This window comes from Haematobia irritans, chromosome 3 (assembly GCF_050003625.1).
Source record: "Haematobia irritans isolate KBUSLIRL chromosome 3, ASM5000362v1, whole genome shotgun sequence".
Classification (NCBI taxonomy): Eukaryota; Metazoa; Arthropoda; class Insecta; order Diptera; family Muscidae; genus Haematobia; species Haematobia irritans.
This window is the reverse complement of record NC_134399.1, coordinates 206,528,480-206,672,658: the sequence shown is the minus strand read 5'-3', so window position 1 is coordinate 206,672,658 and position 144,179 is coordinate 206,528,480. Positions and strand designations below refer to the sequence as shown.

Sequence of the window (144,179 nt, the reverse complement as noted above, 5' to 3'; positions counted from 1 at the left end):
AAAAAAAACTTTTGAAATATGTCGAACAAAAGGTTATTCTGATAATTTTATTTCACTAAATGTGAAAATTGCAACTAACTGGAGCACAGGTACCAGTTCTGTGATAGGTCTGTCAGTGGCAATTTGCACCAATTTCCCGTAGGGTACTTTTAGTTGCTTTATTATAAATTGATTGTCAAGTTATTTTGATGTCTATTTTTTTATTCAATTTTATGAAATAAAACATTAGTTGAACCTATAAGTTCAGTCTATAAAGTTTTAGCTAGGGGGGCTATAGCCCCCCCTAGGAAAATTGTCTAGCTACGCTAATGGATATAGCTCCAACATATATATTTCGCCCGATATGGACTTATATGGCCCCAGAAGCCAGAGTTTTACCCTAATTTGCTTAAAATTTTGCACAAGAAGAACAATTAGTACTATAATGAAGTGTGCCAATTTTATTGAAATCGGTTCAGATTTAGATGTAGCTCCCATATATATCGTTCGCCCGATTTACACTCATATGACGACAGTGGCCAATCTTTTACTCCGATTTAATTGAAATTTTGCACAGGGAGTAGAATTAGCATTGTAGGTTAAAAAGGTTAAAGTGGCAGCCCGATTAAATTTCAGGCTCACTTAGACTATTCAGTCCATTGTGATATTGTGAGCATTGTAGCTATGCGTGCCAAATTTGGTTGAAATCGGTTCAGATTTAGATATATCTCCCATATATAGCTTTCGCCCGATTAACACTCATATGACCACAGAGTCCAATTTTTTGCTCCGATTTAGTTGAAATTTTGCACAGGGAGTAGAATTAGCTTTGTAGCTATGCTTGCCAAATTTGGTTGAAATAGGTTCAGATTTAGATATAGCTCCCATATATATGTTTTTCTGATTTCGACAAAAATGGTCAAAATACCAACATTGTCCTTGTAAAATCGCCACTGCTTAGTCGAAAAGTTTTAAAAATGACTCTAATTTTCCTAAACTTGTAATACATATCTATTGACCGATAAATCATAAATAAACTTTTGCGAAGTTTCCTTAAAATTGCTTCAGATTCCCATATTTTTTATTAACATTGTGTTCCACCCTAGTGCATTAGCCGACTTAAATTTTGAGTCTATAGATTTTGTAGAAGTCTATCAAATTCTGTCCAGATCGAGTGATATTTGAATGTATATATTTGGGACAAACCTTTATATATAGCACCCAACACATTTGACGGATATGATATGGTATCGAAAATTTAGATCTACAAAGTGGTGCAGGGTATAATATAGTCGGTCCCGCCCGACTTAATACTTTCCTTACTTGTTATAAATATGTTAAAGCATTAATTGAACCTATAACTTCAGTTTATTGATTTTTTACTAGGGGGCTATATCCCCCCCCCCCTCCCTATGAAAATTGTCTAGCTACGCTAATGCATATAGCCCGATCTCTCGATTAGACTTCTTGAGCGTCTACATATCCGAAGTTTTATCCGATGCCTGAGTTCAATTTTACGAAAATCCTAAGAGATGAAATAGAAAATATTCAAAATTTTTAATATAATATTAAATCAGCAATTTTAATTTATTTTTAGTACACAAGTTTTTTGTTGGCTAAGCGAAATTTTGTCAAAAATTTATTTCTGTAGAAAATTTTGTCACAATTTTATTTCTGTAGAAAATTTTGTCACAATTTTATTTCTATAGAAAAATTTGTCAAAATTTTATTTTTATAAAAAAAAATTATTTCTGTAAAATTTTGACAAAATATTATTTCTCTAGAAAATTTTGCAAAATGTTATTTCTCTAGAAAAATTTTGTGAAACTTTTAGCCCAGCCGTAAGCATTATTGTCAAAGTTTATCTCGTCTCATTCTGGCTGTTGCAAAAATATGTACGAACTTATAATACCTTGTTAAACAAAGTGGTGTGAGGCTATAAAACTGATCTTACGTATTTTGATTTTAGTAAGGCCTTGGTAGAGGGTACACAAAATTCGGTCTGATTAATTTTCAAAATTTTTTTTGCAATTTTCTGCAAAGCAAGTAAGGTTTGTTTATATGAATTCGTATATACGATGACATATAAGAATGCTCGATGGGGAAGCACAAACAAATTTTCTTTGATGATTTGTTTCTTGAATTGAATGAAAAGAAATGAATATTCATGATTTAGGCACTTGTGTTTTTTTTTTAACAATTACGGAAATCGTCAACATTTTTAAAATTATATTTGTTTTTACAAAGTGAAAACAAAAAGTTTTATATATGTTAATGCAAATAAAATATTTGAGAATACCATTGACCTTGATCTATGTAATTATTTCGAAAGTATACTTATACCGAGGTGGAGTTAGTCGTGTAACTATAAGTTTTGTTTGGCAATGTGTTACTTTTTGTTGGATAAAATGTTTAAATATTATCAGTTGCTCAAAAACCTTTGAATGAAATACTTCTAGTTTTGGTGGTACATTAATTCGGAATTTAAAGTTAAAAAAAAAAACGAATATTGAAAATTGTGACCATGATTCCGGAATATTTTGAGAATCGTGAAATATTCATAACTGGTGGATCAGGTATTAATAGTCAAATGTAAAATATCGAGCATTGAGTTCCGCCTCAACGAACCTGAATAATAGAAAATTTCTAGTAACGCTCACAACTGTATAAAATATAATTTCTACACATCACGCTCAAAATCCATATTTTTTGAGATATGAAATTTCTTTTTCTAGGGCAAATGATAGTTGAAATCTAATTAAAGTGGATTTTGGAGGTTAATGTGATAAGATAAAGAATAAATAAAGAAACAACAACACTTCACAGCATAATAAAATTTCTTTGAAACCAGACCCTATGTACAGGGTGGCTGATATGTAATGAAACAAAGTAAATCGATATATTTCTTTTAATTTTATTGTTTAAAAGCTACAAAATGTTGCAAATAATATCAAGTTTTAGAATCTCTTTAGATTTGTACGAATTGGCTACAATGGGCATTCCAACATGACTCAACACCAACGCACTCACCAAAAAACAATTATGAACGGCATGCAGGTTTCAAAACGATCCGTTTACGAATGTGAATCAGCACACATGTGTCAAACGAAATTTTCTATAGGACATTTTGTCAACATTTTATTTCTCTAGAAAATTTGTCAACATATTATAATCATTTTATTTCTAATTACACACATTTTTATTACTATAGTAAATTTTGTCAACATTTTATTTCTTTAGAAAATGTTGACAAAATTTTGGTTCTATAGAAAATTTTGTAGGAAATTTAATTCTAGAGAAAATGTTATCCTTACCGAAAATGTTGTCAATATTTTTATACCCTTCACCACTACTGTAGTACAGGGTATAATAAGTTTGTGCATTTGTATGTAACGCCAAGAAATAGTGGTCATAGATCCATCTTTTAGTATACCGATCGGCTTAGAATTAAATTCTGAGTCGATTTAACGATGTCCGTCTGTCTGTCTGTATATGTAATTTTGTGCACAAAGTACAGCTCGCAATTTAAGTCCGATCGTCCTCAAATTTGGCATAGGGCGGTTTCTTGGGACAGATACAATCGCTATTGGTTTTGGAAAAAATCGGTTCAGATTTAGATATAGCTGCCGTATATATTTATCCCCGATTTGGTCATAGTTAGCGTGTTATAGCTCACATATATATCTTTCGCCCGATTTGGTTTCAAAAGCGAGGGTTTTGCCCTGACTTACTTCAAATTTTGCACATGCGGTACTTTTAACGATGCTATTGTATGTGACAAATATGGTCAAAACCGATTCAGATTTAGATATAGCTCCCATATATATCTTTCGTCCGATTTGAACTTATATGGCCTCAAAATCCAGGGTTTTGCCGTGATTTGCTTCAAATTTCGCACAAGGAGTACGTTTAGTAGTATCGGTAATTGTGCCAAATTTGGTTGAAATCGGTTCAGATTTAGATATGGCTCCCATATATATCTTCCGTCCGATTTGCATTCATATGACCAGGGGGGCCAAAGTTATAGTCCCATTTACGTGAAATTTCGCATAGATAGCAGAATTATTATTCTAACTATACATGTCAAATTTAGTCAAAATCGGTTCAGATTATATATAGCTCCCATATATAGGTAAACCAGAGTTGGGGATATATGGTAGACTGTTACACATTTCAGACCCATTTTAGCCGATTTAAATTTTAGCCGATTTAAATTTTAATTCTAGAGATTTTGTAGAAGTAAAACAAGTAAGGAAAGTCTAAAGTCAGGCGGGACCGACTATATTATACCCTGCACCACTTTGCAGATCTAAATTTTCGATATCATATCAAATCCGTCAAATGTGTTGGGGGCTATATATAAAGGTTTGTCCCAAATACATCACTCGATCTGGACAGAATTTGATAGACTTCTACAAAATCTATATACTCAAAATTTAAATCGGCTAATGCACTAGGGTGGAACACAAAGTTAGTAAACAAATATGGGAAACGTTTAAATCTGAAGCAATTTTAAGGAAACTTCGAAAAAGTTTATTTATGATTTATCGCTCGATATATATGTATTAGAAGTTTAGGAAAATTAGAGTCATTTTTACAACTTTTCGACTAAGCAGTGGCGATTTTACAAGGAAAATTTTGGTATTTTGACCATTTTTGTCGAAATCAGACATAAACATATATATGGGAGCTATATCTAAATCTGAACCGATTTCAACCAAATTTGGCACGCATAGCAACAATGCTACTTCTACTCCCTGTGCAAAATTTCAAATAAATTGGAGTTAAAAATTGGCCACTGTGGTCATATGAGTGTAAATCGGGCGAAAGCTATATATGGTAGATATTTCTAAATCTGAACTGATTTCAACCAAATTTGGCACGCATAGCTACAATGCTTATTCTACTCTCTGTGCAAAATTTCAACTAAATCGGAGTAAAAAATTGGCCTCTGTGGTCATATGAGTGTAAATCGGGCGAAAGCTATATATGGGAGCTATATCTAAATCTGAACCGATTTCAACCAAATTTGGCACGCATAGCAACAATGCTACTTCTACTCCCTGTGCAAAATTTCAAATAAATCGGAGTTAAAAATTGGCCACTGTGGTCATATGAGTGTAAATCGGGCGAAAGCTATATATGGTAGATATTTCTAAATCTGAACCGATTTCAACCAAATTTGGCACGCATAGCTACAATGCTTATTCTACTCCCTGTGCAAAATTTCAATTAAATCGGAGTAAAAGATTGGCCACTGTGGTCATATGAGTGTAAATCGGGCGAACGATATATATGGGAGCTATCTCTAAATCTGAACCGATTTCAACGAAATTTGGCACGCATAGCTACAATGCTAATTCTACTCCCTGTGCAAAATTTCAATTAAATCGGAGTAAAAGATTGGCCACTGTGGTCATATGAGTGTAACTCGGGCGAACGATATATATGGGAGCTATATCTAAATCTGAACCGATTTCAATAAAATTTGGCACACTTGACTACACTACTCATTGTACTCCTAGTGCAAAATTTCAACCAAATTCGGCCAAAAATCTGGCCATATAAGTCCATATCGGGCGAAAGATATATGGGAGCTATATCTAAATCTGAACCGATTTCAATCAAATTTTGCACACTTGACTATACGACAAGGTGTTATGTTTGTACAAGATTTCAAGCAAATCGGTATAAAACTCTGGCTGCTGGGTCCATATTAGTGCATATCGGGCGAAAGATATATATGGGAGCTATATCTAAATCTGAACCGATTTCTTCCAAAATCAATAGGTTTCTATTGTGACCCAAATTAGGAACATGTGCCAAATTTGAAGGCGATTGGACTTAAATTGCGACCTAGACTTTGATCACAAAAATGTGTTCACAGACAGACGGACGGACGGACGGACAGACGGACATGGTTATATCGACTCAGGGACCCACCCTGAGCATTATTGCCAAAGACATCATGTGCCTATCTCGTCTCCTTCTGGGTGTTGCAAACATATGCACAGTGTGGCGCAGGGTTTAAAAATTGTTTCCTTTATATAGCTTCCAACAAATGTGAAGTAGTTGAGATGGTAATACAAATTTTGGCCTACATAGTGGTGAAGGGTATAATATAGTCGGCCCCGCCCGACCTTAGACTTTACTTACTTGTTTTTGTTTGAGTTTTAGAGGAATCATTAACATCTCTTGTAAGTGTGCAAGAACATGATGAAATAACGCCTTGATTTGAAATCTAAAATCTGTAGATTTTCATCCCAATTATTTATATGATTACGAGAAGTAAAATCTGGAAATTTTGCATTCAGTTTCAATAAGTGAAATAGGTTTATATAGAGGCCTTACCAAACGATAAAACTAAATCATATACACTTTGTTATGGGTCTAAAATTCCAGTATATTTTCAATTTGTGGCAAATCGGATAAAAACTATAATTTCTAGAAACCCTAGGATTTAATACGGGTGTTGGGTGTAATGGGGGTTATACCAAAACATGGAAGGATACACACAGTATTCAGCACATCTAATTGTAGTTCTAGAATCTAGACCCCAAATCGGAGGGCCGGTTTATAAGGGGCCTATATCAAAAAATGTACCGATACTCAATATATTCGGCACACCTCTTTGTGGTCCTAGAATACCTCTAGATTTTCAATTTCAGGCAAATTGGATAAAAACTACGGATTCTAGAATCCCAAGAAGTAAAATCGGGAGATCGGTCTATATGGGGGCTATATCAAAACAAGGACCGATAGTCTCAATTTTCGGCTTGTCTCTTTATTTTCCTAGAATAAACTACGGATTTTGGAAGCCCAAGAAATAAAATCGGGAGATCGGTCTATATGGGGGCTATATCAAAACATGGACCGATAGGCACCATTTTCGACCCACCAATTTGTGGTGTTCAAATGCCTCAAGATTTGCAATTTCAGGCAAATCTGATAGAAAAAACACTTTCTAGACGCCCAAGAAGCAAATTCGGGAAATCGGTCCATATGGGGGCTTTACCAAAACATGGACCGATAGGCAGCATTTGCGGTACACTTTTTGATGGTCCTAAAATACCTCTAGATTTCCAATTTCAGGCAAATTGGATAAAAAACTACGGTTTCTATAAGCCCAAGACCCCAAATCGGGAGGTCGGTTTATATGGGGACTATATCAAAACTTGGACAGATATAGCCCATCTTCGAACTAGATGTGTGCACGTGACACGAAAATTTTCGTGATTCGTGCGTGAGTCGTGATGACAACACTCATGACAACACGGTGAGTGTGCGTGAGCGTGATTAACAAACCAAAATGTCGTGCGTGAGCGTGAGTCACGAAAATAATATCTTCGTGGGTGTGCGTGAGTAACGAATTACACTCACGAAAATATTCCTGCTCACCAACATAAAACGCTTCAGAGTTAAATTCAATTACAATTTTAGTGACACCTGGGATGTTAAGAGTTTAATAACACTCTCGATTTTAATAATGCTCATGTTTTCAGACCCTTCGGTAAGGTAAATTAATCATAAAATTATTCGTGAGTCACTATATTTTTCGTGAGTCACGGTATTTTTCGTGAGTCACGACGTTTTCGTGCGTGAGTCCTACCAAAAATATCCTGCGTGAGTGTGCGTGAGCATGAGTAAACTATTACTCACGTGAACACCTCTACTTCGAACTTGACCTGCCTGCAAACAAAAGACGAAAACTGTGCCAAATTTCAGGACGATAGCGCCATTATTGAAGGCTGTAGCGTGATTACAACAGACAGACAGACAGACGGACATGCTTATATCGTCTTAGAATTTCTCCCTGATCAAGAATATATATACTTTATATAGTCGGAAATCGATATTTCGATGTGCTACAAACGGAATGACAAACTTATTATACCCCCGTCACCATTCTATGTTGGTGGGTATAAAAACGGTCTTTATATAATTAAATTTTTTGTTGTTTTTTTTTTTTCATTTCAGGAATTGTTGGAAAAGCTCTCATTGATAAGCTTCTACGATCATGTAATGTTCGAAAGATCTATATACTTTTGCGTCCCAAAAAGAGTTTAACCATTACTCAGAGATTACAAAAAGTTAAAGACGAGAAAGTAAGTTTCCAAAATCCAAATAAAGGTTATACTACATTAAGAGATTTGCTCTCTCAATAAATTAGAGCATGGATCTCGCCAAATATCACAAAGTAGATGACATTGAAATTTGGCTGCTCTCTCCAATAGAAAACAACTGAAAGAGGCACAAGAATAAAAGTTAAATTAAAAAAGCAAATATTATGAAGTTTTTTCCGACGCAAATTAAAAATAAAAAATAAAAAATATATTTTAGACATAATGTCCCAAAATAAACAATGACAGAGCAGCATATTCTTTGCCAATTATTTCTAAGACTACTTAAAAAAATCCCTAAATTATTGCAGATTTTTCGTCGCTTGCTGAGGGAAAAACCAAATGAGTTTGACGACAAGGTGATACCCATTCCTGGTGATGTTGAACTACCTTTGTTGGGTATTTCTCGGGATTCTGCTAAGCTTATGGAAAATGTTTCGATTGTAATTCATAGTGCAGCAACTGTTCGTTTCGATGAAAGACTAAGAGATGCCATCAGACTCAACGTGGGTGGTACTGTGGAAATAATGAAATTTTGCGAGACTTTGAAAAATCTTAAGGTTTTTATGCACGTCTCGACATTCTACAGTAACCCATATTTAGATTATGTGGAGCCAAAAATGTACGATTCCCCAATGGATTGGAAATTTTGTTTGGGCCTCTGTGAACGTAGTGATATTTCAGATGAAATGCTCGATATTCTAACAAAAAAGTAAGATTTTTATATACTAAATGAGATTGGTACTATGTTGGGATTTTCCATTAGAAAGCTAGATAAAAAGTGCAACACAACATCAAATCATATTAGATCTTGGGTGTATTTGGGCAAAAATTGCATAAAGTTTTGCCTTTCTAAATTTATTGATAAAAACGTTTTTTTTTTTTTTTAATTTTTTTATCAAGTCGATTGACTCAACAAGTTTATTTTTCTACTTCGAAAATGAACATAGTACCCACCTTTACAAATATGTGAAAAATAAATTTTTATTTTTAAAATTTTTCTTAGATTAATCGTTGGATTTCCAAATACTTATTGTTTTACCAAAAATTTAGCAGAATCTGCAGTTAATGATTACCGTAATAAGCTGCCAGTGGCTATATTTCGCCCATCTATTGGTAAGAGTTCGAAATAATATATTCGACTAACCGATAAAAATCGATTTCAGTCAAACAATTTGAAATTGAATTTAAAAAGGGAATGTGATGTAACATATGTAGGTAGATTTGTTGTGCTGAAAATACTCCAAAAATTCGAAACTAATGATACCAAAATTCGCAAAGTCGGAAGTCGACTTTTTCAAAAGTCATAAGTCGACTTTTTAAAAAGTCGAAAGATTCTCCGTCCAGGAAAAAAAGTAAAATTTAAAGAGGAAAACAAGTAAGGAAAGTCTAAAGTCAGGCGGGACCGACTATATTATACCTTGCACCACTTTGCAGATCTAAATTTTCGATATCATATCAAATCCGCCAAATGTGTTGGGGGCTATATATAAAGGTTTGTCCCAAATACATACATTTAAATATCACTCGATCTGGACAGAATTTGATAGACTTCTACAAAATCTATATACTCAAAATTTAAGTTGGCTAGGGTGGAACACAAAGTTAGTAAACAAATATGGGAAACATTTGAATCTGAAGCAATTTTAAGGAAACTTCGCAAAAGTTTATTTATGATTTATCGCTCGATATATATGCATTAGAAGCTTAGGAAAATTAGAGTCATTTTTACAACTTTTCGACTAAGCAGTGGCGATTTTACATGGAAAATGCTGGTATTTTGACCATTTTTGTCGAAATCAGAAAAACATATATATGGGAGCTATATCTAATTCTGAACCGATCTCAACCAAGTTTAGCACGCATAGCTACAATGCTAATTCTACTCCCTGTGCAAAATTTCAACTAAATCGGAGCAAAAAATTGGCCTCTGTGGTCATATGAGTGTAAATCGGGCGAAAGCTATATATGGGAGATATTTCTAAATCTGAACCGATTTCAACCAAATTTGGCACGCATAGCTACAATGCTAATTCTACTCCCTGTGCAAAATTTAAACTAAATCGAAGTAAAAGATTGGCCACTGTGGTCATATGAGTGTAAATCGGGCGAACGACATATATGGGAGCTATATCTAAATCTGAACCGATTTCAATAAAATTTGGCACACTTGACTACACTACTAATTGTACTACTAGTGCAAAATCTCAACCAAATTCGGCCAAAAATCTGGCTTCTGGGGCCATATAAGTCCATATCGGGCGAATGATATATGGGAGCTATATCTAAATCTGAACCGATTTCAATCAAATTTTGCACACTTGACTATACGACAAGGTGTTATGTTTGTACAAGATTTCAAGCAAATCGGTATAAAACTCTGGCTGCTGGGTCCATATTAGTGCATATCGGGCGAAAGATATATATGGGAGCTATATCTAAATCTGAACCGATTTCTTCCAAAATCAATAGGGTTCTATTCTGACCCAAATTAGGAACATGTGCCAAATTTGAAGGCGATTGGACTTAAATTGCGACCTAGACTTTGATCACAAAAATGTGTTCATAGACAGACGGACAGACGGACGGACGGACAGACGGACATGGTTATATCGACTCAGGGACCCACCCTGAGCATTATTGCCAAAGACATCATGTGTCTATCTCGTCTCCTTCTGGGTGTTACAAACATATGCACTAACTTATAATACCCTGTTCCACAGTGTGGCGCAGGGTATAAAAAGAAGTATATACGGCCGTAAGTTCGGCCAGGCCGAATCTTATGACCCTCCACCATGGATTGCGTAGAGACTTCTACGAAAGGCTGTCATCCACAATCGAATTACTTGGGTTGTGGTATCTTAAAACTTCTTAACATCGTTTTCTAAATTGTGAGTTAGTCCATACGTGGTATATATTAGACAAAAAAGTTATGTATAGATAAGTCTACAAATAATTACGAATCGATATGGACTTTTGCACGGTACGTAGTGAGCCAGAGTTGAAATATAGGGGTCGCTTATATATTGGCTATATATAATTATGAACTTGATATGAACCAATTTTGTGTGATTGGGGATCGATTTATCTGAGGGCTATATATAACTATAGACCGATATGGACCTAGTTAGGTATGGTTGTTAACGGCCATATGCTAGCACAATGTACTTACAGGTTAGCTGATAAGTCCCCGGTCTAACAAAGAAAAACACATTTTTTGTCAAAATTCGTTTTTATTATTCAACATAGTTCCCTTCAAGAGCTATACAATGATTATAACGACCTTCCAATTTTTTGATACCATTTTGGTAGTACTCCTTCGGTTTTGCCTCAAAGGATGGCCTCTTCATTGCAGCCATCCTTTTTAGGTCTGAGAACAAGAAAAAGTCGCTGGGGGCCAGATCTGGAGAATACGGTGAGTGGGGAAGCAATTCGAAGCCCAATTCATGAATTTTTGCCATCGTTCTCAATGACTTGTGGCACGGTGCGTTGTTTTGGTGGAACAACACTTTTTTCTTCTTCATATGGGACCGTTTTGCCGCGATTTCGACCTTCAAACGCTCCAATAACGCCATATAATAGTCACTGTTGATGGTCTTTCCCTTCTCAAGATAATCGATAAAAATTATTCCATGCGCATCTCAAAAAACAGAGGCCATTACTTTGCCAGCGGACTTTTGAGTCTTTCCACGCTTCGGAGACGGTTCACCGGTCGCTGTCCACTCAGCCGACTGTTGATTGGACTCAGGAGTGTAGTGATGGAGCCATGTTTCATCCATTGTCACATATCGACGGAAAAACTCGGGTGTATTACGAGTTAACAGCTGCAAACACCGCTCAGAATCATTAACAGGTTGTTGTTTTTGGTCAAATGTGAGCTCATTTTGCACAGAGCTTCCGCATATAAAAATATTGATGAATGATATGACCAACACGTTCCTTTGATATCTTTAAGGCCTCTGCTATCTCGATCAACTTCATTTTACGGTCATTCAAAATCATTTTGTGGATTTTTTTGATGTTTTCGTCGGTAACCACCTCTTTTGGGCGTCCACTGTGTTCACCGTCCTCCGTGCTCATTTCACCACGCTTGAATTTTGCATATAATCAATTATTGTTGATTTCCCTGGGGCAGAGTCCGGAAACTCACTATCAAGCCAAGTTTTTGCTTCCGAAAACAGTATTTTATCAAAACACGAAATTCCTTTTTTTCCATTTTTTTTCACAATAACATAAGTTGCTTCACAAAAGACGCTCTATCTCACAAACTAATTGACTTACAGACGTCAAATTTTGACACGAATCATTTTAAGGTTGGTACTATATACTATATATAATACTAGCGACGCCATCTATGTGTCAGACCGGCGACTTATCTGCCAACCTGTTAAATTTAAACTGACTCGGATGAAATTTACTGCTCCAATAGTAGGAGCCAAATTTGGGGGGTCGTTTATATGAGGGCTACACGTAAAAGTGGACCGATATGACCCATTTGCGATACCATCCAATCTACATCAATAACAACTACTTGTGCCAAGTTTCAATTCGATGGCTTGTTTCGTTCGGAAGTTAGCGTGATTTCAACAGACGCACGGACGGACATGCTCAGATCGACTGAGAATTTCACCACGACTCAGAATGTATGTACTTTATGGGGTCATTCAGCAATATTTCGATGTATACCCCCGTCCTATGGTGGAGGGTATAAACATTTATAATATCGAATGATTTCTTCTACATTGTTTGTATTACAGAAAAAGATGCTAAGTACTAGAAAACCTAGTGGAAGTGAGAAAGATGTGAGGGAAAATGCAATTAGCCAGAAAAGATTTTTTTTTTGGAGTTAGTCTTTATGAAATTATTTTTACATCCTGGAAAAAATAAACGTTTATCACATAAAGAATATACTTTTCTTCCAAATAAACTTCCTTACAGCGAAAAGCAAACGAACTAAAAGAAACGAACTTTGTTTGTCTAAACTTTCGTTTGGGAGGAAATAATTTTTTTTTTTTGCTTGTATAGATTGCTGTGTATAGGGGCTCAAGACCACAAATCCGGGGATCAGTTTATACGGGAGCTACATCAAAGCCTGGACCAAGTATACACCATTTTCGACACATCTCTTTGTAGACCTAAAATACCCCCAGATTTCATATTTCAAGCATATCGGATAAAAATTGCGGTGTTGAGAATCCCAAGAATTTAAATCTGAAGATCGGTCTATACACGGCTTATACCAAACCTTAACCCAATACACATCATATTCGCCACAACTCTTTTTGATCCTAAAATACATTTACATATTGATTGGATAATTATTAATGTCCTTAGACGCTCATGAATTCAAATCGGAAGATCGGTCTATATGGAGGCTTTACCAAAACGTGGACCGATACACGCTATACTCGACACATCTCTTTGTGGACTTAAGATATGTCTAGATTTTCAAGTTCAGTCAAATCGGATAAAAATTGTTTTTCTAGGCGCGCAAGAATTCAAATCGAGAGATCGATCTATATGGGGACTTTACGAAAACCTTGACCGATATACACCATAAGCGATAATTACGTCTTCAAAAAAGTTTTAAGTTGACTTTTCCAAATTTTTAAAAAGTCGAAAAATCGATATTGGAAAGCATCGATTAATCGACTTTTTATAGTGAAAAAATCGATTCATTGAATTTTAACGCAAAACTAAAATCGATGTTTTTATATTGAAATTTCTCCAACAATTCGATGGAAAAGACTCTTTAATAATCAAAAATGCGAAAGCCGTATTTGCAAAAGAAAGAAATAAATTCATCAAATCTATTGAAATTTCGTTCACGGTGCTTTTAATAAATATGCCCAAATTAATAATCACAAATTCGAAAGCCGAATTTGCCAAAGAAGGAAATAAATTCATCAAATCTATTGAAATTTCGTTCATGATGCTTTTAATAAATATGCTCAAAATGATCCATATTGGTGCATAACTAATCCCCACACGCAGAGAAGGAATATGATCACTTCAACCATGTTTCGAGAGCAAAATGTTATTTTTGGATGGTGACCACGTAACATGTTTATCGCAAAAATGTTGTGTTCTCGCCAAACATAAAATGGTTTGCGAAAACAGATACATAATTTTCGAGAAAATAACATGGTTGCGACAAAAATGTTACATGGTCACCATCCAAAAATAACATTTTGCTCTTGGAATATGTTTGAGGTGATCATATTCCTTCTCTGGGTGCATATAAACCGGCCCCCAGAGAGTAATCATGGAAAAACTTTACTATATATAAAACTATATATAGCCTCCTATAAACTGACCACGTGATTTCGATGCTGAATCCTCTTGGAGGAGCAAAGCTCTTCTAAAACAGTTGGTACGTGATGTTTTATAATAACCATTCAAAAATTGGTCAATATCGGTTCAAATTTATATATGGACCCCATATAAACTGAAACACAAAAAAAAAATTTAATCCGTTTGGATTACTTTGAATTTGCTGCCTTTTGCACGAATTATGGCCTTCAAATGGACGACAAAGCCATCACACTCTGCACGAAAGTGGCTCTGTAGTACTTCTGCCCATTTAGGTTATATTTTGACCCCACGGTTGATGAATACTAACGCTGTGAGACCATCGGCCGTTACGTCGGCCGACACCATTACCATCGGCGTTCTTTGAGATCAGATGGCCAATCGAAGGTGTAAATTTTGCAACTGAATTCTTTGGCATGTACCAAATTCGGTAACTGGCCAATTTCGTGCTAGCGAAGCAACTTCTTTTCTCTTTTAAGAGCTCACCGATGCACAAGAAATAGCTAGAGTCATTAGCGTAGCTAGACAATTTTCCTAGGGGGGGCTATAGCCCCCCTAGCTACAAATTTATAGACCGAACTTATAGGATCAATTAATGTTTTATTTCATAAAATTGAATAAAAATTAGACATCAAAATAACTCGACAATTAATTTATAATAAAGCAACTAAAAGTAGTTCCACACTTTTCCCAGCAAAAAAATTGTGAGTTGTTTTAAAGGCACAACTTTAAAAGTACTTCCAAAAATGTCCTCAATTATTTTAACTACACAGGAAGTTTTTTACTTCATTTTTTTCATATTTTAATGTTTAATTTTTTGTTTTCTTTTTTTTCAAATAGTTTAAAAAAAGAGTAAGAATAAATAAATTGGTACAAATTAATTAAATTTTGCCACAAAACTGCTAAATCCATTATAGAAAAATCGATAATTTTGGAAATTATTCGAGGAAAAACGTTTCAAGCAAGCGTCAGAATGCATTAAAAATCATAAAAACAATATAAAAATTATTTATTTGAGAAAATATCACAAAATTTTTTAATTCACATTCAAAACACTGAATTCGGATCTCACCTTAAGAAGTGATGCAAATTCATTGCAACGGCTGTTGAAACGGTGGACATTTGTCCTATGACAAGCTCATATTACATTCATTGCTTCTCCGCCAATTTTGCACCACTTCTAGACCCAAAAAGAACATTTTCACTACTTTTTTGGCAAAGCTTTTTCGCAGCAATATTAAGATATTAATTTATGAAAGAATAGTTTTAATATCAATTACTATTTTTTTTAATTAAATTGACTAAACTAAATCAATCATAAGTTCAACCACAGCTTCATTTCATAAATATCTGACTTCAAACATCGCCATCGGCAACTGCTACCACAACCCAAGTAATTCGATTGTTCATGAAAGTCTTTAGCGGAACTTTGTGCGATTGTATATACTTGTCTAATTTTTATAAAAATTAAAAAACTATTGACATTTATTGAAAAATGGAAAATCATAAATAGAGTTTCAAATTCTGGGGGGGGCTAAAATTTTTCTGGGGGGGTCTAAGCCCCCTCCCCAGAGGCCTTCCTACGCTTATGGCTAGAGTGCAGCCAGAGAAGGAATATGATCACCCCCTAAAGTAAAATTTTATTTTTGGATTGGCAACATGGAACATTTTTGCCGCAACAATTTTGTTTTCTCGGCAAATATAAAATGGTTGTCGAAATCCGATACATAATAGCCGAGAAAATAATATGGTGGCGACAAACATGTTACATGTTCACTGTTGAAAAATAAAATTTTGCTCGTGGCGGAGGTTACATATAGCAATTAGAGGATTTGAGGTGGTGTCGAAAATGTACACCCAAAAAAAATAATTCTTTCCCCCCAAATGAAATTTTAAACAAACAAATATCGTTTCGCATTTGCCTTTCGCTGTAAGGAAGTTTTTTCGAAGCCTGCATGTTCCCTCACATCTTTCTCACCTCCACGATGTTTTTAGTTCTTAGGAGCCACCGTGGTGCAATGGTTAGCATGTCTACCTTGCATACACAGGTCGTGGGTTCAATTCCTGGTCGAAAACCAAACACCAAAACTTTTTCAGCGGTGGATTATCCCACCTCAGTAATGCTGGTGACATTTCTAAGTGTTTCAATGCTCCTCTAAGTGGTTTCACTGCAATGTGGAATGCCGTTCGTACTCGGCTATAAACAGGAAGTCCCTTGTCATTGAGCTTAACATAGAATCGGGCAGCACTCAGTGATAAGAGAGAAGTATCACAATGGACTGAATAGTCTAAATGAGCCTGAAGTATCGAGCTGCCACTACACCTATCCTAACTTAGTTCTTAGCACCTTTTCCAGTAATACAAACAATGCTGAAGAAATTATCGCATAATTTTATACATTTTTAAATGTTACCTTTTGCCTGGGTGGGGAATCGAACTACGTACCATACAATTTGTAAGCCTACACTCTAACCACTGGGTTATGTAGCTGTTATTGTCATCAACAGACAGACTATCAACGCCCAAGCCGCCCTCGTTGCAGTCGGGTCTACGGCCCGGGGCGGACACAGGGTTTTCAACCCTGTCCAAGGACTGCAAACCCCCATTTGGAGTATGTTTATTTCCCGAAAAACTCGAAAATACCAACTCCAAAGGGCTACAACAACAACAACGCCATAGCAACGCAAACAATTATACAGTAGTTTTCGACTATAGTCCACACCAATAGTTGCACAACTTTTTTGAACTATAAGTGAAATTCGACAGTTAAGCAAATTCATTCATATGCCGCTTTGGTATATAACTGTTTTCATACATTTCCAGGAATAGGACGATAAACAGAAAATAAGAAAAAGGCAATTTATTTTGTGTACTCAGTTTGAGGTAAAACAAGTATATACGACCGTAAGTTCGGCCAGGCCGAATCTTATGTACCCTCCACCATGGATTGAGTAGAAACTCCTAGAAAGACTGTCATCCACAATCGAATTACTTGAGTTATGGTATCTTAAAATTTCTTAACATCGTTTTCTAAATTGTGAGTTAGTACATACGTGTAGAGAGCCAGAATTGAAATATGGGGGTCGCTTATATGGGGGCTATATACAATTATGAACTTGATATGGACCAATTTTGTGTGATTGGGGATCGATTTATCTGAGGGCTATATATAACTATAGACCGATATGGACCTAGTTAGGCATGGTTGTTAACGGCCATATACTAGCACAATGTACCAAATTTCAACTCGGATGAAATTTGCTTCTCCAAGAGGCTCCAAAACCAAATCTCGGGATCGGTTTATATGGGGGCTTTATATGATTATGGACTGATATGGACCATTTTTGACATGGTTGTTAAATATCATATACTACCACAACGTACCAAATTTCAACCAGATCGGATGAATTTTGCTTCTCTAAAAGGCACAGGAGGTCAAATCCGGGGATCGGTTTATATGGGGGCTATATATAATTATGGACTGATATGAACCAATTCCTGCATGGTTGGTGGATACCATATACTAACACCACGTACCAAATTTCAACCGTATCGGATGAATTTTGGGCTTCCAAGGGGCTCCGGAGGTCAAATGTGGGGATCGGTTTATATGGGAGCTATATATAATTATTGACCGATTTAGACCAAGTTTTGCATGGGTGTTTAAGGCCATATATTAACACCACGTACCAAATATCAACTAAATCAGATGAATTTTGGTCTTCCAAGAGGCTCCGGAGTTCAAATCTGCTGATCAGTTTATATGAGGGCTATATATAATTATGTATCGATGTGGACCAATTTTTGCATGGTTGTCAGAGACCATATACTAACACCATGTACCAAATTTCAGCGGGATAGGATGAAATTTCCTTCTCTTAGAGGCTCCGCAAGCGAAATCGGGGGATCGGCTTATATGGGGGCTATATATAATTACGGATCGATGTGGACCAGTTTTTGCATGGCCATTAGAGACCATATAATAACACCATATACCAAATTTCAGCCGGATCGGATGAAATTTGTTTCTCTTTGAGGTTCCGCAAGCCAAATCGGGGGATCGGTTTATATGGGGGCTATATATAATTATGGACCGATATGAACCAATTTTTCCATAGTTGTTAGAGACCATATACTAACACCATGTACCAAATTTCAGCGGGATCGGATGAAATTTCCTTCTCTTAGAGGCTCCGCAAGCCAAATCGGGGGATCGGTTTATATGGGAGCTATATGTCATTATGGAGCTATGTGGACCAATTTTTGCATGGTTGTTAGAGACCATATACTAACACCATGTACCAAATTTCAGCCGGATCGGATGAAATTTGCTTCTCTTAGAGCAATCGCAAGCCAAATTTGGGGGTCCGTTTATATGGGGGCTATACGTAAAAGTGGACCGATATGGCCCATTTTTAATATCGTCTGACCTACTTCAATAACAACTACTTGTGCCAAGTTTCAAGTCGATAGCTTGTTTCGTTCGGAAGTTAGCGTGATTTCAACAGACGGACGGACATGCTCAGATCGACTCAGAATTTCACCACGACCCAGAATATATATACTTTATGGGGTCTTAGAGCAATATTTCGATGTGTTACAAACGGAATGACAAAGTTAATATACCCCCATCCTATGGTGGAGGGTATAAAAATGGAATTTCCCTATTTTCTTAATATGTACCAATACTGCCAATCTGGCACATTTTTCATGATGTTGCCAACATTTTATATTGTTGTGGGCTATATCTTAAATATTTTATATCGATTTCTTTTGATGAGCACAATCGGAATATATGCAAAATCGGGCTATATGTGAAATGGATTATTCAACAAACTATATGTGTGAAATTTATGTCATAATGACAGTAGAAGAATAATGTTTGGACTATATGTGAAAATCTCCTGTATGTGCGATGGCTTATAAGCGAAAACTACTGTATTAATATAGCATAGTTTTGGGCGCCCACGAGTCAATGTAAAAAAACTTTATTTTACAGAAATACACATTTAGATGGTCACCGTGGAGCAATGGTTAGCATGCCCGCCTTGCATATAAAGGTTAGTGGGTTAAATCTCTGCTTCGACTGGCACCAAATACTTTTCAGTATACGTGTTTTTTTGGTGCAGATCTACATAGTGGTGCAGGGTATAATCGGCCCCTCCCTACTTTAAACTCTCCTTAGTTGTTTTTATTGAAGAACTTATTACATGAGCTCAGCATTTAAAAGCTTTTTCAACCAATCTGAGTAGTTTTCCTTAAAAATATTACAGCCTACCTTTAAACACAAAGAATAATAATGAACTTCTCAAAATTCTCAGTTGTCCATGCCATTGAAGATCCAGAACCTGGTTTCCCACCTGCCATGGTTGGGGCCATGGGTGTGTTTGTTGTTGCGAGTATAGGAGTATTGAAAGCAATTCCAATGGCAAAGACGCAATTGCTAGATCTTTCACCGCAAGATTTCACAATCAAATCTTTACTCTACTATATCGTGAGGACGGGGCACCTTTATGAGCAGCAGCAGTACGAAACAGATGATATACCCATCTATCAGTTATCCCTTTATGGTCATAATCCTATTGAATTTCCTGAATATATTAACATGGCTGATGATTTCTGGAAGACCATAGCAGCAGAGAAGAGTTTTTTGATTCCTGGCATTACAGTTACCGAAAATATGTTTCTTTACAATACGGTGGTAAGCATTTTGTTTTTTCGGTGAATTATAGGTGGAGTATAAACGAAATCTTCCTATATTTTAGGTTTTTTTCAAGCAATTATTGCCTGCCTTTTTAGTGGATGTAATACTCAAAGTGTGTGGTCGTAAACCGGCTATGATGAAAATCCAAAGGAAAATTTATTCTACAGTGAGCGTCATGCAACCCTTTCTTAGTCACACCTACAAAAGCAGTGGCATAAGTCATTACCATGATATGATCAAACAACTTTTTGGGTAGGTTTTGATAGTAATAAATTAAAAGATTTTTTGTTAAATTTGTTTTCCTTTTCTTTCTTGTAGAACTGAATTCAATTTGGATGCCCTCATAACATTGAAGTCACATTATATGCATATTGGATTTACACGCGATATGATATACAAATGTCGTGAAATTTTGTTAAATGAAGATCCCTCAACTATACCCCGATCACGACTAATAATGAAAGTGTAAGTTTGTCCAAGCCCTCAAGAAATCAAATCGGTCTATATGCACAGTTGGTAGAATTCTACCATAAATTGCGTATTATTGACTGGTTGGTAGATTGGTAGAATTCTTGATGTTTTCACAGAAAAAAATTTTACGAAAATATTTCCAAAGTCTTAAATGAGATTTAAAAAATATTCAATTACAAATTAACTTGATTTACCAAATTTTTATATCAATTAATTTAATAATAGTAACAATTAAATTGGATCAATAATAGTAACAATTAAATTGGATCAATTAATTTTTTAATGGATTGAAGAATTTCTTAATGATTGAAGAAATTTCAATTAAAAAATTAATTGGATCAATTAATTTCGTGACTGAATAAAAAAAATAAAATAGTGTGTACGTAGATTTTGCAAAATGTTGGTTTCCAATTAAGAGATACAACATTTTCTATAGAAAAAAAATTTTGTTTTTTGTTTTTTGATCTCAGCTTAAAGCCATGCATTGACTAAACTACAAGTGTAGCTTAACCAACAGAGGAAAAGTATGCTTGTCAAATTTATTTGGGCAAAGCCCTATAGACTGCAAGATGGTTGGATGTACAGCTGTTTCGGAATTACCACATTCCTCATCAGCATCCTCTACTTGCAGCAAAACTATCAACCAATTATCAGAATAAATTCGGGTAATTCACTCAACCCAACGTGAAGTACACTTGAACCTCCCGAAAAAGGGTTTGATAGTCGGCTACTGCCTAAACAAATTTGCCAGCATATCTCTTTTCCTTTGCCAAACTCAAATCATCGATTTGTATGTATTTGGCTGGGTTTGTTTTTGAGCGTGCTTCCTCTATCTTCATTCGTTTTGTTTGTTATTGTTGGCTTCTCTTCAATCGTTATTGTTGTTTTTTTGTTTTTTGATCTCAGCTTAAAGCCATGCATTGACTAAACTACAAGTGTAGCTTAACCAACAGAGGAAAAGTATGCTTGTCAAATTTATTTGGGCAAAGCCCTATAGACTGCAAGATGGTTGGATGTACAGCTGTTTCGGAATTACCACATTCCTCATCAGCATCCTCTACTTGCAGCAAAACTATCTACTTGCAGCAAAACTATTTTTACAAAATTTCCTATTGAAATAAAATTTTGACAAAAAAAGTTCTATAGAAAGAAAATTTTGGCAAAACTTTCTATGGAAATAAAATTTTGACAAAATCTTCTATAGACATAAAATTTAACAAAAATTTCTATAACAATAAAATTTTGAAAATTTTTTCTATAGAATAATATTTTGACAAATTTTTCTACAGAAATAAAATTTTGACAAAATTGTCTATAGAAATAAAATTTTGCCCAAATTTGTTATATAAATAAAATTTAATAGAAAATAATTAATCAAGCTTGAGATCGTTTTTGGTGTGTATTGTGTTCTTTATTTTTCAATATTTCGCAATTACATTGAATTGCTTCATCAGGAGTCGATCTACAATAAAAGTGGTTTGATAATTTTTAATCATGACATGTAAAATTCTTCCTCAAAATTGTTTTTCAATTTGCAAATAATTTTAGTGGTTTATGCTAATCACAACTATTGGTTTTAGTGGATTGGACTCCTGATGAAGCAATTCAATGTAATTGCGAAATATTGAAAAATAAAGAAGCCAATACACACCAAAAACGATCTAAAGCTTGATTAATTATTTTCTATTGGATAAAAGAAAGATCGAATAAAATCAAAATTTCTAAATAAAATTTGGAAAATTTTTTCTATCGAAATAAAATTTTATTGTTGTTCTAGGTTAGGTTAGGTGGCAGCCCGATGTATCAGGCTCACTTAGACTATTCAGTCCATTGTGATACCACATTGGTGAACTACTCTCTTATCACTGAGTGCTGCCCGATTCCATGTTAAGCTCAATGACAAGGGACCTCCTTTTTATAGCCGAGTCCGAACGGCGTTCCACATTGCAGTGAAACCACTTAGAGAAGTTTTGAGACCCTTACAAATGTCACCAGCATTACTGAGGTGGGATAATAATAATTGTTGTTCTAGATCTCAGCTTAAAACCATGCATTGGATAAACTACAAGTGTAGCTTAACCAACATAGGAGAAGAATGTTGGTCAAATTTATTTGGGCAAAGCCCTATAGACTGCAAGATGGTTGGATGGACGCACGTTTCGAAATTACCACATTCCTCATCAGCATCCCCTACTTGCAACAAAACTATCAACCAATTATCAGAATAAATTCAGGCAGTTTATTAAACCCAACAAACACCACATCTGAACCCTCCGAAAAAAGGTTTTACATTGATAGCCGGCTTATGCCGAAATAAATTCGAAACGTGCGTCCATCGAACCATCTTGCAGTCTATAGGGCTTTGCCCAAATAAATTTGACAAACATTCTTTTCCTCTGTTGGTTAAGCTACACTTGTAGTTTAGTCAATGCATGGTTTTAAGCTGCAATAAAAAACAACAACAATGCTTAAAGAACAAAACCAACAATAACAAAACAAAACGAATGGAAATAAAATTTTTGCAAAATTTGCTACAGAAATAAAATTTTGACAAAATTTTTTATAGAAATAAAATTTGGACAAAATTTTCTATAGAAATAAAATTTTGACAAAATTTTTTATAGAAATAAAATTTGACACAAATTTCTATACAAATAAAATTTTGACAAAATTTGCTATAAAATAATATTTTGACATATTTTTTTGTAGAAATAAAATTTTGACAAAATTGTCTATAGAAACAAAATTTTGACAAAATTTTCTATGGAAATAAAATTTTGATAAAATGTTCTATAGAAATAAAATTTTGGCAATATTTTCTATAAAAATTAAATTTTGACAAACTTTTCTATAGAAATAAAATTTTGACAAAAGTATCTGTAGAAAAAAAAATATTGTGCAAATTATCTATAGAAATAAAATTTTGACAAAATTTCCTACAGAAATAAAATTTTTACAAAATTTTCTATGGAAATAAAATTTTGAGCAAAATTTTCTATAGTAATAAAATTTTCACAAAATTTTCTATAGAAATAAAATTTTGACAAAATTTTCTATAGAAATAAAATTTTGACAAAATTTTCTATAGAAATAAAATTTAACAAAAATTTCTATAGAAATAAAATTTTGACAAAATTTTCTATAAAATAACATTTTGGCATTTTTTTAACATTTTTACAAAATTTTCTGTAGAAATAACATTTTGAACAAAATTTTCTATAGTAATAAAATTTTGACAAAATTTTGTATACAAATAAAATTTTGACAAAATTTTCCACAGAAATAAAATTTTGCCCAAATTTTTTATATAATACATTTAGACAAATTTTTCTTTAGAAATGAAATTTAGACAACATTTTCCAGAGAAATAAAATTTTGACAAAAATTTCTATAGAAATATATAAAACTTTGACAAAATTTTCTATAGAAATAAAAGTTTTGCAAAATTTGCTACAGTAATAAATTTTTAACAAAATTTTTATAGAAATAAAATTTTGACAAAATTTTTATAGAACTAAAATGTTGACAAAATTTTCTATAGAAATAAAGTTTGACAAAATTTTCTATAGAAATAAAGTTTTGATAAAATTATGTATAGAAATAACATTTTGACAAAATTTTCTATAAAAAAATGTATGTCAAAATTTTTATATAAATAAAATTAGGCAATATTTTTCTATAGAAATAACATTTTGACAAAATTTTCTATAGAAATAAAATTTTGACAAAATTTTCTATAGAAATAAAATTTTGGCAAAATTTTCTATAGAAATAAAATTTTGACAAAATTTTCTATAGAAATAAAATTTTGACAAAATTTTCTATAGAAATAAAATTTTGACAAAATTTTCTATAGAAATAAAATTTTGACAAAATTTTCTATAGAAATAAAATATTGACAAAATGTTCTATAGAAATTAAATATTGACAAAATTTTCCATAAAAATAAAATTTTGACAAAATTATCCATAGAAATAAAATTTTGACAAAATTTGCTATAGAAGTAACATTTTCACAAAATCTTCTATTGACATAAAAATTGACAAAAATTTCTATAGAAATAAAATTTTGACAAAATTTTCTATAGAATAATATTTTGACATATTTTTCATTTGAAATAAATTTTTGACAAAATTGTTTTTAGAAATAAAATTTTGACAAATTTTCTATAGAAATAAAATTTTGACAAAATTTTCTATAGAATAAAATATTGACAAAATTTTATACAGAAATAAAATTTTGACAACATTTTTTATAGAAATAAAATTTTGACAAAATTGTCAAATACTTGCACATTTCAGGAACATTGGGTATAAATTCCGGCTACCATGCCCTCAAAACCCCAAATCAGGAAATCGGTCTGTATGGGTCAATCTTTTGATGACCGATATAGTCCGTTTTCCAACTTGATCTACTTGTGTCCAAGAATGGGTGCAAAATTTCAGCACGATTGCTTCTCTATTGAATACTGCGAAGGCGATTTACAACAGACAGACAGATAGCCACGGGCAGATTAGAATTTAGAATTTCTTCTGATCAAGAAAATATAAAAATTATTGGCTTTGCGTTTTTATTAAAAAAAAACAAAAATAAGAATAATTGATGCAATCAATCAAAATCAAAATAAAAACACAAAATCAATTAAATGATTGCAAATACCTACGTCTTGAATTTAAAAATTTATTGATACAATCATTTAACACAAAGTTAATTAAGAAAATGAGTGAAGATTTTCAAAGTTTTTACTAAACAATTAATAATTCCAAATAACTAATTAATTTAAAAATTTAATTGATGTTAATTGATCAATTAATTTTTTAACTGATTTAATTAGAAAGTTAATTGGGAACTGAATTGAAGTTTAACTAAACAATTAATTGAATTATTTGAAAAAAAAACTGATACAGTTTTCCAATCGTCATCAATTAAATTTTTTATTGAATCAATTAATTTTGAAATCAAGTCAATTTTTAGTCAAATATTTTTTTATGCCAAATATATTTTTTATGCATATGAAGACATTTCAATTAAAAAATTAATTGGATAAATTAATTTCGTGATTAAATCATAACTTTTTTTGTTTTCGTACTCAGAAAGTTGTGACATGCGAGCGCTATTTGTGTTGTTTACAGCAACATAAAAGATTTGCCTTGCATATCGGGGGTCGTGGGTTCAAACCCAGTTTCGACCAAATACCAAATATTTTTTTTAGCGGTGGATTGTCCACCGTCAGTGAGTGTTTTAAAGCTTCTCTATGTGTATTTAGCGCAATGTGCTAAATATATTATCGGGCAGCGCTCAGTGAAGTGAGAGAAGTTCATCACTGTGGTATCACAATTGACTGAATATTCACAATCGGAATCATATATAATTAAATTTTTTCAAAGAATAATTTATAACATAGTATATTTTTGTCCGGTAATAGAACTTCTTTATATTAAATTTCTTCGTTTTATTCCAATAATACTAATTATATACATATATATTTCTTTTTAATTTTTTCTACATTTAGAAAAATATTTTTATATCGAGCCTTTCAAATATATCTTGCATACAAGGTTTACTGGCATTGGATTCATCCCATAGCTTCCGAATGGAATCTGGAATATGATTGGCATTACAACAATATCAATTTAAGTATGAGTTATTGAAATTTTGTTTTTCAATATTAAATAAATAAAAATTATGTGCTTGCTACAAAAAAAAAAAAAAAAACGTTGCTCCATAGTTTCTTCCCTTCCTCTTCATTATCCATCTTCCTCCGCCATGATCAATCCCATCTCATTTGCGTTTTCAATAGGGTTTCTACGTATATATCTTTCACCATCGACAAATATCGTCTGTCATTAAGCCAATTCTTACCATGTGCTTCCCAAATGTGTTGTGTCCTGTTATGATGCCTATTAACGGTCTCCTCCCTATGCGTCGCCATTAGAAATCCAGAGATTCTACTAACCTAGAGTTTGGTTTGCTCGCAACTGGTAGAAGAAGTTCATCGTCCTTTCCTTTCGTGTCACGTGCACACTTCTAGCCTGCAGACCGCATTTCCAAGCGAGTCCAGGCTCTTCAGCCTCATGCGTATCACTTCAGCTGTCTTCCTCACATGAAAAGCAATCGAGCAAATCCCCATCCTCCAGAGATGCAGTGGCCGTTATTCTCATTACACCAGTCATTTGGCATAAAGTCTGAAAGTATAAAACAAGTAAGTAAAGTCTAAAGTCGGGCGGGGCCGACTATATTATACCCTTCACCCCTATGTAGGCCAAAATTTGTGTTACCATCTCAACTACTTCACATTTGCTGGAAGCTATATAAAGGAGACAATTTTTTTACTTCTACAAAATCTCTAGAATTAAAATTTAAATCGTCTAACGCTATCCATTTAATTGGAGAAAACTTCCATTGAAAATGGGTTTAAAATGTGTAACAGTCTACCATATTTCCCCAACTCTGGTGTACGTATATATGGGAGCCATATATATTCTGAACCGATTTTTACTAAATTTCACATGTATAGTTAGAATAATAATTCTGCTATCTATGCGAAATTTCACGAAAATGGGAGTATACCTTTGGGCCCCCTGTTCATATGAGTGCAAGTCGGACATAAGATATATAACCAAATAATTGTGCCAAAATAACCAAATTTGGCACAATTACCGATACTACTAAACGTACTCCTTGTGCGAAATTTGAAGCAAATCACGGCAGAACCCTGGATTTTGAGGCCATATAAGTTCAAATCGGACGAAAGATATATATGGGAGCTATATCTAAATCTGAATCGATTTTGACCATATTTGGCACATACAATAGTATCGTTAAAAGTACCGCTTGTGCAAAATTTGAAGTAAGTCAGGGCAAAACTCTGGCTTTTGAGACCATATAAGTCCAAATCGGGCGAAAAATAAAGGGTGATTTGTTAAGAGCTTGATAACTTTTTAAAAAAAAAAAAAAAACGCATAAAATTTGCAAAATCTCATCGGTTCTTTATTTGAAACGTTAGATTGGTCCATGACATTTACTTTTTGAAGATAATTTCATTTAAATGTTGACCGCGGCTGCGTCTTAGGTGGTCCATTCGGAAAGTCCAATTTTGGGCAACTTTTTCGAGCATTTCGGCCGGAATAGCCCGAATTTCTTCGGAAATGTTGTCTTCCAAAGCTGGAATAGTTGCTGGCTTATTTCTGTAGACTTTAGACTTGACGTAGCCCCACAAAAAATAGTCTAAAGGCGTCAAATCGCATGATCTTGGTGGCCAACTTACCGGTCCATTTCTTGAGATGAATTGTTCTCCGAAGTTTTCCCTCAAAATGGCCATAGAATCGCGAGCTGTGTGGCATGTAGCGCCATCTTGTTGAAACCACATGTCAACCAAGTTCAGTTCTTCCATTTTTGGCAACAAAAAGTTTGTTAGCATCGAACGATAGCGATCGCCATTCACCGTAACGTTGCGTCCAACAGCATCTTTGAAAAAATACGGTCCAATGATTCCACCAGCGTACAAACCACACCAAACAGTGCATTTTTCGGGATGCATGGGCAGTTCTTGAACGGCTTCTGGTTGCTCTTCACTCCAAATGCGGCAATTTTGCTTATTTACGTAGCCATTCAACCAGAAATGAGCCTCATCGCTGAACAAAATTTGTCGATAAAAAAGCGGATTTTCTGCCACTGATTTTGGTAATAAAATTCAATGATTTGCAAGCGTTGCTCGTTAGTAAGTCTATTCATGATGAAATGTCAAAGCATACTGAGCATCTTTCTCTTTGACACCATGTCTGAAATCCCACGTGATCTGTCAAATACTAATGCATGAAAATCCTAACCTCAAAAGAATCACCCTTTATATATGTGAGCTATATCTAAATCTGAACCGATTTTAACAAAATTTTATACACTTAACAATACTACTTAACGTACCCCTTGTGCAAAATTTGAAGCAAATCACGGTAAAACTCTGGCATTTGTGGCCATATAAGTCCAAATCGGGCGAAAAATATATATGTGAGCTATATCTAAATCTGAACCGATTTTAATCAAATTTACCAAGCATTGGTAGAAGGTCAATTCTACCCTCTGTGCAAAATTTGACGAAGATCGGTAGTAAACTTTGGCCTCTGTGGCCATATGAGTCTAAATCGGACGAAAGATATATATGGGAGCTATATCTAAATCTGTACTGATTTGGCTGATATTTTGCAAGATTTTCGAGATTCATAAAATATTTGGATGTAGGGCATTTAAAGAAAATCGGTTGATAAACACGCTAACTATGACCAAATCGGGGATAAATATATATGGCAGCTATATCTAAATCGGATCCGATTTTTTCCAAAACCAATAGCGATTGTCTCTGTCCCAAGAAACGGCCATATGCCAAATTTGAGGACGATCGGACTTAAATTGCGAGCTGTACTTTGTGCACAAAATTACATATACAGACAGACGGACGGACGGACAGACAGACAGACAGACCTTTGTTGCTGCGGGTCGTGTGTTCAAACCAAAGCGGTAGATTATCCCACCTCAGTAAAGCTCGTGACATTTCTGAGTGTTTCAAAGCTTCTCTAAGTGGTTTCACTGCAATGTGGAACACCGTTCGGACTCGGCTATAAAAAAGAGGTCCCTTGTCATTGAGCTTAACTTGGAATCGGGCAGAACTCAGTGATAAGAGAGAACCTAACATTTCCACTACGTGGTCTTTGAAATCTCATAGCGCTCGGGAAAGTGTGCCCCCAATAGCAAGTCTATAGGTTCCTCCGGTGATTCGGTCCAGCTACCATCTGCCCTCTGCAAATTACCAGTAAACTTTGGCTGTTTGGACAAAAGTTGTCGTAGTCTTACCTTTAGAGAGTTATGCTAGAGAGTTCCCTCTTGTACTCTTTTAGGCAGGCCTTATATTCATTCTGGGGCGTCTTTCCTAGCTGGATTGTATAATTTCCTCGATTTTTTCCTCAAGTTCATATGATCATTATTCCACCATTCCTTGTGCTTACCGTTTAGATCAATTTTTGTTTCAGTGTAGATTTAAATCTATATAACTCTATAAAAAGTGAGAGTTAAAGAAACCGCAACTCGAAATCAATACCAAAATCAAAATCCTTAAATCCAATAAAACATTTTTTGCTGGTTTATTATACCCTGCGCCACACTGTGAAACATTTTTTTCCTTCGGAAAACAGTATTTTTTCAAAACACGAAATTCCTTTTTTCATTTTGTTTTTGTTTCACAATAACAAAAGTTGCTTCACAAAAGACGATCTATCTCACAAACTAATTGACTTACAGACGTGAAATGTTGACACGAACCATTTGAAGGTTGGTACTATATAAAAATAATATGCATTTAATACTAGCGACGCCATCTATGTGTCAGACCAGGGACTTATCAGCCAACCTGTTAGACTCAAAATTTAAGTCGGCTAATGCACTAGGGTGGAACACAATGTTAGTAAAAAACAAGTATATAAAGCCGCAAGTGCGGCCAGGCCGAATCTTATGTACCCACCACCATGGAATGCGTAAAAACTTCTACGAAAGACTGTCATCCATAATCGAATTACTTGGGTTGTGGTATCTTAAAACTTCTTAACATCGTTTTCTAAATTGTGATTTAGTCCATACATGGTATATATTAGACAAAAAAGTTATGTATAGTTAAGTCTACGAATAATTACGAAACGAATGGGGATCGATTTATCTGAGGGCCACATATACCTATAGACCGATATGGACCTAGTTAGGCATGGTTGTTAACATAACATACACTAGCACAATGTACCAAATTTCAACTCACTCGGATGAAATTTGCTCCTCCAAGGGGTTACAAAACCAAATCTCGGGATCGGTTTATATGGGGCTATGTACGATTATGGACTGATATGGACCACTTTGGGCATGGTTGTTAAAGATCATATACTACCACCACGTACCAAATTTCAAGCAGATCGGATTAATTTTGCTTCTCCAAAAGCCACCGGAGGTCAAATCTGGGGATCGGTTTATATGGGAGCTATATATAATTATGGACTGATAGGAACCAATTCCTGCATGGTTGTTGGATACCATATACTAACATCACGTACCAAATTTCAACCGAATGGCAAGAATTTTGCTCTTCCAAGGGGCTCTGGAGGTCAAATCTGGGGATCGGTTTATATGGGGCCTATATATAATTATGGACCTATATCGACCAATTTTTGCATGGGAGTTTGAGGCCATATATTAACACCACGTACCAAATTTCAACTGAATCAGATGAATTTTGGTCTTACAAGAGGTTCCGGAGGTCAAATCTGGTGATCGGTTTATATGGGGGCTATATATAATTATGAACCGATGTGGACCAATTTTTGCGTGGTTGTTATAGACCATATACTAACATCACGTACAAAATTTCAGCCGGATCGGATGAAATTTGCTTCTCTTAGCGGCCTCGCAAGCCAAATCGGGGGATCGGTTTATATGGGGGCTATATATAATTATGGACCGATGTGGACCAATTTTTGCATGGTTGTTAGAGACCATATACTAACACCATGTACCACATTTCAGCCAGATCGGATGAAATTTGCTTCTCTTAGAGGTCTCGCAAGCCAAATCGGGGTATCGGTTTATATGGGGGCTATATATAATTATGGACCGATGTGGACCAATTTTTGCATGGTTGTTAGAGACCATATACTAACACCATGTACCAAATTTCAGCCAGATCGGATGAAATTTGCTTCTCTTAGAGGTCTCGCAAGCCAAATCGGGGTATCGGTTTATATGGGGGCTATATATAATTATGGACCGATGGGGACCAATTTTTGCATGGTTGTTAGAGACCATATACTGACACCATGTACCAAATTTCAGCCGGATCGGATGAAATTTGCTTCCCTTAGGGGCCTCGCAAGCCAAATCGGGGGATCGGTTTATATGGGGGCTATATATAATTATGGACCGATGTCGACCAATTTTTGCATGGTTGTTAGAGACCATATACTAACACCATTTACCAAATTTCAGCCGGATCGGATGAAATTTGCTTCTCTTAGAGGCCTCGTAAGCCAAATTTTGGGGTCCGTTTATATGGGGGCTATACGTAAAAGTGGACCGATATGGCCCATTTGCAATATCATCCGACCTACATCAATAACAACTACTTGTGCCAAGTTTCAAGTCGATAGCTTGTTTCGTTCGGAAGTTAGCGTGATTTCAGCAGACGGACGGACGGACATGCTCAGATCGACTCAGAATTTCACCACGACCCAGAATATATATAAAGGGTGATTCTTTTGAGGTTAGGATTTTCATGCATTAGTATTTGACAGATCACGTGGGATTTCAGACATGGTGTCAAAGAGAAAGATGCTCAGTATGCTTTGACATTTCATCATGAATAGACTTACTAACGAGCCACAACGTCGAATTTTCAGTGAATGGGCCCTAGAAAAGTTGGCAGAAAATCCGCTTTTTTATCGACAAATTTTGTTCAGCGATGAGGCTCATTTCTGGTTGAATGGCTACGTAAATAAGCAAAATTGCCGCATTTGGAGTGAAGAGCAACCAGAAGCCGTTCAAGAACTGCCCATGCATCCCGAAAAATGCACTGTTTGGTGTGGTTTGTACGCTGGTGGAATCATTGGACCGTATTTTTTCAAAGATGCTGTTGGACGCAACGTTACGGTGAATGGCGATCGCTATCGTTCGATGCTAACAAACTTTTTGTTGCCAAAAATGGAAGAACTGAACTTGGTTGACATGTGGTTTCAACAAGATGGCGCTACATGCCACACAGCTCGCGATTCTATGGCCATTTTGAGGGAAAACTTCGGAGAACAATTCATCTCAAGAAATGGACCGGTAAGTTGGCCACCAAGATCATGCGATTTGACGCCTTTAGACTATTTTTTGTGGGGCTACGTCAAGTCTAAAGTCTACAGAAATAAGCCAGCAACTATTCCAGCTTTGGAAGACAACATTTCCGAAGAAATTCGGGCTATTCCGGCCGAAATGCTCGAAAAAGTTGCCCAAAATTGGACTTTCCGAATGGACCACCTAAGACGCAGCCGCGGTCAACATTTAAATGAAATTATCTTCAAAAAGTAAATGTCATGGACCAATCTAACGTTTCAAATAAAGAACCGATGAGATTTTGCAAATTTTATGCGTTTTTTTTTTTTTTTAAGTTATCAAGCTCTTAACAAATCACCCTTTACTTTGTGGGGTCTTAGAGCAATATTTCGATGTGTTACAAACGGAATGACAAAGTTAATATACCCCCCCATCCTATGGTGGTGGGTATAAAAACTATAAAAATTATTTATTTGACAAAATATCACAGAATTTTTTAATTTACATCGAAAATATTGAATTCGGATCACACCTAAAGAAGTGATGTTGAAATGGAGAACTTCCATTCTATGATAAATCCATGTTAAATTCATCGCTTCTGCGTCAATTTTGCATCACTTCCGCATCTAAAAAGAACATTTTCATTGCTTTTTGGCGACGCTTTTTTTCTTGCTGGGGTATAATATAGTCGGCCCCGCCCGACTTTAGACTTTCCTTACTTGTTTTTACTAACATTGTGGAAACCCCAGGGCATTAGCCGACTTAAAATTAAAATCTATAAAATTTGTAAAACTCTAACAAATTTTTCTCAGATCTGGTTAGATTTAAATATATGTATAAATCATAAAACTTTATATAAAGCACCCCACACATTGGACGGATTTGATGTGGTATCCAAAATGTAGATCTACAAAATGGTGCAGGGTATAATACTGTAGACTTTTCTTACATGTTTCTATCTACATAAAACATAACATTTCAATAGTTGTAATAAGACTTTTTTATTTGTGAAAAACAAAAAATAATATCTCAAAATATCTTTAACAAAATATAATATTATTAAAAACTAATTAAAGACATTTGTAAATCAATCTAAATACAAAAAAAAACATACACTTAAAGTTATTATTTATTTTCACTATAATTGTGTACAAATCTTTGACTTGAATCTAGATTAATAAAAAAAAAACTTTGTATATATATATATATATGTTATGTATATAAAAACAATTTTTGGAACTTAATTAAAAAGTCCTTGATTTCAAAATAAGAATGAATTTTTTGGGGAATTATAGTTTTTGTTTAAATGTTTGGTTTTTCATTTCGTGTGTTTTATAAATAAAATTAAAATTTGCTAAATATTTACAATGAAATAAAAACAAATAGATAAACAAATTTCATTAAAAATTTTCAAAAGCAATAAATGAAAAATTATTTAATATTTTTTTTTTGTAAATATTATTGGCTTTGTTTCTTAAAAAAAAACTTTATATATTATATAATCTTAAAGCTTTTATATTTATACATGTATTGTTTCCCTAATTATTGTTTCCTTGATTTCAAAATAAGAATGAATTTTTTGGGGAATTATAGTTTTTGTTTAAATGTTTGGTTTTTCATTTCGTGTGTTTTATAAATAAAATTAAAATTTGCTAAATATTTACAATGAAATAAAAACAAATAGATAAACAAATTTCATTAAAAATTTTCAAAAGCAATAAATGAAAAATTATTTAATATATTTTTTTTTTTGTAAATATTATTGGCTTTGTTTCTTAAAAAAAAAACTTTATATATTATATAATCTTAAAGCTTTTATATTTATACATGTATTGTTTCCCTAATTAATGCCTGTTATACATATGGTATATATAAATATATTAATTTCTTATTAAATTTCTTCAATCTTATTGAATATATATTTTTTTGTTATCTTTAAGGAAGTTCCATTTGTTGCTCCAAGTCTTTAGAGGAAAACAGAAAATATTATTAAGAATATATTTCACATTCATGTATATGTTTATATATATATATATATTTAACTATCTATATTTTAACTTAATTTTAAGTTACTATTAGAAGAGTACAAAAAACTCATTATCATTGATTTATGGTATAGAAATCTAACTTAAAGCAATTTCTTGAGCATTTAATTCCTGTTCTTTTCGCGCTTGTCTACGCTGTAGAGGGGGTACCACAAACATCATTAAACCACTAATGGCAATCATAACGCCCGCCAAGATAAATGCAGGGGCATAAGAAAGGGTTATATCATACATCCATCCTGTGAAAAAAAAATAATAAAAATTTAATTATTTTTTGACTCAATCTTCGGTACCAAAAAAAATCATTTCTAATACAACCACGCATATATTTGTCCACATATTTTTTAATTACAATTACTTCAATTATGATAACTATGGTATGAATCACAATAATATTTTTAGTTTGTAATATTTTTTTATTTATGTTTTTAAAATGTTAATTGGGACAATTAATATTTTAATAAAAAAATTCAATCATTTTCTTAACTAAATAATTTTTTAATTTGTTTAACAATTTAATTGTACCCAATTAACTTTTAATTTATTACATATTCAAGTTCAATTAAATTTTTAACTGAAAAAATTTGTGTGTACACAGAAAAAAAAATATTTTCTGAGTCAATCAGAGTCAATTAATTCAAAATTAAAAATTATTCTCGATTAAAAAATTAGTTGATTTTTCAGCATTTTCAATTTTTTATACCCACCACCATAGAATGGTGATGGGGGTATAATAAGTTTGTCATTCCGTTTGTAACACATCCAAATATCGATTTCTGACTATATAAAGTATGTCCATGTCCGTCTGTCTGTCTGTTGTAATCACGCTACAGTCTTCAATAATGAAGCAATCGTGCTGAAATTTTGCACAAACTCGTCTTTTGTCTGCAGGCAGGTAAAGTTCGAAGATGGACCATATCGGTCCAGGTTTTGATATAGTCCCCATATAACCCGACCTTGTGATTTGGGGTCTTGGGCTTGTAGAAACCGTAGTTTTTATCCAATTTGCCAGAAATTGAAAATCTAGAGGCATTTTAAGACCACAAAGAAGTGTGCCGAAAATGGTGAGTATTGGTCAATGTTTTGGTATAGCCCCCATATAGACCGATCTTCCGATAGTACTTCTTGGGCTTATAGAAACCGTAGTTTTTATTCAATTTGCCTGAAATTGGAAATATAGAGGTATTTTAGGACCATAAAGAGGTGTACCAAAAATGGTGAGTATAGGTCCATGTTTTGATATAGCCCCCATATAGACTGACATCCCAATTTGAGGTCTTGAGTTAATAGAAATTGCAGTTTTTATCCAATTTGCCTGAAATTGGAAATCTAAAGGTATTGTAGGACAATAAGGAGGTGTGCCGAAAATGTTGGATATCGGTCCCTGTTTTATATAGCCCCCATATAGACCGATCTCCCGATTGTACTTCTTGGACCTTCTAGAATCCGCAGTTTTAATTCGATTTGCTTGAAATTGGAAATCTTAAGGTATTGTAGGACCATAAAGAGGTGTGCCGAAAATGGTGAGTATCGGTTCCTGTTTTGGTATAGCCCTTATATAGAAAGATCTCCCGATTTTATTTCTTAGGCCTATAGAAACCGTAGTTTTTATCCAATTTGCCTGAAATTGGAAATTTAGAGGTATTCTAGAACCATAAAGACGTGGGCCGAAAATGGTGGGTATGGATCTATATTTTGATATACCCCCCATATAGACTGACATCCCGATTTGAGGTCTTGGGCTAATAGAAACCGCAGTTTTTATCCGATGTGCCCGAAATTAAAAATCTAGAGGTATTTTCGGACCATAAAGAGGTGTGCCAAAAATGGTGAGTATCGGTCCCTGTTCTGGTATAGCCCTCATATAGACCGATCTCCCGATTTTATTTCTTGGGCTTATAGAAACCGTAGTTTTTATCCAATTTGCCTGAAATTGGAAATTTTGAGGTATTTTGGAACCATAAAAACGTGGGCCGAAAATAGTGGGTATGGGTCCATGTTTTCATAAAGCCCCCATATAGACCGATCTGCAGATTTTACTTCTGGGGCTTCTATAATCCGCAGTTTTTACCGAATTTGCCTGAAATTGGAAATCTAGAGGTATTCTAGGAAAATAAAGAGATGTGCCGAAAATGGTCATTATCGGACCATGTTTTGATATAGCCCCCATATAGACCGATCTCCCGATTTTACTTCTTGGGCTTCTAGAATCCGTAATTTTTACCCAATTTGCCTCGAATCGGAAATCTAGAGGTATTCTAGGACCTTAAGGAGGTGTGCCGGAAGTGGTGAGTATCGGTCCATATTTTGATATAGCCCCATATAGACCGACCTGCTTATTTTACTTCTTGGGCTTCTAGAATCCGCAGTTTTTATCGAATTTGCCTGGAATTGGAAATCTTAAGGTATTGTAGGACCATAAAGAGGTGTGCCGAAAATGGTGAGAATCGGTCTCTGTTTTGATATGGCCCCCATATAGACCGATCTGCCGATTTTACTTCTTGGGCTTCTAGAATTCGTAGTTTTTACCCAATTTGCCTGTAATTGCCAAATTGGAGGTATATGGGGGCTATACCATGTTTTGATATAGCCCCCATATACACCAATCTCCCGATTGTACTTCTCATGTTTTGGCATAGCCCCCATAGAACTGATCTCCCGTTGGGGGAGATCAGTTCTATGTAATCGTAATCTTTATGAGAATTGCCTGAAATTTTAAATATACTAGTGTTTCAGACCAACAAAAACGTGTATAGGTTTTAGTTTTTATCGATTCATTTGGTAAAGCCTCCATATAGACCGATTTCACTACGTGAGGGTACAGAAAGTGTACTGATCATGAAAATGATTTTAAACTGAATGAAAAATTTCCCGATTTTCGATTTCAAATCAAGGCGTTATTTCATAATTTTCTTGCACTCTTACAAGAGATGTTTATGATTCCTATAAAACTCAAACAAAAATGGTTCTTATAAATCCAGAATCTGATCTAGTCTTCATAGGTAAAATATTAAAATTTATTTTCGGGAAGCGTACTGATCTGCTTGGGAGAATATCTATAATCAAACCCCCCTGAAATTTTAAAGGAAACTATTATATTCGATTCATGGTGGTGGTTGGTATTTAAGATTCGGCCTGGCCGAACTTACTGCTATATATATTTGTTTTTAATTGTTTTCACTACAATTTTAATTAATTTTTTCAGCAAGACTGTATTCATTTAATAATATAATTATTAATAAATTAACAATTGATTACCTCATTAAAATATTTTTATTTTTTTTTTGCAATTTTCTAAAGTATTTACTTTTATGAATTTTCCGATGATTATAGATTTCCTTTGCATGTTATCCGAAATTTAATAATCGTAATATGTATATAAATAATAATTATGTCCAATCCTATTTTCAATAATAATTTTTATTTGAAACAACATTTAAATTGTATAAATGTTAATTAATTTCTGTTTAATTAAATGTTATTTAAGATAATTTAATATTTTAATTAAAAACGTGAAAATGTTCCAAAAAAAATTTTTTAACTCAATTAATTTTTTTCTAATTTGCTTATAAATTTCATTGTATCAATTTAGTTTTTAATTGATTTCGATTTAGCGATTTTTGTTTTTGTGTACACAAAACAAATCTCAACTTACCTCCTATGGGCGGTCCTATCAGTGATGCCACACCCTGGAACAATAATAGTATACCAAAAGCATTTGTTAGCTTATCCAAACCCAACAGATCCACCAATATCACTGAGGTTAAACCAACATAAGCTCCAATTGTAAAACCAAATACCGAACAATAGAAAGCCAATGAATTGAAGCCCGTACACAAAGGACACAATGCCGTCGCTATGCCACATATGGTCAAACAGATATTATAGACCAACAAACGATTGACCCATGGCTTGTCAGAGATATAGCCCAATATAATTCTGCCGATCGTATTGGCCACACCAATTGTTGAGATAAGATATGAGGATTGTTCACCGGTCAATGATAAAGCCTTGGCCTGCGACACAATATACACATAGGGCATATTGAAACCGATACTGGTGCAAAAATTCGATATGGCAAAAATTACAAAGACTACATCACTAAGTAGACCGAAATTCATCATTTCACGTAACGTGTCCCGGGTCTCTTGGGAGCAGGATATGCCACAGCATTTTACAAGTTCCTGTAAAGAGAATGGTCAGTGAAAGGTTTTAGTTATACAATATTCTTTTACAGTTTAATTATACAATATAATAATTTTTTTTTGAATATTTAAAAATTTCTCATTTGTTGTATTCCAAAAATTATAAAAAACAAAAAATTTTCTCAATTTATTTTAAATACAATTAACTTTCTTGTTTCACTAGAATGGGTGGTATAAAATTCCGGGGGGTCTGTTTTAGAAAATAAAACTGCAGATAGACCAGTTTTAAAGCGGAAATATTCTCATGTGTTTCAAAAACACATAATTAAATTTCAAAATTGATTTGTTCGCAGGTTTGCCGCCCCATTTGACCGCTTCACAAAAAACAAAAAGTTTTTTATACCCACCACCATAGGATGGGGGGTATATTAACTTTGTCATTCCGTTTGTAACACATCGAAATATTGCTCTAAGACCCCATAAAGTATATATATTCTGGGTCGTGGTGAAATTCTGAGTCGATCTGAGCATGTCCGTCCGTCCGTCCGTCCGTCTGTTGAAATCACGCTAACTTCCGAACGAAACAAGCTATCGACTTGAAACTTGGCACAAGTAGTTGTTATTGATGTAGGTCGGATGGTATTGCAAATGGCCCATATCGGTCCACTTTTACGTATAGCCCCCATATAAACGGACCCCAAAATTTGGCTTGCGAGGCCTCTAAGAGAAGCAAATTTCATCCGATCCGGCTGAAATTTGGTACTTGGTGTTAGTATATGGTCTCTAACAACCATGCAAAAATTGGTCGACATCGGGTCATAATAATATATAGCTCCCATATAAACCGATCCCCCGATTTGGCTTGCGAGGCCTCTAAGAGAAGCAAATTTCATCCGATCCGGCTGAAATTTGGTACATGGTGTTAGTATACGGTTTCTAACAACCATGCAAAAATTGGTCCACATCGGTCCATAATTATATATAGCCCCCATATAAACCGATCCCCCGATTTGGCTTGCGAGGCCCCTAAGAGAAGCAAATTTCATCCGATCCGGCTGAAATTTGGTACATGGTGTCAATATATAGTCTCTAACCACCATGCAAAAATTGGTCCACATCGGTCCATAATTATATATAGCCCCCATATAAACCGATCCCCCGATTTGGCTTGCGAGGCCTCTAAGAGAAGCAAATTTCATCCGATCCGGCTGAAATTTGGTACATGGTGTTAGTATATGGTCTCTAACAACCATGCAAAAATTGGTCGACATCGGTCCATAATTATATATAGCCCCCATATAAACCGATCCCCCGATTTGGCTTGCGAGGCCGCTAAGAGAAGCAAATTTCATCCGATCCGGCTGAAATTTTGTACGTGATGTTAGTATATGGTCTATAACAACCATGCAAAAATTGGTCCACATCGGTTCATAATTATATATAGCCCCCATATAAACCGATCACCAGATTTGACCACCGGAACCTCTTGGAAGACCAAAATTCATCTGATTCAGTTGAAATTTGGTATGTGGTGTTAATATATGGCCTCAAACTCCCATGCAAAAATTGGTCGATATCTGTCCATAATTATATATAGGCCCCATATAAACCGATCCCCAGATTTGACCTCCAGAGCCCCTTGGAAAAGCAAAATTCTTGCCATTCGGTTGAAATTTGGTACGTGATGTTATTATATGGTATCCAACAACCATGCAGGAATTGGTTCCTATCAGTCCATAATTATATATAGCTCCCATATAAACCGATCCCCAGATTTGACCTCCGGTGCCTTTTGGAGAAGCAAAATTCATCCGATCTGCTTGAAATTTGGTACGTGGTGGTAGTATATGATATTTAACAACCATGCCAAAAGTGGTCCATATCAGTCCATAATCGTACATAGCCCCATATAAACCGATCCCGAGATTTGGTTTTGGAACCTCTTGGAGGAGCAAATTTCATCCGAGTGAGTTGAAATTTGGTACATTGTGCTAGTATATGGTCGTTAACAACCATGCCTAACTAGGTCCATATCGGTCTATAGTTATATATAGCCCTCAGATAAATCGATCCCCAATCACACAAAAATTAGTCCATACCAATAATTGTATATAGCCCCCATATAAGCGACCCCCATATTTCAATTCTGGCTCTCTACGTACCGTGCAAAAAGTCCATATCGATTCGTAATTATTTGTAGACTTAACTATACATAACTTTTTTGTCTAATATAAATATACCATGTATGGACTAAATCACAGTCTTTCGTAGAAGTTTCTACGCAATCCATGGTGGTGGGTACATAAGATTCGGCCTGGCCGAACTTGCGGCCGTATGTACTTGTTTTTTTTTGTGTTCAACCGAAATCGAAAAATTAAATTTTTAAAAAATTTATTCAAATTCATGCAAATTATTAGTTTTTAGTTAAAATTTCTCAAATATGAGAAAAGTTCCTAGACATTAATAATGTTATGTGTATGTCAGTTAAATGAACTAAAAAATATAAAAAATTTTATACACAAAGACATTTTTGCAATTGTTGACTCCAATTCTTTTCTTCAAACCATGAAATTTTCTATAGCAAGTGAAACAATTAATTATTATCTAATAAATTGTCTTTAATTTTTCGACACATAGTTATTTATTTTTGTATATCGACATTTGTAATAGAAATTAGTTTAACTTTTCTAAAGTTAACCTAAATATTCCTTTCTGGTGGGTTCACTTTTTTATACCCTCCACCATAGTCATTCCGTTTGTCATTCCGTTTATAACACATCGAAATATTGGTCTAAGACCCCATAAAGTATATATATTCTGTGCCGTGGAGAAATTCTGAGTCGATCTAGGTATGTCCGTCCGTCTGTGGAAATCACGCTAACTTCCGACAAAAACAAGCTATCGACTTGAAACTTGGCAAAGGTACACCCAGAGAAGGAATATGATCACCTCAAACATGTTTCAAGAGCAAAATGATATTTTTGGATGGTGACCAAGTAAAATGTTCACTGCATCCATGTTATTTTCTCAGAAATTATGTATCTGTTTTCGGAAAGCATGTTATGTTTGGCGAGAAAACAACATTTTTGCGACAAACATGTTGCATGGTCACCATCCAAAAATAACATTTTGCTCTTGAAACATGTTTGAGGTGATCATATTCCTTCTCTGTGTGTAGTTGTTATTGATGGAGATCAGATGATATTGCAAATGGGCCATAACGGACCACGTTTACGTTAGGGATATATAAATCGAAAATCGGTTATTCGAATTTGGGCATGAAAATCTAAAAAATCGAAATCGATTATTAACCTAAAAATAATCACAAAATCGATTTTAGATTTTCAACTAATTTTTAATTTTGACCATGAAAAATTGATTTAAGGTTTTGAACTAGAAGAATAAAACTTCTGATTTCAGTAATAAAGTAACAAAAATCGATTATTGACCTAAAAATAATCGCAATCTCGATTTTAGATTTTCAACTAATTTTTAATTTTGACCATCAAAAATTGATTTTACATTTTTAACTAGAAGAATAAAAATTCTGATTTTATTAAATAAAATATCAAATTGGTGGAAATGAATGCTTTGTGTTTTCAATTTCCTTGAATTATTTGGGAAAATAAAAATTAATGATTGGCACATGTTAAAAATTTTATATTGAACATTTTAAAAATATATTAAACAAATTTAAAAATTAACATGTTTGGCTGAAACACTAATTTTTGGATTTTGTCTTTGGCAAAAAGACAAATAGATTTGGTAAAATCGAATATTTTGTAGAAACATTATTTCTATGAAAATCGATTATGAAAAATCATTGGTAAAAATAATCGAAAATCGATTTTTGATTAAAAGTCAATAATGGAAATGTCGAAAAATCGATTATTGGTTTGTACTATAGATCCCTACTTTACGGTTAGCCCCCATATAAAGCAACCCCAGATTTGGCTTGAGGTGGTTCTAGGAGGGAGCCACCGTGGTGCAATGGTTAGCATGCCCGCCTTGCATACACAAGGTCGTGGGTTCGATTCCTGCTTCGACCGAACACCAAAAAGTTTTTCGGCGATGGATTATCCCACCTCAGTAATGCAGGTGATATTTCTGAGGGTTTCAAAGCTTCTCTAAGTGGTTTCACTGCAATGTGGAACGCCGTTCGGACTCGTCATTGAGCTTAACATGGAATAGGGCAGCACTCAGTGATAAGAGAGAAGTTCACCAATGTGGCATCACAATAGACTGAATAGTCTAAGTGAGTCTGATACATCGGGCTGCCACCTAACCTAACCTAGGAGGAGCAAATTCCATCAGATCTGGTTGATATTCGGTACGTGGTGTTAGTATAACACCTATAACACACATGCAAAAATTAGTCCACATCGCTTCATAACAGTTTGGCTGATAAGTTCGCGGTCTAACAAAGAAAAACACATTTTTTTTTTGTCAAAATTCGTTTTTATTATTCAACATAGTTCCCTTCAAGAGCGATACAACGATTATAACGACCTTCCAATTTTTTGATACCATTTTGGTAGTACTCCTTCGGTTTTGCCTCAAAATAGGCTCCAGTTTCGGCGATCACCTCTTCATTGCAGCCAAATTTTTTCCCTGCGAGCATCCTTTTGAGGTCTGAGAACAAGAAAAAGTCGCTTGGGGCCAGATCTGGAGAATACGGTGGGTGGGGAAGCAATTCGAAGCCCAATTCATGAATTTTTGCCATCGTTCTCAATGACTTGTGGCACGGCCCGTTGTATTGGTAGAACAACACTTTTTTTCTTCATATGGGGCCGTTTTGCCCCGATTTCGACCTTCAAACGCTCCAATAACGCCATATAATTGTCACTGTTGATGGTTCTTCCCTTCTCAAGATAATCGATAAAAATTATTCCATGCGCATCCCAAAAAACACAAGCCATTACTTTGCCAGCGGACTTTTGAGTCTTTCCACGCTTCGGAGACGGTTCACCGGTCGCTGTCCACTCACCCGGAAAAACTCGGGTGTATTACGAGTTAACAGCTGCAAACACCGCTCAGAATCATCAACACGTTGTTGTTTTTGGTCAAATGTGAGCTCGCGCGGCACCCATTTTGCACAGAGCTTCCGCATATCCAAATATTGATGAATGGTATGACCAACACGTTCCTTTGATATCTTTAAGGCCTCTGCTATCTCGATCAACTTCATTTTACGGTCATTCAAAATCATTTTATGGATTTTTTTGATGTTTTCGTCGGTAACCACCACTTTCGGGCGTCCACTGCGTTCACCGTCCTCCGTGCTCATTTCACCACGCTTGAATTGTGCATACCAATCAATTATTGTTGATTTCCCTGGGGCAAAGTCCGGAAACTCATTATCAAGGCAAGTTTTTGCTTCCACCGTATTTTTTTCCTTCAGAAAACAGTATTTTATCAAAACACGAAATTCCTTTTTTCATTTTTTTCACAATAACAAAAGTTGCTTCACAAAAGACGCTCTATATCACAAACTAATTGACTTACAGACGTCAAATTTTGACACGAATCATTTGAAGGTTGGTACTATATAAAAATAATATGCATTTAATACTAGCGACGCCATCTATGTGTCAGACCGGGGACTTATCAGCCAAAATGTTAATTGTATATAGGCCCCATATAAATCGATCCCTAGATTTTGCTTGCGGATTCTCTTTGAGGAGCAAATTTCATACGATACGGTTGAAATTTGGTATGTGGTGTTAGTATATGGTCTCTAACTAACATTCATGCTAAAATTGGTCCATATTGGTCCATAGTTAGATATAGCCCCCATATAAACCGATCCCCAGATCTGAGCTCCGAAGCCTCTTGGAGGAGCAAATTTTTTGGAGGCTTAAACTTCATTCGAGTGAAATTTGGTACATTTTGTTAGAATATGGTCTCCAACAACCATGGAACAATTGGTCCATATCTGCTATAATTATATATAGCCCCCCTATAAATCGATCCCTAGATTTGTAATCGGGAGACTCTTGGAAGAGCAAATTCTTTGAAGGCACAAATTTCATCCAATTATAGTCTCTAACAACCATGCCAAAATATGGTCTGTGTAATATATATACCCCGTATGGACTAACTTCCAATTTAAAAGACGATTTTAAGGAGTTTTAAGATACGTTGCCATTGACAAGTATTACCACAACCCAAGTAACTCGATTGTGAATGACAGTTTTCAAGTACAAGTTTCTAGGTATATAAGATTCGGCCTGGCCGAACTTACGACCGTATTCTCGTTTATGCTTAAATATTAGCAATGTAAGAAGTTGGAAATTGGCTGGGAAGTTATGTTCCTACAAACGTTGGCAACGTGAATAAAATCATTGGACTTTGTAATTCTTCAACTCGGGAACGGCTATAGACTGTCGCAAATCTCTCAACGAGATGGCTAAGCAGCGCAATAATCACTTATTATGGATGCCTGGCCACAGGAACATACTAGGGAACTACAAAGTGGATGAGTTAGGAAGGCTTAAATATTCCAGGGGAATTTGAATCTGTTGATATGCCTCTGGCTGTTAAGATGGGGAATGTCGGATGGAAGAATTGCAACGACACCAAGCAAATATGGCCCCAAATATGAAGGAAAATGAATCTTGTGTTAATGTCCTGTCTACTGCGTAAGGAGTATGCGAATTTTAGGAATTTGGAAATTATTGACTTAAACTGTCTGCCGAATTTTTTGGAACAATCAGTTTGGTCAAAAATAATCGAGTTGGTTTAAGGGTAAAGGGTAAAATTTATTTTTAGTTAATGTAGTATCACTGACACTTAACCTAACAAGTCCATTGAGATCAGAGTCAGCCCAGATTGGTATATTCGTTTACCAATGGGATGGGATGGGATAGAACTATTGAACTAACCCTGGTGATACAATAATCACATAAGAAATCTTAAGATCATGATGCTGGACTGATTCAGCATCTCAATGGCCTAAGCCTTAAACATTTTGATATTGTAGTACAATACAATAAATACACTTTGCGTGACAATATACTTTGAAAAAGTTCTCAGCTATCTTTGACTTTATATTTGAACTTGATTTTCTATCATTCAGCAACCTTTGATTTTATATTCGTACTTAATTTTCATTTTAATTCAATTTGATTTATACAAAAAAATTGTTTTCGCGTGAACGTTAAACTAAATTTAAAAGAAACTATGACTTTTCCTGAATTATTGGAAAATCTGTATCAAATCATTTCGAATTTCCTAGGAGATAATGAGAAATTAATAGCACTCGTCAGTGGAGCAATTGTTATTCTAGTGGGAATACATCAAATGGCTGTAATGTATTTGAATGGCAATAACCAACAAAATGGACGAATGCAATAGTGAAGTGATGTCTGGCTTACCTGTTCCTCGCCCAAATGCAATTGTGAATGTCGAAGTGAACCATAACGCTGTATGGCACCAGAACCTGAAAGATCTTGGCGAGAACGAACATATTCGGGGATATTATGTAGGGAACCCTAAAGCGGGGAGGAAATGAAGGGGGAAAAATGAATACAAAAAAACATTTTTAGTTAGTTAATAAAACATGAATCTTACCTGATATAAAATATCTGGTCTATACATAGTACCACTACCAGATTTCTCACGATGACTTTCTTTCAATTGGGCCAAATGAGGTTGACTTAAAGAGGGACGAATCATATCATCATTGCTGTTACTTTTTGAAACGACAGAAATTTCCAGTTTACCATTGGAAGAACCATTTGCATTATTAAGCTAAAACAAATAGAGAGAAAATAATTCCTATTTCTTGGCTTCTCACATATCTATCACCTACCTTATTTTTAAAGGTATGACCCACACTATTGGATCTACTCAGACCATTTGTTTCACTCTTTGGCAGTTGTAGATATTGTTCAGCTTGCTTGATATTTGGCTTAAGCGGTTCCAATTCTGCAGGCGTTGTATGATTGTCTATGATATCTTTCTTTTTCGCTGCTGTGGGTTTTGGAGCTTCCAGGGGTCGGAACATAGCTCCGAATATAATACAATTCAATACTATACCACCGACTATCAGTAAAGCTCCCCGCCATCCATATGATCCCATAAGTTGTTCCATCAGAGGTGCAAATACAAAAGTACCAAAACCTGACCCGCATACTGCAATTCCAGTGGCCAAAGATCGTTTCGCTTCGAAATATGTACTCACACTCACAATGGCTGGCAAATAGATGAGACCTAAACCCAAACCAGTACCAAGGCCAATGGTTACGATAAGTGTAAGGACATTCTGCAATTGAAATAAACAATTGAATTAAGTGATACTGCTGATAATATCAATAAAAGGGATTAGTGGTAATATAGACATGGAAATATATTAAATTTACTACAAATAGCTAATATCTATCATCACAAAGTAAATTTCAATTAATAAATAAGAGTGGATTTTGTCTACTTTGCTAAAATTAGCATGAGCTTAAAACAGTACAAAAAATGCCGAAAATCTCATATTTTAAAGCAAACAACAATCAACGCCTTGAATTGCCATTGCAATATATTGTCTATTTCTATAATTGGTTTGGATATTATTAAATTATATATATGTGCCTACTTGCTTTACTTATAATATTAGGTGCATACTTTTAGGCGCATGTTTTGTTGCCAGAGTTTCCCATAAAATTACACTGGGAAACTTTGTACTGTACTATGTCGTCTTATTAGCCCGATTCGTGCCGAATTGAGGAAAAAAATTGAAGAAAGATTTTCCTTACAGACCGGTACTATGTTCAGTTTTCGTATTGAAATTATCACTATTAATTTACTTATTAAACAAGTAAGGAAAGTCGAAAGTCGCGCGGGGCCGACTATATTATACACTTCACCACTATGTATAGCAACATTTTTGATACCATCTTAACACTTTCGAATTTGTTGGGAACTAAAGGGTGATTCTTTTGAGGTTAGGATTTTCATGCATTAGTATTTGACAGATCACGTGGGATTTCAGACATGGTGTCAAAGAGAAAGATGCTCAGTATGCTTTGACATTTCATCATGAATAGACTTACTAACGAGCCACAACGTCGAATTTTCAGTGAATGGGCCCTAGAAAAGTTGGCAGAAAATCCGCTTTTTTATCGACAAATTTTGTTCAGCGATGAGGCTCATTTCTGGTTGAATGGCTACGTAAATAAGCAAAATTGCCGCATTTGGAGTGAAGAGCAACCAGAAGCCGTTCAAGAACTGCCCATGCATCCCGAAAAATGCACTGTTTGGTGTGGTTTGTACGCTGGTGGAATCATTGGACCGTATTTTTTCAAAGATGCTGTTGGACGCAACGTTACGGTGAATGGCGATCGCTATCGTTCGATGCTAACAAACTTTTTGTTGCCAAAAATGGAAGAACTGAACTTGGTTGACATGTGGTTTCAACAAGATGGCGCTACATGCCACACAGCTCGCGATTCTATGGCCATTTTGAGGGAAAACTTCGGAGAACAATTCATCTCAAGAAATGGACCGGTAAGTTGGCCACCAAGATCATGCGATTTGACGCCTTTAGACTATTTTTTGTGGGGCTACGTCAAGTCTAAAGTCTACAGAAATAAGCCAGCAACTATTCCAGCTTTGGAAGACAACATTTCCGAAGAAATTCGGGCTATTCCGGCCGAAATGCTCGAAAAAGTTGCCCAAAATTGGACTTTCCGAATGGACCACCTAAGACGCAGCCGCGGTCAACATTTAAATGAAATTATCTTCAAAAAGTAAATGTCATGGACCAATCTAACGTTTCAAATAAAGAACCGATGAGATTTTGCAAATTTTATGCGTTTTTTTAAAAAAAAAAGTTATCAAGCTCTTAACAAATCACCCTTTATATTAAGGTTTATATTCCGAAATACAAATAGTTATATATGAAGCAATTTGGACAATGTCTTTTAAACTTTTACAAAATCTCTAGACTCAAAATTTAAATTGGTTAATGACCGGGACGGGCCACAATGTTCGTAAAAAACAAGTAAGGAAAGTCTAAAGTCGGGCGGGGCCGACTATATTATACCCTGCACCACTTTGTAGATCTAAATTTTCGATACCATATCACATCCGTTAAATGTGTTGGGGGCTACATATAAAGGTTTGTCCCAAACACATACATTTAAATATCACTCGATCTGGACAGAATTTGATAGACTTCGGCTAATGCACTAGGGTTGAACACAATGTTAGTAAAAAATATGGGAAACATATAAATCTGAAGCAATTTTAAAGAAAGTTCGCAAAAGTCTATTTATGATTTATAGCTCAATATATATGTATTAGAAGTTTAGGAAAATTAGAGTCATTTTTACAACTTTTCGACTAAGCAGTGACGATTTTACAAGGAAAATTTTGGTATTTTGACCATTTTTGTCGAAATCAGAAAAACATATATATGGGAGCTATATCTAAATCTGAACCGATATCAACCAAATTTGTCACGCATAGCTACAATGCTAATTCTACTCCCTGTGCAAAATTTCAACTAAATCGGAGTTAAAAATTGGCCTCTGTGGTCATATGAGTTTAAATCGGGCGAAAGCTATATATGGGACATATATCTAAATCTTAACCGATTTCAACCAAATTTGGCACACATAGATACAATGCTAATCCTACTCCCTCTGCAAAATTTCAACTACATCGGAGTTAAAAATTGGCCTCTGTGGTCATATGAGTGTAAATCGGCCAAAAGCTATATATGGGAGCTATATCTAAATCTGAACCGATTTCAACAAAATTTGGCACATTTAACTACTCTACTAATTGTACTCCTAATGCAAAATTTCAACCAAATGGGGGTAAAACTCTGGCTTCTGGTACAGTAGTAGTCCATATCGGGCGAAAGATATATATGGGAGCTATATCTAAATATGAACCGATTTCAATAAAATTTAGCACACTTGACTATTGTACTAATTTTTCTCCTTGTGCACAATTTTAAGCAAATTAGGGTAAAACTCTAGCTTTTGGGGCCATATAAGTCATATCGGGCGAAATATATATATGGGAGCTATATCTAAATCTGAACCGATTTCTACCAAAATCAATAGTTCTATTCTGACTAAAACTGCGACCAGACTTTGATTACAAAAATGTGTTCACGGACAGTCGGACATGGCTATATCGACTCAGGAGCCCACCCTGAGCATTTTTGCCAAAGACACCATGTGTCTATCTCGTCTCCTTCTGGGTGTTGCAAACATATGCACTAACTTATAATACCCTGTTCCACAGTGTGGCGCAGGGTAAAGGGTGATACGGTCAAATAGAACATTTTCATTAATTTTGTGGCGACGCTTTTTTTTGCTGGGACATGAAAGCAAAAATTTTTGAGGTAAGGTCAATAATCAAGAAAAATAATTTAAAATTAATGAAATTGTCTTTAAAATTGTTGTCTTTTTGCATCTTGACTACACAGCAAAAAATTGTTCAAATATAAAGGGTGATACGGTCAAAATTTGGTCAAGGGAAAACGCGGGTAAATCGATGAAATCCTTTATTTAAAAAAATAAATTAAATTTCTTTTTCAAGTTCAATTGGTATAAAAGTCAGGAAAAATATTCAGTTAGGCTTTCGCTTTTCCAAATCCAAATTGCCGGGCCTCACGCTTGACACCTGCCATCAGATTTTGTACAGCCACCTTGTCCACCTTCTTCGCCGCAGAAAGCCAGTTTGCCTTGAACTGCTGCTCGTCCTTAGCAGTTTTTTGGTCTTCTTTAGGTTCCGCTTGACAATAGCCCAGTATTTCTCAATTGGGCGGAGCTCTGGCGTGTTGGGAGGGTTCTTGTCCTTGGGAACCACCTGCACGTTGTTGGCGGCGTACCACTCCATGGCCTTTTTACCGTAATGGCAAGATGCCAAATCCGGCCAAAACAGTACAGAACAACCGTGTTTCTTCAGGAAAGGCAGCAGACGTTTATTCAAACACTCTTTCACGTAAATTTCTTGGTTGACAGTCCCGGAAGCTATGAAAATGCTGCTTTTCAAGCCAAAGGTACAGATGGCTTGCCAAACCAGATATTTCTTTGCGAACTTTGACAGTTTTATGTGCTTGAAAATATCTGCTACCTTTCCCCTTCCTTTTGCCGTATAAAACTCCTGTCCCGGAAGCTGCTTGACGTAGGTTTCGTCGTCCATTACCACGCAGTCAAACTTCGTCAGCATCGTCGTGTACAGCCTCCGGAATCGCGCTTTGGCCGTCGTAGTTTGTTTATCATCGCGATTTGGAGTCACTACCTTCTTGTAAGTCGATAGTCCGGCTCGTTTTTTGGCTCGATGCACGGTTGTAGACGATACACCCAGCTTATGTGCGGCATCTCGGAGAGAGGTTAGGGTTTCGCTTGAAACTACCGGCAACTCTCTTTGTCGTCTCAGCGGCTTCCGGTTTTCGATTTCCACCCAATCCAGACTTCCTGGCTTTCGACAAACGTTCCCTTAACACTTAACACTTAAATTACATTTGTAACGGTTGATTTGGCAACTTTTAGCGATTTTGCCAGCTTTGCGTGCGAGTAGCTCGGATTTTCGCGATGCGCGAGCAAAATTTTGATACGCTGCTCTTCTTGCTTGGACGGAATTTTGACAACTGAAGAGTGAATTCCAAAATCAAAATAGGAGCAACATTGTACACACACACCTTCAAAATGAGGGGTGCTCAGGTTTTTTAAATGCAAAATTGAAAGAAATACGTCAAGTTTATATTGACCAAATTTTGACCGTATCACCCTTTATAAAGTTGTGTCTTAGATGAGTTCTTATTTCAATTCTCTGCTGCTTTGGATTGGATGAATTAATAGCAAAATCTTTAATGTATAGACAAAATCTTTGGAACCGGGCAGGGTTTTTTTTCAGTGTATGAAATTTTGGACAAATCTTATGTTAAGTTCTATTGATTGATGTGAAAAATATTTTGCATTGATTTTCTTACCTGTGCAAACGTACTAATGACTATGCAAAAGGCAGTTAGAATGGCTCCCGCTATTGTCACAGCTCGGCAACCATAACGATTAACAAATGATGATGAAATTGGACCTAGAATAGTATAAAGAAGATATAATTTAAATTAAAATGCCTAGAAGTATACTATAAATTTTGGTATATTAATTTGCTTACTCAACTAACCAATAAAATAGCACACATTGTTGAAATAATCCAATCATATATAAAACTCACCTGATGCAAATGTCACACCCACCATAATAGAGACAATCCACGCTGTATAACCTTTGCCCTCATTGAAATATACAAGGAACTCATCATAGAATAGACCAAAGGAATAAGTCATGCCATCGGCTGTAAATAAAAGAAAATAATTTGGAAATTGTACTATATTAAAATACGGAACATATTTATTTATCGTATTTTTATCAATTAGCTAGTTGCATATCGTTTTATAGAAAAATATGTATAATAGCAACATCTGATGGTTACCTTGCTATGATGGTAAATTTTTCTATTTAAGTTTTTTACAAAAAAAATTGCAAGTAAATTGAAATGTCAGAAATTTGTTGGTTTGTTTATCATTTGACCTTCTCATTTAGTCAAAAATGCAATATTGAAACTGGAAACCTCGCACAAAAAGTGAACAACGGGAAATTAGCCCCAAAACCTAAATTAAGTAATTGGACATAATTAGTTTTTTCACGTCTTAATGAAAATTTCAAAGTTTAAAGGAAACAAGTACATACGGCCGTAATCTTATGCACCCTCCACCATGTATTGCGTAGAAACTTATACTAAAAACTGTCATACACAATCCAATTACCTGGGTTGCGGTAACACTTGCCGATAGCAAGGTATCTTAAACTTCTTAACACCGTCTTCTAAATTGTAAGTTAGTCCATACGGGGTATATATTAAACAAAAAAGGCCGATAAAATTCGTATATAATTCAGCTTGACATAAATTTCTATAGACATAAAATTTTGACATTTTCTATAGGAATAAAATTTTGAAAAAAAAATTCTATAGAAATAAAATTTTGACAAAATTTCTATTGAAATAAAATTTTGACAAAATTTCAATAGAAATTTTGTCAAATAAAATTTTGGCAAAATTTTCTATAGAAATAAAATTTTGACAAAATTTCAATAGAAATAAAATTTTGACAAAATTTTCTATAGTAATAAAATTTTGACAAAATTTTCTATAGAAATAAAATTTTGAGAAAATTTTCTATTCAAATAAAATTTTGACAAAATTTTCTATAGTAATAAAATTTTGATAAAATTGTCTATAGAAATGAAATTTTGCTAGATTATTTTTGGCGATATGGAGCAATTTCTGAGTGATTAGGGATCGGCTATATATAACTATATACCGATATGGACCAAGTTTTGCATAGTTATTAGAGACCCTCTACTAACACCACATACAAAATTTCAACCGGATCGGATGAATTTTGCTCCTCCAAGAGCTCCGGAGGTCAAATCTGGGATCGGTTTAAATGTGGTTTAAATGTTATTAAAACCGGTATGGACCAATTTTTGCATGGTTGTTAGAGACCATATACTAACACCACGTACCACATTTAAACCGGATCGGGTGAACTTTGCTCTTCCAAAGGGCTCTTGAGGTAAAATCTGTGGATCGGTTTATATGGGGGCTACATATAATTATGGATCGATATGGACCAATTCCTGCATTGTTATTAGAGACCACATACTAACACCATGTACCAAATTTCAGCCGGATCGGATGAAATTTGCTTCGCTTAGAGGCTCCGCAAGCCAAATCGGTTGACCGGTTTATATGGGGGCTTTGTATAATTATGAACCGATGTGGACCAATTATTGCATAGTTGTTAGAGACCATATTCTTACATCATGTACCAAATTTCAGCCGGATCGGATGAAATTGGCTTCTTTTAGAAGCTCCGCAAGCTAAATCTGAACGTCGGGGGCTATACGTAACCCCCCCCCGAAATGAATGAATATTTTTATATAAATAAATATATATTTTTAGCTGCATAGAAAAATCTTATCGAAGATGTTGAAGAAAAGCTGGAGGAGAGTGCAATAAAGAGATATTTCCAAACGTGCATATTCTTTTAACAATTTTGGTCACTTTGCCAGTTACTCAGGGATGGAAAATACAATTTTAAGAAAGTACAAAAGGTATTTTTTTGAGCGGAACGGTACTTTTTGCTAAATTTCAACAAAAATTTCACTGGAAGATTATTGTCAAGAGACTAAATTTTAAAGAAAATAAAATTTTGACAAAATTTTCTATATAAATAAAATTGTGACAAAATTTTCTATAAAAATAAAATTTTGCAAAAATTCTATATAGAAATAAAATTTTGACAACATTTTTTACCAAAATAAAAAATCGACAGTATAGAATGGCATTCTTTTTTCGACCAAAACATTCTTGAAGTTCAATAAAATCCTGTTTTTGACTATGTCTTTTACAAAATCAAGATTTTCTTCCCACATGAACATGTCTGGTTTGCCATATTTGTAAAAGACTATTAGCAAATAAGGTTGATAAAGACTTTCTCAAAATATTAAAATATTTTGTCAAAGCTATTGTACCATAAATCTGATATCGACTCAAAAATGTCTACACAAAAGGTACTAAATCATTGGCGACTGAAGAAGTCATTGATTTATTTGCTGCCCATAAAGCCCGTCGGCTCAATTTAATATTATAAAACAAGTAAGGAAAGTCTAAAGTCGGGCGGGGCCGACTATATTATACCCTGCACCACTTTGTAGATCTAAATTTTCGATACCATATCACATCCGTCAAATGTGTTGAGGGCTATATAAATTTAAATATCACTCGATCTGGACAGAATTTGATAGACTTCAACAAAATCTATAGACTCAAAATTTAAGTCGGCTAATGCACTAGGGTGGAACACAATGTTAGTAAAAAAATATGGGAAACATTTAAATCTGAAGCAATTTTAAGGAAACTTCAAAAAAGTTTATTTATGATTTATCGCTCTATATATATGTATTAGAAGTTTAGGAAAATTAGAGTCATTTTTACAATTTTTCGACTAAGCTGTGGCGATTTTACAAGGAAAATGTCCATTTTTGTCGAAATCAGAAAAACATATATATGGGAGCTATATCTAAATCTGAACCGATTTCAACCAAATTTGGCACGCATAGCTACAATGCTAATTCTACTCCCTGTGCAAAATTTCAACTAAATCGGAGCAAAAAATTGGCCTCTGTGGTTATATGAGTGTAAATCGGGCGAACGATATATATGGGAGATATAACTAAATCTGAACCGATTTCAATAAAATTTGGCACACTAGACTACACTGCTAGTTGAACTCGTAGTGCAAAATTTCAACCAAATTGGGGTAAAACTCTGGCTTCTGGGACCGTATTAGTCCATATCGAGCGAAAGATATATATGGGAGCTATATCTAAATCTAAACCGATTTCTTCCAAAATCAATAGGTATCTATTCTGAGCCAAAACACATACTTGTGCCAAATTTGAAGTCGATTGGACTAAAACTGCGACCTAGACTTTGATTACAAAAATGTGTTCACGGACAGACGGACATGGCTATATCGACTCAGGAGCCCACCCTGAGCATTTTTGCCAAAGACACCATGTGTCTATCTCGTCTCCTTCTGGGTGTTGCAAACATATGCACTAACTTATAATACCCTGTTCCACAGTGTGGCGCAGGGTATAAATATTGTATACATACCTATGCATAAATAAAATTTTCTACACATGAGATTATATGAATATTTTTTTTTTTAGTTGAACCCCCCCCCGAATTAAAATCCTGGCTACGGCCTTGCCAGAATATATACTTTATGGGGTCTTAGAGCAATATTTGTGACCTCATGACTGACGACCAACAATTAAATTTGCCAAGTTCGTTCATATTGATTATTTTATATGCAATTTTCAATCATTTAATTATGTATAGATTTATGAGAATGACTTATGTGTCTTAAAGAGCATGGGGCCCATTCATGCTTTCAATACAACGCACAGTGTTACAACAATAATATATAACGCATAATATCGGATATTGATCAACATTGGACTAAATGTTGAATACACGCTCTTCATCTGATGGAAAAATCACCAATAATTTTAATTTGTAATTAATAACAAAAATACAATTTTCTTAAATTATTATTTATATAATTTTGAAAAACAAAACATGGATTAAAATAAAAAAATAAAAAATTAATAACTCTGAGAACATCATGTCTATTTATCTAAAAATTCTAGCATTTAATAAAATATAAATATTAACTAATTTAACATTTTTAAGATAACAACACAAAACTGTGGGTAGCAAGAAAAAAATCCTATTTATTTCATATCACAATGCACTCATGTCTCGTCGCCCCAGAACATTGTGCAAATGACAATTTAATTATCCATGTCATTTGTAATGTCAATAACCCTTCCGGCATTGATTGCTTCAACTCGACTTACAATGAGACTCCAACAAAACCACATCGAACTCAATATAACAAGTTTTAGTTGGATATGCATTCGCATTTTTTGGTCTCGAACAGAATGCTTCAAATGCACATAAACCCATCCATTGGTATATAATTGAAGTTGACAGCTAAGCTGCGTAGATAAGATATAGGGAATAACTACAAATACTTATTAATTATTTTTTGAATTGTTAAAATGCCATAAAAACATTTCATTTGTAAAATTGATCGTAACAAAACACTTGAATAGTTAACCCTTTGGGTTTTCTAAGCCAATTTTATTCTAAACGATTTTTGGGTACATTTTTATACACTCTATTATATGTAGAATAGATTTATACCAACTTTGTCATTCCATGTACAAAGTTTTGCTAAAGACTGCCATCCACATTCAATACTTGGCTAGGCATCCAAGGAAAGTGTTCGATTAGTAATTTGATGTCCAAATTTCAATTGGATGGGAGGAAATTTTTTTCTAAATGACCAATCCAGGCTCTGGAAGTCAAATCCAGGGATCGGTTAGTATAGAGATTATATATAATTATTGAGCGATATTTTTTATAATAATTTGTGCATGGGTGTTAGAGGGTATATACCAGAGACAATGTATACTCAAAAGAGAACGCGCTACTTTATTTTTGTTCATAAATTCTAGTTTATTTTAGTTAAATTTTGACCAATGTGAGCAAATGTTCCTTATTTGATAATTTTCACTTACTTTAATGACGTGGAATAAGAATAAGAAATAAAAATTTTATAAAAATATAGCGCACATTTTTACTAAAAAATACAATAATTCCTATTTTCCTAAAATGGGAGAAGTTTGCTTAAATTAAGTTCATAATTATCTCAAATGAGTGTCTTGAACTTCGTACAGCGCTAAAGGCATTTTTCCAATTTTTGAATTCAATTTTTTTCCTGCAATATATGAAATTTTCCTAAACAACAGAAAAAAATGATTTTTTAAAATAAATTTTCTTCAATTTGATAAAAAGTATTGACTTATTTGCAACATATTGCAATTATTTTAGTTAAAATTTTCTAAAAAAAATACATTTTCGTTTCATGGTGGGTTCACTTTTTTTGGGTGTATCAATACTCGATTGGAAAAAAAAACGTTCCCCTCCAAAGGGCTCCGGCGGTCAAATCTGGTATCGGTTAATATGAGGGCCATATAAAAAATTTCCTAAACATTTTATTTCTATAGAAAATTTTCTGAAAATTTTATTTCTATAGAAGTTTTCTGAAAATTTTATTTCTATAGAAAATTATCCGAAAATTTTATTTCTATAGAAAATTTTCGGAAAACTTTATTTCTATAGACAATTTTCAGAAAATTTTATTTATATAGAAAATTTTCTGAAAAATTTATTTCTATAAAAATTTTCTGAACATTTTATTTATATAGAAAATTTTCTGAAAATTTTATTTCTATAAAAAATATTCTGAAAATTTTATTTCTATAGAAAATTTTCTGAAAATTTTTATTTCTATAGAAAATTTTCCGAAAATTTTACTTCTATAGGAAATTATCCGAAAATTTTATTTCTATAGAAAATTATCCGAAAATTTTATTTCTATAGAAAATGTTCTGAAAATTTTTATTTCTATAGAAAATTTTCCGAAAATTTTACTTCTATAGAAAACTATCCGAAAATTTTTTGAAAATTTTACTTTTTACATTTTCTGAAAATTATATTACTATAGAAAATAGAAAATTTTCCGAAAATTTTATTTCTATAGAAAATTATCCAAAATTTTATTTCTACAGAAAATTTTCTGAAAATTACATTTCTATAGAAAATTTTCCGAAAATTTTATTTCTATAGAAAATGTTCCGAAAATTTATTACTATAGAAATTTCTGAAAATATTATTTCTATAGAAAATTTTTCGAAAATTTTATTTTTAAGAAAATTTCCTGAAAATTTTATTTCTACAGAAAATTTTCTAAAAATTTTATTTCTATAGAACATTTTCTAAAAATTTTATTTCTATAGAAAATTTTCTGAAAATTTTACTTCTATTGAAAATTTTCTGAAAATTTTATTTCTGCAGAAAATTTTCTGAAAATTTTATTTCTATAGTAAATTTTCCGAAAATTTTATTTCTATAGAAAATTTTCGGAAAATGTTACTTCTATAGAAAATTATCCGAAAATGTTATTTCTATAGAAACTTTTCCGAAAATTTTATTTCTGTAGAAAATTTTCTGAAAATTTTTATTTCTATAGAAAATTAAACGAAAATTTTATTTCTATAGAAAATTATCCGAAAATTTTATTTCTATAGAAAATTGTCTCCAAATTTTATTTCTACAGAAAATTTTCTGAAAATCATATTTCTATAGAAAATTTTCCGAAAATGTTATTTCTATAGAAAATGTTCCGAAAATTTTATTTCTGTAGTAAATTTTCTAAAAATTTTATTTCATTAGAAAATATTCTAAAAAAATTATATCTACAGAAAATTTTTCGAAAATTTTATTCCTATAGAAAATTTTCTGAAAATTTTATTTTTATAGACAATTTTTCGAAAATTTTATTTCTATAGAAAATGTTTCGAAAATTTTATTATTGTAGAAAATTTTCCGAAAATTTTATTTCTACAGAAAATTTTCTGAAAATTTTCTTTCTATAGAAAATTATCCGAAAATTTTATTTCTGTAGTAAATTTTCTAAAAATTTTATTTCATTAGAAAATATTCTAAAAAAAAAAAATATATCTACAGAAAATTTTTCGAAAATTTTATTCCTATAGATAATTTTCTGAAAATTTTATTTTTATAGACAATTTTTCGAAAATTTTATTTCTATAGAAAATGTTTCGAAAATTTTATTATTGTAGAAAATTTTCCGAAAATTTTATTTCAACAGAAAATTTTCTGAAAATTTTCTTTCTATAGAAAATTATCCGAAAATTTTATTGCTATAGAAAATTATGCAAAAATGTTATTTCTATAGAAAATTATACGAAAATTTTATTTCTATCATCCGAAAATTTTATTTCTATCATCCGAAAATTTTATTTCTAAACAAAAATATCCCAAAATCGTAAAAAAAAGGAAAAAGGAAAAAGTGAAAATTAGCTTATCTCTTGAAGATCATTTGTGAATGTACATTAAAAATAATGATTTAGGAAGAACCAAGGAAGGACCAAGGAAAAACTGGGAGAAAACAGAAATTCCAAAAGGGTTTCATAGAGAAAATATTTTAAAAGGAATATACAAGAAAACGATTTAAAATATTATGGCTATTTATTTGAAGGATTTATTGTGGTGGTAAACTCTATGAATATTCGTGATGTCATAAATAAAGCAGGACTTTATATACTCGTACGTGCATCCTCTACTAATAACTCTAAAATATTTTAACTATTTTAATTAATTGTTTGTATGTGATTTGTTATTTTTTTTATAGAAAAATAGAGTTAATATGTTAGGGTCTTTCTCGTCAGATGTAATGATGCTACAGTGATGTATAAAATTTATTTATATAAATTAAATGAATTTGCTAAAACGAAATTCGAAAACGTTAATCGAAAATGGAAACAGCAATAAAAAAATAAATAAAATTGACAAAGACGATGTATGAAATAGGTGTTCAATTAGGAGCTGAGACCTTCAGGCCATTGACGGCTCTAGGTCCCTACTAGTCGTTTAGTTCGACACATTCAAATACAAATAAAAAGAAAATAGAAGCAGAAAATATCTTGGAATTAACAGGAAATAGAATATAAAAAAAATTTGAGTTTTTCATAAAAAAAATCAAAATAAAGAAAATTACGAACATGTATGAGTCTAGCACCGCAATGAAGCTAGACGAACTAAAAACAATAGAAATTTACTAATAATAAATAAATTATAATTAAATAACCCTTACTCTATGAAACATTAAAATGATTTTACTTACTGATGATATGTATCATAAATGAACCGAATACCACCATCCAACCCCAACCTCCATCTGGGGGTATTGGCTGTGTGGGTTCTTCCAATTCCATTTCATATTGCTTTGTTGTATTGTTGTTGGTATTTGTAGTACCATTGGACTTTTTCTTAGCAGGTGCATGTACCATTTTGGAATGTATTTATGTGGATTATTTTATTTTACAATTTTTTATAGTGCTTTAAAAGCCTTTGAGGTAGTTTGTAGAAAGGTAATGTGTACAGATGATAGTGTAGACAGACTGGAACTATAATTTAAGCATTTATCACAATTTTTATTGAAGAGTTGTGTGTTTTTTCAATTGATGATTTATGTGCGGAACTGCATAAGGATGCTGACAAATTTCACATACAGTCCTATAGATGTAATGATATGTTCCCAACTTCCTTTTTTACTCCAGATCCATCCTGAAATAATAGTTTCTTCTCAAGCTTCGTAATTGATTTGTAAACTGATGCCAGTGCAATGCATTCATTGGTGACCAATCACATTTGTTTTTGAGATCTGAAATGAAAATAAAATAAGAATAATTAGAATAACTAAAACAAATACATGTTAAGCATTATTTAGCTAAAACTATTGAAGAAATTTATGAAAAAAAACTCAATTTGTATATCATTTATGATGGGATTTTATTTCAATAGAAAATTTTGCTAACATTTTATTTCTATAGAAAAGTTTTGCCAAAATTTTATTTCTAAGAAAAATTTTACAAAATTTTATTTCTATAGAAACTTTTGCAAAATTTTATTTCTGTAGAACATTTTCTGAAAATTTTATTTCCAGAGAAAATTTTCTGAAACTTTTATTTCTATAGAAAATTTTCTGCAAATTTTATTTCTATAGAAAATTTTCTGCAAATTTCATTTCTATGAAAATTTTCTGAAAATTTTATTTCTATAGGAAATTTTCTGAAAATTTTATTTCTATAGGAAATTTTCTGAAAATTTTATTTCTATAGAAAATTTTGTCAAAATTTTATTTTTATAGATAATGTTCTCAAAATTGTTTATCCTCTCAAAAATTTTCTAAATGTTTAAGTTCGAGTAAAGATTAATTGGACTTAATAGTGTTCGTTAGAATTTGTATACTACTTTTTGGTACATCCCTGCCAGAGTAGAAATGTCATAATTTGAATATTAATTTATCTTGTCAAAAGCCCCGCCTTCCGCCATCTTGGTTGAGAGCATCTCTCACTTTACTTGTTATCGATAAGCCAATTGGTGCGGTTGCAAATTTATCCATATCGTTGGAAATTATAGGTAATATTGTTTACCATTAATTATAATAGAAAACACCTTAATAAAACCTTCTGCTCTTGTTATATATTGAAAATATTAAACTATCGTGTTTTTATTTTTCTCTATATTTCCATACTTTTCGCATTCGGCGAACATTTTGGTCCTTCGAACCGGATGATCGGGATGGGCAGTCGCTGCCTAATGGCAAAGCCGGGTTTAGGGGTGAAGTGGCCGTTAGTGGCCCTCCACTTTGTGATATGGTTCACAATTTGGCGTTGCCACCGTGCGATACGGATGTATTTGAGGGCAATTTTCTAGACTGGCCTACATTCCGGGATTTGTTTCAAGCAGTTTATGTTAACAATTCAAGATTAACGGACGTCGAGCGTTTGTGTCATCTTGTGCGGAAGACCAGTGGCGAAGCTAGGGAAATTGTCTCGAAGTTTCCGCTGACACATCGAAGTTTTGCCCTCGCGTGGAAGGCCCTCGTTGATGCATACGACAATAAGCGGGTTCTAGTTCACAATCAACTTAAGTCTCTCTTTGCAATTTCGGCAGTATCGGTAGAGAAAAGTGCGGGTTTGAAATCGATTCAACGTGGAATCAATGGCTGTCTTTCGGCATTGAATACGTACGAAGTTTCGACCGATAATTGGGACCAGATACTCGTTTTTATTTGCCTTCAACGTTTGCCGCGGCTCACACAGACTCTTTGGGAGCAAAGTGTTAGGGACAAATCAGCCCTTTCGTCGTGGGCGGATTTAGACGCTTTTTTGTCCGAAAGGGTTCGTACGTTGATGTGTTTGCATGATTTGCGGGAAGACACGTCTTCGAAGCGTTCTCAAGAAAAGAAGGTAAAAGCGCATTGTGCCAATGCGTCTTCTTCTAAATCGTCGCGTGCTTCGTCGGAATCTAAGTGCGTTATTTGTCCTAAACATAATCATAGACTTTCGGCTTGCATTAAATTTTGTAAACTCTCAGTATCGGAACGTTACATAGTGGTAAAACGTAACCGGTTGTGTTTGAATTGCTTAACGAAAGGTCATGAGATGAAGGATTGTCCAAGACAATATTCGTGTGCGAAATGTAACTCGAGACATCATTCGCTATTGCATCGTGATTCTACGCCGTCTAATAGCGCGACTTCGGCGACGGGTTCGACCAACACATTGTCGAGTTCAGCGGCTAGTTTTCAACCGAGAACTATGCCTTCGGTTGATCAGCCGCAACCTTCTACCTCGTCGGCGTGCCTACCTCGCCAGGCATTTCATACGACGCAAAATAGGGCCGTGCTTTTGGGAACTGCGATGATTAATATCATGCACGATGGGGTTTCATATCCGGCACGCGCTTTGATTGACCCCGCTTCAGAATCTTCGTTTCTGACGGAACGCTTTCGAAATCGGGTGAAACTACCGGTTCACGCGGCTAATGTTACAATTTCGGGGGTAAATAGCGCAATTTCGGCCAAATCGAGTAAAATGTGTAATTTGAAAATCGGATCTCCACTCAACGCGTCGGTTTTGTTGGAAACTATGGCTATAGTGCTCCAATCTATATCCGGGAATTTACCTTCCTTTACGGTGTCGCAGGAAGTTTTGTCTCAGATTCCGGATATTCGCTTAGCTGATCCGAATCTTTTCGTGTCGAGACCGGTCGATATTCTACTAGGCGCTGACTTGTACCCGAGAATACTATTAGAAGGTTGCCGGCAGATTGCGGCTCAATCATTGATAGCACAGAACAGTGTTTTCGGCTGGCTAGTAACGGGTCCGATTTCTACATCGCAAATTCAAACATTTACTACGACTATAGCGGTTGATGAAGAGGAAAATTTAGATAGAACGCTTTTACGGTTTTGGGAGTTGGAGGAAACACCACGTAAAGGGGTTTTGTCCCCCTCCGATAAGTTCTGTGAGGAAAATTACGTTCGGACAACGCGCAGAGATTCGGAAGGTAGATATATAGTTACACTTCCGCTAAAGGAAGAGCTCGGTCCTCGTGGATATTTGGGTGAGTCCCGAACAACTGCTTTGAGGCAATTTTATCGTAATGAATCGTCATTATCGAAAAGGCCGGACGTGAAATCAGTTTATGATAGTGTTGTTAAAGAATATTTGCATTTGGATCACATGAGGCCAGTATCCGCCATTTCTGCAAGTGATACACTTTCGTGTTATCTTCCACATCATCCTGTCATTAACCTCGAGAAGAAGACTTCCAAACTTCGCGTCGTATTTAATGCGTCTAATAAAACGTCCAACGGGAATAGTCTTAACGATATCCTTCACGTAGGTCCCACTTTGCAGCAGGACTTAGTCCTTCTTATTGTGCGATGGCGACTATTTAAATACGTGTTCAACTGCGATATTACACAGATGAATAGGCAGATTCGAGTGGACTCTTCTCATGCTCCGTTGCAGAGAATTGTTTTTAGGGATTCTCCGACAAGGACAGTCCAGGACTATGAACTACAAACGGTGACCTTCGGTGTAAACTGTGCACCATATCTCGCGATACGGACACTGTTACAGTTAGCTGAAGACACTGAGGAGGAGTTTCCACTCGCGGCCGATATATTACGTAAATGTATGTACGTTGATGACGTTTTGACCGGAACTCATGACCTTGAAACCGCGATAATGGCTCGGGATCAATTAATCGCGGCGCTTGCGACGGCTAAATTTGAACTGCGGAAATGGACATCGAATTATATAGAAATTTTAGATTCACTACCGCCGGAATATTTGGTTGATGCTCAATTGCTGGCATTTGTCGAGGCTAGCAATTCGAAACCATTGGGTGTTAGATGGAATGCTCAATTGGATACGTTCTACTTCGCGGTCGAGCCTATAGCAAAAAGGTGTGGATACACTAAACGGGAAGTGTTGTCGGCTATCGCGAAATTATTCGACCCTGTCGGTTGGTTAGGTCCAGTGATAATTGTGGCAAAGATTATCATGCAGAAGGTTTGGCTTGATCGCGTCGGCTGGGATGAAATACTGCCTTCGGCAACGGCATCCGAGTGGGAAAAATTTGTAGATAGTTATCCGGATGTCAATTCGATAAATATTCCTCGGTGGATTCGTTACACACCGTGCACTTCGGCCGAGCTTCACGTATTTTCAGATGCCTCGGTTAAGGCATACGCGGGGGTAGTATATATTCGAGTTTTGGCCCCGAATGGCGAGATTGTCGTTAATTTGCTATCGTGCAAGACGAAAGTTGCTCCGTTGAAATCGGTTTCTTTGCCTCGTTTGGAGCTTTGCGGCGCTGTTTTAGCGTCCGAACTCGCAAGAACGGTCATTCGAGAAATCGGTATTGATTTTGGTCGAATTTATTGTTGGACGGATTCGACTATTGTACTGGCCTGGTTAAAGAAAACGCCTTCGACTTGGACAACGTTTGTCGCGAATAGGGTATGTCGCATCCAGGAGAACGTCAGTGGTACCATGTGAGGTCGGAGGATAATCCTGCCGATCTTGGCAGCCGGGGTGTGTCCCCTTCGGATTTGGCCGCGTCTGCGATTTGGTGGCATGGGCCACAGTGGTTATCGTGTGCGCATTCGGAATGGCCTGTTCGTGACGTGTCCTCTCTCGAGACCGAGGTAGAAATGCGTTCTGTGAGGGCGCATGTTTCTTTCTTTAATTCTTACGAGGATGTTCTCGATAGGTTCTCTTCTCTGGGAAGAGCGCTGCGTGTTATCTCATATGTTATGAGATTCTTTTATCGAACGCATCCCGCTCATAGGCGCGATTGTAGCTATGCGGATCACAGTTTATCATCGTCTGAGATTAGGGCAACTAAAAGTCGCTTGATAGTGCTTGCTCAAAAAGTGAATTATGGTAATGAATATAAGGACTTGATGGATAGGTCTTCGTTAGGTACTGGCAGTTCACTTGTTTCTTTGAACCCGTTCCTAGATGAGATGGGTGTAATGCGGATGCATGGTCGTTTGAGCCGCTCGCCTATTCTTTCGTATTCGGAGCGGCACCCTATAATTTTGTCCTATAGCTGTCGACTCACGAAGCTTTTGGTGGAATTTGTTCATTTGATTCCCATTCATGGAGGAAATCAGTTGATGTTGCGTATTCTTCGTATAGAGTACTGGATACCTCGGGTGAGAAATCTTATTCGTTCGGTTATACATAGGTGTAAACCATGTCTTTTGGAGAGGAAACGGGTTTGTAGTCAGGTGATGGCTCCTCTTCCTCCGGAAAGAACTGTTCTCGACAGACCTTTTACGACGACTGGCGTAGACTATGCAGGCCCCTTTGAGGTGAAGTCGTTCACCGGACGTTATTGTCGCATAACTAAAGGTTATGTGTGCGTTTTCGTGTGTTTTGCTACTAGGGCGATTCATTTGGAAGCGGTTTCCGACTTGTCGACTGCCGGCTTTCTTGCGGCATTTCATAGGTTTGTTGCTCGTCGGGGTTGTCCTGCGACCATTTTCTCGGACAATGGGACAAATTTTGTCGGTGCGTCGCGTGAGCTTGAACGAAATTTCCGGGATGTAATTAGGGGAAGCAGTGATGTCGTGTCCTCTAAGTTTGCACACCAGGGCCTATCGTGGCGATTTATCCCAGCTGGTGCGCCTCATATGGGAGGCCTTTGGGAAGCTGGGGTGAAGAGTTTTAAGTTGCATTTCAGAAGGCAAATAGGGAATGTTCGTTTCACGTTTGAAGAGTTTTCGACGGTGTTGGCTCGTATTGAGGCTTGTTTGAATTCAAGACCTCTTTGTCCCCAATCGGATAACCCGCAGGAGCTTGACGCTTTGACACCGGGTCATTTTCTTATAGGTGCCCCTCTACTCGCCCCTGCTGAGCCAGTTATAACCGAACAGCCTCTTTCGTTGGTGAATCGGTTTCGTAAGGTACAGGCTCTTGCACAACAGTTTTGTGTACGTTGGAAAGAGGAATATTTGAAGAATCTGCATATGAGATATAAGTGGAAATTTCCTCAGCGCGATGTTATGGTAAATGACCTAGTCGTTATTCGTCATGAACAGCTTCCACCAACTTCTTGGAAATTAGGTCGAGTCGTGTCGGTTCACCCGGGCGTAGATGGTCACATTCGGGTCCAATTTTGCCGGTTGACAGTATCGTCCGCTTATGATCCAGAGCAGCGACTGACGTTTACTGCTCGTGTGCACGATCTAGGTCGTGTGTTGACCCCCGCCGAAGCCGTGCCAGAACGGATCAAGGAATCCTTTTTGGGATTACCTTTGGCAGATCCGCAATTTTACCGAGTGGGACGGGTTGCGATCGTTTTTGGTCCTGAGGTGTATGGGCGAATCATAACACATAGGGTGTATACGTCGCCCGGTCTCCCGGTGGCTCATTATACAATCTTCGGTTGGGTTCTGTCCGGGTTGTGTAACTGCTAGGGTAAATGCGCGAGAGCCCCCCTTTTGGGTTCTAACGGCCCCCTTTTGGCCATCGTTTATTGTATCTCTTCGCGAGAGCCCCCTTTTTGGGGTTCTAACGGGTCCCCTTTTGACCCATCGATATATTGTCGCGAGAGCCCCCCTTTTGGGTTCTACCAGGTCCCCTTCTGACCTTACGTAATATCTAGTCTTAGGTTGAATTTGAAAAGATAAATGAATTAATAAATTGGATTTATGGTAAATGAACTGAAGGAAACTCACTTTGCACTGCACTTAGCCTCATTTTGTATTTTAAGTTTAGTTTTAGTTACAACATACCTTGATGTTGCAAGGCGGCCGGCAATGTTTAAGTTCGAGTAAAGATTAATTGGACTTAATAGTGTTCGTTAGAATTTGTATACTACTTTTTGGTACATCCCTGCCAGAGTAGAAATGTCATAATTTGAATATTAATTTATCTTGTCAAAAGCCCCGCCTTCCGCCATCTTGGTTGAGAGCATCTCTCACTTTACTTGTTATCGATAAGCCAATTGGTGCGGTTGCAAATTTATCCATATCGTTGGAAATTATAGGTAATATTGTTTACCATTAATTATAATAGAAAACACCTTAATAAAACCTTCTGCTCTTGTTATATATTGAAAATATTAAACTATCGTGTTTTTATTTTTCTCTATATTTCCATACTTTTCGCATTCGGCGAACACTAAAAATTATATTTCTATAGACAATTTCTGAAAATTTTATTTGTGTAGGAAATTTTTTGAAGATTTAATTTTTCTATAGAAAATTTTCTGAAAATTTTGTTTCTATATAAAATTTTCTGAACATTTTATTTCAATAGAAAATTTTCTGAAAATTTTATTTCTATAGAAAATTTTCTAAAAAATATATTTTTATAGAAAATTTATCAAAATTTTATTCTGAAATCAAAAAAAACAAAAACAATGATTAAAGAACAAAAACCAACAATAACAAAACAAAACGAATGAAAGAAAGAAGAGGAAGCACGCTCAAAATAAAACCCAGCCAACTTCACTCAAATCGATGATTTGATGGTGGCAAAGGAAAAGAGAGATGTTTGTACGAATTTATTTCGGCACAGGCCGGTTATCAATGTAAAGCCTTTTTTCGGAGAGTTCAAGTGTGGTTTATTGTTGGGTTTAATGAACGGCCTTAATTTATTCTGATAATTGGTTGATAGTTTTGCTGCAAGTAGAGGATGCTGATGAGGAATGTGGTAATTCCGAAACGTGCGTCTATCCAACCATCTTGCAGTCTATAGGGCTTTGTCCAAATAAATTTGACAAACATTATTTTCCTCTGTTGGTTAAGCTACACTTGTAGTTTAGTCAAAGTATGGTTTTAAGCTGAAATCAAAAAAACAACAACAATGACTAAAGAACAAAAACCAACAATAACAAAACAAAACGATTGAAAGAAAGAAGAGGAAGCACGCTCAAAAAAATTTAAAACCCAGCCAACTTCACTCAAATCGATGATTTGATGGTGGCAAAGGAAAAGAGAGATGTTTGTACGAATTTATTTCGGCACAGGCCGGCTATCAATGTAAAGCCTTTTTTCGGAGGGTTCAAGTGTGGTTTATTGTTGGGTTTAATGAACTGCCTGAGTTTATTCTGATAATTGGTTGATAGTTTTGCTGCAAGTAGAGGATGCTGATGAGGAATGTTGTAATTCCGAAACGTGCGTCCATCCAACCATCTTGCAATCTATAGGGCTTTGCCCAAATAAGTTTGACAAACATTCTTTTCCTTTGTTGGTTAATCTACACTTGTAGTTTAGTCAATACATGGTTTTAAGCTGATATAAAAAAAACAACAAAATTTTAGTTTTATAGAAGTTTTTCCCAAAATTTCATTGCTATAGAGAACTTTCCCAAAAATTTATTTCTAATTTTTTTTTATAAAAATTTCCTAAAAGTATTATTTCTATTGACAATTTTCAAAAAAAAAATCTTTAGAAAATTTTATATCTATAGAAAATTTTCTCAAAAATTTCTTTTTATAGAACATTTTCTTAAAATTTTATTTCTATAGAAAATTTTCTAAAAATTGTATTTCTATAGAAAATTTTCGGAAAATTTTATATCTGTAAAAAATTTTTTGAAAATTTTATTTCTATAGACAATTTTCTGAAAATTTTATTTCTATAGAAAATTTTCAAAAAAAAATATTTCTGTAGAAAATTTTATCAAAATATTATTTCTATAGAAAATTTTGTCAAATTTTTGTTTCTATAGAAAATTTTGTCAACATTTTATTTTTATAGAAAATGTTCTCAAAATTTCCTAAAAATTATATTTCTATAGACAACTTTCTGAAAATTTTATTTGTGTAGGAAATTTTTTTAAAAATTTACTTTATTTCTATAGAAAATTTTCTGAACAACTCATATCTATAGAAAATTTTATTTTTATAAAATTTTTTTCTGTAAATGTTATTTTTACAGATAATTTTCTGAAAATGTTCTGAAAATCTTATTTCTATAGAAAATTTTCTTAAAATTTTATTTCTTTAGAAAAATTTTATTTCTATAGAAAATATTCTGAAAAATTGTTTTCTCTATAAAAGCAAATTGTGCAGAAATTTTGTCAATTTTTTTTTGAAAATGTTATTTCTATAGAAAATTTTCTGAAAATTTTATTTCTATAGACAATTTTCTGAAAATGTTATTTCTATAGAAAATTTTCTAAAAAATGTATTTTTATAGAAGATTTTATCAAAATTTTATTTTTATAGAAATTTTTCCCAAAATTTCATTGCTATAGAGAACTTTCCCAAAAATTTATTTCTAAAGTTTTTTTTTATAAAAATTTCCTAAAAATTTTATTTCTATAGACAATTTTCGGAAAATTTTATATCTGTAGAAAATTTTTTGAAAATTTTATTTGTATAGAAAATTTTCTTAAAATTTTATTTCTACAGAAAATTTTTATCAAAATTTTATTTTTATAGAAATTTGACTCAAAATTGTATTGCTATAGAAAATTTTGTTAACATTATACCCCCGTAAAAAATAATATGTGCAACGTGATGATTGATGTTATTGTTATATATGTTTTTTCTCTAGACAATTTTCTGAAAATGTTATTTCTATAGAAAATTTTCTGAAAATGTTATTTCTATAGAAAATTTTCTGAAAAATTTGTTTCTATTGAAAATTTCCTAAAAATTTTATTTCTATTGAAAATTTTCTGATAATTTCATTTCTATAGAGACTTTTCTGAAATTTTTATTTCTATAGACAATTTTCTGAAAATTTTATTTCTGTAGACAATTTTCGGAAAATTTTATTTCTATAGACAATTTTCGGAAAATTTTATATCTGTAGAAAATTTTCTGAAAATTTTATTTCTATAGAAAATTTTCTGAAAATTTTATTTCGTTAGACAATTTTCTAAAAATTTTATTTCTATAGAAAATTTTTTCAAAATTTTATTTCTATAGAAGATCTTGATCAAAATTTTATTTTTATAGAAATTTTTCTCAAAATTTTATTTCTGTAGAAAATTCAAAATTTTCTATTTCTATAAAAAAATTATATGTGCAACGTGTAAATTTATGTTATTGTTATTTATGTTATTCTTTAGACAATTTTCTGAATATGTTATTTCTATAGAAAATTTTCTGAAAATTTTGTTTCTATAGAAAATTTCCTAAAAATTACAACTTAATAAAACAACAACATCTGTTTTTATTTTTTTTATAAAAATTTCCTAAAAGTATTATTTCTATTGACAATTTTCTAAAAAAAATTTTCTATAGAAAATTTTATTATATCTATAGAAAATTTTCTCAAAAATTTCTTTCTGTAGAAAATTTTCTTAAAATTGTAAAGGGTGATTCTTTTGAGGTTAGGATTTTCATGCATTAGTATTTGACAGATCACGTGGGATTTCAGATATGGTGTCAAAGAGAAAGATGCTCAGTATGCTTTGACATTTCATCATGAATAGCCGAACGATCTGCCACAACGTCGAATTTTCAGTGAATGGGCCCTAGAAAAGTTGGCAGAAAATCCGCTTTTTTATCGACAAATTTTGTTCAGCGATGAGGCTCATTTCTGGTTGAATGGCTACGTAAATAAGCAAAATTGCCGCATTTGGAGTGAAGAGCAACCAGAAGCCGTTCAAGAACTGCCCATGCATCCCGAAAAATGCACTGTTTGGTGTGGTTTGTACGCTGGTGGAATCATTGGACCGTATTTTTTCAAAGATGCTGTTGGACGCAACGTTACGGTGAATGGCGATCGCTATCGTTCGATGCTAACAAACTTTTTGTTGCCAAAAATGGAAGAACTGAACTTGGTTGACATGTGGTTTCAACAAGATGGCGCTACATGCCACACAGCTCGCGATTCTATGGCCATTTTGAGGGAAAACTTCGGAGAACAATTCATCTCAAGAAATGGACCGGTAAGTTGGCCACCAAGATCATGCGATTTGACGCCTTTAGACTATTTTTTGTGGGGCTACGTCAAGTCTAAAGTCTACAGAAATAAGCCAGCAACTATTCCAGCTTTGGAAGACAACATTTCCGAAGAAATTCGGGCTATTCCGGCCGAAATGCTCGAAAAAGTTGCCCAAAATTGGACTTTCCGAATGGACCACCTAAGACGCAGCCGCGGTCAACATTTAAATGAAATTATCTTCAAAAAGTAAATGTCATGGACCAATCTAACGTTTCAAATAAAGAACCGATGAGATTTTGCAAATTTTATGCGTTTTTAAAAAAAAAAAAAGTTATCAAGCTCTTAACAAATCACCCTTTATTTCTATAGAAAATTTTCTTAAAATTTTGTCTCTATAGACAATTTTGTCAAAATTTTATTTCTATAGAATATATTGTCAAAATTTTATTTCCATAGAACATTTTTATCAAAATTTTATTTTTATAGAATTTTTATCAAAAATGTATTTCTATAGAAAATTCAAAATTTTCTATTTCTATAGAAAATTTTGTTAACATTTTATTTCTATAGAAAATTTAGTTAACATTATACCCCCGTAAAAAAATTATATGTGCAACGTGTAAATTTATGTTATTGTTATTTATTTTATTTCTTTAGAAAATTTTCTGAAAATTTTATTTCTATAGACAATTTTCTGAAAATTTTATTTCTATAGAAAATTTTCTGCAGATTTGATTTATATAGACAATTTTCTGAAAAGTTTATTTCTTAGAAAATTTTCTAAAAAAAATTTTTTTCTGTAGAAAATTTTATCAAAATATTATTTCTATAGAAATTTTTGTCAAATTTTTGTTTCTAGAGAAAATTTTGTCAAAATTTAATTTTTATAGAAAATGTTCTCAAAATTTTTTATCTTTTCAAAAATTTCCTAAAAATTGTATTTCTGTAGACAACATACTGAAAATTTTATTTGTGTAGGAAGTTTTTGAAAAATTAACTTCTATAGAAAATTTTCTGAAAACTTTATTTCTATAGAAAATTTTCTGAACAACTTATATCTATAGAAAATTTTATTTTTATAACAATTTTTCTAAAAATATTATTTTTACAAAAAATTTTCTGAAAATGTCCTGAAAATTTTATTTCTATAGAAAATTTTCTGAAAATTTTATTTCTATAGAAAATTTTCTGAAAATTTTATTTCTATAGAAAATTATCTGAAAATTTTATTTCTATAGAAAATTTTCTTAAAATTTTATTTCTATAGAACATTTTCTGAATATTTTACTTCTATAGAAAATATTCTGAAAAATTGTTTTCTTTTTAAAAGCAAATTGTGCAGAAATGTTGTCAATTTTTTTTTGTGAAAATGTTATTTCTATAGAAAATTTTCTGAAAATTTTATTTCTATAGAAAATTTTCTGAAAATTTTATTTCTAAAGAAAATTTCCTAAAACTTTTATTTCTACAGAAAATTTTCTAAAAATTTTATTTCTATAGACAATTTTCTGAAAATTTCATTTCTATAGAAAATTTTCTGAAAAATGTATTTTTATAGAACATTTTATCAAAATTTTATTTTTATAGAAAATTTTCCCAAAATTTCATTGCTATAGAGAATTTTCTCTAAAATATATTTCTAAAGTTTTTTTTTTATAAAAATTTCCTAAAAATTTTATTTCTATAGACAATTTTCGGAAAATTTTATATCTGTAGAAAATTTTTTGAAAATTTTATTTCTATAGAAAATTTTCTCAATATTTTATCTCTAAAGAAAATTTTCTCAAGATTTTATTTCTATAGAAGTGTTTTCCAAAATTTTATTTCTATAGAAAATTTTCTCAAAATTTTATTTCTACAGAAAATTTTGTGAAAATTTTATTTCTACAGAAAATTTTGTGAAAATTTCATTTCTAACATAAACTATAACCTGTTGTGATACTTATTAATGCTTACTTGGAATTTTTATTCTTTATTAATGCTTACTTGGAATTTTTATTCTTCCTCATTCCCTATTTGATTAGTAGGAAAATGATATTCATTATCTTCAACACAATGTGGGACATGTGTTCACTACTAATATCAGAGAATCGTGAAAAACCAATAGCAACATCAAACCACTTGTATAGAAAAAAAAATTAAATAAATATAGAAAATAATCAGCATTTAATTTGTGATGCGTATAAAAGGGATCGGCAGACCGAGAGCATGATTTTACAAATAATTTATTAAAAAAAAAACATGATAATAACTATAAAAATGTTATTAATAAACAATACAAATACTCGATGTGATAAGATCACTGGAAATATTCTTCTTCGTTGGTGTTATTATTGTGGGCCAATTTCATCGATCCAATGAGCCTCTTCATCACTCACTGGCCTATCACTTAGTAAACAATACAATCTCAAATGACCTTTCCTATATACCAATAATATCGAATCGAAAGCTTGATAATGAATTGCGTACTTCTTTCGTAAGAAGAAGGAAAAGCACAATGGAAACCTTTTTTCAAAAGGCCGGCACATTTTTATGATTGACATTAGCCCTTTCCCAATAGAGTCTGTCTTGATCAATGAATGAACTTTTTATTGACATCAATTTCTTTAGTAATAATTATGAGTAGGAAAAGTAAATCAGAATTTTTTCCCCTCCAGATTCTGCTGGTGAAGAATAATTAGCACTTCTAATTGCTTATTTTGCCCTTGAAGATCTCACTCAATAGCCTGAAGTATTAAACAAAAAACAAAATTTGAAATTGCCATTCATTGTCAAAAGAGATTTATTATGCATTGCACTGATATGATGATAATGAGTTCGTATTTTAATATTTTCAATTATCAGGTTGGCTCCCTATAACGGCCGTTTCGAATATGACCCCTCTTGAAAGACAGACATCAACATCACCATTCACTCACAACTCAGACAATGGAACAATGAACCTACCGACAAGAAGACATTTGATCGCATTCCTGTTAATTTTGTCAAATATTTCCATTCGACGATGTTCAGTGACTTCTTATTATCACATTTCATGATGATTGGCTTGGGAGCAAAAACGAAAACGAGAGTGAACACAATTTTTTTGTGCAGTTCATGAGCTCTTGTCACAACAAATAAATTTTGTTAAATAAATAGTTGTAAGATTGACAGTTGGCGGTATTCTTTTTATTCAGTTTGTTGAGTGTTGAAAATTGGTTTTAATATGGCGCCTATAGTTGACACTTTATTCAATTAATTTCACACCACAGATTGTGAAGAAATATTTATGACTATTGCGAGGGTTTCCTCGGAAATATTTGATCACAACGAGGGCGGTATGGATGCCCAGTAAAAAAAGTTGTTTGGATCTCCTACTTATTACCCGGAAATAGTGTCAATATCTAATGAATTCCATATATGTGCTGTTATTGGATGAAAGCAGAAAGATAATCTCTAATGAATTCCATATATGTGCTGTTATTGGATGAAAGCACTTCGGATCCTTTTCACAGTTTTATAAGTTATGAATTATATACGACCGGAAATTTGACCAGACCAAATCTTATGTACCCTCCTCCATCGATTGAGTATGAAGTTCTACTAAAAACTGCCATCCACAATCGAATTACTTGGATTCTGGTAGCCGTTGTCGATTGCAAGATATAGTTTTATTTTTTAATATTATCTTCGAAATTGTAAACTAGTCCATATGGAATCTATGTTAGGTAAAAAAGGACGATTGATCAGTTTATATAGAGGAGTTAATAATTGTGAACCAATTTATGCTTACACAGCAACAACACACAACTATTTACAATTAAAAATTTAACAGTTACAATTAACTTTTCAAACTAATCTATATATATAAAATTCAATCTATGTTTGTTTATTTGTTTGTTTGTTTGTATGTTCCGAGTTGGCTCCGAAACGGCTGAACTGATTTACTTGAAACTTTCAGAGATCGTAGGGGGCGTTCATGTGGTGAAAATAGGGTACCTCATTTTTGACACCTGGTCGCGGAGGGGGACCTCCCCTTCGTCGGACTTTTTGAAAATTGGACCAAAGTTGACCGATTTGCTTGAAATTTTCATTGAAGATTAGGGTTGGCATCTAGACAAAGATCCGCTACTTTTTATTTCGATATTTGGTGGCGGAGGGGGGCCTCGACTTTTTTTTAAGTACAGTGAAAAAACTAAAATTTTCTAAATGATCTGAGATTTACAGAGAACATGTGGTAAGGTTATGGAATTAATATGGGGTACCCGATGATTTCATATGTGGATGGGGAGGGGGACCTCCCCCTTGCCCTACTTTTTGAAACTTGGAACAAAATTATGCGATTTGCTTAAAATTTTCATTGAATGTTGGGGTTGGCATCTAGACAAAAAATCCGCTACATTATTTTTCAATATTTGGTCGGAGAGGGGGACCACCCCTTTGACCGAATTTTTTTGTTTGAAAGTACAAACAAAACTAAACTCTCCCGACTGAAATTTTACGGAAAAAATGGGTTATGAAATTTATATCAAGTTCTTGATTTTTTAATAAAAATAAAAGGGCATAGGGGGACATCCGCTTCTCTTAAGTACATACAGAGAAACAATTAAACTTTTACCGAATTACTTGAAATTTACAGAGGACTGGGGAGAGGTTACGATATTAATAGTTGATAACTGATTTTGTGATATTTGGACGGAAGAGAGGCCGCCCCTTTAGGCTTATAATTTGCTTGACATTTTCTGGGACGTTTACAAAAGAAACGCTACATCACTTTTCGATATTTGGTCGGGGAGGAGGTCCTCCTCTAAAACTGCAAAAAAAAAATCTTAAGTTTTCTTGAAATTTACAAAGGCAATGGGGGAAGGTTATGAACGAAGAGGCAACCTTCCATGCCCCACACTTGAAGGAAAGTTTCAAGAATTTTCAGGGAAGGTTAGGGGTGCTATTCACTACGGTGTTTGTCGATATTGTGTCGGGGAAAGTTACGTTCCTTTAAAACAATAGAGCAAAATTTAAAAATCTCCGATCTACTTGAAATTTACAGGGACGTGGGAGGATGTGATTAAATGTATACATGATTTTTAAATTAGTATATGATTTTTCGATATCTGGTTTGGGAAGCGGAAAATTGAAATAAACTTTGTCGATTTACTTCGATAGAATTTATAGGGACCATTGAGTAGTTGTGAAATTACTATAGGGGTACGTCATAGTCCGATATCAGGTCGGAGTGGAGCGAAGGTGGGGAGAGGGTTCCCTTTTGTCCGTTTTTTTTTCTTAAATTGAAAGTAGAGGGTTGTTCGTAAATGGGAACTCGGTACATAATTTTATGATTTTTGCACAGGCTTATGCCAGACTTCTTTTTAGTAAAGAACTTAAATTTACATGAAATTGGCAGCCATCGTAGAGGGTGCATCACTTTCCAACATGTTAGCAAATGTTAATGTGGTAACATTTTGTACTACTTTTGTTTTTTTCCGATTTATTGGATGGGAAACAGTAATTCTGTGTATGTTATTATAATATAGTGCTTAATTTTCAGATACGTTGAGGAGAAGGATACCTTTCCTTGACAAACCACACTTAAAATTCACAAGAAATATAGAAGATTGTCCAACTACTTGAATACAGAACATTATCTAAAAAATTTGGTGGAAAGGGTACACCCTCTCCACGACATTTTTTCAGACTAACCGTTTTACATATGCATTCCCGCCGTATTTGTACCTATAAACGAAAAATCAAGTAGCCCGATTTGTTTAAAAGAATTCAAATCTTTTCGAATTTGTTTTCAGCACGAAGGATATAGTTGACCAAGTTAACTCAAAATGTTCCTCCAAATACGCTTCGGAAGGCACAGCGAAGCGGGCCGGTTTACGCTAGTTAAAAAATAAAATCAATTAAGAAAATTATTGAATTTTTTATATTTTAATTCAAATGTTATTATTAATATCTTGACATCAGCTTAAAACAATGCGTTGAATAAACTACAAGTGTATCTGAATCAACAGAGGAATAATAAGTTTGTCAAATTTATTTGGGCAAACCCCCTTAGATTGCAAGATGGTTGAATGGACTGCAAGATTCTGAACTATAACATTCCTCATCAGCATCTTCTACTTGCAGCGAAGCTATCACCCAATTACCAGAATAAATTCCGATAATTCACTAAACTTAAAGTGAATTGCACGTGAAACTCCCGAAAAAAAATTATAATCGAAAATATTTGTTTCATACTGTTCATTGGCTTTTGACTCAAATCTAAATAAAAATCCAACCACAATTAAAATCATAAATCTCATAAACTCTTGTAAAATTATTTCAGATAAGGAAAAAACAAGTATATACGGCCGTTAGAGAGCGCAATTGAAATATGGGGATAGCTTTATACAATTATGAACCGATATGGACCAATTTTTGTGTGATTGGCGGTAGGTTTATCTGGGGACTATTTATAACTATAGACCGATATGGAACAATTTTGCCATGGTTGTTAGCGGTCATATACTATCACAATGTACCAAATTTCAACCGAATCGGACGATTTTTGTTCCTCCAAAAGGCTCCGGAGGTCAAATCTGCGGGTCGGTTTATATGGGGGCTATACGTAAAAGTGGTCCAATATGGCCCATTAGCAATACCATCCGACCTACATCAATAACAACTACTTATGTTAAGTTTCAAGTTGATAGCTTGTTTCGTTCGGAAGTTAGCGTGATTTCAACAGACGGACGGAACGACGGACATGCTTAAATCAACTCAGAATTTTACTACGACCCAGAATATATATACTTTATGGGATCTTAGAGCAATATTTCGAGGTGTTACAAACGGAATGACAAAGTTAATATATACCCATCCTATGGTGGCGGGTATAATAATTATAGAAAAATAAACAATAATGCAAAAAATGGTGATGATGACAAAAATGGAATAAATTAATCTTTTATTCACATTAAAATACATGACCTTAAAAGCCTAAAAATAACAATAAAGTTTTTGAAACAATTAAAAAGGTCAAATTCATAATAAAAGTAAAAAATAATTGATTACCTCAATTCAAAAATTAATTGAGTTTTTCGAACAAAATTAATTTAGTTTTCAATTGAATCAATTACAAAATTAATTGAAAGTAATAAGAGATCAATTATAACTTTTTATTTATAAATAATATTTTCAGAAGTTAAAACTTTGGGGGGGGGGGGGTCGGTTTATATGGGAGCTGTATATAAATATGAACCGATGTGGATATGTGGATAAACTTTTGTATAACATCGCGTACCAAATTTCAAATTTTGGAAATTGGTTTTCCCAAGAGGCTCCGTAAGTCAAATCTAGGCATATATGGGGCTATCAAAAATTGTGGACCGATATTGTCCAAGTGAACGTGTAGCAAGTCTATAGCTTATTTCGTTCGGAAATTAAAGTGATTTCAGCAGACAGACGGACATCACTAGATCGACCACGACCCAGAGTATATCTGTGGAATTATGACAAAACCGCATAAGTTGAGGTAGGACATTTGATGTTGTGTACAGTGTTGCCAGTATTTTTCAGGCTCTTGTCCCCAAATTATGCTATTTTTGTCCCCAAAAATCCCAAATTTAAAACTAAATTCCTCACAAAAATTCCCAATACATTTTTTAATATATTTTAAAGTAGTAAAATTCTGTGGAAATTGTAGTTTTTATACCCTCCACTATAGGATGGGGGTATATTAACTTTGTCATTCCGTTTGTAACACATCGAAATATTGCTCTAAGACCCCATAAAGTATATATATTCTGGGTCGTGGTGAAATTCTGAGTCGATCTGAGCATGTCCGTCCGTCTGTTGAAATCACGCTAACTTCCGAACGAAACAAACTATCGACTTGAAACTTGGCACAAGTAGTTGTTATTGACGTAGGTTGGAATGGTATTGCAAATGGGCCATATCGGTCCACTTTTACGTATAGCCCCCATATAAACGGACCCCCAAATTTGGCTTGCCGATCCTCTAAGAGAAGCAAATTTCATCCGATCGGGCTGAAATTTGGTACATGGTGTTGGTATATGGTCTCTAAAACAACCGTGCAAAAAGTGGTCCACATCGGTGCATAATTATATATAGCCCCCATATAAACAGATCCCCCGATTTGGCTTGCGAAGCCTCTAAGAGAAGCAAATTTCATCCGATCTGGCTGAAATTTGGTGCATGGTGTTGGTATATGGTTTCTAACAACCGTGCAAAAAGTGGTCCACATCGGTCCATAATTATATATGGCCCCCATATCCCCATATAAACCGATCCCCCGATTTAGCTTGCGAAGCCTCTAAGAGAAGCAAATTTCATCCGACCTGGCTGAAATTTGGTGCATGGTGTTGGTATATGGTTTCTAACAACCGTGCAAAAAGTGGTCCACATCGGTCCATAATTATATATAGCCCCCATATCCCCATATAAACCGATCCCCCGATTTAGCTTGCGAAGCCTCTAAGAGAAGCAAATTTCATCCGATCTGGCTGAAATTTGGTACATGGTGTTGGTATATGGTCTTTACTAACCATGCAAAAATTGGTCCACATCGGTTCATAATTATATATAGCCCCCATATACACCGATCCCCCGATTTGGCTTGCGGAGCCTCTAAGAGAAACAAATTTCATCCGATCCGGCTGAAATTTAGTACATGGTGTTGGTATATGGTCTCTAACAACTCTGCAAAAATTAGTCCACATCGGTCAATAATTATAAAGGGTGATTTGTTAAGAGCTTGATAACTTTTTTTTTTTAAAAAACGCATAAAATTTGCAAAATCTCATCGGTTCTTTATTTCAAACGTTAGATTGGTCCATGACATTTACTTTTTGAAGATAATTTCATTTAAATGTTGACCGCGGCTGCGTCTTAGGTGGTCCATTCGGAAAGTCCAATTTTGGGCAACTTTTTCGAGCATTTCGGCCGGAATAGCCCGAATTTCTTCGGAAATGTTGTCTTCCAAAGCTGGAATAGTTGCTGGCTTATTTCTGTAGACTTTAGACTTGACGTAGCCCCACAAAAAATAGTCTAAAGGCGTCAAATCGCATGATCTTGGTGGCCAACTTACCGGTCCATTTCTTGAGATGAATTGTTCTCCGAAGTTTTCCCTCAAAATGGCCATAGAATCGCGAGCTGTGTGGCATGTAGCGCCATCTTGTTGAAACCACATGTCAACCAAGTTCAGTTCTTCCATTTTTGGCAACAAAAAGTTTGTTAGCATCGAACGATAGCGATCGCCATTCACCGTAACGTTGCGTCCAACAGCATCTTTGAAAAAATACGGTCCAATGATTCCACCAGCGTACAAACCACACCAAACAGTGCATTTTTCGGGATGCATGGGCAGTTCTTGAACGGCTTCTGGTTGCTCTTCACTCCAAATGCGGCAATTTTGCTTATTTACGTAGCCATTCAACCAGAAATGAGCCTCATCGCTGAACAAAATTTGTCGATAAAAAAGCGGATTTTCTGCCAACTTTTCTAGGGGCCATTCACTGAAAATTCGACGTTGTGGCAGATCGTAAGTCTATTCATGATGAAATGTCAAAGCATACTGAGCATCTTTCTCTTTGACACCATGTCTGAAATCCCACGTGATCTGTCAAATACTAATGCATGAAAATCCTAACCTCAAAAGAATCACCCTTTATATAGCCCCCATATAAACCGACCCCCCGATTTGGCTTGCGGAGCCTCTAAAAGAAGCAAATTTCATCCGATCCGGCTGAAATTTGGTACATGGTGTTGGTATATGGTCTCTAACAACTCTGCAAAAATTTGTCCATATCGGTCAATAATTATATATAGCCCCCATATAAACCGATTCCCCGATTTGGCTTGCGGAGCCTCTAAAAGAAGCAAATTTCATCCGATCCGGCTGAAATTTGTTAATATATGGCCTCAAATACCAATGCAAAAATTGGTGGAAATCGGTCCATAATTATATATAGCCCCCATATAAACCGATCCCCAGATTTGACCTCCGGAGCCCCTTGGAAGAGCAAAATTTATCCGATTCGGTTGAAATTTGGTACGTGATGTTAGTATATGATATCCAATAACCATGCAGGAATTGGTTCATAACAGTCCATAATTATATATAGCCCCATATAAACCGATGCCGAAAGGCACCCGGTTCAAATCTGGGGAGCGATCTATAGAAATAAAATTTTAACGAAATTTTCTATTGAAATAAAATTTTGACAAAATTTTCTATAGAAATAAAATGTTGACAAAATTTTGTATAGAAATAAAATTTTGACAAAATTTTCTATAGAAATAAAATGTTGACAAAATTTTATATAGAAATAAAATTTTGACAAAAATTTCTATAGAAACAAAATTTTCACAAAATTTTATATAGAAAAAAAATTTTGGCAAAATTTTCTATGGAAATAAAATTTTGGCAAAATTTTATATTGATTTGGCAAAATTGTCTATAGAAATAGAATTTTGACCAAATTTCCTATAGACATAACATTTTGTTAAAAAAGATTAAAACGATTTCTCGAAAACAATCCCCACAACAATCCCCAAATTTATGGAAACTCCCCACAAAATCCCCATGACACCAACTCAGAAATTCCGTCCCCATTCACGAAAAAATCCCCAATACTGGCAACACTGGTTGTGTATAGTTTTTGAAGGCGCATCTTTCTGTATTTACGGATTTTTGATATCTGTCCTAGATCGGGCGATATAGAATCATGCAAACCAATGTATCTCTCAAATTTTTAAATATAATTTTGACAAAGAACATATCATATTTTATACCCTGCACCACATTGTAGATCTATATTTTTGTAAGAATAGAAAACTGAATTTAATTCATTTTTTTTAATATCTTCATTCAAAGGAACTTGATATATGTATCACATAAGAACTTCGATCTCATCCTCAGATCACTAGTAACAAGTATTCACAAACGAGATATCCGATTCGCAGACTACATTAGGATTCAGTGTTACACTTTAATTTTAAAAATATTTAATTTGTGTGGTTCCACTTAATATTAACACACATTCCTACTGTCATATGGTGGTGGAATTATTACATAACTTTTTGGATGACAGACTCCCACCATAGCTAAGCAAATATTTGCCCTCTAGCTAGTAGCCAGGATAATTTGCAAAATGTCTCATTACATTAAAAATATTACCATTTATTTTTTAAGATGAATGCTGATGTGATTATATTGTTTATTTTAAAATATTTCAAGTGATTCTTTTCAATGAATTAAAGGTATTTATTGATTAATACAAGATTTTAATTTAAAGTTTTTTTTTATAAATTATTATTTATATAGTTTTTTAAAACAAACAATTAATTGAAAAAATATATATTTTTTTGTTTTCCACATTTATTTAATTAATTCCACAATTATTATTACTTGTTATATTTATTTCACTTGCAATATTCTTTGTTCACTATAACACATTACAATTATCTCGGGAATTTTTTACTTCGAATTAAATTTCCTTGCCATCACTTCAGTGACGAAACAGCAAATGACTTTTGATAACTTTGCACATGGTCAGCCCAGACAGAAGTTGTATTCATTCCTATCATTAAATAACCATGTTTATCTGCTGATAATGTAGAATAAATAAATATGTCAAAACAAAATTAAATATCAGTAAACAAATAATCAAAAAGGATCATAAACTAAATATGTACGAGTATACTAATTTGTCCAAATCCAAATATTTCCGAAACAAAGCTAATCATAACCGATTTTCGGTGAGATGGCGTTGAGAACTTGTGTTTTCGTTTATTTTCAAGTGATACAATGTTACTGTGGAAATGAGTAAGAAATAGGGATGCCAATAAAGAAATTTGTTTAGGGGACATTAATCATTTCAAGTTTTGGGATTTATCAAAATAGAGCTCTAACAGACATTTTCACGCGATACAATGGTTCTGTGGAAATGTATACGAAATAGGGATGCCGGTAAAGAAATTTGTTTTGGGGATATTAATCATTTCAATGATACAAAAACCTAGTCCAGATATTAAGCCTTTGACCTCTACAAAGGAAATTCGAAAACGACTCCAAACTCTAATTTCCCATTTAGTTTTGATTTATTACTCGATGTCGGGTAAGATGACAATCTCCTTCAAGTATCGCCAAATATAGTGCAGAATTTTCAAACAAACAAAAAAATATTTTCTCTGTACCCGAATGACATCTCTAACATGTTACCACTTAAGCCGTCTTTGCACCTCAGCACCTTCTTTTTTCTTCAAAGAATCATAAATTGTGTCAATTCGTTATTTTTACAATCATTATCGCAAGACGATTATGGTAAGACCCTGAACAATGTGTAGCCAGCCAGCCAATCGATTGCCCTGACTGGTACAAACGATTGTCGAATGGACACAAGAACAAAAGTGTTCGTGGAAATAAAAATGTGCTTACTCTCGAATAACTCCCCCCATTTCGAATGTCAGTTGCTATGGTGGAATTTTTATATGACCATCTAAATACTTATCTGAGTTATTTTGCTGCCAGCAGTTAAAACTGAGATTCTCTTAAGCGTGAAAATCATATTAATAAAATTTTAAAGGGAAACAGTGTGCCAATTACACAATACAGTACAATGGCCATAAAGACTTCAGTATTTTATGATTTATTGTAAATAATGTAAATCCTTGTTATTTCTCGGGGAAATGCGCATTTCTTAGCCCAACAACAGGTGATAGTGGCAATGGAAAAAATATAGTATGAAAAAAAACTTTTAAGTTTAATTTTCCTTTTAGCACAGGAAAATTAAAAACTGGATTAAAAAAAAAATAAACAAGTATATATGGCCGTAAGTTCGGCCAGGCCGAATCTTATGTACCAGAATTGAAATATGGGGGTCGCTTATAATTATGAACTTGATATGGACCAATTTTTGTGTGATTGGGGATCGATTTATCTGAGGGCTATATATAAGTATAGACCGATATGAACCTAGTTAGGCATGGTTGTTAACGGCCATATACTAGCACAAGGTACCAAATTTCAATGAAATTTGCTCCTCCAAGCGTCTCCAAAACCAAATCTCGGGATCGGTTTATATGGGGGCTATATATGATTATGGACTGATATGGACCACTTTTGGCATGGTTGTTAAATATCATATACTACCACCACGTACCAAATTTCAACCAGATCGGATGACTTTTGCTTCTCCAAAAGGCACCGGAGGTCAAATCTGGGGATCGGTTTATATGGGGGTTATATATAATTATAGACTGATATGAACCAATTCCTGCATGGTTGTTGGATACCATATACTAACATCACGTACCAAATTTCAACCGAATCGGATGAATTTTGCTCTGCCAAGGGGCTCCGGAGGTCAAATCTGGGGTTTATATGGGGGCTATATATAATTATAGACCGATTTCGACCACTTTTTGCATGGGTGTTTGAGGCCATATATTAACACCACGTACCAAATAAAAACTGAATCAGATGCATTTTGGTCTTCCATGAGGCTCCGGAGGTCAAATCTGGTGATCGGTTTATATGGGGACTATATCTAATTATGCACCGATGTGGACCAATTTTTGCATGATTATTAGAGACCATATACTAACACCATGTACCAAATTTCAGCCGGATCGGATGAACGTTTTTTCTCTTAGAGGCTCCGCAAGCCAAATCGGGGGACCCTTCAGGCAGACCCCTCTTTCCCACTGGGCACGTGCCCAGCGCCCAGCGATAGATTAGGGCCCCGCAATAGATTAGGCCCGCTAGTTCCTGCCAGATTGCTGAAGTTTATTATGGAGATGTTAATGAGAAAGAGTTTGAAATGAAATGTTTGCATTTAACAGAATACTTGAAAATTGTGGACAGTACAAAGGAGGAACTAATTCTATGTTAAAAATATATCAACTTTTGAAAGAAAAGAACATTGACTACACATTTCCAAATGTAGAAATCGAAATGAGAATCTTTTCAAGCATGATGGTTACTAACTGCAGTGGAGAACGGATGTCCACCATTTCCACAGCAGTTGCACTGAATTTGCTTCACTTTTTAAGGTGTGATCCGAATTCAATATTTTGGATGTAAATTAAAAAGTTGTGATATTTTGCCAAATAAATATTTTTTTATATTTTTTTTATGATTTTTAATGCATTCTAACATTTGTTCGAAACTTTTGACCTCAAATAAAATTCGCAATTTTTCTAGAATGGATTTAGCATTTTTTTTTTAATTATTTGTACCGTTTTATTAACCTATTGAACCTATTTTTAACCTATTGAAACAAAAAAAAGTTAAAATTACCCGTTAAAAATATGAAAAAAGCGAATTATAAAAAAATTAATTAAAAGAACTTCCTGAGTAGTTAAAACAAAGAACATCTTTGGAGGGCATTGTTTGGAAGTGCTTTTAAAGTTGTGCCCTTTCAGCACTTTCACTGGGATGTGATGTGCTGAAAAGTATAGAATTTGAAGAAGTGATTAACGATTTTGCCTTATCACAATGGACTGAATAGTCTACGTGAGCTTGAAACTTAATCGGGCTGCCACTTTAACCTAACCAAACGATTTTGCTTGTCTTAAAAATAGTTCCTCTTCACACGACATAAATTAGGCGGCAAACCTGATGCCAGTCTCCATAACGCCAACTTCTGATATCCATGAGAAAAGATGGTAGAGTCGTAAAAATTTGTGAAATAAGAAAGTCGTTTAAAGTTGCTTTGCTTTGCCGCGTATTCTAATCGATTTTGTTACAGTTGCCGGTTTAAAAATAATTATTTAAAATTTTTAATTCTACCTTTGCTCCTAATTTTTCGTATTTTTTACAAAAGAATTAATAAACTGAAATTTTTTGAATGATATTAAATTGAATTCTTACATAGATTTTTAATCACTAACCTGTGAATGCTGTGAATTTGTGGCAAATATTACATTTATCTATTCGCTTAATGCCAGTAGCAATAAAAACCTTGTTTATCTATTATTTTTTCTTTGTTTATTATAACAAATTAGCAAATTTTGACTTCCTTATTTTTGTTCTAAATTAATGAGTACTTTTTCGGTTTTTATTTGGAAGTTATTGAATTTCAATAGCAAAACACTACACGGGCGAAAAAGACTGTTTTTCATATGTTTGGGTGTAAACATTATATGTTTGCAACTCAAATTTTTTAACATAATATTTTTAAGTGCAATGTTCATAAACTAGCATAACATGTTTGGTGCAATGGTTAGCATGCCCGCCTTGCATACACAAGGTCGTGGGTCCGATTCCTGTTACGGCCGAACACCAAAAAGTTTTTCAGCGGTGGATTATCCCACCTCAGTAATGCTGGTGACATTTCTGATGGTTTCAAAGCTTCTCTAAGTGGTTTCACTGCAATGTGGAACGCCGTTCGGACTCGGCTATGAAAAGGAGGTCCCTTGCCATTCAGCTTAACATGGAATCGGGCAGCACTCAGTGATAAGAGAGAAGTTCACCAATGTGGTATCACAATGGACTGAATAGTCTAAGTGAGTCTGATACATCGGGCTGCCACCTAACCTAACCTAACATGTTTGGGACATATTATTAACAGTGAATGCGTAGCACCGAGAAATAAAATAAATAAAAACACAAGGATTTAGTTTTTCTTTTCAATAATGTTTCAATAAAACGTAATTTTATTGAATTTTTTGGGAGATTAATTTACCTTTTACAAAACAATCGTTGGACGGACGTAATCCAGTAACGAATAATAACAAAAGCTTAGATGCCGCAAGACGGTAATGGCGCGACTCGTTAGAAAAATGTAACGAATTGTGCTGAAAGCACAGAGCTGCATCCAGAGCTTAGGGTACATTTTCTAGCGAGGGGGAAGTTGTCATTTTACAAGATTTTAAGTCCCCATCTAACGAATAAATTTTGACCTTACGAATTTGAACTTAAACATTCCGCCCGCCTTGCAACATCCAGCTATGTTGTAATTGAAATTCATTAATACATAGACATTACATACAATATTTTAATATCAAAATAAATATAAAATGCGATGTCAGTTTCATTTTCAAATTGAGCAATTTTTTTTTATTAGTTCATGTATTCATCTTTTCCAACTTCATTCTTTCTTAACTAAATGCTCGTAGAGCCGTTGACCCGGAGGGTCTGCAGTGTCTGGGTTATTGGCCAGGATGACCTACGACACTTATGGTTGGCATTGACCTGATACTATCCAGCCAAACATCGTTAGCTGCGCCAATGGGAATCCAGGACTCGAAAATATTCGTGTCTTTAGAACCCGTGCGTAGACATCGGGCCCTAGAACCAACCCCACCCCGGAAGGACGGTAAAACCTTGGGTCGGCCAGCTGGAGACACTCGAAATGTTCCCGTATCGTATCTGGAGCCGACGACGATGGGGTGACAACACGGGTCAGGTCTGTTACCCGGGCAGAAAAAACCAATTTACTTTCTGCATTGTGTCGGGAGACAGCAACAAGCGGACAAAATGCGTCTTGCGACGTCATCGCTGAGACAAGCCGTAGGCTGAGAGCTAAACTGCTACAAATCATACTGTACCCCGCACACGGGTCGAGGACAGCTCGGACAGGAATTCGACGATCGGACAAGACAAGCAAGAGGACTATAGTGGGACCAAGCGTGACGGTTGGTTGTAGAACCAACATCGGACCAGATATGGGAGCGGTATTCGTGATACAGTACGCCGACGAGTTAACGGACGAACTTGACTTGGACTTTCTCGTCGACAAGGTTTGAGCGGAAGGACGTTGTTGCTGGTCAAATGAATGTAGCAGCGTATGGTGGCTATCTCCACATTCGATCGCATGTGAGACCTGCCCAGACAGTTTGAACATACCCGATGCAACACTACAGTGCGCAATCGTTGCTCCAAACGCATGTTCAAAAATTTGCGACACGACCTGAGATTGTGACTTCGCCTACACAACACACAGACATTCGAGTGCACTCTTTTATTCGCACCTGAATTCTTTTGGGCAGTCCCCGTAGGGGATGACGATGGTTTGGCTACGTTGGTTGCGGATACGTCAGCAGGAGCCGTATCAGCCCCCGACGGAGGGACAACTTTCTGCGTCGGTACTACCCCTTGTGAAGAGGCGACGACTGGGGTCATCCCGACGTCAGGGACCTGCTCGATGGCTGGTAACGGCTCGCGAAGAACCGGTGCAACATTATTTTCTAAAATCTCTCTTTCCTCATCGGACATCGGGACGTCATCTTCGTAATCAGGGAGAGTCTTAATAATTTCCCTCATATCTTCCATTGTACTGCGAAAAGAAAGATGACGCTTACTATATGAACGATCGAAAACTATTCGGTCAGTATGACCAATTTTACCACCGGTCGTCTTACAACACCGTTTGCCGTTCTCACGTCTGCAACTCTAACGCGACCGTCAGATCCTGGGTGGACGTCATCCACACGACCTAATTTTAACGATGTAGGAGGCAATTGCTCATCACGAATTAGTACCAAGTCCCCTACTTCGATATCACGCTGCGGAAATTTCCATTTATACCTTTTCTGTAAGCCTTTCAAATATTCATCTTTCCACCGTAAGCAGAACTGTTGCGACAGCGCCTTCATTTTCCTAAATCGATGCACCAAATGAAGTGGTGATTCCTCCTCTAACTGTTCAGGAGGCGCCAAGATCGGAGATCCTACCAAAAAATGGCCAGGCGTAAGTGCCACCAATTCTTGAGAACTTTCACTCATTGGGCACAACGGCCTAGAATTTAAACAAGCCTCAATTCTCGAAAGAACAGTCGAAAACTCTTCAAATGTAAATCTGAATCCTGATGCATGTTTCCTAAAATGCGTCTTGAAGCTTTTGACAGCAGCTTCCCAGAGACCACCCATATGTGGCGCCCCGGCAGGGATAAACTGCCAGGAAAGCTGCTGAAACTGGTATGCGGAACACACCTTATCACGTCCTTCTTTAAAAACACATCTAAAATCCTTTTCCATTTCGCGTGAAGCGCCTACAAAATTTGTACCATTATCCGAAAAAATGGTCTTGGGACAACCGCGTCGAGATATAAATCTGTGAAAAGCGGCCAGAAACGTTGTCGTAGACAAGTCTGATGTGGCTTCCAAGTGTATGGCCTTCGTCGAAAAGCATACAAAAACGCAAACATAACCCTTTGTTATCTTACATGCGCGCCCTATAAATGACTTAATTTCGAAAGGCCCCGCAAAATCAACGCCAGTCGTAGTAAACGGTCTGGTAAGTACAGTTCTCTCCGGTGGGAGAGCCGCCATGATCTGCGTACAAGACTTCTTCCTATCCAACAGACACCGTTTACACCGGTTAATAGTCGATCTAATCAAAGATGTTAAACGAGGAATCCAATACTCAATCCGAATAAGACGTAGAACCAACTGGTTCCCTCCGTGAATAGATATGTCGTGAACATATTTCACTAGTAACCTAGCGAATCTACTATTATACGGCACTATAATTGGATGTCGCTCACTATACGACAGGGTAGGACACCTACTCAAACGACCATTCAACCTCATAACCCCCTCCTCATCCAGGAATGGATTCAATGACAACAACGAGCTCCTGGAACCTAACGGTTTCTTTTCCCTCAAACAATAGTACTCATCTGGATAATGAGCCCTTTGAGAAAGAACAGCTAGACGTAATCTCACTGCCTTTAATTCGGTTGCCGTCAACGTCGTGCCGTGATACACATTTCGACTAGCATGTGAATAATGGGTCCTGTGATAAAACCTAAATATATATGCGATGACTCGTAGAGCCCTATCTAACGAAGAAAACCTCTCTAAAATGTCCTCGTAGTTCGTAAAAAACGATGCGTGAGTCCTGACCGCCCGTACCTCAACGTCAGTCTCAAGAGGGGTGAAATCATTTATATCCCACTGAGAACTATCTGAGCAGAGCCACTCTGGTCCATGCCACCAAAGCGACGAAACCGCCAACTCTGCAGGCGACACTCCGCGACTTCCCAAGTCGGCCGGATTGTCCTCAGAGCGAACATGGTACCAATTCTGTCCCCCAGTATTCTCCTGAATCCTACATACGCGATTCGCAACGAAAGTAGACCACGTAGATGGCGTCTTTCGAAGCCAAGAGCGGACGATCGTAGAATCCGTCCAACAATAAACACGTCGAAATTCAATATCTAACTCCCTGGCTATAGACTTGTAAAGTTCTGAGGCCAAAACTGCCCCACAAAGCTCCAAACGTGGCAAAGATATAGATTTGATGGGGGCTACCTTAGTCTTACAAGATAGCAAATGGGTGAAGATATGTCCCTGCGGCGTAACCACACGAACATATACTACCCCCGCGTATGCTTTTTCCGAGGCGTCGGAAAAAACATGTAATTCTACCTCACAGTCTGTGGAGTAATTGACCCATCGAGGAATAAGAACGTGATTCACATCCTGATAGGTCTCGACAAACTTTCGCCATTGTCGCTCAGTTTGTAACGGAAGAGACTCGTCCCATCCTATCTTATCCAACCAAACCTGTTGCATAATTATCTTCGCCACTATAATAACTGGCCCCAGCCAGCCAACAGGGTCAAATAGCCTAGCTATAGCCGATAAAACCTCTCTCTTCGTAAACCGAGATTTTCGCTCAATCGGTTTCATCTCAAAATAAAATAAGTCCAACTGCGCATTCCACCTAATACCCAACGGTTTCGAACTACTGGCCTCAACAAATGCCAGTAATTTGGCGTCAACCAAATGGTCAGCCGGAAGCGATTCCAAAATGGCTAGCTCATTAGAAGTCCACTTCCTCAGTTCGAACTTTGCCGATGATAATACCCTAATCAATTGATCCCTAGATTCAACAGCAGTATCCACGTTATGGTACCCTGTCAAAACATCATCCACGTACATGCACCTTCGTAGAATATGTGCCGCGTGGGGATATTCATCTTCGGAGTCATCGGCCAATTGCAATAACGTCCGTATGGCTAAATAGGGAGCACAATTCACTCCAAATGTCACGGTCTGCAGCTCATAGTCTTGTACATCTTTTTGTGGGGAGTCCCTAAAGACAATTCGCTGCAGAGAAGTATGGGCCGAATTTACCCTAATTTGGCGGTACATCTGTGTGATGTCGCAATTAAAAACATATCTGAAAAATCTCCACCTCAAAATCAAATGAACCAATTCCAATTGTAATGTGGGTCCCACATAAAGAATGTCGTTCAGACTTTTACCATTTGAGGTCTTATGCGAAGCATTAAAGACAACTCGAAGTTTGGACGTCAATTTGTCCGGATTGATTACCGGGTGGTGTGGCAAATAACACACAGTTTGATCTGCAGGAGAAGTCGACGACACTGGTCTCATATGTTGCAAGTCCAAATATTCTTTAATCACCCCGTCATACATTAATTTTGTTTCAGGCTTTCGTAAAAGCGAAGCCTCACCACGAATAAACTGCTTCAAACAACTTGTCCGCGAATGTCCAAGCAAAACTTGTCCCTTTAATTCGGGTTTTATCGGAAGAGTCACTACGTATCTTCCATCGGAATCCCTATATGTGGTATTCTTAAAATTTTCTTCACAAAATTTATCTGCGGGAGAACAAATTGCCCGTCTTGGTAAGTCCTCTAATTCCCAAAACCGAAGAAGAGTCTTGTCAAGACCATCTTCTTCCATAAATTCAACAGTCGTTGAAAAAACCGTCACATTAGAAGTGGGAATTGAACCAGTAATGAGCCAACCGAAGACTGTCTGTTGAGCAATCAACGATCCTAAAATACCAGACCGAACCCCCTGTAATATAATTCTGGGATACACGTCTGCCCCCAACAATAGATCAACCGGACGACTATCGAACAGATTAGGATCAGCTAAACGTAAATTAGGCAAACGTGACATATAATTCCGACTCACTTGGAAAGACGGTAAATTCCCAGAAATCTTAGGCAGGACCAACGCAGTCGCCTCTACCAAGACCGATCCATCTATGGGTGACCCTATACTCAGAGGGCAAATACCGCGAGAAGTTATCGAAACCGATTGATTCACGCCTGATATTGAAGACACCGCACTCGTTGTCGAAATTCTAAGCAACTTTTGCATATTTTCGGTAATAAAGGAGGCTTCCGATGCTGGGTCAATAAGAGCCCGAGCTGGGTACGTCATACCCTGATGAACGATGTTCACCATAGCCGTCCCTAATAGTACCGACCTGTTCTGGGAAACATGAAATACTTGCCTGGCCGAAGTGCCAGACACAATTCCAGACGAAGTGGAAGGCTGCGGATCAATCAAACCGCTAGAATCCGTAGGACGAGCGGCCGAAACTGTCGAGGACGTAGTCGCCACATTCGTAGAATGGTAAGAATCTCGATGAAGCAAAGTATGATGCCTTCCTTGACACTTCTCACAACTGCGAGATGTAGCACAGTTGTTAACGTCATGTCTACGAGATAGACAATTGAAACAACAGCGGTACCGTTTCACAGCAGTCAACCGATCATTCACAGAAAGATTCCTAAATTTCGGACAAACACGAAGATGATGGCTTTGTCGTGGACAAAGAACACATATCTTATCGACGGAATCTCTAGAAGAATGAGAAGTGTATTGCGAATTACGCGACCTAGATGGCGAAGATTTCGGAGCTGCATTCGTAAAATGCGTTCGCAGTTTCCTGCCATCAGTTTTCTTCGAAGCATCGATACCCTTCAAATCGCGGAGACACGTGAGTGTCTGAATCCTTTCCGTAAGAAAACGATCCATGTCCACCCAAGACGACAACGCAGACTTATCACTTATACCCTGTTCCCACAAAGTAACACTAATCTTCGGTAGACGTTGCACACACAAATATATCAAAATCGGATCCCAATCGTTCGTAGGAACGTTATTCACAGCCATCGCCGAAATACATGCATTTATACCACGCTGCAAGTTCTTCAACCCAGAACTTGTCTCAGTGTCTAAGACCGGAAGGTCAAAAAGTAGTTTCAACTGATTGCTGACTAAAATTCTCAAGTTGTCATAAGTTTCCTTTAACGTCCTCCAAGCTAACTCGAAACTCCTATCAGTGAGAGGAAATCTTCTTACAACTTCACGGGCGTCGCCACTAGTCTTTTTGAGCAAATGACACAAGCGCTCAATATCACTCAGACGGGAATTTTTTACATAAACAGCAGTAAACAAATCCCTAAATGTTGGCCAAGACTGAAAGTCACCATCGAAAACCTCAATATCGCATGGTGGTAAAGCCAAACTATGGACCGCACCATGGTCAACACCTAACAAAAGAGAATTTCCCAATACATCCACATTACCAGAACGAGCAGAAATATCCGCCACATCGGCCTGCTGTATAGGAGTTGACGCCCTATGAACGGCTTTCAGACCGTCTATTTTCCTTTCGATAGAGGAAACAATACGAATATAGGCATCATAAGTTGCCTCATACTTGCCGTCAGCAGATTCTACCTTTCCCTTATCTGAATCCTCCTGAAGATCGTCTAAACACTCCTCATACCTCTCTTTCACTCTCTCCCAGAGTGATTTCGCCTCTTCGACCTGAGCCCTTAGAGAATAAACATCTAAATTCTCCTCCTTCAAAGAGCTAACCCGTGTCCCAAACTTCACAACCGCATCAGCGGCTCTAATGAATCGCGCGAATGTATTAACTGGCATATTGAAAATAATTTAGCGTCACAAAAATTCACAAAAACTCGTAAAGTATGTGAACACGCACTTATCGACAGCGAAAACTGGCCGAAAAATCAATAAATTTGCACAAAATGCCCAAAAATGCAAAAACAAAAATTTACAAAATTTTTCTTTCAGTGTATCAAATTCTCACACTGCACCGAAATTACCACAAAATTTCTTGAAGTGTAAACAATTGTTCGTAAAACAACCACTTCAAAACTTAAAATCAAAAATTTCAAACAATTTGTAAACTATTGGACTATTTTTCTCTCAGTGTAGAAACAATTAATTTTCGTTCAGTGTACCGAATCACAACATATTTTCCCCTTGTACAAAAAATAGGCAAATTATTCAAGTTGAATTCAAAAAATCTCAAAATTCTACTAAAATCTTCGAACTAATTCTCTCAGTGTATGAATGAATTTACGAAAATTACGCTCAGTGTATCGAAGAATACTGCCGCTGTATCAAAACTTCACACACGAAATCCAGATGATCAAAAAATTCAACAAATTATAAGAAATTATAAAAAAATGTCTGTAAGACCAAATGTAGGGTGCACGGACTGTAAAATACACCTCTACACTTCCACGCCAGATAATCTCCCCAAAAAAATTTCAAAATCACAAATAATAAAAAATATAGAAATAAAAATATATATACGTAATATATACGATAAAATAAAAATTATACGATCGTACCGGACCGCCTGTAGGGTGCACAGTGACCAAAACGATAATTTTTACTAATGCGCGTAACGCTAATGGGTCATACAACACGATAACCCAAAAAACTCAATTTCAAAAATTTTTATAATTTTCTTCAAAATATTTACGACTCGCGGCCCCGTGAGGGTTAACAAATAAACCAAAGAAACACAGCTCAAAAAAAATATGTATGTATATACGTGTGTGTATCACTGATCATACGTAGGTATGTAATTCAAACGTTGACTGCAGTGACGATTGATCTTTGTTTACAATGGTAATACGACCAACAGAGCCTTTAGAGTCTGCGTGTATTTTGTTATTGTTTTATTTACTTCAAGTTAAAGGCAACGTAATTGCAAATAATGTTTTGAAGTAAATAAGCACTGTCAACGTTTAAATTCACCACACAACACCAATATATACAATAGATTTTTCACTTTTTATTTTGACTATTCCTTCACTTGAATATTTTTTAGCAAAACGAAATTAAACAAACGAAAGAAACGTACGTATGTATGTAGCAACGAATGTGTGTTTTTTGAAATGCAATTTGCCGTCGGCAAAACGAAATAATTGAATCAATGTTGTAAAACGACCGCGGTTTAAATTTAAAACACTCGCGATTTGCTCAATTATTTTAATAAAACACTGACATACGCACCTGTGTGTTGATAAATAATTATTTAAATAATTTTTCAAATGAAATCTTCCACAAATATGGCTGCAAAGTGGCTGCTTTTTTGTTGTTGCTTCACAATATCAGCACTTTCCTTTGAAAAAAAGACAAAACAAAATCCTTTATTAATTGCTGTAAGCAAGTATCCGGCTCGAAGGACCAATGAATGCGTAGCACCGAGAAATAAAATAAATAAAAACACAAGGATTTAGTTTTTCTTTTCAATAATGTTTCAATAAAACGTAATTTTATTGAATTTTTTGGGAGATTAATTTACCTTTTACAAAACAATCGTTGGACGGACGTAATCCAGTAACGAATAATAACAAAAGCTTAGATGCCGCAAGACGGTAATGGCGCGACTCGTTAGAAAAATGTAACGAATTGTGCTGAAAGCACAGAGCTGCATCCAGAGCTTAGGGTACATTTTCTAGCGAGGGGGAAGTTGTCATTTTACAAGATTTTAAGTCCCCATCTAACGAATAAATTTTGACCTTACGAATTTGAACTTAAACAAACAGGTTGGCTGATAAGTCCCCGGTCTGACACATAGATGGCGTCGCTAGTATTAAATTCATATTATTTTTATATAGTACCAACCTTCAAATGATTCGTGTCAAAATTGGACGTATGTAAGTCAATTAGTTTGTGAGATAGGGCGTCTTTTGTGAAGCAACTTTTGTTATTGTGAAAAAATGAAAAAAAGGAATTTCGTGTTTTGATAAAATACTGTTTTCTGAAGGGAAAAAATACGGTGGAAGCAAAAACTTGGCTTGATAATGAGTTTCCGGACTCTGCCCCAGGGAAATAAACAATAATTGATTGGTATGCTAAATTCAAGCGTGATGAAATGAGCACGGAGGACGGTGAACGCAGTGGATGCCCGAAAGAGGTGGTTACCGACGAAAACATCAAGAAAATCCACAAAATGATTTTGAATGACCGTAAAATGAAGTTGATCGAGATAGCAGAGGCCTTAATGATATCAAAGAAACGTGTTGGTCATATCATTCATCAATATTTGGATATGCGGAAGCTCTGTGCAAAATGGGTGCCGCGCGAGCTCACATTTGACCAAAAACAACAACCTGTTGATGATTCTGAGCGGTGTTTGCAGCTGTTAAGTCGTAATACACCCGAGTTTTTCCGTCGATATGTGACAATGGATGAAACATGGCTCCATCACTACATTCCTGAGTCCAATCAACAGTCGGCTGAGTGGACAGCGACCGGTGAACCGTCTCCGGCAAAGTAATGACCTCTGTTTTTTCGGATGCGCATGGAATAATTTTTATCGATTATCTTGAGAAGGGAAAAACCATCAACAGTGACTATTATATGGCGTTATTGGAGCGTTTGAAGGCCGAAATCGCGGCAAAACGGCCAAATATGAAGAAGAAAAAAGTGTTGTTCCACCAAGACAACGCACCGTGCCACAAGTCATTGAGAACGATGGCAAAAATTCATGAATTGGGCTTCGAATTGCTTCCCCACCCACCGTATTTTCCAGATCTGGCCCCCAGCGACTTTTTCTTGTTCTCATACCTCAAAAGGGTGCTCGCAGGGAAAAAAAAAATTGGCTGCAATGAAGAGGTGATCGCCGAAACTGAGGCCTATTTTGAGGCAAAACCGAAGGAGTACTACCAAAATGGTATCAAAAAATTGGAAGGTCGTTATAATCGTTGTATAGCTCTTGAAGGGAATTATGTTGAAAAATAAAAACGAATTTTGACAAAAAAATGTGTTTTTCTTTGTCAGACCTGGGACTTATCAGCCAACCTGTTATGTTAGAACATATTATATGCTTAGATGCAAACATATATTAATTTGGAAATAGTCTATAAACATATATGTGTTTAGAAAGATAGACTTAGAGAGTATGCTGCAAGTAAAACTATGGAAGTAACCAATTGGCGCCTTAAAACTATATCCACGCAAAGAAAATTTAATTAAAATTTTTTACTACTACGCTTGAAGCAAAATGTGTTTGGGCTATATGTTAAAGAAACGGTTTTTTGAGGGTGTAGTTTTTTTTTGTCTTTGCCGCTAACGAAGTTCGCATTTTTTCAAAAGTAGTTCAATTTATCTTAAAGATGAGGTCGCTTTATTTTGAGTGTACAGAACCGTCTGCGTTCAACTTTATTTCTTTCCAACATGCTGTTAAGTTTTACTTCTACATTTTCTCTATGTGAAATAATCCAGAAATTTCCCTATTCCTCCACAAAACCTAATTTTACTTTGCGAAATGATTGATATAATTACAAATAGCTAACATTTCAAACAAAATTTGTATACTCTCCAACCGGCGATAATATTTAAAAAAAAATTATCAACCGCAATTTTTGATAACCTCTCGAACGTTTGCTAATGTTTTGCTAATTTTAGATTTGAAATGTGATGAACTTGATTTAATCTCGCGAAATCGATTTAAAGCATAAAAATGTTAGCAAACATTTTTAGCAATGCCTATAGTTTCAGCAAACAATTAAAACAAAAATATCCACTTAAAACCAACAACCCTGTTTAGACGCCAATATAGTGAATACGAAAATATGCCAATTAAATATGCAAGGTAAAAGATATAGAATACTCGAAACCAAGTTGTGTGTGGGACACACCCATCTAATTCAATATTACCCTTAGATTTTGGGGTATAGTTACACTGGACAATATTATGACGAAATCTGATTTTGTCAAATAATTGAATTGAGTTGATCTACATATACCACTATGCCAAAGAAATATCTCATTAGATTTGGCCAGTGTGACTCAACCCTAGGCAAAATATTCTTACTACTCACTGTACTATGTTACATGCTATCTCTGGCTAATCTACGCACTATACCGAAATGTGGGCCAAATTAAGAAAACTATAAGGAATAGAAAGAAAAACAAAAAAACGGAAATGACAATTTGAAAATTAACATCAATAATAAAACTTATCAATGACGCATGTCGTTAAAAAAAAGAAGAAAAAAACATTTTATATTTGTCTCTTTCTCTGTGGGTTACATATTGGGGCAGGTTGATGGGAAAATACGATAAGAAATTGGAGAATGATACATTAATATATATACGGATAAAAAAGTATGATTTTAATTTGTTCCGGTGTACAAAATATACGTTTCGAGTTCGATTATTTAACAGAATATTTGTATGTCTAAACATTTATTTGATGGCAATTTTTTTATACCCTGCGCCACACTGTAGAACAGGGTATTATAAGTTAGTGCATATGTTTGCAACACCCAGAAGGAGACTAGATAGACACATGGTGTCTTTGGCAAAAATGCTCAGGGTGGGCCCCGCCTGTCCGTGAACACATTTTTGTAATCAAAGTCTAGGTCGCAGTTTTAGTCCAATCGACTTCAACTTTGGCACAAGTATGTGTTTTGGCTCAGAGTAGAACCCTATTGATTTTGGAAGAAATCGGTTCAGATTTAGATATAGCTCCCAATTCGCCAAATTTTATTGAAAGCGGTTCAGATTTAGATATAGCTGCCATATATATCGTTGGGAGCCACCGTGGTACAATGGTTAGCATGCCCGCCTTGCATACACAAGGTCGTGGGTTCGATTCCTGATTCGACCGATAACCAAAAAGTTTTTCAGCGGTGGATTATCCCACCTCAGTAATGCTGGTGACATTTCTGAGGGTTTCAAAGCTTCTCTAAGTGGTTTCACTGCAATGTGGAACGCCGTTCGGACTCTGCTATAAAAAGGAGGTCCCTTGTCATTGAGCTTAACATGGAATCGGGCAGCATAAGAGAGAAGTTCACCAATGTGGTATCACAATGGGCTGAATAGTCTAAGTGAGCCTGATACATCGGGCTGCCACCTAACCTAACCTAACCAAATATATCGTTCGCCCGATTCACACTCATATGACCACAGTGGCCAATCTTTTACTCCGATTTCATTGAAATTTTGTACAGGGAGTAGAATTAGCATAACTAAAGCGCCTTTATTATTTTGCTTATCTGATTTTTAGTCAATTTAATTAAAAAAATAGTAATTGATATTAAAACTATTCTTTCATAAATGCATATAGTAATAATGCTGCAAAAAACCGTCGCCAAAAAATTTGTGATTTTTTTAGGGTCTGAGAGTGGTGCATAATTGGCGGAGAAGCGATGACTGAAATATGAACTTGTCATAGGACGTATGCCCACCATTTCAGCAGCCTTTGCACTGATTTTGCATAATTTCTGAAGGTATGATCCGAATTCAGTGTTTTAAATGTGAATTAAAAAATTTTATGATATTTTCCCAAACAAATTTTTTTGTATAATTTTTAATGCATTTCAATTCTTATCTGAAACTTTTCCCCTAGAACATTTTCAAAAGTTATCGATTTTTCTAGAATGGATTTAGCATTTTTCCGGCAAAATTTATTTTTTTTTTTTTCATTTTATTATTTTTTTTTTAATCTATTTGAAAAAAAAAAAACAACTCCCAATTTTTTTTTTGCTGGGAAAAGTGTGTTGATATCTGTTTTTTTATTTATTTTTATAAAATAAAATATTAATTGAACCTATAAATTCAGTCTATTAATTTTAAGCTGGGGGCTATAGCCATCCCTAGGAAAATTATCTAGCTACGCTAATGGGAACATGGAACATGTTTGCCGCAACCATTATAATTTCTCAGAAATTATGTATCCGATTTCGGCAACCATGTATATGTTTAACGAAAAAACAACATTTTCCCCCCAAAAATGTTCCTTGTTCTCTGGTAGTTTAGTCAACGCAATGGTTTTAAAGCTGAGATCAAAACAATAAATATGATTGAAGTACAAACCAACAATAAAAAACAAAAACGAAAAAAAATTGACAAAATTTTCTATAGAAATAAAATTTTGAGAAAATTTTCTATAGAAATAAAATTTTGAGAAAATTTTCTATAGAAATATTTGTTTGATAGATTCCTGGTACAATTTTCTTAAAATTTTGTTAGATTTTTTTTTGGAATGCGTTGTAACCGTGGCTACCACACATTGTTAAATATCGAGCTTTGCCGGCTTCTAATCTCCTCCTCTAGAGCTACCAAAATGCAAAAATTATTAAAAATTGTGTTGAGTGAAAAATTCCCTACATTGTGCCCATACGTCCCTACACCCTCAAAAAAAATCGCTTCTGTAATAACAGGTTAGCTGATAAGTCCCCGGTCTGACACATAGATGGCGACGCTAGTATTAAATGCATATTATTTTTATATAGTACCAACCTTCAAATTATTCGTGTCAAAATTTGACGTCTGTAAGTCAATTAGTTTGTGAGATTTTGACAAAATTTGCAATAGAAATAAAATTTTGAGAAAATTTTCGATGGAAATAAAATTTTGACAAAATTTTCTGTAGAAATAAAATTTTGACAACATTTTCTATAGAAATCAAATTTTGGAGAAAATATTCAAAACAACAAATAGGATTGAAGTACAAACCAACAATAAACAAGTATATACGGCCGTAAGTTCGGCCAGGCCGAAGCTTATGTACCCTCCGCCATGGATTGCGTAGAAACTTATACTGAAGGCTGTCATCCACAATCGATTTAATTGGGTTGCGGTAACTTTTGCCGATGACAAGGTATCTTAAAACTTCCTAATACCGTAATATATACCACGTAGTCCATACGTGGTATATATTAAACTTAAAATGGCCGATTAAATACGTATATAATTAAGTTTGACAAAATTTTCTATAGAAATAAAATTTTGACAAAATAAAATTTTGTAAAGTTTGGACAAAATTTTCTATAGAAATACGATTTTAACAAAATTTTCTATAGAAATAAAATTTTGACAAAATTTTCTATAGAAATACAATTTTTACTAAATTTTCAAAAGATTTAAAATTTTGACAACATTCTCTATAGAATTAAAATTTTCTACAGAAATAAAATGTTGCCAAAATTTTCTATAGAAATAAAATTTGACAAAATTTTCTATAGGAATAAAATTTCGACAAATTTTGCTAGAGTATTTTTGCTCGAGTGGCAAGCATGATTATGAACCGATATGGTCCAATTTTTGTGTGATTGGGGATCGGCTATATATAACTAAAGACCGATATTGACCAATTTTGACATGGTTATTAGCGGCTATATATTAAGACCACGTTGCAAATTTCAACCGGATCGGATGAATTTTGCTCGTCCAAGTGGCTCCGGAGTTCAAATCTGGGGATCGGTTTATATAGGGGCTATATATAATTATATACTGATATGGACCAATTTTTGAATGGTTCTTAAAGACTATATACTAATATCATGTACCAAATTTCAGCCGGATCGGGTGAAATTTGCTTCTCTTAGAGGATCCGCAAATCTGGGAATCGGTTTATATGGGGGCTATATATAATTATGGACCGATATGGACTAATTTTTGAATGGTTGTTAGAGACCATATACTAACACCACGTACCAAATTTCAACCGCATCGGATGAATTTTGCTCCTCTAAGAGGCTCCGGAGTTCAAATTTAGGGATCGGTTTATATGGGGGTTATATATAATTATGGACCGATATGGACCAATTTTTGCATGGTTGTTGGAAACCATATGTTAACACCATGTACCAAATTTCAGCCGGATCGGATGAAATTTACTTCTCTTAGAGCAATCGCAAGCCTAAATTTGGGGGTCCGTTTATATGGGGGCTATCCGTAAAAGTGGACTGATATGGACCAATTTTTGCATGGTTGTTAGAGACCATATACTAACACTATGTTAGAGGCTTAGAGGCTCCGCAAGCCAAATTTGGGTGTCCGTTTATATGGGGGCTATACGTAAAAGTGGACCGATATGGACCAATTTTTGCATGGTTGTTGGAGACCATATGTTAACACCATGTACCAAATTTCAGCCGTATCGGATGAAATTTGCTTCTCTAAGAGGCCTCGAAAGCCAAATTTGGGGGATTATATGGGGGCTATACGTAAAAGAGGACCGATATGGCCGATTTGCAATACCATCCGACCTATATCAATAACAACTACTTGTGCCAAGTTTCAAGTCGATAGCTTGTTTCGTTCGGAAGTTAGCGTGATTTCAACAGACGGACGGACGGACATGCTCAGATCGACTCAGAATTTCACCACGACCCAGAATATATATGCTTTATGGGGTCTTAGAGCAATATTTCGATGTGTTACAAACGGAATGACAAAGTTAATATACCCCCATCCTATGGTGGAGGGTATAAAAACAAAAACGAATAAAGTAAGAGGAAGCACGCTCAAAATAAACCCAGCCAACTTGGTTGATAGTTTTGCTGCAAGTAGAGGATGCTGATGAGGAATGTGGTAATTCCAACCATTTTGCAGTCTATAGAGCTTTGCCCCAATAAATTTGACAAACATTATTTTCCTCTGTTGGTTAAGCTACTCTGGTAGTTTAGTCAACGCAATGGTTTTAAAGCTGAGATCAAAACAATAAATATGATTGAAGTACAAACCAACAATAAAAAACAAAAACGAAAAAAAAATTGACAAAATTTTCTATAGAAATAAAATTTTGACAAAATTTTCTATAGAAATAAAATTTTGAGAAAATTTTCTATAGAAATATTTGTTTGGTAGATTTGTGGTACAATTTTCTTAAAATTTTGTTAGATTTTTTTTGGAATGCGTTGTAACCGTGGCTACCACACATTGTTAAAGATCGAGCTTTGCCGGCTTCTAATCTCCTCCTCTAGAGCCACCAAAATGCAAAAATTATTAAAAATTGTGTTGAGTGAAAAATTCCCTACATTGTGCCCATACGTCCCTACACCCTCAAAAAAATCGCTTCTGTAATAACAGGTTAGCTGATAAGTCCCCGGTCTGACACATAGATGGAGACGCTAGTATTAAATGCATATTATTTTTATATAGTACCAACCTTCAAATATTCGTGTCAAAATTTGACGTCTGTAAGTCAATTAGTTTGTGAGATATAGCGTCTTTTGTGAAGCAACTTTTGTGAAAAAATTGAAAAAAAGGAATTTCGTGTTTTGATAATATATTGTTTTCTGAAGGGAAAAAATACGGTAGAAGCAAAAACTTGGCTTGATAATGAGTTTCCGGACTCTGCCCCAGGGAAATCAACAATAATAGATTGGTATGCAAAATTCAAGCGTGGTGAAATGAGCACGAGGACGCCCGAAAAAGGTGGTTACCGACGAAAACATAAAAAAAAATCCACAAAATGATTTTGTATGACCGTAAAATGAAGTTGATCGAGATAGAAGAGGACTTAAAGATATCAAAGGAACGTGTTGGTCATATCATTCATCAATATTTGGATATGCGGAAGCTCTGTGCAAAATAGGTGCCGCGCGAGCCCACATTTCACCAAAAACAACAACGTGTTGATGATTCTGAGCGGTGTTTGCAGCTGTTAACTCGTAATACACCCGAGTTTTTCCGTGGCTCCATCACAACACTCCTGTGTCCAATCGACAGTCAGCTGAGTGGACAGCGACCGGTGAACCGTCTCCGAAGCGTGGAAGACTCAAAAGTGCGCTGGCAAAGTAATGGCCTCTGTTTTTTGGGATGCGCATGGAATAATTTTTATCGATTATCTTGAGAAGGGAAAAATCATCAACAGTGACTATTATATGGCGTTATTGGAGCGTTTGAAGGTCGAAATCGCGGCAAAACGGCCCCATATGAAGAAGAAAAAAGCTTTGTTCCACCAAGACAACGCACCGTGCCACAAGTCATTGAGAACGATGGTAAAAATTCATGAATTGGGCTTCGAATTGCTTCCCTACCCACCGATCTGGCCCCCAGCGACTTTTTCTTGTTCTCAGACCTCAAAAAGATGCTCGCAGGGAAAAAATTTGGCTACAATGAAGTGGTGATCGCCGAAACTGAGGCCTATTTCGAGGCAAAATCGAAGGAGTACTACCAAAATGGTATCAAAAAATTGGAAGGTCGTTATAATCGTTGTATCGCTCTTGAAGGGAACTATGTTGATTAATAAAAACGAATTTTGACAAACTAATACGTTTTTCTTTGTTAGACCGGGGACTTATCAGCCAACCTGTTATATACCCCAAACACATTTTGCTTCAAGTATATATATATTCAGGATTGGTCCAAACAAAATATTGTTTGTATTGTTCAAACATATTATATAACTTAGAGCATACACTGGTAGAAAAAAAAATTAATGAAATTTTCTTTGTGTGTATATATTTATAAGGCGCCAATTGGTTACTTCCATTATTTTACTTGCAGCATACTCTCTAGGTCTCTTTTTAAACACATATATGTTTATAGGCTATTTCTAAATTAATATATGCTCGCATCTAAGCATATTATATTTACAAACATTTTATATCACAAACATAATATGTTCTAACATATTAACATATATTTCCCAAACATGTTATGCTAGTTTATGAACATTATATGTTTGCACTTAAAAATATTGTGTTAAAAAATTTGAGTTCCAAACGTACAATTTTTACATTCAAACATATGAAAAACAGTCTTTTTCGTCCGTCTACAAGACGCTAAATATTAGAAAAAAAACCTACATGTACACCCTCACAAAAAATCGCTTCTGTAACATATACTCCCAAACATATTTTGCTTCAAACATATATATTTTTGGGTATTGCCCAAACATTTATATGTTTGATCTCTTCCAATATATAATATGTTTGAAAGCATATTGGTCTAAACAATATATGTTTGGGTAGTCTAAGTTCCAAACATTTTGTATTTTTGCATCCAAATTCAATAATGTTGTCTTCCAAAAAACAATATGTTATTATGTGAACATATAATATGTTTGGAAGCATTTTGCACCCAAAAATATTACATGCTTAAAAAAAATTCTACCAAACAATATTGTGCTCAAAATTTTATTTATTTATTTATATATTTACAATCATAATGAATTATGAAAATAAACAGGTAATATAGGTGCTAACAACATAGGTTTTCGACCTGAATGCTCAAAATTTTGTTTCTGCCTAATTGTATATTCCCCCACATCTTTCTCACTTCCACGAGATTTTTTAGTTCTTAGCACCTTTTTCTGTAATACAAACATTGTAGAAGAAATTATTCAATTTTATGATTTTTTATTTTTTTATTTTAATTTTACCTTTTGCCGGACGGGGATTCGAACAGCGGACCACACAGTTTGTAAGGATCAAAGAAGTAGCTGATCAATTGCCCAAGGAAAAATAAAATGTTAATTTTGTAATAACAAGCAACAACCACCAACTTAATTCAATATCGCTCCCTGTTAAATAGCGCTCCAAGCTACTAAACACATATATGTTTATAGGCTATTTCTAAATTAATATATGTTTGCATCCAAGCATATTATATTTACAAACATTTTATGTCCCAAACATAATATGTTCTAACATATTAACATATATGTCCCAAACATGTTATGCTAGTTTATGAACATTATATGCTTGCACTCAAAAATATTGTGTTTAAAAATTTGTGTTCCAAACATATAATGTTTATAGCCAAACATATGAAAAACAGTCTTTTTCATCCGTTTAGGGAATTTCCCCTACTTCTAGCAATACTGGTGCAGAACATAGCATAGACAAATTAGAAGAAGACGCAGTCTTGTCATTGCAAAACTGAAGCACCAGAGGACTCTGCCAACAAAATATCATGAAGTTTGCATCGATGTGTCTCTCATATGTACTGTCGTTTGCGTCGGAAAATATCATAACATTTGTGTTTTTCATAAATTTCTGAATTAAAACCCATAAAAGCAATACCAAAACGATTATAGAAAATTAAAACAAAACGTATGTGTATGTTAAAGCGAATATTTATTATGGTTTTATGTGAATATTGCTGTTTAAATTTATTCCTGAGCTGCTTTGAAAAAAATTTACAAATAAAACAAATTTTTCCCCATAGCCCTCTACACCTTGACATTTATATTCTCTTTATAAGAGCACAAGTCTTGATCTTGTTATTCTGAATTATCTTTGACATAGTGTGAATCAATCTTAGTATTGTATGTTTAGCACAACAATAAGTGACCTACTTTTTATAGCCGAATCTGAACAGCGTTCCACATTGCGGTGAAACCACTTACAGAAGCTTTGAAACATTTCGAAATGTCACCAAGATTACTGAGAGGATATCATTCACCATCAAAAAAATATTTGGTGGGATTGAACCCATTACCCTTTGCAGGCAAGGCGGGCATGCTAACTAGTATACCACATTTCCGACTAAGAAAATGACTCAATATGTTTATTACTCAATATTGTGTTATTTTAGAAAATTTGATTTGTTTGGATTTCTGATCGCAGATATATTCCACATTGTTCAGTGTTAGTAATTAATCGGATTAACATCAGTACTTCAAAGATCAATAATTATGATAAATTCCATATAATCTACTAATAAGTGTTAAATTCATTTTCGAACCTTCATGTACATACATAATTAAGATATTGCATTTTTTATTTCAAATGACCCTGTATTAAAACAATGATTTTATAAATCATTCATACTTTATCTTTAATGGTTTACTGACCGCTACGAATGTGACATTTAATTCAATTCAAAAATCTATGCGTTTTTGTTTTTGGTTTCTTCGATTATAATTGTGACCAACCAAACAGTTTGCTGATAAAGAAATTTTTATTTCGGTAATGTATGGCTATAAAATTTTAAGAAAATATACGACGCATATGATTGCAAAAATTAATTTGAGAATATATATTTTTTTTTGTATAAAAAAATTGCTAACTCTAGTCTTAATTTAAATATTTCATTCATTCATTGGACTTGGTAACTGTATTAAATAGTAAAACCCCTTAAAAGCCCACATGCAAATAAGCACGTTTACCTTTACGATTATTAAACGATATTTGAATGAAGTACAAAACTAAAAAGATATTACGAATAAAAATGAGTCATAGTAAATTTCTCACGGAGAAAAAGAAACGAGGTCGGAGCAAATATATAGCACCCAGTAGGAAATTATTGGAAAATGTACAATTGATCATAGAGTACAAGCAGCGGTGCCAACTAAAATTCAGAATTCCTTTGAAACTTCAACATTACAAGGTATTTCTGTTTTATCAAAAAACTAAATAAATAAATAATTCTGACGGCCGTTTTCATGTAGCACCGTTAGGCTTTAACTGCCAGTTAACAGAAGGTTAGGTTAGGTTAGGTTATGGAGGCTGACACGAATCCGAACTTGCGGGTTTGTGTCCACTTAGACCATAGTTGGTCCATTGCGATACCTCTAACTTCTTTCCATCTTCCTCCTCGTGTCCGTCTACCTCCGGCCTGAATGAGCCTATCGTATGATAATGTATCCTTTGGACGCGCCTAGTTCCTCCACCCCGAAGACTTGATGAAGACGAGGATATTCCTCATACTGCATACTCGCAAGTCGGTCATAGTCTGAAAGAAATAATACAGTTAACAGAAAGTAAATTCCAAATATCTTCTCTCTGGTTAACTTTAACTGAAAAAGTTTCGGTTAAGTTCCTAACTGACATATGGAATATATACGCAAGATGGCAACTATGCCCATAATACGGTTTAAAAGTTCGTTAGTTAACGGAGCACTAACGGAGCTTCATGAAACTGGGCGTGAATGTTATTAATCAGTTTAGATAAATTCACTTTATTCATTACCGATAAGTCACAATCAGAAATATTGTTTATGTAATTAGAATGAAGTAAAGCCATTTTTATGTTTTTTATACCCTGCTCCACACTGTGGAACAGGGTATTATAAGTTAGTGCATATGTTTGCAACACCCAGAAGGAGACGAGATAGACGCATGGTGTCTTTGGCAAAAATGCTCAGGGTGGGCTCTTGAGTCGATATAGCGATGTCCGTCTGTCCGTCTGTCCGTGAACACATTTTTGTAATCAAAGTCTAGGTCGCAGTTTTAGTCCAATCGACTTCAAATTTGGCACAAATATGTGTTTTGGCTCAGAATAGATCCCTATTGATTTTGGAAGAAATCGGTTGAGATTTAGATATAGCTCCCATATATATCTTTCGCCCGATATGGACTAATACGGTCCCAGAAGCCAGATTTTTACCCCAATTTGGTTGAAATTTTGTACACGGAGTAGAATTAGCATTGTGGCTATGCGTGCCAAATTTTGTTGAAATCGGTTCAGATTTAGATATAGCTCCCATATATATCTTTCGCCCGATATGGACTAATACGGTCCCAGAAGCCAGAGTTGTACCCCAATTTGGTTGAAATTTTGTACACGGAGTAGAATTAGCATTGTGGATATGCGTGCCAAATTTTGTTGAAATCGGTTCAGATTTAGATATAGCTCCCATATATAGCTTTCGCCCGATTTACACTCATATGACCACAGAGGCCAATTTTTAACTCCGATTTAGTTGAAATTTTGCACAGGGAGTAGAATTAGAATTGTTGCTATGCGTGCCAAATTTGGTTGAAATCGGTTCCGATTTAGATATAGCTCCCATATATAGCTTTCGCCCGATTTACACTCATATGACCACAGAGGCCAATTTTTAACCCCGGTTTAGTTGAAATTTTGCATAGGGAGTAGAACTAGCATTGTAGCTATGCGTGCCAAATTTGGTTGAAATCGGTTCAGATTTAGATATATCTCCCATATATAGCTTTCGCTCGATTTACACTCATATGATCACAGAGGCCAATTTTTAACTCCGATTTAGTTGAAATTTTGCACAGGGAGTAGAATTAGCATTGTTGCTATGCGTGCCAAATTTGGTTGAAATCGGTTCAGATTTAGATATAGCTCCCATATATATGTTTTTCAGATTTCGACAAAAATGGTCAAAATACCAACATTTTCCTTGTAAAATCGCCACTGCTTAGTCGAAAAGTTGTAAAAATGGCTCTAATTTTCCTAAACTTCTAATACATATATATCGAGCGATAAATCATAAATAAACTTTTGCGAAGTTTCCCTAAAATTGCTTCAGATTTAAATGTTTCCCATATTTATACCCTGCTCCACACTGTGGAACAGGGTATTATAAGTTAGTGCATATGTTTGCAACACCCAGAAGGAGACGAGATAGACACATGGTGTCTTTGGCAAAAATGCTCAGGGTGGACTCCTGAGTCGATATAGCCATGTCCGTCTGTCCGTCTGTCCGTCTGTCCGTGAACACATTTTTGTAATCAAAGTCTAGGTCGTAGTTTTAGTCCAATCGACTTCAAATTTGGCACCAGTATGTGTTTTGCCTCAGAATAGATACCTATTGATTTTGGAAGAAATCGGTTCAGATTTAGATATAGCTCCCATATATATCTTTCGCCCGATATGGACTAATACGGTCCCAGAAGCCAGAGTTTTACCCCAAATTGGGTGAAATTTTGCACTAGGAGTTCAGTTAGTAGTGTAGTCTAGTGTGCTAAATTTTATTGAAATCGGTTCAGATTTAGATATAGCTCCCATATATATCGTTCGCCCGATTTACACTCATATGACCACAGAGGCCAATTTTTTGCTCCGATTTAGTTGAAATTTTTGCACAGGGAGTAGAATTAGCATCATAGCTATGCGTGCCAAATTTGGTTGAAATCGGTTCAGATTTAGATATAGCTCCCATATATAGCTTTCGCCCGATTTACACTCATATGACCACAGAGGCCAATTTGTTGCTCTGATTTAGTTGAAATTTTGCACAGGGAGTAGAATTAGCATTGTAGCTATGCATGCTAAATTTTATTGAAATCGGTTCAGATTTAGATATAGCTCCCATATATATCGTTCGCCCGATTTACACTCATATGACCACAGAGGCCAATTTTTTGCTCCGATTTAGTTGAAATTTTGCACAGGGAGTAGAATTAGCATTGTAGCTATGCGTGCCAAGTTTGGTTGAAATCGGTTCAGATTTAGATATATCTCCCATATATAGCTTTCGCCCGATTTACACTCATATGACCACAGAGGCCAATTTTTAACTCCGATTTAGTTGAAATTTTGCACAGGGAGTAGAATTAGCATTGTAGCTATGCGTGCCAAATTTGGTTGAAATCGGTTCAGATTTAGATATAGCTCCCATATATGTTTTTCTGATTTCGACAAAAATGGTCAAAATACCAACATTTCCCTTGTAAAATCGCCACTGCTTAGTCGAAAAGCTGTTAAAATGAGTCTAATTTTCCTAAACTTCTATTACATATATATTGAGCGATAAATCATAAATAAATTTTTGCAAAGTTTCCTTAAAATTGTTTCAGATTTAAAGTTTTCCCATATTTTTTTACTAACATTGTGTTCTAACATTGGGCTTTAGCCGACTTAAATTTTGAGTCTATAGATTTTGTAGAAGTCTATCAAATTCTGTCCAGATCGAGTGATATTTAAATGTATGTATTTGGACAAACCTTTATATATAGCCCCCCAACACATTTGACGGATGTGATATGGTATCGAAAATTTAGATCTACAAAGTGGTACAGGGTATAATATAGTCGGCCCCGCCCGACTTTAGACTTTCCTTACTTGTTTTTTACTAACATTGTGTTCCAACCTAGTGCATTAGCCGACTTAAATTTTGAGTCTATAGATTTTGTAGAAGTCTATCAAATTCTTCCAGATCGAGTGATATTTAAATGTATGTATTTGGGACAAACCTTTATATATAGCCCCCAACACATTTGACGGATGTGATATGGTATCGAAAATTTAGATCTACAAAGTGGTGTAGGGTATAATATAGTCGGCACCGCCCGACTTTAGACTTTCCTTACTTGTTTTTAATAAATTTTTTTCTTTCCTCCTCAATTGTTGTTTTATGATCGACGATTTTTTGCCGAATCGTTTGTAACGACTTGACGGAAAATATTGAACAAATTAACGATTTCAGTCAAAAGCAGTTGCCACCAGAGACAATAAACTCTAGGAAGATAGGAAATTGGCTACTGAAGAGATCAAACCATTTACCGTGATAGTTTCATACTCGAACCAAACGCGTATACGACAAGTATTGACACAGCATTAAAATGCAAATAAAAAGAAATTAAGTGCACTAAGTAAATTTCCTTAAACGGGAAAATGTAACTTTTTTGTTGTTGCCTAAAATTTAACATTAAGAAAATTAAAAAATAAAAACGAAAAAAAATAAAAAAAATACAAAAATGTATGGAACTAACATGGTAAATGCAACATTAGGAAATTGCTATAGAAATAAAATTTTGACAAAATTATGTATAGAAATAAAATTTTGAAAAAATTTCCTATAGAAATAAAATTTTGACAAAATTTCCTATAGAAATAAAAATTTGACAAAATTTCCGGTAGAAAAAAAAAATAGACAAAATTTTCTATAGAAAAAAATTAAAAAAAAATTATGTAGAATTAAATTTTGACAAAATTTTCTATAGTAATAATATTTTGACAAAATTTTCTATAGAAATAAAATTAAAAAAAAAAAAAAACAAGTATATACGACCGTAAGTTCGGCCAGGCCGAATCTTATGTACCCTCCACCATGGATTGCATAGAAACTTCTGCGAAAGACTGTCATCCACAATCGAATTACTTGCGTTGTGGTAATACTTACCGATGGCAAGGTATCTTAACACTTCTTAACATCGTTTTCTAAATTGTGAGTTACTCCACACGTAGTATATATTAGGCAAAAAGGTATGTAAGTTTACAAATAATTACGAATCGATATGGACTTTTGCACTGTACGTAGGGAGCCAGAATTGAAATATGGGGGTCGCTTATATGGAGGCTATATACAATTATGAACTTGACCAATGGACCAATTTTTGTGTTACTGGGGACTTATTTATCTGAGGGCTATATATAACTATAGACCGATATGGACCTAGTTAGGCATGGTTGTTAACGGCCATATACTAGCACAAATTTCATCTGACTCGGATGAAATTTGCTCCTCCAAGAGGCTCCAAAACCAAATCTCGGGATCGGTTTATATGGGTGCTATATATGATTATGGACTGATATGGACCACTTTTGGCATGGCTGTTAAATATCAAATACTACCACCACGTACCAAATTTCAACCAGATCGGATGAATTTTGCTTCTCCAAAAGGCACCGGAGGTCAAATCTGGGAATCGGTTTATATGGGGTCAATATATAATTATGCACTGAAATGAATCAATTCCTGCATGGTTTTTGGATAACATATACTAACATCACGTACCAAATTTCAACCGAATCTGATGAATTTTGCTCTTCCAAGGGGCTCCGGGGGTCAAATCTGGGGATCGGTTTATATGGGGGCTATATATAATTATGGACCGATTTCTACCAATTTTGCATGGGTGTTTGAGGCCATATATTAACACCACGTACCAAATTTGAAATGAATTAGATGAATTTTGGTCTTCCAAGAGGCTGCGGAGGTCAAATCTGGTGATCGGTTTATATGGGGGCTATATATAATTTTTTGCATAGTTGTTAGAGACCATATACTTACACCATGTACCAAATTTCAGCCAGATCGGATGACATTTGCTTCCCTTAGAGGCTCTGCAAGCCAAATCGGGGGATCGGTTTATATGGGGGCTATATATAATTATGAACCGATGTGGACCAATTTTTGCATGGTTGTTAGAGATCATATGCTGATACCATGTACGAAATTTCAGCCGGATCGGATGAAATGAAAGCCAAATTTGGGGGTCCGTTTATATGGGGGCTATACGTAAAAGTTGACCGATATGGCCCATTTCCAATACCATCCGACCTACATCAATAACAACTACTTGTGCCAAGTTTAAAGTCGATAGCTTGTTTCGTTCGGAAGTTAGCGTGATTTCAACAGACGGACGGACGGACGGACGGACATGCTCAGATCGACTCAGAATTTCACCACGACCCAGAATATATATACTTTATGGGGTCTTAGAACAATATTTCCTATGGTGGAGGGTATAAAAATTACCAACATGTATGGAACTAACATGGTAAATGCAACATTAGGAAATCGCTATAGAAATAAAAAATTTTCTATAGAAATAAAATTTTGACAAAATTTCCAATGGAAATAAAATTTTGACAAAATTTCCTATAGAAATAAAATTTTGAGAAAATTTTCTATAGAAATAAAATTTTGACAAAATTTCCTATGGAAAATTTGACAAAATTTTCTATAGAAAAAAATTTACAAGATTTTCTATAGAACAAAAATTATGTAGAAATAATATTTTGAAAAAAATTTCTATAGAAATAAAATTTTGAAAAATTTTCTATAGAAATAATATTTTTACATAATTTTCTATAGAAATAAAATTTAAAAAAAAAATCTATAGAAATAAAATTTTGAAAAAAAAATATATCAAAATAAAATTTTGACAAAATTTTCCATAGATATACAATTTTGACAAAATTTTCTATATAAATAAAATTTTAACAATATTTTGTATAAAAAAAAAATGTTGACAAAATTTTCTATAGAAATAAAATTTTGACAAAATTTCCTATAGAAATAAAATTTTGATAAAATTTCCTGTAGAAAAAAAATTAAAAAAAAAAATTATGTAGAATTATCTAAAATAAAATAATATAGAAATAAAATTTTGACAAAATTTTCTAAAGAAAAAATCTATAGAATTTTTTTTTAATATATCAAAATAAAATGTCGACAAAATTTTCCATACGTATACAATTTTAACAAAATTTTTTTATAGAAATCAAATGTTGACAAAATTTTCTATAGAAAAAAATGGCAAAATTTTCTACAGAAAAAATTTTTAAAAATTATATAGAAATAAAATATTCATATTCTTTCTTCTTTTATCGCAAAATTTTATTTCTATATAAAATTTTTACAAAATTTTCTTCCTAAACAAAATTTTTCCTTATTTTTGTATCTATAGAAATTTTTTTAAGTTTATTTCTGAACAAAATTTTGTCAAAATTTTATTTCTGTAGACAATTTTATTAAAATTTTATTTCCATAGAAATTTTTGTCTAAATTGTATTTCTGCTGAAAATTTTGTTGAAATTTTATTTCTATAGAAAATTTTGAAATAAAATTAAAAAAAAATCTATAGAATTTTTTTTTTTAAATATATCAAAATAAAATTTTGACAAAATTTTCCATAGGTATACAATTTTAACAAAATTTTTTATAGAAATAAAATGTTGACAAAATTTTCTATAGAAAAAAATGGCAAAATTTTCTACAGAAAAAAATTTTTTAAAATTATATAGAAATAAAATGTTGACAAAATTTTCTATAGAAATAAAATTTTGACAAAATTTTCTATAGAAATAAAATTTTGACAAAATTTTCTATAGAAATACAATTTTGACACAATTTTCTATAGAAATACAATTTTGACAAAATTTTCGATAGAAATAAAATTTTGAAAAAATTTTCTTTAGAAGCCAATTTCCTATCTTCATAAAGTTTATTGTCTTTGGCCGCCACTAGGTGCAAGTAATATTTTTTAAGCATATTTTTTTGGAAATTGCCATTATTTTGTATGTCCTTACTACACACAAAAAAATTTCACGAAAATGTTTCCAATTAAAATTTTAATTGAGTTTTAAAAAATATTCAATTAAAAATTTAATTGATTCAACAATTTTTTTAATTGAAACAAAAATCAATCACAAAAATAATAGTATCAATTAATTTTTTAATTGGATCAATTAACTTTTTAATTGACCTTCAATTAATTTTTTAATTGATACTATCATTTCTGTGATTGAAGACATTTCAATTAAAAATTAATTGGATCAATTAATTTCGTGATTGAATCAGAAAAATTTTTTTTGGTGTGTATGTTTTATACACAGTAAAATTCACAAATTGAAATAAAAAAAGCTAAAATTAGATCAATTTCTGGGTGAGCAATTTTTGTATGTAATTACTTAGAAAGAATTTCCAAAAATTTTTGCTGGAATATTCTTAGTGAAATTCACCGTTTATACTCCGGGAGATAAAAATATATATAAGAGCTATATCTAAATCTAAACCGATTTGGATGATATTTTGCAGGTTTAGTTGATATTACAGAAAATTTCCTTGTGCTAAATTTGAATAATATCGGTTAATACATAAGGTTATGGCCAAATTTTGGAAAATCGGGCGTTGCATATATGTGGGAGCTATATCTAAGTCTGAACGGATTTCTATTATCGGCATGCAGGCTTAGTTTATCGGGCGATATATATGCGTCAGAGCTGTATCTAAATCAGAACGGATTTGGATGTTATTTTACAGGTTTGGTTGATATTACAGAAAATTTCATTGTGCTAAATTTGAGAATGATCAGTAAGTGGGCTATTATGGAAAATTTTTGGAATATCGGCTATACATATTTATAGGAGCTATATCTAATACTGAACCGATTTCGATGAAATTTAAAGATTGGTAAAGTAGATTACTTTGTGCCAAAGTTGACGATGATCGGTTAGTAAAGAAGCGCAATGTGACCGCATTGTCGAAATCAGGCCATACACATATTTCAATTCGTGCCTCACTCAAAAAAAAAAAATTAATCCTCTATTTCACCAAAGCCAATTTAACTTTATTTTAGTTCATGAAATTATTATGTTTGGAGAAAATAGAATTTACTCTAATAATTTTTTGCGTATGTTAGTTAAATGAAGTAGAAAACGGGAAAAATTTATACACAAATGAAATATAAATATTTACTAACTTCATACTTCTCACACAATAGTTCATTATACCCTGCGCCACACTGTGGAACGGGGTATTATAAGTTAATGCATATGTTTGCAACACCCAGAAGGAGGCGAGATAGACACATGGTGTATTTGGCAATAATGCTCAGGGTGGGTCCATGAGTCGATCTAGCCATGTCTGTCTGTTCGTCCGTCCGTCTGTCTGTGAACATATTTTTATAATCTAGGTCGCAGTTTAGTCCAATGGCCTTCAAATTTGGCACAAGATCCTGTTTTGAGTCAGAATAGAACCCTATTGATTTTGGAAGAAATCGGTTCAGATTTAGATATAGCTCTCATATATATCTTTCGTCCGATATGGACTTATATCGCCCCATATATCGCCAGAGTTTTAGCCCAATTTGGTTGAAATTTTACACTAGGAGTACAATTAGTAGTGTAGTCAAGTGTGCTAAATTTTATTGATATCTGTTCAGATTTAGATATAACTCCCATATATATCTTTCGCCCGATTTTTCGTCATATGACCACAGGGGTCAAAGTTGTAGTTCGATTTACGTGAAATTTTGTACAGGGAGTAGAATTGAAATACTAAGTATGCATGTCAAATTTGGTTGAAATCGGTTCAGATTTCTATATAGCTTCCATATATATTTTTTTCCGATTTGTGCAAAAATGGCCAAAATACCCACATTTTCCTTATAAAATCGCCACTGCTAAGTCGAAAACTTGTAAAAGTGACTCAAATTTTCCTTTATTTCCAATAAATATCTATCGGCCGATAAATCATAAACACACTTTTGTGAAGTTGCCTCAATATTGGTTCAGATTAAAATGTTTCCCATATGTTTTTACTAACAGAGTGTACCATCCAAGAGCATTAGCCGACTTAAATTTTAAGTCTAAAGATTATAAATTTTGTTCAGGTGGAGTCAGATTTAAATGTATGTATTTGGAACAAAAACCTTTATATAGTTATAGCACCCAACACATTTGAAGGATTTGATATAGTATCGAAAATGTGGATCTACCCAGCAAAAAAATTTAGAAGTTCTTCCAAAGGTACAACTTTAAAAGCAGTTCCAGAAGTTGCACTGTTCTTTATTTTAACTACCCAGGAAGTTCTTTTAATTCAATTTTTATAGCTTGGTTTTTTCATACTTTTAATGGGTAATTTTACCTTTTTTTGTTTCAAATAGGTTAATAACAGAGTAAGAATTCATAAAATGGTACAAATCATTTAAATTTTGTCGAAAAAAATGCTAAATCCAATCTGAAAAAATTGTGAATTTTTGAAAATATTTGAGGTCAAACGCTTCCGACAAGCGTTAGAATCCATTAAAAATTATAAAAATTATTTATTTGACAAAATATCACAGATTTTTTTAGTTTACAAATTTTTCCTTCAAACTACAAAATTTAACAAGTGAAAAAAAAATAATTGTGTCTAATAAATTTTCATGAATGTGTCGAAAAATATTTAGTTAGTTTTGTCATATCGGCATGAAGTCATCTCTATACAAGATTTTGTCAAAATTTCATTTCTTTATCGCAAAATTTTATTTCTATATAAAATTTGTACAAAATTTTCTTCCTAAACAAAATTTTTCCTTATTTTTCAATCTATACAAATTTTTTTTTAAGATTATTTCTGTACAAAATTTTGTCAAAATTTTATTTCTGTAGAAAATTTTATTTCTATAGAAATTTTTGTCAAAATTGTATTTCTGCTGAAAATTGTCAAAAATTTGAAAATATAACCGATTTGACGAAAATGGACCAAAATCAAACAAATTCCATTTGGTCCGACCATCGGACCAAATTTAAAAATTAATAATTTTTTGACCAAATTTGGTCCGATCGGACCAAAATGGCATCCCTGAAGTCAATCCTTTTCAATACGAATTCCATGGAAGGGAAAAGTCAAGCAAGTGCAGGTTCAAATCTCAATGAGTGTGAATTTTTCATATTTATTATTTTTGCTACTTTTATTTATTTTCTTTTACAATATTTTATTTCGTTTATAATAAATATGTTTATCTAGACTGAAAAAGTGTATTGTTTCTTAATTTGAAATTACTTCTTTAAACTCATCTCTAAAATTACTTTCATTTATTTAACGAAATTTTTATTTCTCATATTCGAAAATTTATTTTATCTAATATTTGATAAGGCTAAACATTTCACAAACAATTTAAAAAGTGCGTATTAATTGCTAATATCTAATAGTATTTTTGACTATCAATTTCTAAAAAGTAGTAAATAATAGTAGTTAGAAAATACAAAAATTTTTGGTTGACAAATTATATTTTATACCATCGGTAATATTTAAATATTTGAAGTCAACAAAACACGAAATTTCATATTTCAAATACCAATAGAAAACTCTTTTTAAATTATTGAAATGTACAGACACTAAAATTATTATATGAATTATTTCAATTGTTAAATATATTTATCATTTATAGATTTATATATAATATTCATCCATAAATATACTTGCATAGAAACACACACACAATGATGTGAACCCCCTAATAAAGATTCAACAGCTGATTCATCTAATTTTTTAGTATTTAGGATACCTCATATCAACGACATTGAACTTGTTCTACAAAATTCATAATCCAACGCAGTATTGTCAATGACCTGTTCACACATTTGTTTCATTTTCCAACTGATGGTGGCATGGTAAAAGGAACAACGACAAAACAAATTTACGCCACCATCTGATTTAGAATTTATTTGCATTTTGATAAGTGCGAACGTGTGACGATATTGAGTGGAGACGCCTACGAAACACCTTTAGATTTGGAAAATAATAATTAAAGGCATAAAAAATGGATTTTTTTCGGAAAATAATATTTTCCAAAACCAATCAGATTGTTTATGAATATATTCAAGACGGTTTCATTTTAATTAAAAATTTGTTTGGCCTGAAAAAGAATTTCATATGTATTGAAAAATGTTTCACACGAAGAAAAATGCTATATAACACTTCGCTCGAATACCACTAAATAACAAATTATATTGAAACCACTAAATAAGTTGTGTTGGTGTAGGGTATCTAGCGGATACAGCTTTTTCTACTTATCAACAATTTCTTTAAAAAAATGTTTAAGTTAAATCTACACTCTTCGATAAACATTAAGTGTTTTTCGCTTTTCTGAAGGAGAGTACGAATTTTTTTTTATTATACAAAAAAGAAAAATATATATATACAACAGCAACAACACGTAGACGATGAAGAAGAAGCATACGCAAATGTAAACAATCAACAAAGGCAAGAGGTAGTAGATGGCATTAGCCTAGTATTTTATATTCACATGCTTATGTTTGTTTATGATGTTTTTGTTGTTATACCCTCTCTGAAGGTGGAGAGAGTAAATCACTTAAATGTGTGGGGTAGGCACATACATATATGGGATATATTTTTATTTGATTTATCCCTGCAAACATTTTCTATCGAAAGTGTATCAAGTAGATTCGCCCTGGAAGATAAAACTTTCATAGGCGATATCATTTTCTTATCGAGTTAGTGTCCCCGTTCGGGAACAAATGTCCCATTACGCGATAGTGTTCTCGGGGAATCGAACCAGTGGCTAAAAGAAGTCAAAAAAGCGATAGTTATTTTTTTAAAAAATAAAAATGATGATCGTTTTCAAGTCAGAGTCTCTCCCTCTGTGATACCCACGCTCGTTGGTTGATAGTGGCTTTTTACACACATGTACTCTCAAAAAGGTGCTATTGAAAAATTCGCTATGTCGATATAGGGAGTCTATATTTAGATTTTTGATCGATGTTAGGGTCGAATTTGTTTCGAAACAGAAACATCCCACGCGATAGTTTATTTTTATTGTTGTTGTGCTTGTGCTTGAGATTTTTCTGCCAGAAAACTTCCTGGCGATCCGAAGTAGTGATATTTTAGCGAAAGACGATAAAACAATCACCCAAACGCTTGCAGGGATATCAGCTTGTTGGTAACGAATGATATGTTTGATACCTTATAGGTTGGTTAGTAGGTTGAACACCACTAATATTAATATAAACATTATCATTGTAATTTAACAACAGGCTGTTAAATCCAGTGTTGCCAGAAGTAGGGGAAATTCCCAACACGTAAGTTTTTTCTATTTATAACGTAGGGGCACAATGTAAGGACTTTTTCACTCAACACAATTTTTACATTTTAGTGTTTCTATAGAAAGAAATTTGAAGCCGGCAAGGCTTAATCTTTAACAATGTATGATGTATGATTTTATTTGTATAGAAAATTTTGTTAAAATTTTATTTCAATAGAATTTTTTTTTTAAATTTTTTTATATAGAAATTATTTTTTTTTTAATTATATTTCTATAGATAATTTTGTCAATTTTTTCCCATAGAAAATTTTGTAAAAATTTTATTTCAATAGAAAATTTTGTAAAAATTTTCAAGACAAAAAAAATCAAAATCTTATCTCTATAGATAATTTTGTCAAAATTTTATTTCTACGGAAATTTTGCCAAAATTTTACTTCCATAGAAAGTTTTATTTTGACAGTTTTGTTTTTTATTTCTATAGAAAATGTTGTCACAATTTTATTTCTATAGAAAATTTTGATAAAACTTTATTTCTATAGGAAATTTTGTCAAAATGTTATCTTTATAGAAAATTTTATCTTTATAGAAAATTTTGTTAACATTTTATTTCTATAGAAAATTTTGTCAACATTTTATTTCTATAGAAAATTTTGTCAACATTTTATTTCTATAAAAAATTTTGTCAAAATTTTATTTCTATAGAAAATTTTGTCAAAATTTTATGTCTATAGAAAATTTTGCCAAAATATTATTTCTATAGAAAATTTTGTCAAAATTTTATTTCTATAGAAAATTTTGTCAAAATTTTATCTCTATAGAAAATTTTGTCAACCTTTTATTTCCACAGAAAATTATGTAAAAATTTTATATTTATAGAAAATTTTGTTAAAATTTTATCTTTATAAAAAATAGAATTTTTTCCAAAAATTTTATTTCTATAGAAAATTTTGTCAAAAGTGTATATCTAAAGAAAATTTTGTCAAAAGTTTAATTCTATAGAACATTTTGTCAAAATTTTATTTCTATAGAAAATTTTGTCAAAATTTTATTTCTAACGAAAATTTTGTCAAATTTTTATTGCTATAGAAAATTTTGTGAAAACTTCATTTTTATGGAAAAGATTTTATTTCTATGGAAAATTTTGTCAAGATTTTATTTCTATAGAAAATTTTTTCAAAATTTTATTTCTATAGAAAATTGTGTCAAAAATTTATTTCTATAGAAAATTTTATTTCTAACGAAAATTTTGTCAAAATTTTATTTCTATAGGAAATTTTGTCAAAATGTTATCTTTATAGAAAATTTTGTCAAAATTTTATCTTTATGGAAAATTTTGTTAAAATTTTATTTCTATAGAAAATTTTGTCAAAATTTTATTTCCACAGAAAATTATGTAAAAATTTTTTTCTATAGAAAATTTTGTCAAAATGTTATCTTTATAGCAAATTTTGTTAAAATTTTATTTCTATAGAAAATTTTATCAAAATTTTATTTCTATAGAAATTTTCATGAAAATTGTATTTCTATTTTTCAAAAATTTTATTTCTATAGAAAATTTTTTTCAAAAATTTTATTTCTATAGAAAATTTTTTCAAAAAATTTATTTCTATAGAAAATTTTGTTCAAAATGTAAGTCTATGAAAAATTTTGTCAAAATTTTATTCCTATAGACAATTTTATGACAATTTTGTTTCTATAAAGAATTTTTCAAAATAGTACTACAGAAAATTTTGTTAAAATAGTTCTATTGAAAATTTTGTCAAAATGTTATTTCTAACGAAAATTTTGTCAAAATTTTATTTCTATAGAACATTTTGTCAAACTTTTATTTCTATAGGAAATTTTGTCAAAATGTTATCTTTATAGAAAATTTTGTAAAAATTTTATCTTCATAGAAAATTTTGTTAAAATTTTATTTCTATAGAAAATTTTGTTAAAATTTTATTTCTATAGAAAATTTTGTTAGAATTTTATTTCCATAGAAAATGTCAAATTTTATTTTAACAGAAAATTATGAAAAAATTTTATTTCTATAGAAAATTTTGTCAAAATTTTATCTTTATAGAAAATAAAAATTTTTCCAAAAATGTTATTTCTATAGAAAATTTTGTCAAAAGTGTATTTCTATAGAAAATTTTGTCAAAAGTTTATTTCTATAGAACATTTTGTCAAATTTTTATTTCTATAGAAAATTTTATCAAAATTTTATTTCTAACGAAAATTTTGTCAAATTTTGATTTCTATAGAAAATTTTGTCAAGATTTTATTTCTATAGAAATTTTTTTTTAAATTTTATTTCTATAGAAAATTGTGTCAAAAATTTATTTCTATAGAAAATTTTATTTCTATAGAAAACTTTGTCAAAATTTTACCTTTATGGAAAATTTTGTTAAAATTTTATTTCTATAGAAAATTTTGTCAAAATTTTATTTCTATAGTAATTTTCATGAAAATTGTATTTCTATTTTTCAAAAATGTTATTTCTATAGAAAATTTTTTTCAAAAATTTTATTTCTATAAAAAATATTGTCCAAAGTGTTTTTCTATAGAAAATTTTGCCAAAAGTTTATTTCTATAGAAATTTGTGTCAAAATTTTATTTCTATAGAAAATTTTGTCAAAATTTTATTTCTAAAGAAAAATTTGTCAAGATTTCATTTCTATAGAAGATTTTGTCAAAATTTTTTAGGCAGTAGCCGACTATTAAACCCTTTTTCGGAAGGTTCAAGTGTATTTCACTTTGGGTTGAGTGAATTACCCGAATTTATTCTGATAATTGGTTGATAGTTTTGCTGCAAGTAGAGGATGCTGATGAGGAATGTGGTAATTCCGAAACAGCTGTACATCCAACCATCTTGCAGTCTATAGGGCTTTGCCCAAATAAATTTGACAAGCATACTTTTCCTCTGTTGGTTAAGCTACACTTGTAGTTTAGTCAATGCATGGCTTTAAGCTGAGATCAAAATGTTGTCAAAATTTTATTTCCATAGAAAATTATGTGAAAATTTTATTTCTATAGAAATTTAGTCAAAATTTTATTTATATAAAAATTTTTGTCACAATTTTATTTCTATAGAAAATGTTGTCAAAATTTTATTTCTATAGAAAATTTTGGTAATACTTTATTTCTATAGGAAATTTTGTCAAAATGTTATCTTTATAGAAAATTTTGTTAAAATTTTATTTCTATAGAAAATTTTGTCAAAATTTTATTTCCATAGAAAATGTTGTCAAATTTTATTTCCACAGAAAACTATGTAAACATTTTATTTCTATAGAATTTTTTTTTTCAAAATTTTATCTTTATAGAAAATTTTGTTAAAATTCTATTTCTATAGAAAATTTTGTCAAAATTTTATTTCTATAGATTTTTTTCAAAAATTTTATTTCTATAGAAAATATTGTCAAAATTCTATTTCTATAGAAAATTTTTCAAAAGATTTTATTTCTATTGAAAATGTTATCAAAATTTTATTTCTATAGAAAATGTTATCAAAATTTTATTTCTATAGAAAATTGTGTCAAAAATTTATTTCTATAGAAAATTTTGTCAAAAATTTATTTCTATAGAAAATGTTGTCCAAATTTTATTTCTATAGAAAGTTTTGTCCAAATTTTATTTCTATAGAAAATTTTGTCAAAAATTTATTTCTATAGAAAATTTTGTCAAACATTTATTTCTACAGAAAATTTTGTCCAAATTTTATTTCTATAGAAAATTTTGTTCTAAATTTTATTTCTATAGAAAATTTTGTCAAAAATTTTATTTCTACAGAACATTTTGTCAAAATTTTATATTTATAGAACATTTTGTCAAAATTTTATTTCTATAGAAAATTTTGTACCTCTTAGTTGTAGTAGATTTTGCAAATTCTACCAAACAGAATTCTACCAATCTACCAAGCAGAATTATTCCAAGCGACCAGAATCCTGCGAACTCCAAACACATGGACGGATGGACATCACATCGGTATATATTCTATGGGGTCTGAAATCAATATTTCTGGTAGGCACATTTTTTGGCAGATCGAAGTTATTTTACCCTGACTATGTGGTTTAGGGTAAAAAATCGGATAAAATCTCATAATATTTAATTTCAATTTCTTCGTAGACTATTGACTGATTAATACATTTTTAGAAGCAAATATTTAAAAACTGGAATTAACTAACGATGTACCCCCTTGTTCCTATATTGGGAATCGCAAATCGCAAGAATTTAGTTTAGGTTCGTTTATAAAGAAAAAAAATGGAGATACTTTAATTCGTTTTGTATTGGAACTTCTTATCAAAGAGAACTTTTATGTCAAAATTTAAATGTATATGTTTTAGGCTTAAGAAAATAGGGCCAATCAAATTTTATAGTTAGGGTGAAACATAAAATGTTTAAACAGTACAAACACTTTTCTTGTATATGGGCAAATGTTTGAGGGTGTATATCTATTAATAAATGTATTAAATATTTGTTTTCATCAAGAACCAATCGTGAATAATGGCACCATTCGTTACAAGAGGAGTAAGTAAGTTACTCATTGTTTTCTGATATCATGAACTGTGAATGATATTTCGACCATACTAAAGATTCAAATTTATGTTTTAAAGAAAAAAATTAAAAACTAAAAATTGTATAAAAAATAATACCATAAATTTGCTATACGAGTATGTTTATCCATAACCAAAATAATCAAAAAATATTTTTTTTTTTATTAAAAAGCACACACTTTTCCATAACAATGGTTCTTTGTTCCATTTTCCCACTTGGCCACAAACTATTCTTTGTGTATTCACAAACAATTTTATAGCTATAGCTGACCAGAGCCAACAAAGAAAAATCTTAAAATTGATTGAGTCACAAGGAAGAGAATCATTCAGAGTCTACCAAGATGGGAAGTGTTTGAAAGGAAACCCGATGGTAAATGCAATATTCAACCATTGTGTAGTCAACCTAGGTCGTGGACTACGTTTACTTTGAATATGATGAATAATGGAAAATGGAAAATGCACTTAAAATGTTAAGTGAGAAATATGACAGTGAGACTTATAGTCGCCTTGTGTAATTAAATGAAACATAACAAAAGTCTTTAAAATAGATTTGCTGTAGAGGTTTTTAACACCTTTGTGATATCATCGTTTCAAGTAATAACTAAAGTAAATATTACTAAATATTGCAAACAAAATGTAATTAGTGTTGACCAGTGTGCTCTATGTTAATTGATTTGACCATGTAGTGTACAATATTGAAAATATTATTTATTTATTACATTTTTAAAAACTATAGTAAATATTAATGCACTAGTATTAGATTAATATTCATGCAAAAATTATGCAGTTAAAGTTTGCAAAACTAAATCAACTGAATCGGATGAAGTTTACTCTTCCAAGGGGCTCTGGAGGTCAAATCTGGGGATCGGTTTATATGGGGGCTATATAAAATTATGGACCGATTTCGGCCAATTTTTGCATGGGTGTTTGAGGCCATATATTAACACCACGTACCAAATTTCAAACGAGTCGGTTGAATTTTGCTCTTCTCTTGTTAAATATCGTATACTAACATCACGTACCAAATTTCAACCGAATCGGATGAATTTTGCTCTTCCAAGGGGGGTATATATATAATTATGGACCGATATGGACCATTTTTTGCATGGTTGTTAAAGACAAAATACTTACACTATGTACCAAATTTCAGCCAGATCGGATAAAATATGCTACACTTATAGGCTCCGCAAAACAAATCTGGGGGTCAGTTTATATGGGGGCTATACGTAAAAGTGGACCGATATGGCCCATTTGCAATACCATCCGACCTACATCAATAACAATTACTTGTGCCAATTTTTAAATCGATAGCTTGTCTCGTTCGGAAGTTAGCGTGATTTCAACAGACGGACGGACGGACATGCTTAGATCGACTCAGAATTTGTATATATGTATATACTTTATGGGGTCTTAGAGCAATATTTCGATGTGTTACAAACGGAATGACAAAGTTAATATACCCCCATCCTATGGTGGAGGGTATAAAAAATGCATGGAAAAATCCATAATTACCAGCATGTGACTGTTTGGTGCGTGTTTAAAGCTGAGGTTACAGGAGAATAGCTTATGCAGTGGCTGACTAAATATTTGTGGGACCCCAGATCCTTTAAAGTATGAACTGTATTTTTCGGTGGGTTTTGGAGGCACAAAAGTGTGACCGTCTTTTGGCGCTAGGAGAATTGTGGACTTTAGAGCCGATGTGGTATTTGGATCTTACTTCTCCTTGAGATATACTATCGCATATACTCGTACTGTGGATAACAACTATACACGGCCAACTAAGAATTCCCGCTGAGGATAGAATTAAACATGTCTGTTACGCATACAATGTTATAATACTTCTGCAGGGAACAGATACTAATAGACTCTGCAGGAAGGCAAAAAGGGACCTGTGGATGGCATATGTCTGGGCCAAATCCAGTGGCCAGAATGTTAAGCCGGAGAAGATGGAATTATGTCAATTCTCTCTATAATGACTACAATTGTCCAATATATCGGTACAAGTTTTTTGGGCAAGACGATACTGATGTCTGCTAAAATAAAGTACTTGGAGTAACTGTAGACAGAATACAGAAATTAGAAGAGTCACATCAAATACAGGACTGATAGAGTCGGGAGATATTGGAAACTGTGCAAAAGAGCAATGGCCTTTTCCATTGCATTAAATCTCCTACGAGCATTATAAGGAAAGCCCTCTCATAGTTATTCTCAGAACAAGTATCAAAATGGTCTTCGAATCTAGGGGTATAATCTTCCTCACCAGCTGAGGTTAAAATCTTTCTCATCAGTTGAGGGTAAAATGTTCCTCACAAGTTGAGGGCGATTCTTTCTCACCAGTTGAGGGTAAAATCTTCCTCAACAGTTGATGGTAAAATCTTCCTCATTAGTTGAGGATAAACTCCTTGCAAGCTGAGGTGAAAATTCTCTCCTTCCTCACATGTTAGCGGCACTACTGTCAAAGTTGTAGACACAACCCGAGTTATCGATCTCTCAAAACAACCACCGTTTTACCCACCGACTCTATCAGCGATAACAACTTCAACTCCTAGGAGCCATGTAAGGAGAACCCTCACACAGTTATCTCCGAATCTAGGGGAGCCACCGTGGTGCACTGGTTAGCATGCCCGCCTTGCATACACAAGGTCATGGGTTCGATTCCTGCTTCGACCGAACACCAAAAAGTTTTTAGCGGTGGATTACCCCACCTCAGTAATGCTGGTGACATTTCTGAGGGTTTCAAAGCTTCTCTAAGTTGTTTCACTGCAATGTGGAACGCCGTTCGGACTCGGTTATAAAAAGGAGGTCCCTTGTCATTGAGCTTAACATGGAATCGGGCAGCACTGAGTGATAAGAGAGAAGTTCACCAATGTGGTATCACTATGGACTGAATAGTCTAAGTGAGCCCGATACATCGGGCTGCCACCTAACCTAACCTAGGGGTAAAATCTTCCTCACTAGTTATGGGTAAAACCTTCCTCACAAGTTGAGGGCAATTCTTCCTCACCAGTTGAGGGTAAAATCTTCCTCACCAGCTGAGGGTCAAATCTTCCTCACCAGTTGAGGGCAACAGTTGATGGTAAAATCTTCCTCACTAGTTGAGGATAAACTCCTTGCTAGCTGTGGTGAAAATTTTCTCCTTCTTCACATGTTAGGGGTAGATCTTCTTCCACTAAATTCCACAGGTAATCGAACCGCACTACTGTCGAAGTTTAGACACAAACAGAGTTATCGATCGCTCAAAACAACCACCGTTTTACCCACCGACTCTACCAGCGATAAAAACTTCCACATCAACAGGAGCCTCAGAGACGATACTGGAGCCTTACAGGACGACACTGGACCTATAGAGGTTCAGATAAAATGCTTAGCCATCATTGCTGCAATGAAATTGAAAACGTTGGGAGAATGGAACGGAATCACATGTTAAATCGTCAAAAGATAACACTAGCCAACAACCATTTTGTGAATTGTTTCTAGCATATTTTTTCTTATTGATTATGACCTACTAAACACGAAAATGATTTTTAAAAAATTTTCTGTCGATTGGTTTTCGAGATATAATTTTTTTAATTTTTTTTTTTAATTTTTGGAGGTACACCTACAATTTTGAGCATATCTTTCGTTTTCTTTGACCTTTTTGATCCTAATACTACTCAAATTAAAGAAAATTGAGCCGTCTACAACTCATTCTCAGAAAATTTTCAAATCGGGTAAGTAGTTTGGATGTTAGCGGCTTAAAAAGGTAAAAAAACGGCGTTTTTTAAGTAAAAATGTGGCAAAAAAAACATATAAAAATTCATATAAAATATTTTTCGTGTTTAGTAGGTCATAATCAATAAGAAAAAATAAGCTAGAAACAATTCACAGAGAAAAGTTTGTTTGTTGTTGTTGCCTAGTGTAATAGGGGAGACGATGGGTGAAATGGCGAATGCAGCAAGAAGAGATACCAAAGGGAAATAGCAGGTACACCGATGGATCGAAGATAGTTAAGAGGGTGGAACTGGGCGTATATGTGGAGGACCCAAGAACCATGATTCCCGGATCACAACATAATTCAGGAGGCAGAAGAACGTAACATAGAGAAATGTGCTAAATGGCTCAGAAAGAACGCGACACGGGAAGGGAATAGCAGACAGTACTATCTATTGAAATGAAAAATCATGATCAGCGAATACACACGGAATGCGGCAGGATCCGCATCATATGGGTTCCGAGACATAATGAAATAAGAGGAAACGTAAAGACAAATTAACTGGCAATAAGAGCTAGGACAAAGCCAATGGAGGGAATGCGGGCCGACTTGGATGTATGGGCAAGGGAGATATGTGTATCCCAGATACGAAAAAGCCTGCAGAACTACTCAAGGAAAACCGGGCTACAGTCAGGATGACAGCACGTTGGTGCAAGTAGAGCATGTATTGAGGATAATGAGACTTTCGAACGTTATATTTGTCACTGCCCTGCCTAAACTACACTGAAAAAAATATTTACTTGATATTAAAGATTAGGCAACCTCAATTTTAGGATGTGCAATTTACACACTATTAAGGACAAATTTCTTTAAAATAAAGGCATTTTAATTAAAGAAAGTTTATAATTTTTTTCGTGAAATTTAGGACACCCATTTTGGCGTCCCTTCGTTAAAGTGGCATATCTTTAAACTAAGGCAAATTTTCCTTAAAGTAAAGAAACACATTTTTGATTTAAAGAAATCGTCCTTAAATTAACTGAAATATTGAATCTTTAGATTGAAGATAAAAACACTTCAAATATAGGCTAAGACTTATTTTGAGGATATAGCATCTTTCGTTTAAAGTTTTTTTTTTGGAATTTACAAAATATTTTTTACTTCCAAGTATCCGTCATAATTTGGATTTTTAAACTGGCATTTGTTTGTATGTGAATAGCTTTATTAATATACCGGAAAAATTGAATGAACATTCGATAAATGAGATCTGTATCCTAATTTTAATTTTATAGATCCTAGATTTAAAGCCAGATAGGTCACAAAAAAGATTTCCTTATTTTAAAGAACCCGCATCTTTGGCTCGGAATCAATACCAAAATCCCATCAATACCAAACAGAAAGGTCAAAATCTTTGGATCCAAGTAAACTTTTGTTTTTTTGTATGTAGGCAAAGAGTCACAGCTTGGAAATAGGGACTGGAAGCAAATTAGGGAATTCTTTAGAGACCCAGAGTTTCAAGGATAGAAGATACCAAGTACACACAAAAATTTTTTTTCTGATTCAATCACGAAATTAATTGATCCAACTAATTTTTTAATTGAAATGTCTTCAATCACAGAAATGATAGTATCAATTAAAAAATTAATTGACAGTCAATTAAAAATTTTTTTGATTCATTATTTGTCATTCCGTTATAAACTTTGTCATTCCGTTTGTAACACATCGAAATATTGCTGGGTCGTGGTGAAATTCTGAGTCGATCTGAGCATGTCCGTCCGTCCGTCCGTCCGTCTGTTGAAATCACGCTAACTTCCGAACGAAACAAGCTCTCGACTTGAAACTTGGCACAAGTAGTTGTTATTGATGTAGGTCGGACGGTATTGCAAATGGGCCATTTCGGTCCACTTTTACGTATAGCCCCCATATAAACGGACCCCCAAATTTGGCTTGCGGATCCTCTAAGAGAAGCAAATTTCATACTATCCGGCTGAAATTTGGTACATGGTGTTAGTATATGGTCTCTTACAACCATGCAAAAATTGGTCCATATAGGTTCATAATTATATATAGCCCCCATATAAACCGATCCCCCGATTTGGCTTGCGGAGCCTCTTAGAGGAGCTAAATTCATCCGATCCGGCTTAAATTTGGTACATGATGTTAGTATATGGTCTCTAACAACCATGCAAAAATTGGTCCACATCGGTCTATAATTATATATAGCCCCCATATAAACCGATCACCAGATTTGACCTCCGGAGCCTTTTGGAAGACCAAAATTCATCTGATTGATCTGATTGATCTGATGATCCGATACGGCTGAAATTTGGTACATGGTTTTAATATATGGTCTCTAAGAGCCGTGCAAAAATTGGTCCACATCGGTCCATAATTATATATAGCCCCATATAAACCGATCCCCCGATTTGGCTTGCGGATCCTCTAAGAGAATCAAATTTCCTCCGACCCAGCTGAAATTTGGTACATGGTGTTAGTATACGGTCTCTTACAACCATGCAGAAATTGGTCCACATAGGTCCATAATTATATATAGCCCCCATATAAACCGATCCCCCGATTTGGCTTGCGGATTCCTTAGAGGAGCTAAATTCATCCGATCCGGCTGAAATTTGGTACATGGTGTTAGTATATGGTCTCTAATAACCATGCAAAAATTGGTCCACATCGGTCTATAATTATATATAGCCCCCATATAAACCGATCACCAGATTTGACCTCCGGAGCCTTTTGGAAGACCAAAATTCATCTGATTGATCTGATGATCCGATCCGGCTGAAATTTGGTACATGGTTTTAATATATGGTCTCTAAGAACCGTGCAAAAATTGCTCCACATCGGTCCATAATTATATATAGCCCCCATATAAACCGATCCCCCGATTTGGCTTGCGGAGCCTCTTAGAGGAGCTAAATTCATCCGATCCGGCTGAAATTTGGTACATGGTGTTAGTATATGGTCTCTAACAACCATGCAAAAATTGGTCCACATCGGTCTATAATTATATATAGCCCCCATATAAACCGGAGCCTTTTGGAAGACCAAAATTCATCTGATTCAGTTGAAATTTGGTATAGGGTGTTAATATATGGCCTCAAACACCCATGCAAAAGTTGGTCGAAATCGGTCCATAATTATATATAGGCCCCATATAAACCGATCCACAGGTTTGACCTCCGGAGCCTCTTGGAAGAGCAAAATTCATCCGATTCGGTTGAAATTTGGTACGTGATGTTAGTATATGGTATCCAACAAACATGCAGGAATTGGTTCATATCAGTCCATAATTATATATAGCCCCCATATAAACCGATCCCCAGATTTGACCTCCGGTGCCTTTTGGAGAAGCAAAATCCATCCGATCTGGTTGAAATTTGGTACGTGGTGGTGGTATATGATATTTAACAAAAAGTGGTCCATATCAGTCCATAATCATATATAGCCCCCATATAAACCGATCCCGAGACTTGGTTTTGGAGCCTCTTGTAGGAGCAAATTTCATTCGAGTCAGTTGAAATTTGGTACATTGTGCTAGTATACGGCCGTTAACAACCATGCCTAACTAGGTCCATATCGGTGTATAGTTATATATAGCCCTCAGATAAATCGATCCCCAATCACACAAAAATTGGTCCATATCAAATTCATAATTGTATATAACACCCATATAAGCGACCCCCATATTTAAATTCTGGCTCTCTACGTATCGTGCAAAAACTCTATATCGATTCGTAATTATTTGTAGATTTACCTATACATAACTTTTTTGTCTAATATATACTACGTATGGTCTAACTCACAATTTAGAATACGATGTTAAGAAGTTTTAAGATACCACAACCCAAGTAATTCGATTGTGGATGACAGTCTTTCGTAGAAGTTTCTAGGCAATCCATGGTGGAGGGTACATAAGATTCCGCCTGGCCGAACTTACGGCCGTACGGAAGAACTGAACTTGGTTGACATGTGGTTTCAACAAGATGGCGCTACATGCCACACAGCTCGCGATTCTATGGCCATTTTGAGGGAAAACTTCGGAGAACAATTCATCTCAAGAAATGGACCGGTAAGTTGGCCACCAAGATCATGCGATTTGACGCCTTTAGACTATTTTTTGTGGGGCTACGTCAAGTCTAAAGTCTACAGAAATAAGCCAGCAACTATTCCAGCTTTGGAAGACAACATTTCCGAAGAAATTGGGGCTATTCCGGCCGAAATGCTCGAAAAAGTTGCCCAAAATTGGACTTTCCGAATGGACCACCTAAGACGCAGCCGCGGTCAACATTTAAATGAAATTATCTTCAAAAAGTAAATGTCATGGACCAATCTAACGTTTCAAATAAAGAACCGATGAGATTTTGCAAATTTTATGCGTTTTTTAAAAAAAAAAAGTTATCAAGCTCTTAACAAATCACCCTTTACTTGTTTCATATAACTTCATCTTATTTTTTTAATTTTTACTGCACTAATGTAACAATTCACCTGATTGGTGAAGATCACGATTTCGTTTGTCTAAAATTTCGTTTAGGAGGAAAGTATTTTTCTTTGGGTTTGGAATTCATGAGGCTATAGATGTAAAGAGGCAGCAGTTTGGCTATGCCAAGATATGGTGCTTTAGTTTTGATCGTGGTGGACAATTCACAGATTTCAGTTTCATTACTAACATCACACCTACTTTTTATTATGAAAAAAAAAAAAAACATTCTTAAAAAAAATAAATAAATTCAAAAATAATACCTTTCATTAGAAAATTTTTTATATTAAGAAAATATCCTTTAGTCCATATTTTAATATAAATTAACAATTAAATTTTAAAATTTACGCAAAAAAAACAATTTTTGTGTGTTTCAAAATTGTCAATCACAAAACAAGTCTATTAACAAAGGAGGCTAATTAGACACTTTGTTTGAATTTCATGCATTTTCTTGAGTGTTAAATATAATTTAAATTTAGATTTTTATAACATTCATTATTTATTATTTTATCATCAAAAATATAACACATTTAATATCTTTGTGGGTCATTGGCCTCAATAGGCAACAAATATTTTTTTCGAAATCAACCAAAGCAAATGCAGTCAATACTGAAAATTCGATACTGTAAAGTTTTGTTTATGATGATTAGTCGGTTTCCATTTTCAATGAGCGAATGAGCAAATAATCATTTTTCCAAAGAGTGATTCATTATTCGATAGCGCTTTTGTTTCCATTGAAAGACACAATTATACATGTAATAGAACAAAAAGATTTGTTTTTTTTTTTTGAAGAATGTAAGCGATTAATTCAATCTTCACTTAATAGAGTAGCAGCAGTTAGTCATAGACAATAGAGCTTTAGCGAGAGACTTGCTTTTATCAAAACAAAAAAAAAGTTATTTAACTCTAATGTATGTTTGCTGATAAAGTACATGTACATATTAATATTTAATAAATTTCAATAATGGACTTTGAACACATGCAACTATTTATGGAAACTTGACACTTCCAAAGAAAATAGTTGGAAATAGTATTAGTTTTAAAATATTTAATTAAAATGTTTGTGTTATGATCCCAGCAAAAGAAGCGTCGCCAAAAAAGTAAGGCAAATGTTCTTTTTTGATCCGGAAGTGGTGCAAAATTGACGCAGATGCGATGAATTTAAGATGGGATTGTCATAGGATGGAAGTCCTCCATTTCAACAGCCGTTCCACTGAATTTGCGTCACTTCTTTAGGTGTGATCCGAATTAAATGTTGTGGATGTAAATTAAAAAATTCTGTGATATTTTGTCAAATAAAAAATGTTTATACTTTTTTATATTTTTTATTGGATTCTAACGCTTTTCGGAAACGTTTGACTTCAAATATTTTCAAAAATTCATAATTTTTTCAGATTGGATGTAGCATTTTTTTTTTCGACCAAATTTAAATGATTTGTAACATTTTATGAAATCTTACTCTGTTTTTAACCTATTTGAAACAAAAAAAAGTTAAAATTACCCATTAAAAGTATGGAAAAAAACAAGTTATAAACAAGTAAGAAAAGTCTAAAGTAGGTCGGGGCCGACTATATTATACCCTGCACCACTTTGTAGATCTAAATTTTCGATACCTTATCACATCCGTCAAATGCCTTTGGAGCTATATATAAAGGTTTGTCCCAAATGCATACATTTAAATATCACTCGATCTGGACACAATTTGTTAGACTTCTACAAAATCTATAGACTCAAAATTTAAGTCGGCTAATGCACTAGGGTGGAATACAATGTTAGTAAGAAATATGGGAAACATTTAAATCTGAAGGAATTTTAAGGAAACTTCGCAAAAGTTTATTTATGATTTATCGCTCGATATATATGTATTGGAAGTTTAGGAAAATTAGAGTCATTTTTACAATTTTCGACTAAGCAGTGGCGATTTAACAAGGAAAATGTTGGTATTTTGACCATTTTTGTCGAAATCAGAAAAACATATATATGGGAGCTATATCTAAATCTGAACCGATTTCACGCATAGCTACAATGCTAATTCTACTCCCTGTGCAAAATTTCCACTAAATCGGAGTTAAAAATTGGCCTCAGTGGTCATACTAGTGTAAATCGGGCGAAAGCTATATATGGGAACTATATCTAAATCTGAACCGATTTCAACCAAAATCAATAGGGTTCTATTCTGAGCCAAAAAACATACTTGTGTCAAATTTGAAGTCGATTGGACTAAAACTGCGACCTAGACTTTGATTACACGGACATACGGACATGGCTATATCGACTCAGGAGCCCACCCTGAGCATTTTTGCCAAAGACATCATGTGTCTATCTCGTCTCCTTCTAGGTATTGCAAACATATGCACTAACTTATAATACCATGTTCCACAGTGTGGCGCAGGGTATAAAAATTGAATTAAAAGAACTTCCTGGGTAGTTAGAACAAATAACATCATTGGGAGTGCATTTTCTGGAAGTGATTTTAAAGTTGTGCCTTTGGAAGAACTTTCAATTTTTTTTGCTGGGGATATGAAGTGTTATCTTATAATGCATCAAATCACATTAAATTCTCCTGATATTTGAAACTATTTAGCACATGCATATATTTTAGATATTTGTTCATATTAGGAATACAAACTCGAAAATTATCAAAAAAACGTCATAAAGTCTAAGTCATTTATTTAAAAAATAACAAAAAAAATAAAACGGGAGTAGTCTAATTTTCCAATTTTAACAAAAAAAAAAAAATAAAGGGTCAATGAGTCGACAAATTTTGAAAAATTTGAAGTTTAAAACGTAATCAATTAAATAACAAGTAAGAAAGTCGGCGGGGCCGACTATATTAAACCGTGCACCACTTTGTAAAGCCACATTTTCGATAGCATATCCAATGTCTTGGGTGCTATATATAAAGATTTATGTTCCCATATACATACGAGTATATTTAAATCTGACCCGACCTGGACAAAATTTGTTAGAGTTCTACAAAATGTATAGATTTTAAATTTAAGTCGGCTAATGCCCTGGGGTGGAACATAATGTTAGTAAAAATTATGGGAAGCATTTAAATCTGAAGCAATTTTAGGCAAGTGTATTTATGATTTATCGGTCGATAGGTATTTATTAGAAGTAACATATAGGAAAAGTGGAGTCATTTTTACAAGTTTTCGACTTACCAGTGGCGATTTTATAAGGAAAATGTGGGTATTTTGGGCATTTTTGTCCAAATCGGAAAAACATACGTATATATATATAGGAGCTATATCTAAATCTGAACCGATTTCAATTAAATTTTGCATATTTGACTATAGTACTAATTATTTTTCTTGTTCAAAATTCCAACCAAATTAGGGCAAATCTCCAGCTTCTGGGGCAATATAAGTCCATTTCGGGCGAAAGATATATATGGGAGCTATATCTAAATCTGAACCGATTTTAATCAAATTTGGCACATTGACTATAGTACTAATTGTTTTCCTTGAGCAAACTTTCAAGTAAATTAGAGTAAAACTCTGGCTTCTGGGGTCATATATTCATTCAATATTGTAGGATAACAGGCAAATTGCGTATTCCAAATTGAAGGTTTCATAAAGGGTGATACGGTCAAAATTTGGTCAATATAAATTTGACGTATTTCTTTCAATTTTGCATTTAAAAACCCCCTCATTTGAAGGTGTGTGTGTGTAGAATGTTGCTCCTATTTTGATTTTGGAATTCACTCTTCAGTTGTCAAAATGCCGTCCAAGCAAGAAGAGCAGCGTATCAAAATTTTGCTCGCGCATCGCGAAAATCCGAGCTACTCGCACGCAAAGCTGGCAAAATCGCTAAAAGTTGCCGTTACAAATGTAATTAAAGTGTTTGGGGAACGTTTTGTCGACAGCCAGGAAGTCTGGATCGGGGGGAAATCGAAAACCGGAAGCCGCTGAGACGACAAAGAGAGTTGCCGGTAGTTTCAAGCGAAACCCTAACCTCTCTCTCCGAGATGCCGCAAATAAGCTGGGTGTATCGTCTACAACCGTGCATCGAGCCAAAAAACGAGCCGGACTATCGACTTACAAGAAGGTAGTGACTCCAAATCGCGATGATAAACAAAATACGACGGCCAAAGCGCGATCCCGACGATGCTGACGAAGTTTGACTGCGTGGTAATGGAAGACGAAACCTACGTCAAAGCCGACTACAAGCAGCTTCCGGGACAGGAGGGGGAAAGGTAGCAGGTATTTTCAAGCACATAAAACTGCCAAAGTTCGCAAAGAAATATCTAATTTGGCAAGTCATCTGTACCTGTGGCTTGAAAAGCAGCATTTGCATAGCTTCCGGGACTGTCAACCAAGAAATTTACGTGAAAGAGTGTTTGAATAAACGTCTGCTGCCTTTCCTGAAGAAACACGGTTGTTCCGTACTGTTTTGGCCGGATTTGGCATCTTGCCATTACGGTAAAAAGGCCATGGAGTGGTACGCCGCCAACAACGTGCAGGTGGTTCCCAAGGACAAGAACCCTCCCAACACGCCAGAGCTCCGTCCAATTGAGAAATACTGGGCTATTGTCAAGCGGAACCTAAAGAAGACCAAAAAAAACTGCTAAGGACGAGCAGCAGTTCAAGGCAAACTGGCTTTCTGTGGCGAAAAAGGTGGACAAGGTGGCTGTACAAAATCTGATGGCAGGTGTTAAGCGTGAGGGCCGGCAATTCGGATTTGGAAAAGCGAAAGTCTAACTGAATATTTTTCCTGAATTTTATACTAATTGAACTTGAAAAAGAAATTTAATTTGATTTTTTTAAATAAACGATTTCACCGATTTACACGCGTTTTCCCTTGACCAAATTTTGACCGTATCACCCTTTAATTAGGTCAATATTTTTTTCAGTCTATGAATCAACCGATAAGGTGAATTATTCAATATCCAATGTTATTTAAGTAACATTCTCATTTCAATAAAATTTGAACAATTTTGTGCTAATTTCGAATTTAGTAAAATTGTGTACTTCATTTGTAAAAAAATTTCCCTCTCACTTTTAATTCAAGACATTACAGTAAACAAAAAATAATTAAAGTAAGGACAATTTTATGACATTTGCCAATCTTTAACTAAAATTAAAAAATTCAACAAAATCATATTTTCATGACAATGAAAATACTGTTATAAAAATTTTCGTTGACTTTTTCTGGCAAAAATTTGTTTGAATTAATTTTAATGAAATTTCGTTTAATACAATTTAATTTATTAAGTCCATTGAATTCAAATTAATTTAATTTTATACTATTTTATTTAATCCATCTTAATTTAATTTAGCTTAAATTAATTTATTATATAAAAAAACACCGGCTTATGGAAAGTGTTCGTCTTTGAAGATTTCATTAGAAAATCCTGGTGCCAATAAATTTATCCTTAGAAGAAAAGTAAATTTACAGTAAATAAATTTATTTATTCCATTAAATTGAAAAACTTTGCCTTTGAAAATTTCATTACAAAAAAAAAAATATATTCATTGCATTAAATTGAAAGTAATTTGATTTAATTTAATTTTTTTAATTTAGTGTACATGCATTTATTATGTCAAAACTGATTTATGGAATGAAACCAAAAGTTCGCCTTTGAAAATTTCATTACAAATCCCATAGTAAACCAAAGTTAAGATTGAAAATGTATTTGTTCAATTCATTTGCCATGAACTGCACCATATACATTTTTTAATAAATTTTATTCTATTTTATTTAATCCATCTTAACTTAAATTAATTTATTATACAAAAAAAAACACTGGCTTATGGAAAGTCTTCGCTTTTGAAAATTTCATTACAAAAAATTTATTTATTCCATTAAATTGAAATTAATTTAATTTAATTTTATTTTTTATTTTAGTGTACATGCATTTATTATGCAAAAAAAAAAACTGATTTATGGAATAAAACCAAAACTTCGTTAGCACAAAAGTAAATCAATATTAATGAATATATTAATTCCATTAAATTTAATTTTTTTATTTTAGTGTAACAGCCATTTTCATGTAGCTCCGTTAGTGCTACGTTAGCTAACGAATTTTTAAACCGCGCTATGGACATATCTGTCAACTCGCCTATATATTCCATATGTCAGTTTAGAACTTAACTGCTGAAAATTTTTCAGTTAAAGTTAAACAGTGAGAAAATATTTCAATTTTTCTTTCTGCTAACTGGCAGTTAAAGCCTAACGGAGCTACATGAAAATGGCCGTAAATCTATTTCTTATGCCAAAACAATGGTTTATCAAACCAATGATTTATCGAACCAAGACTTCGCCTGTTAAAATTTCTTTACAAAATCCAGAGTAAAACAAATTTAAGATTGAAAAAAATTGTTTATAAATTAATTTGTCATGGATCGTCTCATATACACAAACGGAACTAATAAACAATAAACAACTTTGCATTTATATTCTCTTCCTAAATTCAATGAATTGCATTTCAGATAATTCCCGCTAAAATTCACTGATTTCTGTTACCCGCATTAAAAAGCAATAAAGCAAGCGAATGCAAATTTATATATAATTTATAATTAACACTAAATATTTAAATAAAAAACAACAATAGGCTGTTGTGAATTTAAATTACCTACCGTTACGTTTCACTTTGTTCACAGAAAATATTGATGGAAATGTTGTTGCTTTGTTGTGTGGCCTTTTGTTTATAGTCAATGTTTTGCATTTGTTATAGCTGCTGCTGTTGTTGTTTGTCGATGCTTCTTCATTAATATAGATTATATTTTTGTATTTATGTGATGAATTTATGTATATACAAAAAATATGTATATATTTCGTTTTACAAAATTTTCCTCAGATTCTGTGCGTATTTATTATTTTCTTGTGTGCAAAAAAAAATTAAACAAATATTTAAACACCACAAAATTTTTAAAATCTTGTAAAATGTGGGCAGCAATAGATTTTTTTTTAGATCTCTTTGGTTATAATGTTCCGGAATCACTATCAATAACCGCCGCGGTGGTCGTGTTAAACACGCACTAATTACTATGCTGATCGAAGGGGAGTGTCTGCGTGGAAAGTGATCTATTTAGGAATCACAATACCATAGAAAATAATTTCACAATAGTTAACACTTAAGAAGTTGTTCGAACAAATTAACACTTTACACTTTTGGCAAATTTGAATCAACTAGAAATCAATTCCCATTTCGTTGTTGATATTTGAATTGATAAAACTGTTTTTTATATCATCCCATTATTTAAACAACTTTTTTGTTGGTTTTTATTTTTCTTTTTTTCACTAGCTAAGAAATTTAAAATTTTTAAATAACTGTTTAACTAAGACACTATTAATCTATTACAATCCAATCGTATACTCTTATTTAGTGAAAAGTATTTTCTCTTTTTTCCCCAGTTTTCTGATCGTATGTTTCTTTGTTAGTTACGTGCAGCGCGATTAAACGCCGATTTAGAACTGACTTCTATGCGATATTTGGAATCGATGAAAAAGGAATTATTCTTTATTTAACAACATTTAGCGTGACAATCGTGTATGAGTGTGAGTTTGAGTATGTAGAAATTTTCGTATTTCATTGCTGAGAGCATGGGCATGAGCCTATAGTAATAAAGTCTCAAATAAATACGCACTTAAGCACATGCATAATCTCTTACTCTCTTCGTTTTTTTTCAGGCGGATCTCTTTCTCTTTGTCTATAATGTCTTATACACAGAACAAATCATAAACAAATCGGCTTCGCTTTGAGATCTCGAATAAAAAAGATTGTTTTTGCTATCAGCTTTATCAGTAGTATCAATGTATAAACAATACAAAACAGTAAAATTTAAACAAAAACAAGTGTCAGGGAAAAAGTCGCAGCAATCGTTGCCAGTTGTTGTCAACTTGGCCCCCATAATGCATTGCTTCGTCTGGCTATTCGATTTTACATTTTAGCAATTATCAGTGATAATTGTGTGCATGCATACCTATACACTCGTATTTATAGGTAATCCTACTCTGACAGTGTAACATGATGAAAATTTCGAATACAACAGTGGCTGAAAAAATAGCATGATGTAACTATAAATCATGTGACAAGTGATTTTGAAAGTTGTATTTCCAATGCAATGAATTTTTTTATCCTGTTGGAGTTGTAATCCAATATTTAAAAAAAAAAATTTTTGAATTATTATACCCTCCACCATAGGATGGGGGTATATTAACTTTGTCATTCCGTTTGTAACACATCGAAATATTGCTCTAAGACCCCATAAAGTATATATATTCTGGGTCGTGGTGAAATTCTGAGTCGATCTGAGCATGTCCGTCCGTCCGTCTGTTGAAATCACACTAACTTCCGAACGAAAAAAGCTATCGACTTGAAACTTGGCACAAATAGTTGTTATTGATGTAGGTCAGATGGTATTGCAAATGTGCCATATCGGTCCACTTTTACGTATAGCCCCCAAATAAACGGACCCCCAAATTTGGCTTGCCGATCTTCTAAGAGTAGCAAATTTCATCCGATCCGGCTGAAATTTGGTACATGGTGTTGGTATATGGTCTCTAACAACCGTGCAAAAATTGGTCCACATCGGTCCATAATTATATATAAGCCCCCATATAAACCGATCCCCCGATTTGGCTTGCGGAGCCTCTAAGAGAAGCAAATTTCATCCGACCTGCTGAAATTTGGTACATGGTGTTGGTATATGGTCTCTAACAACTATGCAAAAATTAGTCCACATCGGTCCATAATTATATATAGCCCCCATATAAACCGATCCCCCGATTTGGCTTGCCGAGCCTCTAAGAGAAGCAAATTTCATCCGATCTGGCTGAAATTTGCTACATGGTGTTAATATATGGCCTCAAACACCAATGCAAAAATTGGTCGAAATCGGTACATAATTATGTATAGCCCCCATATAAACCGATACCCAGATTTGACCTCCGGAGCCCCTTGGAAGAACAAAATTTATCCGATTCGGTTGTAATTTGGTACGTGATGTTAGTATATGGTATCCAACAACCATGCAGGAATTGGTTCATATCAGTCCATAATTATATATAGCCCCCATATAAACCGATCCCCAGATTTGACCCCGGGTGCCTTTCGAAGAAACAAAATTCATCCGATCTGGTTGAAATTTGGTACGTATATGATATTTAACAACCATGCCAAAAGTGGTCCATATCAGTCCATAATCATATATAGCCCCCATATAAACCGATCTCGAGATTTGGTTCTGGAGCCACTTGGTGGAGCAAATTTCATCCGAGTCAGTTGAAATTTGGTACAGAGTGCTAGTACATGCCGTTAACAACCATGCCTAACTAGGTCCATATCGGTCTATAGTTATATATAGCCCTCAGATAAATCGATCCCCAATCACACAAAAATTGGTCCATATCAAGTTCATAATTGTATATAGTCCACATATAAGCGACCCCCATATTTCAATTCTGGCTCTCTACGTACCGTACAAAAGTCCATATCGATTCGTAATTATTTGTAGACTTACCTATACATATCTTGTTTGTCTAATGTATACCACATATGGACTAACAATTTAGAAAACGATGTTAAGAAGTTTTAAGATACCACAACCCAATTAATTCGATTGTGGATGAGAGTCTTTCGTAGAATTTTCTACGCATTCCATGGCCTGACCGTATATACTTGTTTTTATTGACTTAGTCTATTTTAAAATCAAAGTATGCCAAAATGTGAAGGAATATTATCACCCCAAACATCGCAGCAAAAAAAATGGAAGTTGTTCCACAAACATTTCTTTTAAACCGCATCCCGGAATCCCCCATCAAGTTTTTTCCACTTCCGATGCAGTCCTTTTGGACAAGTCCACATTTCTTTTAAAATGCATCCCGGGATCGCCTATCGATTTGTTTTCACATCCGATGCAATCCTTTTGGAAAGGTCTTAGAAAGTACGTAATTAGGCCGTTTTAAGTGAAAACTTTTTGGAATTTTTGGAAATTAAATTTCGCAAAACATAATAGAAAATCAATAAAAAAAATGAAAAATCATCCCCGCTAGAATTTGAACCTATGCCGTTTGACTTTTTCACTTTAATGGAAGTTCTTTTGATAAGGTTTTGCAAATTACGATAATTTGTAATTTTTTGTTAATTTTTAATGGAAAAATATTTTTATACAAAAACCAGTAAGGAAAGTCTAAAGTCGGGCGGGGCCGACTATATTATACCCTGCACCACTTTGTAGATCTAAATTTTCGATACCATACACATCCGTCAAATGTGTTGGGGGCTATATATAAAGGTCTGTCCCAAATACATACATTTAAATATCACTCGATCTGGAAGAATTTGATAGACTTCTACAAAATCTATAGACTCAAAATTTAATTCGGCTAATGCACTAGGGTGGAACACAATGTTAGTAAAAAAAATATGGGAAACGTTTAAATCTGAAGCAATTTTAAGGAAACTTCGAAAAAGTTTATTTATGATTTATCGCTCGATATATATGAATTAGAAGTTTAGGAAAATTAGATTCATTTTTACAACTTTTCGACTAAGCAGTGGCGATTTCACAAGGAAAATGTTGGTATTTTGACCATTTTTGTCGAAATCAGAAAAACATATATATGGGAGCTATATCTAAATCTGAACCGATTTCAACCAAATTTGGCACGCATAGTTACAATGCTAATTCTACTCCCTGTGCAAAATTTCAACTAAATCGGAGTTAAAAATTGGCCTCTGTGGTCATATGAGTGTAAATCGGGCGAAAGCTTTATATGGGAGATATATCCAAATCTGAACCGATTTCAAGCAAATTTGGCACGCATAGTTATAACGCTAATTCTACTCCCTGTGCAAAATTTCAACTAAATCGGATCAAAAAATTGGCCTGTAAATCGGGCGAAAGCTATATATGGGAGCTATATCTAAATCTGAACCGATTTTTGCAAGTTTTTCGAGACTCATAAAATATTCGGATGTACGGAATTTGAGGAAGATCGGTTGATATACACGCCAATTATGACCAGATCGGTGAAAGATATATATGGCAGCTATATCTAAATCTGAACCGATTTTTTCCAAAATCAATAGGGATCGTCTTTGAGCCGAAACAGGACCCTATACCAAATTTTAGGACAATCGGACTAAAACTGCGAGCTGTACTTTGCACACAAAAATACATCAACAGACAGACAGACGGACAGACAGACTCAGAATTTAATTCTAAGCCGATCCGTATACTAAAAGGTTGGTCTATGATTACTCCTTCTTGGCGTTACATACAAATGCACAAACTTATTATACCCTGTACCACAGTAGTGGTGAAGGGTATAAATATATGCCGAAAAAAACAAAATAAAAAATTAAAAAATTTTATTTTTTTAGAAAAATATTTAATAAAATAATTTCCGCTGGTGAGATTTGAACCAGCGTTCTTTAATTTTCATTCATAATAATATAGTGGTGTCATATTAGGTTCATGTTATGCGTATTATGGTGCTAACAAAACTAGGTTCAACCCCCGGTGGAAGCGAAGAGGTTTTTCAATTTGTAAAATTTAAATAATAAGAAAATAAAAGCGTAACAAAAAATACTGATAAGAATAAAAGTGAAATTGGAAAAAAAAAATATTTTTTTTTATTAGATTTCTTCATCCAAAAGAACTCCCACGGCACAACTTCTAAAGC

General features: G+C 34.0%; 5 protein-coding genes across 8 annotated transcripts; 3 read left to right on the top strand and 2 right to left on the bottom strand.

The window, feature by feature from the left end:
- The first annotated feature begins 2,381 nt into the window (after positions 1 to 2,381).
- Positions 2,382 to 26,301, top strand: LOC142229304 (fatty acyl-CoA reductase wat-like). Its single transcript, XM_075299853.1, has 8 exons — positions 2,382 to 2,555; positions 7,957 to 8,084; positions 8,411 to 8,811; positions 9,106 to 9,215; positions 19,733 to 20,112; positions 20,177 to 20,367; positions 20,434 to 20,580; positions 26,099 to 26,301. Exons 1-8 carry the CDS (start codon positions 2,504 to 2,506, stop codon positions 26,235 to 26,237), a joined length of 1,548 nt encoding a protein of 515 aa, XP_075155968.1. The 5' UTR covers positions 2,382 to 2,503; the 3' UTR covers positions 26,238 to 26,301.
- A 7,105-nt stretch (positions 26,302 to 33,406) lies between these two features.
- On the bottom strand, positions 33,407 to 139,973 carry Mct1 (Monocarboxylate transporter 1). Of its 4 annotated transcripts, none has more exons than XM_075302355.1 (10): positions 139,127 to 139,973; positions 95,118 to 95,226; positions 59,985 to 60,524; positions 51,809 to 51,928; positions 51,564 to 51,667; positions 46,434 to 46,886; positions 46,193 to 46,372; positions 45,997 to 46,113; positions 38,131 to 38,659; positions 33,407 to 34,714 (listed from the first exon to the last, which is right to left on the bottom strand). In XM_075302355.1, exons 3-10 carry the CDS (start codon positions 60,148 to 60,150, stop codon positions 34,554 to 34,556), a joined length of 1,830 nt encoding a protein of 609 aa, XP_075158470.1. In that variant the 5' UTR covers positions 60,151 to 60,524; positions 95,118 to 95,226; positions 139,127 to 139,973; the 3' UTR covers positions 33,407 to 34,553. The 4 variants fall into 4 exon arrangements, with proteins under 4 accessions (XP_075158470.1, XP_075158469.1, XP_075158468.1 ...); XM_075302354.1 differs by lacking the exon at positions 95,118 to 95,226 and having other exon boundaries at positions 139,127 to 139,370; positions 139,852 to 139,964; XM_075302353.1 differs by lacking the exon at positions 95,118 to 95,226.
- LOC142231399 (uncharacterized) lies at positions 61,519 to 64,719 on the top strand. Its single transcript, XM_075302007.1, has one exon. The coding sequence runs from the start codon at positions 61,519 to 61,521 to the stop codon at positions 64,717 to 64,719; it is 3,201 nt and encodes a 1,066-aa protein (XP_075158122.1).
- LOC142231398 (uncharacterized) lies at positions 64,875 to 66,647 on the top strand. Its single transcript, XM_075302006.1, has one exon. The coding sequence runs from the start codon at positions 64,875 to 64,877 to the stop codon at positions 66,645 to 66,647; it is 1,773 nt and encodes a 590-aa protein (XP_075158121.1).
- LOC142231397 (uncharacterized) lies at positions 88,386 to 93,728 on the bottom strand. Its single transcript, XM_075302004.1, has one exon. The coding sequence runs from the start codon at positions 93,726 to 93,728 to the stop codon at positions 88,386 to 88,388; it is 5,343 nt and encodes a 1,780-aa protein (XP_075158119.1).
- Positions 139,974 to 144,179: the final 4,206 nt, after the last annotated feature.

Bases quoted from the DNA above. Each gene is read 5' to 3' on its own strand.
- LOC142229304 (XM_075299853.1), top strand. From the start codon at position 2,504: ATGATTCCGGAATATTTTGAGAATCGTGAAATATTCATAACTGGTGGA. The intron at 9,216-19,732 runs GTAAGAGTTCGA...CAAAATTCTCAG, and splicing joins TATATTTCGCCCATCTATTG to TTGTCCATGCCATTGAAGAT. The intron at 20,368-20,433 runs GTAGGTTTTGAT...TCTTTCTTGTAG, and splicing joins ATGATCAAACAACTTTTTGG to AACTGAATTCAATTTGGATG.
- Mct1 (XM_075302355.1), bottom strand. From the start codon at position 60,150: ATGGTACATGCACCTGCTAAGAAAAAGTCCAATGGTACTACAAATACC. The intron at 51,668-51,808 runs GTGAGTTTTATA...ATACTATTCTAG, and splicing joins GGGTGTGACATTTGCATCAG to GTCCAATTTCATCATCATTT. The intron at 34,715-38,130 runs GTAAGTTGAGAT...TTTTTTTCACAG, and splicing joins GATAGGACCGCCCATAGGAG to GATGGATGTATGATATAACC.
- LOC142231399 (XM_075302007.1), top strand. From the start codon at position 61,519: ATGGTTCACAATTTGGCGTTGCCACCGTGCGATACGGATGTATTTGAG.
- LOC142231398 (XM_075302006.1), top strand. From the start codon at position 64,875: ATGCGTTCTGTGAGGGCGCATGTTTCTTTCTTTAATTCTTACGAGGAT.
- LOC142231397 (XM_075302004.1), bottom strand. From the start codon at position 93,728: ATGCCAGTTAATACATTCGCGCGATTCATTAGAGCCGCTGATGCGGTT.